At 42.2% G+C, this 121896-nt stretch overlaps 6 protein-coding genes and 1 pseudogene across 13 annotated transcripts; 4 read left to right on the top strand and 3 right to left on the bottom strand.

Moving 5' to 3' along the window:
* Positions 1-5867: 5867 nt before the first annotated feature.
* LOC109895448 (methylmalonyl-CoA epimerase, mitochondrial-like) lies at positions 5868-7189 on the bottom strand. Its single transcript, XM_020489130.2, has 3 exons — positions 6982-7189; positions 6401-6744; positions 5868-6275 (listed from the first exon to the last, which is right to left on the bottom strand). Exons 1-3 carry the CDS (start codon positions 7007-7009, stop codon positions 6123-6125), a joined length of 525 nt encoding a protein of 174 aa, XP_020344719.1. The 5' UTR covers positions 7010-7189; the 3' UTR covers positions 5868-6122.
* On the top strand, positions 6785-12380 carry mphosph10 (M-phase phosphoprotein 10 (U3 small nucleolar ribonucleoprotein)). Of its 3 annotated transcripts, none has more exons than XM_020489128.2 (11): positions 6785-7355; positions 7740-8424; positions 8542-8699; positions 8824-9004; positions 9137-9278; positions 9420-9487; positions 10071-10208; positions 10332-10442; positions 11338-11445; positions 11633-11863; positions 12092-12380. In XM_020489128.2, exons 1-11 carry the CDS (start codon positions 7270-7272, stop codon positions 12239-12241), a joined length of 2058 nt encoding a protein of 685 aa, XP_020344717.1. In that variant the 5' UTR covers positions 6785-7269; the 3' UTR covers positions 12242-12380. The 3 variants fall into 3 exon arrangements, with proteins under 3 accessions (XP_020344717.1, XP_020344718.1, XP_031686650.1); XM_020489129.2 differs by having other exon boundaries at positions 6787-7355; positions 10335-10442; XM_031830790.1 differs by having other exon boundaries at positions 6817-7355; positions 9137-9487.
* Positions 12381-13057: 677 nt separating this feature from the next.
* Positions 13058-22969, top strand: LOC109895449 (IST1 homolog). Of its 4 annotated transcripts, none has more exons than XM_020489132.2 (11): positions 13058-13217; positions 13630-13783; positions 13871-13967; positions 15409-15589; positions 17366-17453; positions 17791-17874; positions 19021-19131; positions 19320-19484; positions 19799-19924; positions 20561-20606; positions 20730-22969. In XM_020489132.2, the coding sequence occupies exons 2-11, from the start codon at positions 13781-13783 to the stop codon at positions 20900-20902; spliced, it is 1074 nt and encodes a 357-aa protein (XP_020344721.1). In that variant the 5' UTR covers positions 13058-13217; positions 13630-13780; the 3' UTR covers positions 20903-22969. The 4 variants fall into 4 exon arrangements, with proteins under 4 accessions (XP_020344721.1, XP_020344724.1, XP_031686648.1 ...); XM_031830788.1 differs by having other exon boundaries at positions 13161-13217; positions 13765-13783; positions 20600-20606; XM_020489133.1 differs by having other exon boundaries at positions 13161-13217; positions 13765-13783.
* Positions 22970-28736: 5767 nt separating this feature from the next.
* On the bottom strand, positions 28737-42780 carry pkd1l3 (polycystic kidney disease 1-like 3). The gene is made up of 23 exons (XM_020488668.2): positions 42411-42780; positions 41124-41264; positions 40921-40955; positions 40758-40818; positions 40586-40647; positions 40282-40344; positions 39913-40068; positions 39569-39687; positions 36465-36585; positions 36264-36386; positions 35914-36133; positions 35465-35646; positions 35107-35337; positions 34848-34949; positions 34580-34758; positions 33715-33861; positions 33341-33543; positions 31643-31830; positions 31103-31238; positions 30798-30993; positions 30376-30595; positions 30173-30257; positions 28737-29556 (listed from the first exon to the last, which is right to left on the bottom strand). Exons 1-23 carry the CDS (start codon positions 42742-42744, stop codon positions 29510-29512), a joined length of 3351 nt encoding a protein of 1116 aa, XP_020344257.2. The 5' UTR covers positions 42745-42780; the 3' UTR covers positions 28737-29509.
* A 435-nt stretch (positions 42781-43215) lies between these two features.
* LOC109895450 (dihydroorotate dehydrogenase (quinone), mitochondrial-like) lies at positions 43216-59621 on the top strand (annotated as a pseudogene).
* A 14801-nt stretch (positions 59622-74422) lies between these two features.
* On the bottom strand, positions 74423-88804 carry LOC109895451 (trace amine-associated receptor 13c). 2 transcript variants are annotated; one of them, XM_020489142.2, is made up of 3 exons: positions 88446-88804; positions 77985-78338; positions 74423-77414 (listed from the first exon to the last, which is right to left on the bottom strand). In XM_020489142.2, the coding sequence occupies exons 2-3, from the start codon at positions 78250-78252 to the stop codon at positions 76513-76515; spliced, it is 1170 nt and encodes a 389-aa protein (XP_020344731.2). In that variant the 5' UTR covers positions 78253-78338; positions 88446-88804; the 3' UTR covers positions 74423-76512. The 2 variants fall into 2 exon arrangements, with proteins under 2 accessions (XP_020344731.2, XP_031686647.1); XM_031830787.1 differs by lacking the exon at positions 88446-88804 and having other exon boundaries at positions 78013-78329.
* A 19232-nt stretch (positions 88805-108036) lies between these two features.
* On the top strand, positions 108037-111014 carry hp (haptoglobin). Of its 2 annotated transcripts, none has more exons than XM_020489145.2 (4): positions 108037-108177; positions 108490-108599; positions 109774-110042; positions 110238-111014. In XM_020489145.2, the coding sequence occupies exons 1-4, from the start codon at positions 108173-108175 to the stop codon at positions 110811-110813; spliced, it is 960 nt and encodes a 319-aa protein (XP_020344734.1). In that variant the 5' UTR covers positions 108037-108172; the 3' UTR covers positions 110814-111014. The 2 variants fall into 2 exon arrangements, with proteins under 2 accessions (XP_020344734.1, XP_031686646.1); XM_031830786.1 differs by having other exon boundaries at positions 108058-108415.
* The last annotated feature ends 10882 nt before the right edge of the window (positions 111015-121896 follow it).

The raw sequence follows: 121896 nt of genomic DNA, 5'->3' as shown, positions 1-121896 counted from the left end.
TAATTTTCATCATAGGTGCACTTCAACTATGACAGACAAAATGAGAAAAATAATCCTGAAAATCACACTGTAGGATTTTTTTATGAATTTATTTGCAAATTATGTGTTTGGTCACCTACAAACAAGCAAGATTTCTGGCTCTCACAGACCTGTAACTTCTTCTTTAAGAGGCTCCTCTGTCCTCCACTCGTTACCTGTATTAATGGCACCCGTTTGAACTTGTTATCAGTATAAAAGACACCTGCCCACAACCTCAAACAGTCACACTCCAAACTCCACTATGGCCAAGACCAAAGATGTCACAGTCTGACCATCGTTCATACAGTGCCTTGCGAAAGTATTCGGCCCCCTTGAACTTTGCAACCTTTTGCCACATTTCAGGCTTCAAACATAAAGATATAAAACTGTATTTTTTTGTGAAGAATCAACAACAAGTTGGACACAATCATGAAGTGGAACGACATTTATTGGACATTTCAAACTTTTTTAACAAATCAAAAACTGAAAAATTGGGCGTGCAAAATTATTCAGCCCCCTTAAAGTTAATACTTTGTAGCGCCACCTTTTGCTGCGATTACAGCTGTAAGTCGCTTGGGGTATGTCTCTATCAGTTTTGCACATCGAGAGACTGACATTTTTTCCCATTCCTCCTTGCAAAACAGCTCGAGCTCAGTGAGGTTGGATGGAGAGCATTTGTGAACAGCAGTTTTCAGTTCTTTCCACAGATTCTCGATTGGATTCAAGTCTGGACTTTGACTTGGCCATTCTAACACCTGGATATGTTTATTTTTGAACCATTCCATTGTAGATTTTGCTTTATGTTTTGGATCATTGTCTTGTTGGAAGACAAATCTCCGTCCCAGTCTCAGGTCTTTTGCAGACTCCATCAGGTTTTCTTCCAGAATGGTCCTGTATTTGGCTCCATCCATCTTCCCATCAATTTTAACCATCTTCCCTGTCCCTGCTGAAGAAAAGCAGGCCCAAACCATGATGCTGCCACCACCATGTTTGACAGTGGGGATGGTGTGTTCAGGGTGATGAGCTGTGTTGCTTTTACGCCAAACATAACGTTTTGCATTGTTGCCAAAAAGTTCAATTTTGGTTTCATCTGACCAGAGCACCTTCTTCCACATGTTTGGTGTGTCTCCCAGGTGGCTTGTGGCAAACTTTAAACTACACTTTTTATGGATATCTTTAAGAAATGGCTTTCTTCTTGCCACTCTTCCATAAAGGCCAGATTTGTGCAATATACGACTGATTGTTGTCCTATGGACAGAGTCTCCCACCTCAGCTGTAGATCTCTGCAGTTCATCCAGAGTGATCATGGGCCTCTTGGCTGCATCTCTGATCAGTCTTCTCCTTGTATGAGCTGAAAGTTTAGAGGGACGGCCAGGTCTTGGTAGATTTGCAGTGGTCTGATACTCCTTCCATTTCAATATTATCGCTTGCACAGTGCTCCTTGAGATGTTTAAAGCTTGTGAAATATTTTTGTATCCAAATCTGGCTTTAAACTTCTTCACAACAGTATCTCGGACCTGCCTGGTGTGTTCCTTGTTCTTCATGATGCTCTCTGCGCTTTTAACGGACCTCTGAGACTATCACAGTGCAGGTGCATTTATACGGAGACTTGATTACACACAGGTGGATTGTATTTATCATCATTAGTCATTTAGGTCAACATTGGATCATTCAGAGATCCTCACTGAACTTCTGGAGAGAGTTTGCTGCACTGAAAGTAAAGGGGCTGAATAATTTTGCACGCCCAATTTTTCAGTTTTTGATTTGTTAAAAAAGTTTGAAATATCCAATAAATGTCGTTCCACTTCATGATTGTGTCCCACTTGTTGTTGATTCTTCACAAAAAAATACAGTTTTATATCTTTATGTTTGAAGCCTGAAATGTGGCAAAAGGTCGCAAAGTTCAAAGGGGCCGAATACTTTCGCAAGGGACTGTATGTGTTTTCCTTGTTTTAGTGTTGGTCAGGACGTGAGCTGGGTGGGCATTCTATGTTGTGTGTCTGGTTTGTCTATTTCTATGTTTGGCCTGATATGGTTCTCAATCAGAGGCAGGTGTTAGTCATTGTCTCTGATTGGGAACCATATTTAGGTAGCCTGTTTTGTATTGGGTTTTGGTGGGTGATTGTCCTTAGTGTCCTTGTTCCTGTCTCTGTGTTAGTTTACACAAGTATAGGCTGTTTCGGTTTTCGTTACGTTCATTACGTTCTTTGTTTTGTAGTGTTTATAATTTATTCGTGTTTTACGTTTGTTTATTAAACATGGATCGCAATCTACACGCTGCATTTTGGTCCGTCTCTCCTTCACCACAAGAGAACCGTTACAAAAGAGCTGTCAAAGGACACCAGAAACAAAATTGTAGACCTGCACCAGGCTGGGAAGACTGAATCTGCAATGGGTAAGCAGCTTGGTTTGAAGAAATCAACTGTGGGAGCAATTATTAGGAAATGGAAGCCATACAAGACCACTGATAATCTCCCTTGATCAGGGGCTCCACGCAAGATCTCACCCCGTGGGGTCAAAATGATCACAAGAACGGTGAGCAAAAATCCAAGAACCACAAGGGGGGACCTAGTGAATGACCTGCAGAGAGCTGGGACCAAAGTAACAAAGCCTACCATCAGTAACACACTACGCCGCCAGGGACTCAAATCCTGCAGTGCCAGACGTGTCCCCGTGCTTAAGCCAGAACATGTCCAGGCCCGTCTGGAGTTTGCTAGAGAGCAGTTGGATGATCCAGAAGAAGATTGGGAGAATGTCATATGGTCAGATGAAACCAAAATATAACTTTTTGGTAAAAACTCAACTCGTCGTGTTTGGAGGACAAAGAATGCTGAGTTGCATCCAAAGAACACCATACCTACTGTGAAGCATGGGGGTGGAAACATCATATTTTGGGGCTGTCTTTTCTACAAAGCGACCAGGATGACTGATCTGTGTAAAGGAAAGAATGAATGGGGCCATGTATCGTGAGATTTTGTGTGAAAACCTCCTTCTATCAGAAAGGGCATTGAAGATGAAACGTGGCTGGGTCTTTCAGCATGACAATGATCCCAAACACACCGCCCGGGCAACAAAGGAGTGGCTTCGTAAGAAGCATTTCAAGGTCCTGGAGTGGCCTAGCCAGTCTCCAGATCTCAACCCCATAGAAAATCTTTGGAGGGAGTTGAAAGTCTGTGTTGCCCAGCCCCAAAACATCACTGCTCTAGGGGAGATCTGCATGGAGGAATGGGCCAAAATACCAGCAGCAGTGTGTGAAAACCTTGTGAAGAATTACAGAAAACATTTGACCTCTGTCATTGCCAACAAAGGGTATATAACAAAGTATTGAGATACACTTTTGTTATTGACCAAATACTTATTTTCCACCATAATTTGCAAATAAATTCATTAAAAATCCTACAATGTGATTTTCAGGATTTTTTTTTCTTCTCATTTTGTCTGTCATAGTTGAAGTGTACCTATGAGGAAAATTACAGGCCTCTCATCTTTTTAAGTGGGAGAACTTGCACAATTGGTGGCTGACTAAATACTTTTTTTGCCCCACTGTAAGTTGCATGGACTCACTGTGTGCAATAATAGTATTTAACGTGATTTTTGAATGACTACCTCATCTCTGTACCTCACACATCTGTAAGGTCCATCAGTCAGGCAGTGAATTTCAAAAACAGATTCAACCACAAAGACCAGGGAGGTTTCCCAATGCCTCGCAAAGAGCACCTATTGGTAGATGGATCTTTTTTTAAATAGCAGACATTGAATATCCGTTTTTGCATGGTGAAGTGATTAATTACACTTTGGATGGCGTATCAATACACCCATTCACTACAAAGATACATGCGTCCTTCCTAACTCAGTTGCCTGAGAGGGATTTCACCATGAGTCCAATGGTGACTTTAAAACAGTTATAAACTTGTCTGTGATAGGAGAACTGAGGATGTAGCACAACATTGTAGTTACTCTACAAAATTAACCTAATTGACGGAGAAAAGGAAACCTCTACAGAATAAAAATATTCCAAAACATGCATCCTGTTTGCAATAAGGCACTCAAGTAAAACTGCAAAAACTGTGGCAAAGAAATTAACTTTGACTTGAATACAAAGTGTTATGTTTGGGGAAAATCCAACACACAACTGAGTACCACTCTTCATATTTTCAAGCATGGGGGTGGCATCGACAAGGACTCTTATCTTTTTATAAAAAGAGACTGAATATGGCTGAGCACAGGCATAATCCTAGAGGGAAACCTGATTCAGTCTGCTTTCCAACAGACACTGAGTGACAAATTCACCATTTAGCAGGGCAATAACCTAAAACACAAGACCAAATATACACTGGAGTTGCTTACCAAGACAACATTGAATGTTCCTGTGTTGCCTAGTTAGTTTTGACTTAAATCGACTTGAAAGTCTACGGCAAGACACGAAATGTCTTGACAGAGCTTGAATAGTTTTTTAAAGAATAATGTGCAAATATTGTACAATCCAGGTGTGCAAAGCTCTTAAAAGACTTACCCAGAAGGACTCACAGCTGTAATCACTGTCAGAGGGTTGAATACTTATGTAATCAAGATACAGTACCAGTCAAAAGTTTTAGAACACCTACTCATTCAAGGGTTTTTCTTTATACTATTTTCTACACTGTAGAAAAATAGTGAAGACATCAAAACTATGAAATAACACATATGGATTCATATAGTATCAAAAAGTGTTAATTCAAAATATATTTTATATTTGAGTTTCTTCAAATAGCCACCCTATGCATTCTCTCAACCAGCTTCATGAGGTAGTCACCTGGAAACCATTTCAATTAACAGGTATGCCTTCTTAAAAGTTCATTTGTGGAATTTCATTCCTTCTTAATGCATTTGAGCCAGTCAGTTGTGTTGTGACAAGGTAGGGGGGTATAGAGAATATAGGCCAATTTGGTAAAAGACCAAGTCTATATTATGGCAAAAACAGCTCAAATAAGCAAAGAGAAACGACAGTCCATCATTACTTTAAGACTTGAAGGTCAGTCAACATTTCAAGAACTTTGAAAGTTTCTTCAAGTGCAGTCGCAAAAACCATCAAGCGCTATGATGAAACTGGCTCTCATGAGGACCGCCACAGGAATGGAAGACCCAGAGTTACCTCTGCTGCAGAGGATGAGTTGATCTAGGCACCAGACTGGTGACAAATGATGGGCAAAGCTACTGAATGTACCTATTTCACAGCAAATTAAACTATTACATGCTTAACACTGCAGAAGGTCAGCGACATAAACATATTGCCTGAACTGTAGTTCCAAAACAAGAGCCTGACTAATGTCATTAGGAATATATGCTGAAGGCTATGATTTTATATTCATGCCGAAACTGTGAGGAAGTTCCTTTTGCATTTCTTCGCTCCAATTCCTAACAGCCTGGAGAACTACGGCACTGAGGAAATAAGAAAAGCCTGCTGCAACACTAAAGACTGGACAGGCTGCTTAAAATGTCCATGCAATTAAACTTAAATGCTTTTAGTACACTGAAACGACCTTATTACACTCAATATATGCTTAACATATCAGTTTATACATTTTTATATTAAGACATTTGTCCTGTTGCATAGCAAGCTCAACTGAGATTATCAGAAGTTGCCAATCAAAAGGCCATTTTGCTCTTCTTCACAATGAGAGAGTGCATTCCTCTGAGAGCCAGCTGAAAGGTGCATGATTATTGAATTTGCTCCTAATAAATCTTTCCCAGCAGCTCTATCATCTCAGTTAAAATCAGTGTGAAAATAAATGTTGAGTTGTTTCACATAAAAACATGTATCCATGTACACTTCACGTTTGACTTGCACGTAAAATTAATTAATTAATACATTTGACATTTTTTACACTCCATACAATGCATAGAGTCAATCATAGAATTTATTCACAGCAGAGGCAAATAGACACTTACTTTAATGGAAGATAAAGATTTTTTATTTTTTTTAAATGGATCAAAACCCTGGTATTAAACATATATATTTTTTGATCTACCTTTGCATTCATTATTACTGGTGGAAAAAGTGCAATAATGAATCCAATTTTCAAACCGTCTAATTGTGAACTACAGAGTTTGAGACCTGTGGGTATTCAGGCTTGCTCCAGTTCCACAAGTACTCCATCACAGTCTTTTGGGTGGAGGAACATGACAGGTTTCCCATGAGCGCCTATCCGTGGTTCAGCTGACAGGGTTCTTATGTTCCTAGCCTTCAGATCCACTATCGCTGCACTGATATCATCAACCTGAAATCACAAAAATAACATATAATTCCAGTAGAGGACAGATGAGGAGACAAGGACAGAGTGAGTGAATACAGCTCATTCATGTGGGCTGAACAGCATATGCAGCATTGCTCAGACTGACTCACCTCAATGCAGATATGGTGCATCCCACCAGATTTGTTCTTCTGTAGGAAGCCTGCGATGGGGCTCTTCTCCCCGAGTGGGTGCAGCAGTTCCAGCTTTGTATTACCCAGCTCCACAAAGACAGTGTAGACTCCATGTTCAGGAAGGGGAACTTTATCGCTGACCTGAGCCCCCAGCACATCTCTGTAAAGAGCAGTGGCTTTCTCCATGTCTGGTACAGCAATAGCGATGTGATTTAGCCTTCCCAGTTTCCAGACAGATCCTGGAATACCTTGGCAGAGTGGTGTTGAGATTGAAAGTGTCCTCAGGGTTGGAGAATAAGTGTGAAGAACACACTTTGAGAGACCTGTAACAATATAAATTAGTACAGCCATGCCATGCTTTTTCCGGAGTACGGATCTTATTTGATTGAATATACTACCTGGATAAGTCAAGTAGCTAGCAACAGGGAACACTTGCTGAAAGTAATTCTGCACTAACAACGGTGGATTTGGCTTACTTTGTGTAGCCTGAGATCAAGTCTAAAAATACTGTTTTTGACATGTGAAATAATATTTATCAGATATCAGCTATTTATACTTACGTGCAACCTTCAACACGGACGCCGCCATATTTTCGAAAATTCGTGCAACGTAGGATAGCGAATCGCTTTGAATGTCAAGACAATGGGATAGAGCACACTTATATTGCTTTTCAATTAAAAACCGTACATTGCACTTGTAAATACAGTTATTTGAGATATTAATGTTGTCTATCCAGCTTGCTAAATCTTAACCTGACCTGCTATCCGGATCTTTGTAGCACAACAGAGATTGTTTCCGGGGGGAGCATATCTTGTTGTTACACACATGTTCACATGTGAGGAAAAACGATGGCTACCGTGGATATAGGTAACACGTTGGAGTGTTGTTTAAAGCTACTAAACATAAAAACTGCACATCCAGAACATTTTCTTAGGTAAGTGCAACATTTGTATAATAATATCCAGATATGTTTAACTTAAAAATCTATTAATTTACTTTCTGCCATCGTTACACAATGCTAAGGCTAACTAGCTTATAGCAAGCAAACATCTGCAAGCATTGCCTGTTTGGTTAGCTAGACCACGTCATCAAATATTCTTAAAGATAGCCCAGTAGCACCGATAAACTTGATTCTACTACATTAGCTACACTTGATTAGTTGAGCCAGGTATTGGTACTTGGCTAGAACAAACCCCGGCACACCCTGTGGGTTTTCAAGGCCAGGGTTGGTTGAAGAAGACTGCTAACGTTACTAACCGCTGTACTACTTGAAGAATACTAACAAACATTGCTCATTTTATTTTTTCTTTGTGTATAGTCTTCAGGGTGCCGTGGCAACAGACTTCACTTATCTCACTAAGACCCTGTATGATTTACACAAAACCCACGAGCCAGCAGGCTCAAAGGGAAGCCCTCTGGACCAGCTGGTGGTTGAGAACTTTGACGAGGAACAGATATGGCAGGAGCTGGAGCTCCAGAATACTGCAGTGCTGAAGCACTTTGAGACAGCAGTGAGTCAGGCTGCCTTGGATACAGCTCTGAGTATCCTGTTTGATGAAGAGGATGCTGATGAGGAGCCAGATGAAGGGGTTGACCAAGATGGTGAAGACTTAGAAGAGGAGACGAGAGATGGGGATTTGGAAGATGATGGGCAAGGAGAAGAACCACACATGCTTAAAACTGCTATGGATGCCTTGAGAGGGGATAACACAGACGAGGACTCTGATGTAGATTTTGATGTGGACGCATTAGAAAAACAAGCTAAACAGAAGAAATGCTCAGCGGCGAGAGAGTCAAAACCACTGGGTCCTCCATCAGAGGTTGATGACAGGTTCTTCAAGCTCTCAGAGATGGAGTCCTTTCTGGACGATATGGACAGAAGGGAGGGGAAGGAGGGGGACGGTGATGTAGACTACTTCCAGGACTTGCCCTCTGGAGATGATGATGACGTAGGCCTCTTCAGTGAAGATGTTTCTTCCAAAAAAACAAAAAAAACAAGCACCGTATGTATCATAAAGTTTTTCTCACTGCCAGACCTAGCTACTGTTCTGTGGTGTTTCAGGTCTTTATTGTAGCCAAACACACTGAATTCCTATTAATATACTATGTTCTTTCTGTAGCTGAAAAGTTCCAGGAATCTGAAGTACAAAGACTTCTTTGATGCTGTGGATGATGATCCTGCACAAACAGCTGACCAATCAGACGCAGAGGATGAGGACAACAGTATAGATGGGATGCAAGATGAGGATGATGATGAAGAAGAAGAAAAAGAAAATGAGTATGTGGCTGATGCAGGAATCTCATATGAATGTCATGGTTGGAATTGCATCAAAATGGAATATAGGGCAGGGATATTCATTTTGTCCTTAAGATAAGAATGGTTTGTTCCTTTGCTGTTTTAGGGACTTCGTTGAGGATGAAGAGTGCAGACAAGCCAAGGAGGCTTTGAAACGGGTGACCTTTAACCTACCTGGAGAAAGTGATGCCAGTGAGGGAGAAGACATGGCGGACATCTTTGGAGGAAAGTCTCAAAATACAACAGAACCTGAATCCAAATCATCCTTTGAGAAACGACAAGACAAGGCAAGCTTTTCCTCTGGCTGTTTTAGAATATCTAAATTGGTCTGTGTCATTTAATAAACTTTTTTTTTCATCTGCCGTATATATAACTTTATGTAGCAGATTAATGAGATGGTACATTCTTACATTACACAGATGGCTGAAAAGATCCAGGATTTGGAAAAGGCTGCCATGGGAGAGAAGCCATGGCAACTAACAGGAGAGGTGTCTGCTCAGGCTCGCCCAGAGAACAGCCTTCTTGAGGTGGATGTGGCATTTGACTCGGCCTCCAGGATGGGTACATACCACATGTTGTCAGTCTGTTTTAGTTTAGCTTTCAGTCCCGTTGGAAATGGTTTAGTATTTTACTTACTGCAAGTTTGTGTGCCAGAGAGGGTGCTTGTTCAGTCAGGTAACATTTTGCTCTGTTTTCTCTCAGCCCCTGCTGTAACAGAGGAAACCACTTTGCAGCTGGAGGACATAATCAAGCAGAGGATTAAAGACCAGGTCAGTGTATAGAGTGGTCGGTTGTTTAGCAACGAAACCGACCAGTGCTCAACTAGGGGGCAAAACAGACTGGGTTGGCTTAGATTGTTGACAATATGTAAACTATATTTCTTCTCCACTGTTTATTGAAAACACACATTTGCACAATAAGAACTTGTCTTTCAAGTACATTGTTATAGTTTTTGCTAGATAGTGAATTTGAGCCATTTTAGTATAGACATCAGTCAAAACAGGACCTAGTATCAAGAACAAGATAAAACTAGCTGAAAAGAGTCACCTATGATTCCCCACATGGCAGCGTCAGTCATTGTTGCTAGCTACTGTATCTGGCCATTCAGAATCACAACACATGGACGTCTGCACCATTGAATCGCGTGCATCGTTTTCGTGACGGTAGCTAACCCGTCTCTCTAGAGACATAAATCAATCTTGACAAACTGAACAACTATTCTAGGTTGGATCCAGCTGAATGGGTCATCATCGTTTCATTGAGTAAAGAACAAGTATAGGTCTATCCAGTATTTAAACCACATTGGCACATTTCAAAGGTAATTTTATTTTCTGACTTGTATTTTTTTCCAAGGCGTGGGATGATGTGGTGCGCAAGGAGAAGCCTAAGGAAGAGGTATTTGAGTACAAGAAGAGGCTGACTCTGGACCATGAGAAAAGCAAGCTGAGCCTTGCAGAGGTTTATGAGCAAGAGTACCTCAAGCAGAATCAGGTAGTTTTTCCCTTATATTTTAGTGTGAACATACTTGGCTTTTTTCTATATTGCAATTAATGCATTTTTTGTTTGTTGAATGGATTATTTATATTATTTCTATCTATTTCCCTTGTATTTCAGCAGAAGACAGAGGATGAAGAAAACCCAGCCCATGTAGAAATTCAAAAGCTCATGGATTCTCTATTCCTTAAACTTGATGCTCTCTCTAACTTCCACTTCACACCCAAACCGGTGAGTTTTCCTGTCAATGCTTCCATGTGCCTTGGACACTGCAAAGCTGCAGCTGACTCAAAACAAAGCAGCACGCCTTGCCCTTAACTGCACGCACAGAACTAGCATCAGCACCATGATAGTCTTTCATGGTTAGGGGTTGAGGAGAAATTGACTACTTCTCTTCCAGTCTTTTTAAGAAACAGTTGTGTGTTGAAAATGTCTAACTTCTTGTATAATCTATTTGCATACACTTCAAACAGACATACATGACACTCCACTATGGGTTTCTTCGCGGTACCCAAACCAAAAACAGATTTAAGTCACTCAGTTATGTGTAGAGCCATGTCATTGTGGAACGCTCTGCCACCAGAGGTTACACGGGCAAAAAGCAAGTTTTGCTTTAAAAAAACATCTTGTATCACAGCATCTCTAATCTTTTTAAAGATCTCATTTAACTGTACTGTATACAAGAATAGTGCGTACGTAGTATTTTTGTTGTCTCTGTCTTTCCTATATATAACTTATTTATTTAATGTAATATCTTATGATGTTCTTGTCTATTACTGTTCTGTACTTTGTCATGTGTTTGTATGTTTTATGTGGAACACTAGCATTTGCGTGACAACCAGAATTTATGCTTGTCTTTTAAAGATGCTATATTTAAGCAATAAGGCACAAGGGGTGAGGTATATGGCCAATATACCACGGCTAAGGGCTGTTAAGCACGATGCAATGCGGAGTGCCTGGATACAGCCCTGGACCGTGGCTTAAAAATAAATGTTTTGTCACACCCGAATACAGTGCTATACCAGGGCTTTCAGAAAATCTGCATTCGGAGTTCGAACCACCCAGTTTATAATGAAGGGAACGCTTTTTGCACAATATTGATATGTTTGACTTTTGTGTCCTGCAGCCTGTTCCCGAAGTGAAAGTTGTCTCCAATTTGCCTTCTATTGCTATGGAGGAAGTTGCGCCAGTCAGTGCTAGTAGTGGCTCTCTATTGGCTCCAGAGGAAGTCAAGGTTTGTCATGCATCCCTTTCCAATATGTTTCATGTTATGGGAAATCATATTCTAGTGGAGTATACTGATGTGTACAAAAGCATTCAGGGGTTGAGGACAACCAATGAACTACTGTGTTTTCCATCATAGTAGCCTTTTAGTAGATGCTTCTGAGGCCAGGGTAACACCGTTTCCTTTCTGATCTTAGGAGAAGAACAAGGCTGGCGACGTGCTGGGTGACTCTGAAAAGACCTCCACAGACAAGAAACGAGAGAGACGCAAGAAGAAGAAGGTGAAGCGCGTCAAGATCCACGAGAAGGAGAAGAAACAGAAACTGAAGGAGGCTAACAGAACTGGAGAGAATAAGAAACCATCAAAGGCAGAGGTGGCAGAAAACCTCAAGAAACTCACAAAGGGAGGCAAAGCAACATTATTAAAGGTCAGTGTTTTCTTTCTGCAGGTCTCGTTTTTATATTTAGTTGACATCGTCTTTCAAATGCAAGCCCCTCCATTATATTTGTGTGATCCATATAGACTGATAAGGCCATTGTGTTCTCCACACATTTTCATTTGTATTTATTATAATAGCTAGGATTCAGCTGTCACAGTTGCAAATAATTTCTTAAAAATAGATGTTGAGCTTTTTTTTATTTGTTCTCTGTTCAAGGATGAGGGGAAGGATAAAGCTCTCCGCTCCTCCTCCGCCTTCTTCTCCCAACTACAAGACCAAGTGAAGAGCCAGATCAAAGGAGCCAAGGACCCGGGCTCCAAGAAGAAGAAACACAAAGAAGTCTCAGCCAGCAAACTCAAATTGTAACATTTAGATTGTTATGATGTATGTGTTATGGTAATGCGTATTTCTTTGTACAGATTTTTAAAGCGAACGCTGCAATTTATGTTAACCAGTGCTCTCGCAAGTTTGTAATTTGCAATAAAAATTTAAGAAGCTAAACTTCTCATGATTTAATTTATTCTGACTTTTTGTGACCAATTAGATTCACACTATTAATCTGTTCAGCTAATCGATCTGTGGGCAGCAGGTGAAAAATCTGCTGATGTGCACTTGGACAAGGCACTTAACCATAATTTTCTCCAGGGTCACCATTCTACTATGGCTGACCCTGTAAAACGGGTGCCAAACTCATTCCATGGAAGGTCTGCTGTTTTATTTGTTTCAATCAAGACCGAGACAACCAGGTGGGAGTTCCTTACTAATGTGATCTTAATTCATCAATCAAGTACAAGGGAGGAGCGAAAACCCGCAGACACTCTGCCCATCCCGTAAAACCCCTTTTAACTGCATTTCCGGTGTACGTGACACAAACGTGTATTATTATTTAGCTAAATAATTTATTAAATTAGTGATTCTTGTTCGAAGTACACACTACTACAACTTGCAGCTTATTTTTCACGTGAGTGAATATTTAAATGGCTTTCATGAGCTAAAGAAAAAAAGAGCTGCGGGTTGTAGTTTTAAAACTTGCTGCCCTGTGCAGTTTGACCAGCTATATTGTGGTCGTCTACCTCAAAACATATCTGGCTATGTAGCTACTGTATTGTACATTTATGGCATTGGGGTGTAACTTCGTTGGAATCTATTGTATGCCTCTCCAATCCACCATCGCCTTCTAGTGGTGTAAACAGCAGGTGTGAAACGCCCACGTTATGAAAATGTCCCGTGACGTAACTCAGTCATCTGGGTTTTTTTGTGCCGCAGAAGGAGGAAGGCTCAACATTCACGGAAGTCAAGCAACTCGACAAGTTGCTGTTTACCTAGCTAACGACACTAACAGGTAATGTAAACAAATGGTGTATTAGATATAACATGTACATTATTATATATACTATGCTTTTATTGGTTGATCGTTTTTTGTATAGGTAACATTACTGTAGCTAGCTGGAAACGTTTTGATTCAAACAGCACTGCTTTGTTTATCAAACTAGCTAACGTTAGCTAGCTATCTTGCTAGCATAACTACTGGTAGCTAACTAACTAGATTTATTCATCCTTGTTGTGCGAACTAGCTAGTTAGCTAACCATTTCCTTTACTATGTGATCCATGAACGTGGATTTTGTTAAACTAAGTAAAATGTGTATACTTTCTGAATTGCTGATAGAGGCGATGTAAGTTAGCCAGTTATTGGTTTCAGAGGGTGGATACTACTGTTAGCTCAATGGCTGTCTGTTTTATATGCCTGCTTCAGTCCTACCTGCCTGTAGTCACTGGTGTGGCCATCAACACGCTCATACGATGGTGATGACTCACTAGGGTCGAAACCTCTCCTTATTCCCTCTCCTTATTCCCCCATCTCCTTCATCTTCACGTTCTCTGATCAAAGGATAGGTGAAAACAATATGGTGGGTGATGTCAGTGTGGCAAAGAAATAGTCAGACTTGCCAGTATGTATTGGCTCTTTTTAATACCAACTTATTTTGTTTCCTTAGCTGGCCATCATGCTCGGTGGAGGATTCAAAGCAGAAAGACTCCGGGTCAATCTCCGACTGGTGATCAATCGCCTGAAGCTCTTGGAGAAAAAGAAAAGTGAGCCTGGCAACTACAGTACCTGTCAAAAGTTTGGACACACCTACTCATTCCAAGGGTTTTCTTTATTTTAACTATTTTCTACATTGTAGAATAGTGAATACATCAAAACTATGAAATAACACATGGAATCATGTAGTTACCAAAAAAGTGTTAAACAAATCTACATTTTATATTTGAGATTATTCAAAGTAGCCACCCTTTACCTTGATGACAGCTTTGCACATTCTTGGAATTCTCTCAACCAGCTTCATGAGGTAGTCACCTGGAATGCATTTCAATTAACAGGTGTGCCTTAAGTTAATTTGTGGAATTTCTTTCCTTTTTTAATGCATTTGAGCCAGTCAGTTGTGTTGTGACAACGTAAGGGTGGTATACAGAGTTTAGCCCTATTTGGTAAAAGACCATATTGTGGCAAGAACAGCTCAAATAAGCAAAGAGAAACGACAGTCCACCATTACTTTAAAACATTACATTTTCTGGATTGACTAACCTTCAAGAACTTTGAAAGTTTCTTCAAGTACAGTCGCAAAAACCATCAAGCGCTGTGATGAAAATAGCTCTCGTGAGGACCACCACAGGAATGGAAGACCCAGAGTTACCTCAGCTGCAAAGGATAAGTTCATCAGAGTTACCAGCCTCAGAAATTGCAGCCCAAATAAATGCTTCAGAGTTCAAGTAACACACATCTCAACATCAACTGTTCAGGGGAAACTGTGTGAATCAGGCCTTCATGGTCAAATTGCTGTAGAGAAACCACTACTAAAGGACACCAATAAGAAGACTTGCTTGGGCCAAGAAACATGAGCAAATAGACATTAGACCGGTGGAAATCTATCCCTTGGTCTGATGACTCCAAATTTGAGATTTTTGGTTCCAACAGCCGTGTCTTTGTGAGACGCGGAGTAGGTGAACGGCTGATCTCTGCATATGTGGTTCCCACCACATGACCTGGCCTCCACAATCACCTGACCTCAACCCAATTGAGATGGTTTGGGATGAGTTGGACCGCAGAGGGAAGGGAAAGCAGCCAACCAGTGCCCCGCATATGTGGGAACTCCTTCAAGACAGTTGGAAAAGCATTCCAGGTGAAGCTGGTTGAGAGAATGCCAAGAGTGTGCAAACCTGTCATCAAGGCAAAGGGTGGGTACTTTGAAGAATCTCAACTATAAAATATATTTTGATTTGTTTAACATTTTTGGGGGTTACCACATAATTCCATGTGTTATTTCATAGTTTTAATGTCTTCACTATTCTACAATGTAGAAAATAGTTAAAATAACGAAAAACCCATGAATGAGTGGGCGTGTCCAAACCCTTGACTGGACATACACACAGACACCGTGCAAGCTGTAGCCTAGTCTCTGTTAATTTACATTTTTGTATCTCGGGTTGTCTTTAAAATAAATGCTTACAGAATGGATCTTCTGTCTCTTTGTAGCTGAGCTAGCTCAGAAGGCGCGGAAGGAGATTGCAGACTACCTGTCAACAGGGAAGGATGAGCGAGCACGGATCCGTGTGGAGCACATCATCAGAGAGGACTACTTGGTAGAGGCCATGGAGATCCTAGAACTGTACTGTGACCTGCTGCTGGCTCGCTTTGGCCTCATCCAGTCCATGAAGTAAATGAGCCAGCCTAGAGGACTCCGACAAGGAGGCTCTTTCTCAATTGTTTATTTCCTTGCCTCCTCAAAACACATTGGATGAGGTTAGAGAGGGGAGCAGCCTTGGGACTTCTCTTCCAATGCGTTTTGAGACCGAGACAAGAGAGGATGCATGGAATCGAGTAAAGGCAATTGAAAGAAGAGCCAACATTTCTCCTGGTCAAGGAAAAACTCCTTGCCCTATTATCGGTGTATGAGTTTATCCTTCAGGGCATGTGTTGCGCGCTGTTCTCCCAATTTCTTCAGAGCGCATCAGAGCAGAATTATTGCATTGACAGGCGGTTTTGCGGTCACAAGGTGATCAAAGTGCAGAGCATATTTGTTGATATTCCTTGCTAGTTAGTGAGTTATTTGCCCAGAAACACTACATTTTTGGTTTAGAAACGGATCATGCGGCCATGAAAATCCTGGAAAAGTTGTGTGCATCCCCTGCATATATGCCAGTGTCATTGGGCCTGAGGGGAGAGATTGCAGCAGCTAGACTATGGCCTATAAAATAATGATAGACAAACGGACTAGTTAGCCAATTCAAAACATATGGTGTAGCCTGGTTAGTTAAGTATTTAGCTAATAGCATGTATTAATGTCAAACAACAACAAAAATTGTTGTCCAGCGCTCTTGAATAAACTACCCTCACGCAGATGATGAACGGGTGAGTTAACCTACTCCTGTTATAAAAAACGCATCTCAAACACTCAATTGGAGTTGACTCTATTCCCCTCTATTCAACATTGGGCATGTCATTCTGACAGTGTTAAAACATATTATTAGAATAGCTAGAGCCTGGACAATACCAGTGGCGCAATATTTCTTCCATGGCAAAAATGAAAACCCGAAGCGGATCCAATTCTTTGTTCCTTTTTAAAAACCTGCTGTATGTAAAATACTGTGTGCTATAGCTTGGAAAATACATAAATGACTGGATGACAACATAATGTTTGTTTCCAACATTAGGGCTGGTTTCCTAAAGAAGTTAAATCCGCTTTGTGTTTTGTTTCCATGCCACGGTACTAACGAGTATCGCCCCGGCCCCAAGAGTAGCCTAATTTTGAAATGACTCCTATCCTGTCAATAGATCTCCACGAAAACCTTAATATTTCAGCCTTACATGGTTATAGATAAACATGTCTTAGTTATTTACTTTGCTTTGAAGTAGCCGACATAAGCCATTTGATCCCTTATTCATTAAATAGTATTTGGTTGTAAGTGTAAAAATGATTTACACTATTTTAAGGATTGCCAACCATTCTCCAGGAGAGCCTTAAAGGCCGGCAGGTATCCTATAGGTTAGAGCGTTGAGCCATTAACGAAATGTTGCTGGTTGGAATATCCGAGCCGACAAGGTGAAAAATCTGTAGATGGGCCCGTGAGCAAGTTACTAAACACTAATTTACTCCAGGGGCTGCCGTACTACTATGGCTCACCCTGTAAAACTACACATTTCACTGCACCTATCTGGTTTATGTGACAAAACATGTTTTTTTTTTCAAGGGGCTGTGTTCTATTTTTTTTTATTCACATGCAAAGAAGTCAATAGGCGGAGGGTGGCTTACATTTTTACAATAATGATAAACATATTTTGTATGATGCAAGGAACCACTTTACAACACAATTTTATGTCCCCCTTTTGGCCCATGATGTTACAGACCATTTTTCGTTTGAGCTTTCAAGACTGGTGAAAAGGAAATCTGTCAAGCCATGTCCTTAACACCTATTTGTCTGTTTCTTGACAGGGAGCTGGACCCTGGCCTGCAGGAGGCTGTGTCCACTCTCATCTGGGCAGCCCCACGTCTGCAGTCTGAGGTCAACGAGCTTAAAATTGTGAGTAGTATGCAATGTGCGTTAACATGTCTAGTCGCTTGGACTAGTCTTATTATACTGCCTGATTGAAACACTTGCATCCTGCCCCTTCCCCAATACACATGTAACTATTGGACTATAAATTGTGTCTTTCTGTATTATACTTATGCTATAATGTATTATTCTATTCTACTGAGCCATTTACTTGATGTTCGTATTCTTTTATTGTTTTTGCATTGTTGAAGGAACCAGCAAGTAAGCGTTTAGTTGCGTATCCCCTACATACGACTAATAACACTTGTTGACTTAACACTTTTTGCTGTATTGTGATCCTTGATGCTGTACTTTCTCCATACAGGTGTCTGATCAGCTGTGTGCCAAATACAGCAAGGAGTATGGCAAGCTCTGTAGGACAAACCAAATCGGGACTGTCAATGACAGGGTATGCATTTTGAGATGGTCTGCTTCAAGATACAGTACCAGTCAAAAGTTTGGACATACCTACTCATTCAAGGGATTTTTTGTACTATTTTCTACAACTCTATTTTCTACATTGTAGATCAAAAATATTAAATAACACACATGGAATCATGTAGTAACCAAAAAAGTGTCAAACAAATCAAAATATATTTTTTGATCTTTCAAAGTAGCCACCCATTGATGGCTTTGCACACTCTTGGCATTGTCTCAACCAGCTTCATGAGGTAGTCACCTGAAATCCATTTCAATTAACACGTGTGTCAAGTTAATTTCTGTCTCAAATGCATTAAGGAAAGAAATCCCAATCAGTTGTATTGTGACAAGGTAGGGGTGGTATACATAATATAGCCCTATTTTATAAAAGACCAAGTCCATATTATGGCAAGAACAGCTCAAATAAGCAAAGAGAAACGACAGTCCATCGTTACTTTAAGGCATGAAGATCAGTCAATACAAAACATTTCAAGAACTTTGTGCAGTCGCAAAAAAACATCAAGCGCTACGATGTAACTGGTTCTCATGAGGACCGTCACAGGAAAGACCCAGAGTTACCTCTGCTGCAGAGGATACGTTCATTAGAGTTACCAGCCTCAGAAATTGCAGCCCAAATAAATGCTTAACAGACACAGCTCAACATCAACTGTTCAGAGGAGACTGTGTGAATCAGGCCTTCATGGTCGAATTGCTGCAAAGAAACCACTACTAAAGGACACCAATAATAAGAAGAGACTTGCTTGGGACAAGAAACACAAGCATTGGACATTAGACCGGTGGAAAGTGGGAGCTCCTTCAAGACTGTTGGAAAAGCATTCCTCATGAAGCTGGTTGAGAGAATGCCAAGAGTGTGCAAACCTGTCATTAAGGCAAAGGGTGACTACTTTGAAGAATCTAAAATATATTTAGATTTGTTTCACTTTTGTTTTTTGTTACTACGTGTGGTATTTCATAGTTTTGATGTCTTCACTATTATTCTACAATGTATAAAATAGTAAAGACAAAAATAAAAACCTTTTGAATGAGTAGGTGTATCTAAACTTTTGATTGGTACTGTATATGTTGATGTGTTTGTTTCTGTGCCTAAAAAATATTTCTCTGCTTTACCCCATAGCTCATGCACAAACTGAGTGTAGAGGCTCCTCCTAAGATCCTGGTGGAGCGCTACCTCATTGAGATTGCCAAGAACTACAACGTGCCCTACGAGTCAGACGCCATGGTCAGAGTGAGTAGCTGATGATAACCTGTCTCCCTGTGCCCACCCCCTGACTGACTCTACTATTTATATACTACCAAGTCTGGAACCAACAGGACCCTGAAATCCCCCCCCACCCCCCAAGCCATAAGACTGCTAAATAGTTAACTAGGCATGTGATGAATAACATTTTATTTGAAATCCCCCCCCTCCCGCAGCCAGAGGTGTGTACAGGTGAGGAGGCTGACCTCATAGATGTGGACTCTGACTTCAAGAAGCCAGGAGGTGGTGGTGGTGGTGGCGGCGGTGGTTTCACAGCTGGGGCCATGCCTATGCCCATGGGCCCCCCATCAGCGTTCAGCTACCCAACACCCAAAGGAGCCGTAAGACCATCTTTTTTTCCTATAGTGTCTTGAATGACACCTCTCTTGTTTGGCGAGATCGCTGCTTACAGATGGAGTCCGCAGTATGGGGAAAACAGCGCCTCTGACCGCTATTGTTCGTGCAGCAGTACATATTATGCTTTTCTATTCCGCGTGTGCGCCGATGTCACAGCGGAAGAAAACAGTCTCAGTTGTTTGCAGTAACTTCGTTGTTGTTGTAATACCGCCAACAGACATGGCTGTTTCACCATTAAGGATTCCAGCTTTAAGAAATATAGAGATGTTGATATGAATGTACGTTTTGTTGTCTTTAGATGCCCGGCCCCATAGGGTTCAACGGCCCCTCCGTTGGCACATATGATGCCTTTAACAACTTCCAGCCTCCGATGAGAGGAGGGCCGCCCCCTGAGCTGCCGAGCTGCCCTCCCACCTACCAGTCTGTAAGTGTCAGAGCCCCCTGCCCCTTCTGCTTCTCCAGACAGATGGACAGACGGCCAGTTCACCTTTCAGGGAAGAGGAGTTCATTATAGTTTGCTTGTGCCATCGCTTGTCTCTGCAGCACAGTGCTATGCTACAGGGACGTGATAGGGATTGGATAAGAACAGATGGAAAGTGGAAATGGCCATAGCTGGTATTAACTGCTAATCACTAACCTTGTGCTGAACTGCATACAACTGTCTTTTGAATGCTCTGAGTGAGTTTAATATGCTGAAACAGATCTGCTTGCTGTCAAACTAGTATGTTACTGGATGTGGCAGGGAAGCCATGTTCTTCATAGTGAAGTGAATGCAATTTGAGGTTAGTTATATTATGAGCAAAAAGCAAGAGCTAATTCTTACCCCAGCGGTGTTGACTTTCTCTGCAATGCACTACTTCAATGATTATTCCTCCCCAATCACATACTAACATCCAAACATTGTTTTTCTCTGCAATGCACTACTTCAATGATTATTCCTCCCCAATCACATACTAACATCCAAACATTGTTTTTCTCTGCCTTCTCATGTATCTATACAACTTTAACATTTCAACATGCAGGCAGGGTAGAGAGATCATGATGTGTGTGTATTTTTCAGATTGATGAGCTGTCTATTAAACCTTCTGATCGATCCCAGGTATCTGGTAAGTCGTTTTCAAATAATGTTTCCTTTTTTTCCCGCGTCAATCTCTTCAGCGATATTGTTGCATAACGGTTGCATTGGGGTGTATTTGTAATGTCATTCTAAACCTATGTTCTTTCCACAGGCCCCGGGCCTTCATCCCAGATCTACGATAACAACGCCCTCCCTGAGCTGCCCTCAGTTCCCGACACGCTTCCCACTTCCTCCTTTGGAGTTGGACGCAACACTGCGAGCTCTGATGACATCGACTTTGATGATCTGTCACGGCGCTTTGAGGACCTGAAGAAGAAGACCTAGTCCTCCAGTATCCTATCATCATACTGTGTTGTCAGTCACTGCAGCTACAGTATCAGGAAATATTGAAATATTTGGATTGGCACCCTTTGCAGTGAAACTCTCCTCATTGTGTAGTTTTACTGATGTTAATGTTAACTGTACCTCATTCAAACAGGTGAAGGCCCTATAGAGGGCTATTTGACAGTACATTTTATTATCGACTATGTCCAATCAAAACTGGACCATATAGATGTCATCTTTATATGAGCACTTTGGATATAAAATGGCCTTCCTGATAGTTACTAGTACTCTATGTAACCTCTCAATCTTTCTCGTTGCTATGGTTGTCACGTATCCCCTTGACTCACAGTATGAGCCAATATTTGGTTAATAATCTAATAGTCTTAACTAATAGTGTCTCTCGTCCAGAGACTGGATTGAGTAATACAGGATCTTAATAGTTTGTCGTTGTGGGTTTCATGAAACAGTTTTTTACCGGTCACTGAATCACATACTAGAAAAACCTGTTTTCTGGCACGCCCATTGTGTCTCAAAATTCAGGCCTAGGACATATTCAAGGTCGTAGCACCCTATCTATGTCGGGTTTTACCCTCAGTACTCTCTGGCTCTGAACCTTTGGTGACATCTGAAACCAGTTCTATGACCGATCTGTTACCTTACATGGGGTGGAGGGATTCAATCAGACTTGAGTGATAAAGTAGAGTATTGAAATATGTAATACACAATGCTATTTATAGGAATTGTTTTATTTGTAGAGCAAAAATATGTTGGTAGGAGGTTGAAGGCAAATAGTTAGAAAATGTTTATTTTGTACATGGATTTTATTATGAGGAAATCCACTTATTGTTTTAAAGAGTATTTAGTTTAACCCTATACATGCACTTTCCGTGTTTGTGTAAAATAACCCATGCAGTGAATTGGCAAATGGAATGCATGATTTGACCATGTACGTTTGCTGTAAATACGGCCCTCAAAATGTAACGGGTTCTTCCTCCTCTTTGTGTAAAAGAGGTTTCTAGTGTGATACAGTATGTTATCTATGTATGTGTGTCCTATATGTGCCACACTGCATTCATCAGAGGCCTTCCCATTCTATAAGTATATTCAGACTATGTACACGTAACATGCAGTGGTGGGAAAAGTACCCAATTGTCATACTTGAGTAAAAGTAAAGATGCCTTAATAGAGAAGTAAAAAGTGAAATTCACCCAGTAAAATACTACTTGTGTAAAAGTCAAAGTATTTGTTTTAAATATACTTATGTATCAAAAGTAAAAGTATACATTTCTAATTATATTAAGCAAACCAGAAGAAAGCACAATATTTGTGTTTTTTAAATTTACGGATAGCCAGGGGCACACTCCAACACTCAGACATAATTTACAAAATAAGCATTTGTGTTTCGTTAGCCCTCCCGATCAGAGGCGGTAGAGATGACCAGGGATGTTCTCTTGAAAAGTGTGAATTTGACAATTTTCCTGTCCTTTTAAGCATTCAAAATGTAACGAGTACTTTTGGGTGTCAGGGGAAATGTTTGGAGTAAAATGTAAGTTTTTTTTTTAGGAATGTAGTAAAGTAAAAGTTGTCAAAAATATAAATAGTAAAGTACATAGACCCCCCAAAAATACTTAAAAGTAAAAAATACTTTAGTACTACTTAAGTACTTTACACCACTGGTAACATATAATCTTTCTTAAAAGTTGTTTGAAGTTTTGATTTTGTGTTTGATGAAAATGTGTTGAATCTTGGTGATGGAAGAAGTAGTTTTGATAAAGGTGAGAAGGGGGGGTGGATTTGCTGTTCCTGTCTTATAGCTTGTTTTCACTAATTATGATGGGTGGAAGTTAGGACTGTCTACTCCACCATCCTAAAATAAGACTAACACTAGTGTACAGTGACCTGCTCACTGCTTTGACTGATCATCCTCTAAGGTGTAATGTAGGATTGTTTGAAGAATGTTTGATACCAACTTTGATTAGCAAGTGTACCATATATCTTGTCATCTTGTCAAAACAGATAATAGCCTATGGTTTTTTCTGTCTAATAAAGGACATCTTTCTAATTGAAGTTCTGGGGTGGCAAATTTTCTTAGATGTAATTGTTTCAGTGTTTTCATATCTTGTCAAGTGAAGCAGTTCTGCTGGAATCAAAGGAACTCCGTTGGTAGTGCAGTGTAGATACTAGTACTGCCGCTAGAGAGGGTAGATTACCACATGAACAGTGAAGCTTGACTGATATGAATGCCTCAGTGGATGTGGCATGTAAAGTGTGACACAAAGGACAGAAACGAGTCTCCTGAGCGTTGAGGGACCCATCTCCAAGAGAGCAGGGTTTCATTCAATGACCTTGAAAATACCTTGAAACAAACAGAAATAAAAATAAGTGTACTTCAACTAAGTTTGAAGTGGAAGCTCCTTTTCAGGAAGTTTCCCAAGATTTGTGCTTGCAGATCACAACCCAGGTTTCTGCAGAGGGAGGCTTGTTTGACACGTGTCTTGTGTAGATCTGTAGCATCGCAATGTTTTTTTTTTCTGGAACTCTCAGGAGCTTGAGGCTTTTGTCAATGCTGACATAAGTTTTTGTCTTGATGTGTTTAAGAAACCATGTGTTTGTGTTCCATACCATTCCGTAAATTCGGTTCCAGGTATTACTATGAGCCTATCCTCCCCAATTAAGTTGCCACTGGCCTACAGTGCTCAGGGTCCTTATAACTTCAAAGAGAGATGCTACATCAGAGTGGTCTTTGATCTGATGCTCTCCTGTTGTATTCATGGTCACATCACAGAGCGTCCAGATGGCTGTCTGAGAGGTTCTAATTTAAGTTGTCTGTAGCTGCATAAATTTGCTTATTCTGAGAGTGTCAAACTGACCCAGCTAGGTGAGTCACTGTGCATCGCCACTAAATGTCTCTGACTGGACGATGATGAGCTGTTTTGACAGCTCTGTCTCCCTCTCCCTTGTGGCAATAAAGGCTGCTACCCCCTTCTGAGATAGGGATAGGGCAGAGGATAGTCTTTAAGAGTCCACTGGTGTTCAGCTCTGCATGGTGCTGTTTACAGACAGGGGGCATGCAGTTTGTATGTGGCAGAGTAGGGGATAGAGAGACAGGGGTTACCCACATGTCTGGTGATGTAGGAATGGCTGCGGGGTACAGCCCGAGTGTTCACAGTAAACATAAGCCTAAAGTTGCTCAAACTGATAAATACATAGGCTTACATGTTTGCACACTGGAGAACTAGGATTTGTTCAGTGCTGGATTTTTTGTTGATGTTTGAGAGAACATTTGATGGGTCTTGGGGTTTGGCACCGGTTCAGCCAATGCTCTCCCCCGGCCCCATTTGAACAATCTTTCTGTGAAAAGGTCCTCTGATGCCACATACGATTACATTCGCACCTGGTGATAAGTGAGGTTACTGTCGAAAAACACTTTCAAGCTTAATTACATTTTCAGTGATTTTCCACTGTTTGGAGTATTGAGTAAAGCGCATAGGGGAAATGAAGCAGCATAGGTCCTGGTTTCTCAGGATGGTTTGACCTAACAACAAAGATCAACTAAGACAATTAAGTTACTGTACACAATATATTATTCTTATTACATTCTACCTGAGGACAACACAACTAAGGGTTTTAAAATAGCAAGAATAAAAAGAAAACAACCAATTGGAGAAGGCTGCTTCCCTACCATGAGTCACCCAGGCGGAGGTTGAAGCCCTGAAGCACTCTCCTTTCTGCTCATGGCCAAACTCTATTTTTACTGCGCTAAAGGGGAATTGACTGACTCAATTTAGGTTCAGAGAATATTAATATTCCCTTTTCCAACATTTTATTGGCTGGCAATTCCCCAAGAAATGTACTAAATTAATTTCTCACATAGACTTGAATTCATTAATTTGTGATTTTTATTAAAAACATTCTGCAGAGGGCCCAAATAATTTTAACTGGGGCCAGATATTAGTTTGGAATGGATAACGTTTTGTCTGACCATTGGACCACCATTGTTGCTGCAGTGGGATTTACCTCTATGACAATCTCCATTGATACTGAAGCATTGCAGAGGTTAAATGACAGATTACACAAACACACAGATTTTCTCAGGTTCAGCCTTCGGTTCTATGGAGACTCACAAAATGAATGAACACATTATCAACTGCATGTACTGCACAATGGATCTCAAAGCCCTCAGCAGAAATGACATGTTTTGGTGGAGCTGCCTGTTTCTCATTACCCAGGGATGAGTGCAAGGACTTAGATTGTTGTTTTATTTAGCCTTCTTAGTCTTTAGGGATAATGTGACCTTGCATACTTTCCTTACATGGGGTTTGGGCACTACACTGTGTGTGCTAACTAGCAGAGGAAAAAACATATTAACATTGTGGACTGAGAGAGAGAGAGAAAGACAACTATTCAGACTCTAATAGGTTTCTGATGAGGAGAGTTCTGTTCTTTGTCACATCAGACTGTTAAACTGTCACTTCCTTTTCAGCTCCTTATCAGCTGTCAGTTCTAATGTCTGGAATGAGGAGTGAGTGACTCATTTGTTCCAGTCAACATTGTTACCATTATCAATACCAACATCAAAGAATTGTTATCCAAAAATCAACAGTTTGATTTTAAACTGAATAACCATTTGTTGACAACTCCAACATGCCTTTGCTCAGTGAGTTTTTTGGAGACCGTTATGACCTGAGCAGCCTTTCTTGTATAATTAGCAAATCAGTAGTAATTATTCTGTTAGGGGTTAGGTTAAATAATCTATGTGTATTGTATTGAGGCATAGGGAAAGTACAAAATTGGCCTGTCTCTAAGTGCAAGACTGATTCCATAAGGGTTGGATAGGAGTCATTTGTCTGGGGTTAGAACATGTTTATCAAAAATTAATAGAAACCTCCTGTCTGGTTTATGATGAGATCACGGTTAAGTTACTATTCAACTGTCTAGTTTCTGTGGGAAGATGGCTTTCCACGTCATAGCAGGAGAGTGGAGTGAAGACAACAGGATGCAGATAGCGGAGTCGTATCTCGAGGACAGAGCGCCATCTGACCCAGACTGGATCATCCTACTGTGACATCTACTGTACTGTAGCTAAAAGACTGTAACTCTGTATCCTTATGTCATTCAGCCAAAGCGTCCAATTGGGTGAAATGAATCTAATTTGATTTTAATTTAATTATTTGTGTCCATCCTGGAGTTTGTACCAGAAAGTTAGAACCTAACATTTTAAACTGACTTGGACAGAGCTGTTTATTCACATGTGCTGTTGCTGGTCAACTCCTTAGCTTGCAGTGACACACAGAGTTACGAACATGAGTCAGAGGAGTTCTTAGACAATCTCTGCCATGGCATTGAGATACAGTAACTTACATAACTGTCTGGGGTGATATGAGTGTATTCCTAATGGGTGTTACCCTTTCTTTCATAACAATCAGCTGAGCACAGTGAAAGTAGGACTCACGTTCTGATGGGGATGAGGGGAGAACACTGGAATATAACCTTATTTAGGGAAAAACAGTTTCAAAGACATATATAGTTTTAATAATTTTGAAAATGTGTTCCAATAAATAAATATACAATACTAAGTGAACCCATAGATACAGTCACATCCAAAAGTATTTGCACCCTTGACAAATACTGAGGTTTATTGTATGCTCATATTAATACGGTTGAAAGAGATTTTGTTGAACCTTTTACTGCAGTGGGCTAAATCAGGGTCACACAGTGTTTCTTGGTAGTCTTAAACAAATCTACTTCGAAACAAAAGTATACACCTCACACACATGGTTATGGGCTTTAAATAGCGAGATACAGTGGGGCAAAAAAGTATTTAGTCAGCCACCAATTGTGCAAGTTCTCCCACTTAAAAAGATGAGAGAGGCCCGTAATTTTCATCATAGGTACACTTCAACTATGACATACAAAATGAGAAGGGAAAAAATCCAGAAAATCACATCAGGATTTTTAATGAATTTATTTGCAAATTATGGTGGAAAATAAGTATTTGGTCAATAACAAAAGTTTATCTCAATACCTTGTTATATACCCTTTGTTGGCAATGACAGAGGTCAAACGTTTTCTGTAAGTCTTCACAAGGTTTTCACACACTGTTGCTGGTATTTTGGCCCATTTCTCCATGCAGATCTCCTCTAGAGTAGTGCTGTTTTGGGGCTGTTGCTGGGCAACACGGACTTTCAACTCCCTCCAAAGATTTTCTATGGGGTTGAGATCTGGAGACTGGCTAGGCCACTCCAGGACCTTGAAATGCTTCTTACGAGGCCACTCCTTCATTTCCCGGGCGGTGTGTTTGGGATCATTGTCATGCTGAAAGACCCAGCCACGTTTCATCTTCAATGACCTTGCTGATGGAAGGAGGTTTTCACTCAAAATCTCACGATACATGGCCCCATTCATTCTTTCCTTTACACGGATCAGTCGCCCTGGTCCCTTTGCAGAAAAACAGCCCCAAAGCACGATGTTTCCACCCCCATGCTTCACAGTAGGTATGGTGTTCTTTGGATGCAACTCAGCACTCATTGTCCTCCAAATACGACGAGTTGAGTTTTTACCAAAAAGTTATATTTTGGTTTCATCTGACCATATGACATTCTCCCAATCTTCTTCTGGATCATCCAAATGCTCTCTAGCAAACTTCAGACGGGCCTGGCCATGTACTGGCTTAAGCAGGGGGACACGTCTGGCACTGCAGGATTTGAGTCCCTGGCGGCGTAGTGTGTTACTGATGGTAGGCTTTGTTATTTTGGTCCCAGCTCTCTGCAGGTCATTCACTAGGTCCCCCCGTGTGGTTCTGGGATTTTTGCTCACCGTTCTTGTGATAATTTTGACCCCACAGGGTGAGATCTTTTGTGGAGCCCCAGACCGAGGGAGATTATCAGTGGTCTTGTATGTCTTCCATTTCCTAATAATTGCTCCCATAGTTGATTTCTTCAAACCAAGCTGCTTACCTAATTGCAGATTCAGTCTTCCCAGCCTGGTGCAGGTCTACAATTTTGTTTCTGGTGTCCTTTGACAGCTCTTTGGTCTTGGCCATAGTGGAGTTTGGAGTGTGACTGTTTGAGGTTGTGGACAGGTGTCTTTTATACTGATAACAAGTTCAAACAGGTGCCATTAATACAGGTAACGAGTGGAGGACAGAAGAGCCTCTTAAAGAAGAAGTTACAGGTCTGTGAGATCCAAAAATCTTGCTTGTTTGTAGGTGATCAAATACTTATTTTCCACCATAATTTGCAAATAAATTCATTAAAAATCCTACAATGTGATTTTCTACATTTTTTTTTCTCATTTTGTCTGTCATAGTTGAAGTGTACCTATGATGATAATTACATGCCTCTCATCTTTTTAAGTGGGAGAACTTGCACAATTGGTGGCTGACTAAATACTTTTTTGCCCCACTGTATACCACTAATCACTATTAGGGCAACAATTAATAAGTTTAAAACCCCTGGAGGAGTGGTGAACTTGCCTGGTGAAGGACCCAAGAGTGTCGTGTCCCTACTCGCAGTGATGAAGATGGTTTGGGATGAAATAAATGTCCAAGGGCCAGAGTTGGAGAATGACAGAACATAACCGCATCTTGGGGTCACCAAGTCTCCAAATCTACCATTATATGCCACCTCCATGCCAAAAGTCTATTTGGAAGGGTTGCCACCAAGGTGCTATGGTCAGATGAGATGAAAATAGAGGTATATTGCCACGCACACCAGTGGTGGGTTTGGCTTTGAAAGAAAGATGCATATGCAGAAAATAACCCCATGCCTACTGTAAAATATGGTGGCTGATCTTTGATTTTATGAGGCGGTTTTGCTTCCTGGTCTTGGGGACCTTGTTAAGGTCAACGAACGGTATCATGAACTGTACCAAGTACCAGGACATTTTAGCCAAAAACCTGGTTGCCTCTACTAAGAGGCTGAAACTTAGCTACAAGTGGATCTTCCAGCAAGACAATGACCCCAAGCACACATAAAAATCCACAAAGAAATTATAAATTAACCAAGAAAATCTACATTTTCAAAGGCCATCTCAGTCTCCGGACTTGAACCCCATTGAAAACCTGTGGTTTGAACTGAAGAGTGCAGTCCAGAGCGCAGACAGAAGGATATCATGGATCTGGAAAGATTATGTATGGAGGAGTGGTCTAAGATCGTTCGCAATGTGTTATTTAATCTCAGAAAACATTCAATATAGCTCTGGTGACAATGATTTTGGAGGTGACTGTATGTTACTTAAAAGTAAATATAAATGTACAATGTAAAATAATATATCAGCGGTTTGTGATAAAATAAATATAACCGAGTACATTGAGTAACTTCATACAATCCACAGGAATAAAAGTTTCTAACTATCAGCTTATTACTAAATATTACAATTTCAATTATACAGTAGTTTTCAGTACATTCAAACATATTATGCCTTATACATTTCTTATAAGAGTAACAAGTATTCAATAAAAACAACTATATTTTCAAAGAACTCATATTCTCAGTTTGCCACGTTGATAGTCAGCGCAGCAGAGCAGAGGATGTCTGTTGTAGGGCATCAGGTCTTCCAACGCCATCGATCCTCTGGAGACAGCATGTAGAGCTAAATTGTGTTTCTTCAGTGTATCTCCCTACCGGAGTACAATTTACACATCTCCTGTTGTTCTGTAAAACAGATAAGACAGGCCTCTTTGTGAGGACTTTTCTTTTCAACATCTCAGAAGGGAAGCTCAACAGAATCCCTGTGAGCCTGACATGATGTGGCATACTAACACAGGTTTTTAGATATTTGTACCTTTATTTTACCAGCTTAGTCTCAACGATATTAAACATATATTTTACACTAGAGGCCTGGCCAAAATGGCAGCAAAACACTATGCTTCTCCTACTATCTGAGAGTAAAACAGACTTAGAGCTCTATTCCAGTCTAAAATGCAGATAGCATTAATTATGCTGAACAGACAGGTTTCAATAGTTTGACAGAAGCCATTAATATCCAAGACTTGTTGTATATCTGCACAAGAGTAGGCGTGGACATGAAAAAAAATGACATTTTCTCTCTACGACAGTCCCTTTAGATACTGACTTTAACCTTTCTCTCTCTGTAAAACCCTTCATCAATACTGAGAGTTGGGTTGATGTCATTTTGTAATTGCCTTTTCAGAGTACTAGTACTGACAAACCCAGATCAATTATGCCTTTGTAAAACTGACACTAAGGTAAAGCATAAGGGTTTTGTGAGAGCTCTGTACAGTAGGTCTTCTGTGGTAGAGGATCTTACCTTTCAGGAGTAGTCCAACCTCCTCACTGTCTTCTACTGCCACTGGTTTGAGGAGGAGGGCAAAGAAGATCGCCATACCAATTACCTGAGAATAAATCCAAGAATCAAACAAAATTCTTGGTTTTACATCTGCTGATGATTGACTGATTGAACAGAACTTCAGGACTACGTTCTTCATGTAAGATATAGCGCCCTGGTCTTACCTTAAGAGGCTGCAGGATGAAGATGCTCTGGAAGAGGGACATGGCCAGAGAGATAACCCACTGGATGGATTTCTCCCTCCCATAGGCAAAGCCATACATCAGGGTAAAGTACGTGGACACCACACTGATGGAGACGAGCAAGAACCAGCCCACAAACACAAACCACCAGGGCAGCCAGCAGCTTGAGCTTTTTCTTTTCTCCCTAGCAACACGGGGAGGACTGGGAGAGGAGGCACAGAGGAAACACAGTTATGTTTAGGTACTTGGTCAGAGTAATGTATGACAACGATATTCACACAAATACCAAGCAATTAAACTTGATTGGAAATTGAGAGGAAGGGAATGACGTGTAAAGTTCTTTTTTGAAAAGCTTTTAATTCCGTTATTTATATTCCCTTCTCTGCACAGGTATATTGTTCAACCTGTAAGCCATGTGGCTGGTAAAAACCATCTCGGACGTCTTCTGCAGCAGGTGGACGGTGTTCAGGATGTGTTGACGGGCCTCTGGGGTGGGGAAGGCACTCTCATCCAGCCGCTCCAGGCACATGGACAGGTGGTGGAGGAAGTACAGGACAAACTTGCTGCAGTAGATCCAGTGTGGGTCACCCTCACTCAACCCTAGTGATACGTAGGCAGACGCATCAAATCTTAGGACATCTCCAACAATTACAATGACGTCAACACCTGTGTTACTTGTAAGGTTGCTCTTGCAGTGTCAGTGAAGCACCTTGCATAAGCTGAATGACCCCTTGCACTCTGCCCAAGGCTGAGCAAAGGTCATCGCATGACTCCAGCTTCTTTTCTAGCTCAGGCACTTTGTTCTTCTGGCTCTTACAGAGCAGATTCACCATCTCCTCTGTGTCCTAGATAAGGACGTAGCACACAGGAATACAGTACTTAATGACAGAACATACATAAACACAGTTGCTAGTACCAATCTTAATAATGTATGTAGTTCTGTCCTTGAGGTTGTTCTTGTCTAATTCTGTTTTGTATTATGTCATTATTTATTATGTTTCATGTTTTGTGTGGACCCCAGGAAGAGTAGCTGCTGCTATTGCAACAGATAATGGGGATCCTAATAAAATACCAAATACCAATCTTAATGGTTGCTATAACCAGTAAGATATTGTATGGCCTTGGAGTTAAGAAAAAAGGAAGGCCCAGCTGAAAGGAATAAACGATGGGAGGGTTTGAAGGTTATAGACAAAGTATGGAGCCAAACTATAACACAGCAGCAACACTTTATTTTGAAAATGGAGAGGACCTTAAGAATGGTTGGCATGGTAACAGCGAGGGGTTTCAGGCCCTGCATATCGTGGTTCTTCTCCTTTGGTTGGGCAACTCGCGACTTGATACTGCGGAATATGGTGATGATGAGGATGTTGATGGGGAACATGAGCAAACCGCTTTCCACCCCCACCATGATCTCCTCCCAAGTGACCTCCAGCGAACCTGGGACATGAAAGCACACACCATTATGGAGTCAAGGCACAATAACAGGCTATATCACTCAATCTATCATTCAATGTCTGAACACTTGTTGTGTTGTTCTGGGTCAAGTATTCCTTAGCCATATGAAAGGTTTATTAAGGGCTTGGGGTCATTGAATAACCACTCTGTGCTGTGTGACAAGGTCTTTCAGGTCTGTATTGTCAAAGGAATGTGGCTGAAACATTGTCTATTGAAGGGTTATGAAGAGCCTTCCACTGCCTACAACTACTAGTCCTTGTAACTCTGTGAACACCAAGGAGAAAAGAGCCTTGAGTGGGACCTTGCACTTATATTTGAGACCAGTCCTTGTCTTTGATACTTGATGCAGCTGCATCTAAAAGTCTGATATGTTACCATCCATATTGCAGGCTGATCGTAGTTCCCATATGTACTGCACTGCTCTCTTTTTACTGTAGAAAAAAACTTTTTCCGGTAGCCAAAATGTCCCATTTCTATTTGAGTGGAGAGTAAAATTGCCCATCCTTATCAGATGCAGCTCATTATTTCCCATCCTTATCAGAGGCAACTCATTATTTCCCATCCTTATCAGAGGCAGCTCATTATTGCCCATCCTTATCAGAGACAGCTCATTATTTCCCATCCTTATCAGAGGCCGCTCATTATTTCCCATCCTTATCAGAGGCAGCTCATTATTTCCCATCCTTATCAGAGGCAGCTCATTATTTCCCATCCTTATCAGAGGCCGCTCATTATTTCCCATCCTTATCAGATGCAGCTCATTATTTCCCATCCTTATCAGAGGCAGCTCATTATTTCCCATCCTTATCAGAGGCAGCTCATTATTTCCCATCCTTATCAGAGGCAGCTCATTAGATGTAGGCTCAGATATGAACGGGACAGTCACAAAAGAGGACTGATTGACTCACCATCAAGGACTTATCCAGTACAATGTTGTATCTCTATTGATAGAATAATTTGTATGTTGTAAGATAATGGCTAAAGTGTTCCACTCTGAAATTGTATAATAGTGTGAAATGTTTGAGAATCATAAGAACATAATATAGGGATGTGTGTAGCTCTGTTAGAATTATAATAATTGGCTATTATAGTCTTTAGTAGGGATGTAAGCAGAGTGAAGTTGTAAAACAGATCACAGAAAACCTTCAGAGGTTTTCTAACCAAGAGGGCCCCAACGGGGGAGGGGAAGTGAAAGCCTTGAAGAATGAGACAAGATTGATGGTTCTTTCTCTACAATATGGTTAGTGGAAAAGTACTGGTTGTTTGAGTTGGGAGTAGCCTAAAGAGAGGAATGTGAGAGTGTAGTATAAAAGGACTGGGTCCTCATTTTTGTCTTTAGAGCTCTCATGAATAAACCACAAATAACCTTTTTTACAGAATCTGAGTCTTTGCCTAATTTCTATTGACCCTAGCTTTACAACCTAGGGGAAATTAGTCAAAGCGATAGTATCATCATTGAGATTGAAAATTCTCGTAACATCTATGGACTTACCAATGGTGAAGATGACAGGAGACTGCTGGTTTTTGGGGATTTTCCAGAAGGCGATGTTGATGGCCATGGTGCAGAGCAGGAGGCTCATGCAGCAGGACACCCTCTGTGCTCGGGTGAACGGGCTACGCCAGGGAGGGTCTACGATGGACACCCAGATGTGCTGGTCTCTAAAACCTGACGACGTCCTGGTCTGGAAAATATTTCTGGGACATAGAAAGTGTGGGACATTTAAAGGAATTACATTGGAAAAGTAGACGAGGATACAAGGGTTCAGAATTAATCTCCATGACACATTGCAAGATGTTTGATCTAGCTTAGAAGTCCTCTACATACTGTACATGTTGTAACATTGTATTCTACCAGTGGTCAGTCACCTAAAGCTTCTGATCTCATTCTTCTTGGCAGCGTTGAGGGTCTTCTTGGTCAGCCCCTCCCCCCTGTCGGAGCTCAGCCATGATGAGGATAGGAAATGCCAAACCTTCTGTCTCTGCAGGTCTTGGATCGTCACCTTGTTGAGATACCTAGTGGGAGGAAACGTGACGTTACACTCAGGAAACTGCTTATTATTCCCTGTGTAGAGAAATAGATTCTTCAAAGTCCCAGTGCAGTCAAAAATGTGATTTCCCTGTGTTTTATATTTCCACATTATGAGGTTGGAATAATACTGTGAAATTGATGATAATGCCTTTTTAGTGTAAGAACTGTTTAAAAATACATTTCAGCCTGTTTTGGTGGGATGGAGTTTTGGCCTACCTGGGGACAACATACCAATAAGAAATAGAGTTCCAAACCTCTCTGTTAATAACGGCTAGTTTTCCCCTTCCCACTCCGAAGAAGCTATTTTGTTTCTTATTGACAATTTAATTGAAAACAATCACAGTAAGGTACTTAATTGTTACCCAGAAATGAGTTGATATTGAGATAAATACGGCAGCATTGAACCTTTAAGACAGGTATTAAACAGGAGGAGAGGAGGTGACAAGGTGAGGAGGCAAGGATGATATTTTGAAGTGTCATTGTGATGAAACTCTACCAGGTCTCCTGTGGTGAGTGGAGCAAAGCTTGATAATGTCACACCTAAACTACTTTAACAGCCCAGTATTTATAGGTCCTAGTTGTCTTGCAGATTCTTAACCGAACCTAAGAGTTCAGTGTGCCACATATCATTTTAAACATGACTTGACCTTAAACAAGTCACAATAATTACAGGGAGGATGTGTCATCTGCCCTGGTGCTTACCAGGAGGGGTGCCCCCCAGAGTTGTCATGGCACAGCTGGATGCCCGTCAGCTCCCCCAGGGGAAAGGGTGTGGTCACCAGGAACAAGTCCACACCCCTTCTCTCAAATACTGGTTTATCAGGGTCACTTAGGTGGTGGGGCTCACTCTCTCCCTGTGTACCCACCAACTTGACTGTCACCTACATAAAAACACTCTAATTAGCTCATTCCTATGCTAAGTAAACTGACCACAGAATGAAGGATCTACTCAGTTACCACCCCATCTTACATTGGCAGAGGTACCCGCCCCTCTCCGACTGCCAGTCTGGACATTCAGTAGGTAGTTATAATTGGCACATGGGTGGTTATCCTTCAGGAGTGTCATCTTCCTCTGTGAACAAAAAAAGTGTTTCAGTGAGTGTATGTGCGTGTGTATGTGTATGTGCGTGTGTATGTGCGTGTGTATGTGTATGTGTACGTGTGTGTGTGTGTGTGTGCTTGTGTGAGCGTGTGTGTATTTGTGTTTGTACACGCCTTGATAAACTCACCCTGGTGAGGGCCCTCCTGTCTGCATAGCAGGCCCAGAGCAGAGTGACCAGGTACAGGCCAAAGAAGGCAGAGAGCAACGCCACCACCACATAGTTCTCATTCACTGTGGCAAAGTACTGAGCTGTGAGCGACACGTCTACGTAGTTGGGCATCACAAAGAAAGAGCTCCCAAACGATGTCAGGTGGTTACACAGACAATGTGTCATCCTGGGAGTTGACTGTATACCCACCTAAAACAAGACAACACAGACAAACGCCTTCGCAATATCACAAACACATTCCGATGCTTACCAATTAGGTTTGTTCATACTCTGATGGAGACAAAGGAGGGATAGGGCTCATTAATAGCAGCCTCACCCAGCAGCCAGCTATGCTCCATGTCAGCTGTTTAGTGTTCCAGTACATGCACTTAGTAGTGAAGGTGGTGATCTGTAGTGTCAATCCTTTGCTCCAGGTTGAGTTAAACAGACTGGCATTCACATACCAGGTGCCTGTTCCCTTTTCCAACATCTCAGGGGTGACCAGCCAGCGATAACCCTCTGAAAGACCACAATAGGCTATGAACATGGATCACTCTGTACCACCCAGGCTAAGAAAGAAAACCAACAATACCTTTTGAGAGCCCAACCTCCAATTACAGTGTGAAATGTCAGACAGACATGTCTTAAAGCTTGTGAATCACCATGAATATCAAAGCATTATGTGAATATATGTACATACCAGACAGCTAGAATGACTGAAAGCAGTAGCACACTGGGTGTAATGTTATGCCAAGCGGTAACTATGGTGATGGAGTCCTCCTCTACCTGTGTGTCTCAGGACGGTGCGGTGTTTATAGTGGGTGTCATTGGGTGGGGAGCCCAGGCCCAGCAGCAGTTCTATGGACACATTGACACTGGGCTCTACGGTGAATATGACTGTGATGTTGGGGTCCGTAGTGTTGAAAGAGGTCCCAACCTGAGCCCCTTCCTCCAAGGATACATTTATACCAGAGAGCACAGGAGCATCTGGGCGTGGCAGAACGATCTATAGAGAAGGGAGAGAAACAGCCAAACCTATTTGCATTCATGGTTCCCTCATCTCTGTTAGGGAAATGAGGATGGAATGACAGCAGGCTAAAGTTAAAGTAGTTGGCCTGTTCTATCCTGTAGCCTACCTCAATTAGCTCTGTCAAGTTTTCTACACTGATTTCCGTCAATCCATCCCTTAGTACAAGGGTACACACTGTTCCTGTGATGTTTTCAGTCGACGGATATGGGTTGCCCATAAAAGTGGTCATCTGAGAGGAATAAAAGAATATCTGAATAAAATACTATTTGCACACCGAAACAACATCAATGTTGTTTACCGTACACACCTGCACATTAACAACTGAGTGGTTTTCCAGAGAGGACTGTAATGCTGAGAAAGATGGAAGCTTGATGTATGCATCGTCATCTGACCCGAGAACCTTGTTATGCATTTGTGATTGGGTGAGGCTGAGGAAGACAAGAAGACAAGCGTCAGACAGCTTACATTCAAGTAGAGGACAGCAAGATGCATAGTTATACAAAAAAGGTGCTGAGTGGAACCATAAAGGGTTCATTGGTTTGTCCCCATAGGGGAACCCTTTTTGGTGCAAGTTAGAACCCTCTGGTTCTGCATAGAACCCTCTATGAAGGGTTCTGCCAATAACTATTTTATCCTCTGAAGGTTCTACCGAGAACCCTTATATCTTTGAAGAGTTCTTACTAGAACCTCAATGAACGGTTTCCACCAGTCATATTAGCCTTTTAAATGAATCTCGGTATGACAATACTTTATATGTTTCATAAGGCCTTTCTTTGAGGGCTTAGTTATACCCTAAGTGTTGTTAAGAAATTCCAGTTTTACAGGCCACATTAGGTCAGCAAGTCACATTATGCTGGTTTGCAAAGTAAGGTGTAGTTCTTATTGGAGTCCAGCCAGAGTGAGGATATCCAACAATCAACACTTTTAATCTCCCGCAATTTGCATTGAGAATGACTGCCAGGGTTGGAAAGATTGATTATTAGGACTACCTACATCATCTAAACTGGAACAACCATCTCAGAAATGAGTGAAATTAGTCCAACTTCTAACAGATTGAATTCGTTTAGGAAAATGTACGCTATTTATCTTTGTGTAGCATAAGATTAATCAACCAATCAATGCACAAGCAAAAACACAGATATTGAAACAAACAATTCTGAAAATCAACCTGCAATAGAGCATGCTGAGAAATATGATAATGAGTGGTGTGGTTTTGAGTGTTTTCCTCTCCAGTCGTGGCCAAAGGTTTTGAGAATGACACAAATAATAATTTTCACAAAGTCTGCTGCCTCAGTGTCTTTAGATATTTTTTGTCAGATGTTAATATGGAATATTGAAGTATAGTTACAAGAATTTCATAAGTGTCAAAGGATTTTATTGACAATTACATTAAGTTGATGCAGAGTCAATATTTGCAGTGTTGACCTTTCTTTTTCAAGACCTCTGCAATCCGCCCTGGCATGCTGTCAATTAACTTCTGGGCCACATCCAGACTGATGGCAGCCCATTCTTGCATAATCAGAGTTTGTCAAACCCAATTTGTGGGTTTTTGTTTGTCCACCAGCCTCTTGAGGATTGACCACAAGTTCTCAATGGGATTAAGATCTGGGGAGTTTCCTGGCCATGGACCCAAAATATTGATGTTTTGTTCCCAGAGCCACTTAGTTATCACTTTTGCCTTATGGCAAGGTGCTCCGTCATGCTGGAAAAGGCATGGTTTGTCACCAAACTGTTCCTGGATGGTTGGGAGAAGTTGCTCTCGGAGGATGTGGTTGGTGTCATTCTTTATTCATGGCTGTGTTCTTAGGCAAAATTGTGAGTGAGCCCACTCCCTTGGCTGAGAAGCAACCCCACACATGAATGGTCTCAGGATGCTTTACTGTTAGCATGACAGGACTGATGGTAGCGCTCACCTTGACTTCTCTGGACTTCTCTGGATGCCCCAAACAATCGGAAAGGGGATTCATCAGAGAAAATGACTTTACCCCAGTCCTCAGCAGTCCAATCACTGTACCTTTTGCAGAATATCAGTCTCTCCCTGATGTTTTTCCTGGAGAGAAGTGGCTTATTTGCTGCCCTTCTTGACACCAAGCCATCCTCCAAAAGTCTTCAGGGGTGCCCTGAAGCCTTCTTCACAACAATTGAACCTCTCTCCATGAAGATCTTCATGATCAGATAAATGGTTGATTTAGGGGCAATCTTACTGGCGGCAATATCCTTGCCTGTGAAGCCCTTTTTGTGCAAAGCAATGATGATGGCACTTGTTTCCTTGCAGGTAACCATGGTTGACAGAGGAAGAACAATGATTCTAAGCACCAACCTCCTTTTGAAGCTTTGAGTCTGTTATTCGAACTCAATCAGCATGACAGCGTCCATCCTTGTCCTCGTCAACACTCACGCCTGTGTTAACGAGAGAATCCCTGACATGATGTCAGCTGGTCCTTTTGTTACAGGGCTGAAATGCAGTGGAATTTTTTTGGGGGGGATTCAGTTCATTTGCATGGCAAAGAGGGACTTTGCAATTAATTGCAATTCATCTTCATAACATTCTGGAGCATATGCAAAATTGCCATCATACAAACTGAGGCAGAAGACTGAAAATTTATATTTGTGTCATTCTCAAAACTTTTGCCCACGACTGTACACAGAGTAAAAATGACACAATCATACTTGACTCTGGTTATTAACACCAACACTGGGGATCTTTTACACCACTGAGTGTTACGTTAATTGAACTCCTGAATCACTAGAAAGGCTACACTTAAAAATCAACACTAAGTAAAACTGGCCAATTTGCTGTGTACCGTACAATATAATACTGGTTCACTCAGACTGGTTCACCTACTCTCTGCTCAATAAAATCACAGAAAATAATGGCAAAGATACCAACTATGTCAGTACTGTATATGTACAAGTATTAATGGAATACGAGATGCAGTAAATACACAAATATTGACATATGGGTGGTTTAAAACCTCACACATACATTTTTAAATTGATCAGATTACTCAAACTCCAGATGTTAAAGTTTAAGGACTGAGGTAAACACTAATGCTCAGGAAATATTTTAATGGAAGAAAGAAAAAAAAGAAGAAAAAAGGTTATTCAGATTCAGAAGGGTTCTATGCAGAAGAACCCTTCTTGACTTCCAAGGATTCTGGCTTGCCTTCCAAACAATCATCAAATAACCCTTTCTTCCAGAAAATGGTTCTTAGGATGAAAACGGTTCTAGGTAGAACTCTTTGCCTTACAAAGAACTTTTCTCTTTCAAAAAGGTTTCTTCAAAAAACTATTCTTGGTAGAACCATTTCCTTGTGCAAAGAACCCTTTTAGAACCCTTTTTCTATGAGTGTAGAATTGGCGGCTATACCAATGAGTGAGATGATGGAGGCCCAGGTGTTAAACACTAACCTGATCTGGTAGATGCTGCCTGTTGGGTGCTTCACGATGAAGGCCTCATTTAGTTCTGTGGTCATTACTAAGCTTACCGCCTTATAAATCTCAAAGGTCAAATCAAACATTTCCTTGTCCTGTTTGAAGACAGCAGAGCATCAGCAAAATGCCCTCTCTATTGTCATATGTCACAACACTAAAAACAGATCTATATGTTTACAGTATGTACAGCACATTAGGTTTAGAGTATGGACATTAGGTTTTCAGTATGTACAGTACATTAGGTTTTCAGTATGTAATCCAACATTTACATTTTGCGTGCACCTACTGTGGTACAACTATGCGATCATTGCTTGACCCACCACTTTAGTGTCACTGTCCTTGCTACATCTTTTCATTTTGAGGAGTATGACACCCCCAGCACAGTTGATGAGGAGGCTAGCTGTTGTGTTGTCTAATCTCAAAGCACTTGGAAACAGCATCTGTGTTCCATGTAGTAGAAGCTCAAGGTACTTTTTCTGCTGGGGGAGGGTACAGGTTAGGTCCAAATTGACCAGATACAACAGTATCACTTATTTAATTACATTCACTGTTTGCTGATATGATAATAATATATCTCTGTGGTGAGAGAGAGCACTTTGACGAAAAGTTCCAGTGGCCCTAAACTCTGTCATCTACTCCACTGACCACACCCAACTTAATACATGTCCATGGTCATTGTGATGCTTTACCCCGTTGGCGTCTGTAGGCTCTCCTATAGCCTTTTCCATTCTTTCCAGTTCCATCTGAGCCTCCTGAAACAAAACAGAGGATATGACTGCCAAACTACCAACCACTGAAAACTATAATTGTGTTAATGCTTTGATAGCAAAAAGTGCTTTGAATATCCCACTGGGCACACACTGGTTGAATCAACGTTGTTTCCATGTAATTTGAACAAAATGTTGAACCAACGTGGAATAGACAATGAATTGACGTCTGTGCACAATGGGATGTGACAAAATATCACACTGCAACATTTGCAACATTTCTGACCTTGAGGAGCTCATCCATCTTGGTCACTTGTTTCTCCATGCTAGACAGACTCCTTGACATACCTGTAGGATAACAAGGAGAGGAGAGAGAGAAAGAGACGTTTAGTTTGTGGAAGTAAATGGTTGGTTGAAACCGTGAAACAAATTTGCCATCATACTTTACACCAACTTACGGTTTACTTTAATTTGATGGCTTCTCCAGTGTCTTGATTTGCCACTTGCTCCCTGTTTGTCCTACAAAAATCAACAGGAACCATTCATATTCACAATAACTTTACTGACGCTGCACCATAGGATTACACCAACTGATAAAGGCCACTAATAAAAGCCACTTACCATACTCTTTGATGCATTTGTAGAGATATTAAAAACTGTTGAACAAGAATTGTACAGCACAGATTTAATTCATTATATCAGTGAGGCCTCTACACGATTGTTAAATAACGAGAGAAAATGCTGCAGCATATCTGCTTACAATAAGGATCAGGACACATTTTTTTTTTAAACATGTAAAAATGGGGTTATTGAAGGTGCTGTACCCAGGGTGCAGAGGAAGCCACGCTGAGCGCTGCAGTTGGTTGAGGTCACCAGCTGAAAGGGATCCATCATCACATAGGTGCAGAGGAGCGGGACCCTCCCATTACTCTTAGAAGTACCAGTCTCTCCTGTAGCATTATACACTACAGATACATGAGACAATTATTGAAAAGCTATGAAATTGACTGTTTTCCATATAACACTGTTATTTTAACATTCGGTTTTCCAACAAAAATGTATAATTTAAAATGTCCTTATATTATAGCTGACGGATCGAGTGTGAAAGCCTGGTTCTAAGTTTTCCCTATGGCTATGTTCCAAGACAGGTGGAAATAGGTCTCATTACATAAAAATAATGGATTTCCTGACATCATTTGACACTGATAATCTATCTATAGTGAAGACGTGCCTCACAACTGGTAACTGTCAGGGTTTCCAGTTAAGACAAAGTGCCTCTGTACAGCTCATGAATTCCACGAAGACCATAAGCAGTGGCTTAATTAAGATCACTCAACTTTATCATTGAATTACAAAATCTATTCCATTTTCATGGTTCACAGAGAGCTTAAAGCTGCAATCAGCAGTTGAAACAATAACAAAGTGTTTTCCCCGCCACTGTTTTACTAAAAAGCTAAGGGATGGGGCTGGAGAAATGTACCAACTGGGCAAAAACTGGTTGAATCAATGTTGTTCCCACATAATTTCAACAGAAGAATGTCATGTGATGAAGTTGAATCAATGTAGAAAACTGACTGAATTTTGAAAAAAGTCATCAATGTAAGAGCATTTTGTCTTTTTTTTCACCCAACATGAAGTCAATGACATGGTGATATTTTTTGTTATTTTACACTGAAATCATGTTAGTTGACAAATTTAAATCAAAACTTGACATTGAACTGATATCTGTGCCCAGTGGGTAACCACTCTCAAATTCATAGACAGAGCTATGAATGCAAGGACTGACAATCCATGATATCAACATTATAGTTTTAAAAAATGTGTTGAGGCTATACAGTGTTTGTTTACATTTAGTTTGTTTACAAACATTGGAGTAAAACAAGCTTATATTTTGAGTTCTGATGGGGTACGACACTTGAACTGAGCTCATATTATTCAAGAATCAATGGGTACATTTCATTCATTTATATGTCCAAAAAATGGATGTAACTTCAATTAGAGCTATAGAGAAATCAGTATCAAACAAATCCTCGGACACAGTGCAGCCCTGGAACCATAGTATAGAGTGGTTTACTAGTATTTTCTAGTGGGTTACCAGTATTTTTACTCACCGATCACTGGCACCTGGTACTGCCCTATAACACCCTTAGCCACCCACCAAGTGAGGTTTTTTGTGTGTCTCTCTTTCGAGAAGTCCTGAAGGAAGCTCTTGGTCTTGCAATTCAGATCCCTCAGAAGTTTCCCTCCTCGTTCCTTGCAGGACTCCTGGGCTTGAGACCAGCTCTTTGGCTTTTGAGAAAACTCATAGGCCATATTCTCGAACACATGTTTGAATTCTGTAGAAGTGGTATTATCTGCATCCTCTTCACTGCATGCTGTACTGGCCGTAGATACAATCCCCACAGAAATCCACAAAAACAAAGAGGCTCGTATGAACAAATCCATTATAGATGGTAGAGCTATGATAGCCTACAATCTGCAACAAGTACTGATCTCAGAATAAAGGCAGACTCTGCCCACCTTATGGAAATTAGAAAGCTTTCTTTCGAAAAAACTGTGAATACACTCTTACTACATTAGGAAAATCACTACAGACACTCAAACAACATGCAAAGTGAAAAAGTGCCTTTACGTCACTCAATTGTAGAAATTTTGAAGAAAAACCATTCTCAATCTACTTCACTTTACAAGTCAATTTGATGTAGCCAAGGACTAATATTGACATTGAACAGGGTTGTAACAATACATCTTTGGTTTTCAATTGGCTTATGAGCTATCCCTTCATTTTGAACATCTTATTTGTGCAAATTTACTCAGTGAATTACTAGAGTTACTAATGAGTCCTTTGTCATATTCATATGTTATATTCATCCTAACAAATGGTAATGTTTATCATACAGAATCATCACTGAACTCTGATTTGACGTTTTCAGAGCTGCCTTTGAAGTATCGTGAGATTACATTCAGGAAGTGATTCTCGGCAATGTGAAAGAAATGCTTCCAGACGTTTGCAAAGTGATATAACATCCATGGCGGGACAACTCAAGGTAACATCATTCATGAAGCAGTGTTGTTTTAATAGTTTGTATTTGTCATGAACAATGTTTTGACTATATGGTAAGCGAAACTGGGCAGTAGCCACTTCACGTTAGCTACTACAATCAGAGTGTTGCTGAATGAAGTGAGCTAGCTAAATTTGCTAAATTTGGCTTATTACCATGTGACTAGCTAGTTCATGTAACCAGCCTCTGTGACGAGAGAAACTAGTTAACTGTTTGCTGGATCCTGAATGACCAGGCAGGCATGCTAAATTATACCCACTGGGTTGTACACATGGGTTTTTTAGTGCTGGTAACGCTAGTCTCTCTGGGTATTATGGTTCACTCTCTGTCATCTAGTAAAATAACAATAATTGCAACTCCCCTCAGTTCACCTGGTGTGCTACAACAACAGTGCATCATATTTCAGTTTATTCCCATCACATTGTTTGATTTTTCTTTGCAGCGTCTGAAGGACGCAGTGAAAATCATAGGGTCCGGCAGCGTCCTGTTTGTCTCCTACCTCACTGCTGTGGGAGATGAGCGCTTCTACACCAACCAGCTTATGCCTTTGCTGCAGAGGATTGTGGGAGCAGAGACAGCCCATGTCATGGCTGTGAGGTTAATCGGCCTGGGTCTGGTGCCTCTGAACCGCTACCAGGACCCAGTATCACTGGTCAGTATGGGAGGAGGTGCCCTTTAGCCTGTTGGGTGTTTTGACTCTCCTTGCTTACACTGAATTGCCTTTGTGCTGGTGTAAGATTAGAATGGAATGTATGCTTTGTTTGAGAACCTTCACTCCCACTGTCTCATAACTCACCCTAGCTAGTCAAATCTCTTTGTTAACCTTTTTAATCTACGTTGTTATTGTAATTTTGGTCACTGTGTACTTTCTGGAATTTAGGCAACAGTTTGACCTGGCGTTGTTACTTCTTATTCCAGGAAGTGAACGTCATGGGCTGTAAATTCAAGAACCCCATAGGGATAGCAGCAGGATTTGACAAGGGATAGCAGCAGGATTTGACAAGCATGGGGAGGCTGTTGACGGGCTTTATAGACTAGGCGGTGGGGACCATCACCCCCAAACCCCAGGAGGGCAACCCCAAACCACGTGTTTTCAGACTGACCAGGTGGTCATCAACCGGTATGGTTTTGAATTAATAAGACATGGCTACTGAACCATGGCATGGCTGTCATTCATTATAGATGAATGTTTTTAGCATGTGAATTCTGTGTCAAATGGCAGCGAACAGAGACATCACAGATGATTTTGTCATTCGCCACTCTGTTCAAAGGGAATAAGCCTGCCGCCTTCACGTTTCAAGTTTAGTTTTTTTTACATTGAGCCTGGTGACAGACTACAATATGAATTCCCTTTTTTATCTTTGCTATAGCACAGCTTCTTCACACAAAAATTAAGGAGCCAAATGAATGTTATCAGGGTGTTACACCGCTACCTCCTTGCGTTCGCTTCCATTCTCTGAAAAGTGCTGTGAAATGAGATGCCAAGGCACAAACATGCATATTCACGAGTTGTTAGAACATGGTACTTTGCGTATATGAAGGGAAATATTGGTTGTCAGAGAAGTTAATCCTTAGTTCAGGAAAAAGCTTCCTAGATCCAAATGTAAATCCATGTATTTCTAAATGATTGATACACAATAAAGGTGTGCGTTTTGTCATGGCTGTCTATGCTTGCTTGACATTGTTCTAAACATTTTAAGAAAAAAATATCCAGAACCATCCCATTTCTTCAGGGATAGGGGCAATACATTTGTGATTTTCTTTAGTGTTTTGAAAAGCAAATTCTACACAGACTGACTGATGTTAACACTGCCCTAGCACAACAACAGTAGGGCTAAAACAGTGAGCTCAAAGTATTGGGACAGCAATTTTCTTTTAATGTTTTGCCTCTGTACTCCAGTACTTTGGAATGATACAATGTCCGCTTTAATTTGAGGGAATTTATATTAAATTGGGTGAACTGTTTAGTAATTAAAGCACTTTTTTCACAGTCTCCCACATTTTAGGGGGACAAACATTTTAGGAAAAATTCACTTGTGTATTAAAGTAGTAAAAAGTTAAGTATTTGGTACCATATTCATAGCAACCAATGACAACATCAAGCTTGTGACAAAAAATTTGTTGGATGCATTTGCTGTTTGTTTTGGTTGTGTTTCACAGATTATTTTGTTCCCAATAGAAATGAATGGTAAATGGTGTATTTTGGAGTCACCCCCCACCTGTTATTGAAATGGTGAGAGGACATATTTGTGCGTCTAACTTTCTCATTCATTATTCATGCAGGATTATCCATAATCATGGTAGCATCCACATGAACGTAGAAGTGTTTAGAAACATATTCTTATTTACAATAAAAGTGACTCAAAATGGACATTTTACCTGAATTTGTTTCATTTTTATCTTCTCTTAAATAAAGTATAATTCCAAACCAGTTGCACACATACGAGCAACAATTTATAGATGCACACAAACAATTTACCATTCAATTCTATTGGGCAGAAAATAATCTGAAACACAACCAAAACAAACACCAAATGCATCCTAAAAGTAAATAGAATAACAAGCTTGATGACGTATTTGCGTGCTATGAATCTGTGACCAAATACTTAACTTTTTACTACTTTAATACACATGTAAGTGAATTTGTCCCAAAACTTCTGGTCCCCTAAAATGGGGGGACTACAGTTAAAGTTGGAAGTTTACATACACTTCAGCCAAATACATTTTCACAATTTCAGACATTTAATCCTAGTAAAAATTCCATCTTGGATCAGTAAGGATCACCACTTTATTTTAAGAATGGGAAATAGTAGAGTGATTTATTTCAGCTTTTATTTCTTTCATCACATTCCCAGTGGGTCAGAAGTTTACATACACTCAATTAGTTTTGGGTAGCATTGCCTTTAAATTGTTTAACTTGGGTCAAATGTTTCAGGTAGCCTTCCACAAGCTTCCCACGATAAGTTGGGTGAAGTTTGGCCCATTCCCCCTGACAGAGCTGGTGTAACTTAGTCAGGTTTGTAGGCCTCTTCGCGCGCATACGCTTCTTCAGATTTGCTCACACATTTTCTATAGGATTGAGGTCAGGGCTTTGTGATGGCCACTCCAATACCTTGACTTTGTTGTCCTTGAGCCATTTTGCCACAACTTTGGAAGTTTGCTTGGGGTCATTGTCTAGTTGGAAGACCCATTTGCGACTAAGCTTTAACTTCCTGACTGATGTCTTGAGATGTTGCTTCAATATATCCACATAATTTCCCAACCTCATGATGCCATTTATTTTGTGAAGTGCACCAGTCCTTCCTGCAGCAAAGCACCCCCACAACATGATGCTGCCACCCCCGTGTTTCACGGTTGAGATGGTGTTCTTCAGCTTGCAAGCCTCCCCCTTTTTCCTCCAAACACAACGGTGGTCATTATGGCCAAACAGTTCTATTTTTGTTTCATCAGACCAGAGGACATTTCTCCAAAAAGTATGATCTTTGTCCCCATGTGCAGTTGCAAACCGTAGTCTGGCTTTTTTATGGCGGTTTTGGAGCAGTGGCTTCTTCCTTGCTGAGCGGCCTTTCAGGTTAAGTCGATATAGGACTCGTTTTACTGTGCATATAGATGCTTTTGTACCTGTTTCCTCCAGCATCGTCACAAGGTCCTTTGCGGCTGTTGCACTTTTCACACCAAAGTAAGTTCATCTCTAGGAGACAGAACGCGTCTCCTTCCTGAGCGGTTTGACGGCTGCGTGGTCCCATGGTGTTTATACTTGCGTACTATTGTTTGTACAGATGAACATGGTACCTTCAGGCATTTGGAAATTGCTCCAAAGGATAAACCAGACTTGAGGAGGTCTTCAAAAAAAAAATCTGAGGTCTTGGCTGATTTCTTTTGATTTTCCCATGATGTCAAGCAAAGAGGCACTGAGTTTGAAGTTAGGCCTTGAAATACATCCACAGGTACACCTCCAATTGACTCAAATTATGTAAATTAGCCTATCAGAAGCTTCTAAAGTCATGGCACAATTTTCTGGAATTTTCCAAGCTGTTTAAAGGCACAGTCAACTTCGTGTATGTAAACTTCTGACCCACTGGAATTGTGATACAGTGAATTAATCTGTCTGTAACTAATTGTTGGAAAGATTACTCGTGTCATGCACAAAGGAGATGTCCTAACCGACTTGCCAAAACTATAGTTTAACAAGACATTTGTGGAGTGGTTGAAAATGAGTTTTAATGACTCCAACCTAAGTATGTAAACTTCCGACTTCAACTGTATATAGAAGAAGTGCCGTAGTTTTGTATAATTTCAAATCCAAAGTGCTTGAGTACAGAGCCAAAACAACAACAAATCTATCACTGTCCCAGTACTTTTGGAGCTCACTGAGGATGTATCCAAATGGTTTGTCTTTTATTTCATGGAGTTAGTAAATGGCAGTAAGTCTTTGTATATTAGGCTAGAATCAATATGATTAATTCAATTTAGCATGGATGATATGCAGGGATGTGAGATGCTCATATAATAATATGCCGGAATGCTACTTTCACTCCTCAGTGAACAACAACACAGCTTCCCAGAAGTTAAGTCAAGATGAGTGCATTAGATGATTAAAGGCCTCATTTCCTTATAGTTGTGTTTATTAGTTTTCATGTATTTCATGTATTATAGATTATAGTAATCAAATAAAATTCAATGTGCACTCTGGACAATTGGGGATTAACACATACTGTATCATAATGGCATGATAAAGGAATGGATCCTAAATTGCTGATGGCTTTTTTGGCAAATGTATGGATTTTTGTGTGTTACATCAACTTAACCTCTTGATTATGTTGTGGGTATGTTTCAGATATGGGTTCAACAGCTGTGGTCTTGCAGCAGCACGGGAGAGACTAAAGGCAAGAGAAGGCACCCAGGTAGAGCTGACTAAAGGTACGAGAGACAACTTCTGTTTCTGTGCTGCCTGTCAGACTGATAGATGGGTTTGACAGTGAGCTGATAAGTGTCTCAGGCACACAGCCAACTACACAACACTATAATCCTCTGCCCCTGTTTTATATGGAGATTCCCTTTCTCCAGGCTGTTCCTAATACCAATCACACACTGGCAGGGGAGCTAGTACACACTTACAAATGAGTTTCCAAGTCAGAACAGTAGTAGCCTACACTGTCTTGTATTGACACAAAATGCAAAGGACTGAAATTATTTTGTCAAGTTATCGACAAAGATTTTCACCATTGTATTTTTACAACATTGATTTATATCTTTGATTGAATTCAATTTGCCATATTCCACTAGTTTTCAGTAAAATAGAGCATTCATAACAAAATGTTCCCCACTGATTTGGATTGGGACATTAGGCCAAAATCACAAGGGGGAAGTCCGTCAACGGCATGAATTTGCTTGTGTGAGAGTAGCAAGCATGAATTCACATAGATGACGTAACGTAAACCAGTTATTAAGCCGTGATTGTCATGGAAAGCGGTTATAAACAGTTGTATACTCTCTCAATCTGAGGTACCTCATTCAAGGTTTTCCAGCCATAGTAGCCTAGACTATATGCCCATGATCGAAAGCAAAACAGGTAGGCCGCTGTATTGCTTTCCAATATGTAGTCTATTTGTCAGAAACCTTAGCCTACAACCCAATTTACTTTTTTATTTAAAAAAATTTACCCCCTTTTTCTCCCCAATTTCGTGGTATCCAATTGTTAGTAGCTACTATCTTGTCTCATCGCTACAACTCCCGTACGAAGGTTGAAAGTCATGCGTCCTCCGATACACAACCCAACCAAGCCACACTGCTTCTTAACACAGCGCGCATCCAACCCGGAAGCCAGCCGCACCAATGTGTCGGAGGAAACACCGTGCACCTGGCCCGCCACAGGAGTCGCTGGTGCGCGATGAGACAAGGATATCCCTACCGGCCAAGCCCTCCCTAACCCGGACGACACAATGCCAATTGTGCGTCGCCCCACGGACCTCCCGGTCGCGGCTGGTTACGACAGAGCCTGGGCGCGAACCCAGGTTCTCTGGTGGCACAGCTGGCGCTGCAGTACAGTGCCCTTAACTACCCGGGAGGCCCCCAATTTACTTTTTAACCATACAACTTTACATAGCAAAGTAGGGAAGATCATAACAATTCCGAATTCAAATTCCCTTTGGAACAGATTTGATTCATTTAAAACAAGGCACTCGCTAACCATGCACATTGAGCTGTATTTCAATCCAATCGGCTGTAAGCAACAACGGTGATACTGTCAAGATATGACATTGACCACGTGATATTTAATTCTGAAACAAATCCAGTTTCTAAAGGTAGAATGTCGTTGCGTTCATGCATTGCTACACCGTTTTCATAAGCACCAGCCTATATAGGCTTACACAATGGTGGCGCGCTGTTTAAACTTATGAACACTAAATAGACATTTTTAGCTATCCATTTCACAATTCCAGAGGTAACAATGCACCCACAGTCTATTTTTTTGACATTTTTTTTCTATTATCAGCTCATTTCACCAGCGTTGCTCCGCGTAGACGTGAGAAATTATAATCTGGACGTGTGCAACATTCACCTTCTGCTACCATGTCTGTCAAGCTGTCTATACATACAGTTTGATGCATAGTTTCGATAAATTCAATTTATGCGCCACACAGAACGCACTGCATCTGCCTCCAACTCAATGCTGCGAGGCAAATGCGGCGTTCCATTTGAAGTTAAATGTACTTCTGGTGTACCAAAATACAATAAATGTTGGCGTCATTTGATGCGGTATACGCTCGTGACGCAGTTGACGCTTGCGGACAGTTTCTCTTAGTTCACTCCCATGCATTCTATTTATGTTCTGACCTTAACCTCTCCCAGGGACTCATAACTGGAATAAATCCTGTTGTCTGTGTGTTTTTAGCTGGCCTGCCCCTGGGCATCAACCTGGGAAAGAACAAGCTGTCGCAGGATGCAGCAGCAGACTACCTGGAGGGGGTGCGGATGCTGGGCCCTCTGGCTGATTACCTGGTGGTGAACGTGAGCAGCCCCAACACCCCAGGCCTCAGGGACCTGCAGGGGAAAGGGGAACTGCGACAACTGCTGTACAAGGTCAGTTGGTGGCAATTTTTGGCTGACCTAGATATGATTTATTTATCCTTTAATTAACCAGGATATCATACTATTTAGGTCCTTTATTTTATGTTTATAGTTTATCTATCATTGGCTTTCCAGAGAGCAAGCTGTTGCAACTTTTCCTTTATTGAAGTCTGGTGTTTCTGTTCATTTAGACTTTTATTGATATAAACGGTGATCTTTCATCTTTCATTCATGTCAAAAGATAATTGACTTCCCATTAGACAACATACACATCACAAAAGCACAGACTGTTTGGATTGAACACAATTAACCTTAGGAAAAACCCATCCAGGTGCTGAAGGAACGTGATGCCCTACAGTGGGGGAGCAGGCCACCTGTACTGGTAAAGATTGCCCCTGACCTCACCGCACAGGATAAGCAGGACATTGCTGATGTGGTCACAGGGGTCAGTCTGAGGCCAAGCCACACAGGGGTCAGTCTGAGGCCTAGCCACACAGGGGTCAGTCTGAGGCCTAGCCACACAGGGGTCAGTCTGAGGCCTAGCCACACAGGGGTCAGTCTGAGGCCTAGCCACACAGGGGTCAGTCTGAGGCCTAGCCACACAGGGGTCAGTCTGAGGCCTAGCCACACAGGGGTCAGTCTGAGGCCTAGCCACACAGGGGTCAGTCTGAGGCCTAGCCACACAGGGGTCAGTCTGAGGCCTAGCCACACAGGGGTCAGTCTGAGGCCTAGCCACACAGGGGTCAGTCTGAGGCCTAGCCACACAGGGGTCAGTCTGAGGCCTAGCCACACAGGGGTCAGTCTGAGGCCTAGCCACACAGGGGTCAGTGTGGTTCTGTGGGCCTGTCTATGTAGCCTACTCACCAAGTCTTAACCTACAGTATATAACCCCCAATGACTTAGGGCTGCTTACTTTGGTCATCCGTGTTTCTCCTGTTTGCTCATCTTCCTGAGCACACTTCTCACATAGTCGGCTTGTGTTCTGTAGCTGTCATCAGATCAGTCTTGCTGCGATGGGTCTTAGCCAGCAGAGGACTTATATCATCAAATTGATTTGAATGCATTAGTGTTGCCTCCTATCCACTCTTTATGTTAAGGTTAATGGAGTTTTTCTGTGTTCATGTAAGTGGACAGACTCCCAATGGAAAAAGACCGATAGAAAGCACAGCAAATATTTAGAGTATTAGGTACGTTACGGTACATTTGTCAGACAGTCCAATCATTGAGAATGAAGATGAACAAATCATAACTTATTTTTCATGATCCATCTGTTTTAAAAGTGAGTTCTGTATTCCATTGGAGTTAGTGTAGCATTCTTATTGTTCCAGGCACACTTAAACGAAATTCTGATATTTTTTCCACTATTTAGTCTTTTGACCAATCACATCTGATCTTTTCACATCAGATCTTTTTCAGAGTTAATTTGATTGGTCAAAATAATTAGAATTGGGCTGCCTGTCTAAATGCAGCCTGAGTGTATTCGTTTAAGTGTGCCTGGAATAATTAAATCTAATTTTATTAGGATGCTACACCAACTCCAATGGAATACAGAACTCACTTTTAAACAGATCGTGAAATATTCTCAATGATTGGGTTACTTAAATTTGTTTTGATGTGGTGTTATGGGGTAATGTCAAATAGTCAAAATAGTCAAAATAGTCAAATATGTCAAAATAAAACCAAGGTGGCATAGCAGTTCAGACGTCTTTTGTCCTCGTCTTGTCGTGTCCTGTATATATATATATTTACAACTTTTTCACATACATTTTATTTTTATTTTCCATCAACTCATCTTCAAAACACTCGCCTCACCAATGTATATTTATAAAAAAGTATTATTTACCTCAGATCTGTAATCCTCCAAGAAGCTAGCCAGAAACTCCAAGAAGCTAGCCTGAAACTAGCCAGAAGCTAATCCAGAAGCTAGTTCAGAAGCTAGTTAGCTCCTTTACTGGCAAATCGTTAGTATTCAGCTAACCACGGTTTGTGGTCATCAGCTATCCTTTAGCTCGAAAATCTATCGCCAGTTCTGTACGGCGCAGCGCGGCTCGGAACGGAACATACCGGACCAATTTTTCTCTCCATGTCCCTGGATTTCGACTGCTCTCTGGACATTCATACCCGGATCTCACAGCTAGCTAGCTGCTATCCGTGTGACTATCGGCCTTCGTCGATTCCGGAGCAAACATCAATTATTCCGGAGCTAGCAAGCTCCGTCAATCACTCCTGAGTTCCATCAATCACACCTGGGCTGCAGTCACCTATCCGGACCCGTTTTACTGCTTTCGCGGAGCCCCACCGGGCCTTCACAACTGGACTGCCGACGTTATCTACCCGAAGGAGTTATTCGGCTGGCTCCTGAACGCCCATGCGGCCTGCTAACCGTTAGCTGTCTTACCGGCTGCTATCTGAATAGACAATCGGACAATTTTTTTTATATATATATATATTTTTTTTTTTATTATTATTATTATGTTTTCTTCTTGGGCCTCTATAACTATATCTATTGTTTTTATTTTTGTTGTTGTTGTGTGATTTGGATTAATCCCCTCTACCACACGGAACCCCACTAATCTACTGACGGAACGCAAGAGGTAGCTAACAACAGACCTCCATCCTATGCTAGCTTGCTACCGATGCCCTGGCTAGCTGTCTAAATCACCAACCAACCTCTCCACTCACCGGACCCTTTTGATCACTCGACTAAGCATGCCTCTCCTTAATGTCAATATGTCTTGTCCATTTCTGTTCTGGTTAGTGTTTATTGGCTTATTTCACTGTAGAGCCTCTAGTCCTGCTCACTATACCTTATCCAACCTATTAGTTCCACCACCCACACATGCAATGACATCTCCTGGTTTCAACGATGTTTCTAGAGACAATATCTCTCTCTTCATCACTCAATACCTAGGTTTACCTCCACTATATTCACATCCTACCATACATTTGTCTGTACATTATACCTTGATGCTATTTTATCGCCCCCAGAAACCTCCTTTTACTCTATGTTCCAGACGTTCTAGACGACCAATTCTCATAGCTTTTAGCCGTACCCTTATTCTACTCCTCCTATGTTCCTCTGGCGATGTAGAGGTGAATCCAGGCCCTGCAGTGCCTAGCTCCACTCCTATTCCCCAGGCGCTCTCTTTTGACGACTTCTGTAACCGTAATAGCCTTGGTTTCATGCATGTTAACATTAGAAGCCTCCTCCCTAAGTTTGTTCTATTCACTGCTTTAGCACACTCTGCCAACCCGGATGTTCTAGCTGTGTCTGAATCCTGGCTTAGGAAGACCACCAAAAACTCAGACATTTTAATTCCAAACTACAACATTTTCAGACAAGATAGAACTGCCAAAGGGGGCGGTGTTGCAATCTACTGCAAAGATAGCCTGCAGAGTTCTGTCCTACTATCCAGGTCTGTACCCAAACAATTTGAACTTCTACTTTTAAAAATCCACCTCTCTAAAAACAAGTCTCTCACTGTTGCCGCCTGCTATAGACCACCCTCTGCCCCCAGCTGTGCTCTGGACACCATATGTGAACTGATTGCCCCCCATCTATCTTCAGAGTTCGTGCTGCTAGGCGACCTAAACTGGAACATGCTTAACACCCCAGCCATCCTACAATCTAAACTTGATGCCCTCAATCTCACACAAATTATCAATGAACCTACCAGGTACCTCCCCAAAACCTTAAACACGGGCACCCTCATAGATATCATCCTAACCAACTTCCCCTCTAAATACACCTCTGCTGTCTTCAACCAAGATCTCAGCGATCACTGCCTCATTGCCTGCATCCGTAATGGGTCAGCGGTCAAACGACCGCCACTCATCACTGTAAAACGCTCCCTGAAACACTTCTGCGAGCAGGCCTTTCTAATCGACCTGGCCGGGGTATCCTGGAAGGATATTGATCTCATCCCGTCAGTAGAGGATGCCTGGATATTTTTTAAAAATGCCTTCCTAACCATCCTAAATAAACATGCCCCATTCAAGAAATTTAGAACCAGGAACAGATATAGCCCTTGGTTCTCCCCAGACCTGACTGCCCTTAACCAACACAAAAACATCCTATGGCGTTCTGCATTAGCATCGAACAGCCCCCGTGATATGCAGCTGTTCAGGGAAGCTAGAAATCATTATACACAGGCAGTTAGAAAAGCCAAGGCTAGCTTTTTCAAGCAGAAATTTGCTTCCTGCAACACTAACTCAAAAAAGTTCTGGGACACTGTAAAGTCCATGGAGAATAAGAACACCTCCTCCCAGCTGCCCACTGCACTGAAGATAGGAAACACTGTCACCACTGATAAATCCACCATAATTGAGAATTTCAATAAGCATTTTTCTACGGCTGGCCATGCTTTCCACCTGGCTACTCCTACCCCGGACAACAGCACTGCACCCCCAACAGCAACTCGCCCAAGCCTTCCCCATTTCTCCTTCTCCCAAATCCATTCAGCTGATGTTCTGAAAGAGCTGCAAAATCTGGACCCCTACAAATCAGCCGGGCTAGACAATCTGGACCCTTTCTTTCTAAAATTATCTGCCGAAATTGTTGCCACCCCTATTACTAGCCTGTTCAACCTCTCTTTCGTGTCGTCTGAGATTCCCAAAGATTGGAAAGCAGCTGCGGTCATCCCCCTCTTCAAAGGGGGGGACACTCTTGACCCAAACTGCTACAGACCTATATCTATCCTACCGTGCCTTTCTAAGGTCTTCGAAAGCCAAGTCAACAAACAGATTACCGACCATTTCGAATCTCACCATACCTTCTCTGCTATGCAATCTGGTTTCAGAGCTGGTCATGGGTGCACCTCAGCCACGCTCAAGGTCCTAAACGATATCTTAACCGCCATCGATAAGAAACATTACTGTGCAGCCGTATTCATTGATCTGGCCAAGGCTTTCGACTCTGTCAATCACCATATCCTCATCGGCAGACTCGACACTCTTGGTTTCTCAAATGATTGCCTCGCCTGGTTCACCAACTACTTCTCTGATAGAGTTCAGTGTGTCAAATCGGAGGGTCTGCTGTCCGGACCTCTGGCAGTCTCTATGGGGGTGCCACAGGGTTCAATTCTTGGACCGACTCTCTTCTCTGTATACATCAATGAGGTCGCTCTTGCTGCTGGTGAGTCCCTGATCCACCTCTACGCAGACGACACCATTCTGTATACTTCCGGCCCTTCTCTGGACACTGTGTTAACAACCCTCCAGGCAAGCTTCAATGCCATACAACTCTCCTTCCGTGGCCTCCAATTGCTCTTGAATGCAAGTAAAACTAAATGCATGCTCTTCAACCGATCGCTGCCTGCACCTACCCGCCTGTCCAACATCACTACTCTGGACGGCTCTGACTTAGAATACGTGGACAACTACAAATACTTAGGTGTCTGGTTAGATTGTAAACTCTCCTTCCAGACCCATATCAAACATCTCCAATCCAAAGTTAAATCTAGAATTGGCTTCCTATTTCGCAACAAAGCATCCTTCACTCATGCTGCCAAACATACCCTTGTAAAACTGACCATCCTACCAATCCTCGACTTTGGCGATGTCATTTACAAAATAGCCTCCAATACCCTACTCAACAAATTGGATGCAGTCTATCACAGTGCAATCCGTTTTATCACCAAAGCCCCATATACTACCCACCATTGCGACCTGTACGCTCTCGTTGGCTGGCCCTCGCTTCATACTCGTCGCCAAACCCACTGGCTCCATGTCATCTACAAGACACTGCTAGGTAAAGTCCCCCCTTATCTCAGCTCGCTGGTCACCATAGCATCTCCCACCTGTAGCACACGCTCCAGCAGGTATATCTCTCTAGTCACCCCCAAAACCAATTCTTTCTTTGGCCGCCTCTCCTTCCAGTTCTCTGCTGCCAATGACTGGAACGAACTACAAAAATCTCTGAAACTGGAAACACTTATCTCCCTCACTAGCTTTAAGCACCAACTGTCAGAGCAGCTCACAGATTACTGCACCTGTACATAGCCCACCTATAATTTAGCCCAAACAACTACCTCTTTCCCAACTGTATTTAATTTTAATTTATTTATTTATTTTGCTCCTTTGCACCCCATTATTTTTTTATTTCTACTTTGCACATTCTTCCATTGCAAAACTACCATTCCAGTATTTTACTTGCTATATTGTATTTACTTTGCCATCTTGGCCTTTTTTGCCTTTACCTCCCTTCTCACCTCATTTGCTCACATTGTATATAGACTTGTTTATACTGCATTATTGACTGTATGTTTGTTTTTACTCCATGTGTAACTCTGTGTCGTTTTATCTGTCGAACTGCTTTGCTTTATCTTGGCCAGGTCGCAATTGTAAATGAGAACTTGTTCTCAACTTGCCTACCTGGTTAAATAAAGGTAAAATAAAAAATAAATAAATAAAAGGTAATCATGGTTTGTGTTTTAGCTTGGTGTGGATGGGCTGTTGGTCTCCAACACTACAGTATCCAGGCCTGAGACTCTACAGGACCCCCAGAGTAAAGAGGTGGGAGGGTTGAGCGGCCAGCCCATCAAGGAGCTCTCTACATGCACTGTGAGAGAGATGTACAGCTTGACAAAAGGTAGGTTGGCTCCATGAAGGATCATCAAAACACTGTTAATGGTTCTTGCTTCAGCTGATACTGGCTTGATTACTATTATCTGACCCTGCTGGTCATTTATGAACATTTGAACATCTTGGCCATGTTCTGTTATAATCTCCACCCAGCACAGCCAGAAGAGGACTGGCCACCCCTCATAGCCCGGTTCCTCTCTAGGTTTCTCTCTAGGTTTTGGCCTTTCTAGGGAGTTTTTCCTAGCCACTGTGCTTCTACACCTGCATTGCTTACTGTTTGGGGTTTTCGGCTGGGTTTCTGTACAGCACTTTGATATATCAGCTGATGTAAGAAGGGCTTTATCAATACATTTGATTTGGATTGATTGATTGTGGGCTGGGTTTTATAGAATGTTCTCTTCATTCACCCAGTATTGCTCTTTCTCATTGAAGGTAAGGTGCCAATCATTGGAGTTGGGGGTGTAGCCAGTGGACAAGATGCCCTGGACAAGATCTGTGCTGGAGCCTCATTGGTCCAGTTGTACACATCTTTAACCTATCAGGGTCCACCAGTTGTCACCAAAATCAAAAGGGAACTAGAACAGCTTTTAAAGTAAGTGTGAACTTGCATGTGTTCTTTTTACTGAGTGGCTTCATCTCGTCAAATTGCTTGTATTTTGTAGCATTCTGACCTTATTCTATGTTTTACAGAGAACAAGGATTTGCAAGCATATCGGATGCTGTTGGAGCTGACCATAGAGGATCCAAGGAGAGATTAGTGCTAAATGACACCAAAGTGCTAACAGTATTTTGACACTAGCAGTCACGTCATGTGTAATGTATGTAAAAAAAAAAAAAAAAGTTTTTTAAAATTATGTAAATGTGTGCTTTTCAGAAATACTGTGTGCTATTTATAGAACTGTGTGACCATAGAAATTGAACATTTGTTCACAAATAACTTCCATTCAAAGTGCTTAACTTCACGTCTCTTGTAAATCGCTCAACTGCTACCCACATAATGGAGACCTCGTCTGAAATTAGTGCTGATCACCTAGCAATGAGCAGAATGACAATTACCTGACAATTACCATTTAGCCTTGCTGCAGTAGTCAGTTAAACACTGAGGAAATATAACAGCATTGACATTTAAAGAAATGGCACAATTACTTGCCAAATGTCAGCAGGCTTTAATTACACATGATCCCACTGTAAGATGGTAAAACTTAACTCTCAGCAGTATAACTGAGGAGAAGTGTACCAGAACAAGCTGACAAAGAGGATCAAGTCCAACCGGATGCACTAATAGTTCTGTCTTATTTCTGACCTGTTACATACATTGAACTGCCTCCTGTTACGAGTGTAATGTCAAGGGGGTACTTAATGGATGTTAACGCATGTACATTAAACTATATAGTTGACCTATTTGAGAAACATGAACCTTCGAGCACACGCCTCAGGCAAGAATAAAAGTCCATTTAAATTATGTCTTGACTGTCCATATCTTATTTAGGGATTCCACACAATGAGCATGTTATTGGGAGGCAGGGGAAACGCTGTAAATGATCATCAAAACCTTGGTTGATAGAGGGTTTATCAGAACCGGTCTGTACTCTCCTGTCATTCTCAGAGCTTCGCTTGTACTTCATCTTTCCCAGTTGACTTCTTCAGAGAATGTCCACTTCATGGCCCTTAAGACCTTGTATAAGCCCTGTACAGAATTATAGCTCTCCTTCATGATACTCTCTCCCTGCCTCCTCTGTGTTTGTGCTTTTATTTGTCGATTGGGGACAGATGGAGCTGCTTGGGTCGTTAAGGTGACAAGTTGCACCTGGGTTTGGGATCAACTAAGAGATAAACGTTCCTGGTGCCCACTACTGGCTCTCTCTCTCCACAAGCACCATTTTGTTTGGTGATCTGGTTGATATGTTTTTCGATTAGGTTCAACCTTCATCCATGCATCTCCATTACACCCCTCACATGCCTACTTTCACACTTCACAGGTCAGTTTTCCTTTTACGTTTTTCACTTAGTTATTTAATAAATATTTGTGTTACTCCTTAACTGCAAACGTGTGGGGACTCCCTTGCGTGTCACCATCTAAGAGCCAGGTTGTGACATTCAGTAGAGGTTACTCACTCACCACCCCCTGAGCAAATGTTTCTGCCAGTTTGTCCATTGTACATATTCTTCTGTGTCAGATTAACCTCACCACTATCATGAGTGGGTTCAATAGATTCCTAGGGTAAAGAAGGTACTGTTTATGTTGAGTCCTTCCTAAGGCGTCATGAGAATTCAAGCAGAAACGAAGCATAAAAGCAATCTTACTTCCTCTGATATCCATGTTGACTGAATGTGTCATGACTTCCGCTGAAGTTGGTTCCTCTCCTTGTTCTGGCGGCGGTCGTCACCAGCTTTCTAGCTGCCACCGATCCACTTTTCTTTTTCCATTTGTTATGTTTTGATTGTACACACCTGGTTCCCATTACATTATTATTATTTCCCTATTTAACCCTCTGGTTCTCATTATGTTTTGTGCGTGATTGTTTCTGGTTTTGTGTTAGGGTTTGTTATTCCTGCGTGGATTTATTGGCTGATTATTTTTCAGAGTAAAGTACATTGTTTTACTCAGTTCTGTGTCCTGCGTCTGACTCCGTCCTCACCTCTGCACAACTGATACTTGACAGAATGTCCATTCTGACTGCTGGGTTTTGATTAGAGGATTGATATGGTGGAATTGGAATTGTCTTCCCCTTAACTGAAATGCATCTGCAGTATATAGGCTGTGGCCATCGGCAACAGTGCTCGTGATTAGATATCAGCCTGGTTTAACTCAGAAGCACTGTACTGTAGCATTGTGGGTAAATGTTATTCCTAGTGTGCTCACACACTAACACATTCCCTGGAGGGTCTCCCTGTCTCCTGATTCACTGACTCCTGGGGTCCTGTTGCCAAAATATTGGCCACTGCCTCTTATCTCAGAATACATGTAGGTCAGAATGGACCAGCTGTAGAGGGATCCTTCTCCTCCTGAGGGTCCAGTCCAGACAGACATACAGACTCCCCAAAAGCTGGATTTGTCAGAAAAAGGAGTGAGTTGACAGAAGACATATAAACCAAACAGACCCATCTGACAATCGGAGGAGAGACCACTTGTCAGAGATACAGTTCATAGATGATTCTCTAAACACCATTCCTATGTAGATCCAGTGCACATCATCTTAGGGTCATATAGATGTGGTCAAATACACTGAGTATACAAAACATGACAGACTGACCAGGTGAAAGCTATGATCCCTTATTGATGTCACTTGTTAAATTCACTTTTATCTGTGTAGATTAAGGGGAGGAGTCAAGTTAAGGATTTTTAAACCTTGAGGCAATTGAAACATGGATTGTGTATGTGTGCCATTCACAGGGTGAATGGGCAAGACCATAGATTAAAGTGCCTTTGACCGGGGTATGGTATGTCAAGAACTGTAATGTTGCTGAGTTTTTCACACTCAACAGTTTCCCATGTGTATCAAGAATGGTCCACCACCCAAAGGAATTTGTACCCTTTATGCACCTGCAAATTATCACAGCTGAGATAAACGACACAGAAAACAAGAATTTGCCTCCAAACAAATTAATGAAACATTTAAATAATTTAGTCCAGGCCATTTTTTGACTTTGAAGTAAAAAAAAATCTCAATTTCGGTGAGGATTTAATTTTTTGGGGGGTGGTGGGGGGTCCTGTGTAGTTGTTAATCAAACAAATACATGTGAACACGAAGCTTTTTCAATTTCAACTTATTTAAAAATCAAATGTGAACTGTTTAAGGGTGTCATTATATATGATCGCATCTGTCTACAGTCATCAGGTGTGCTGTAAGTGTGAATCTCTGCCTGCTGTCAGTAGTGGTTCATAGTCACTCCTGCTCCCAGATGATGTGATTCAGCTCCTTGTGAGCAGTAGCAGCTGTGTGGAGACATGTCTTGACAGCTGCCCTCAGGCCCCAGCAATAGCACTGAATGCCTCTAAGTACTTACCTTCTCTGATTTAGGCATCCTCGTTGGTTCAGAGAACACAGACTACAGTGAGTCAGTCCAACAACACGTGGATACCAATACACATAGACTCTCGCCCCTAATCTGCATGCAAAGCTTGTAAACAAAACATGTTGACCAAACTTAACAGCTGCTCTCTGTTCCTGGAGCATGCAAAATAATGTGAAAAAAGAAAAATGGACTACCCTCATTTATTTTGGGGTCCTGACTCTTTGACTTACCCCTGAACGAATTAGAAGATTGCGTCACATAGCCCTATATATACTACTCGCTGCTGGCAGAGTACACTGTGGCTATAATATACAAATTGCTAGCCTAATTTTGTACTGATGTCCCCTCCCTCTCGTCTCTTTTGGCCGAGTCCAATGTTAGTTCTCTTTTCTCTTTTATAGATGTTGACGTTTACTTAAATGTGATATTTGTGTTTTCTTGATGTGCATTGAACATCCAACAGCAAAGTCAACAAACTATTGTTTAACTGGAAGGGACTCTTGTCTAGTTGTTTCATACTCTCCACTCATAAGCGAAATTAGAATTGAGTAGAGCTGGTCCTTTTGGATTATTGGTCTTTCTGAAACGAATCAACCTTGAAGGTTGTGGATGGACATGATCCAACGATAGTGGATATAATCCAATGATAATGAATATATGGAGAATAAAGTATAAACTGTACATAAGGTGGTATGTTTTATACTGTTTCTCAATGGCTGCGTTTACACAGGCAGCCCAATTCTGATCTTTTCACTTTAGACCTTTTTCAGAGCTGATCTGATTGGTCAAAAGATTTAGAAAATGTATGATTTCAATTAATTCCCTTTTATAGAATGTACTTGCATTGAACATGTACAAATTCTGAATAGCTTGCATTACAATACAACACAATACAGAAGGCTAAAATTAAGCAATAAGGCCCGAGGGGGTGTGGTATATGGCCAATATACCACGGCTAAGGGCTGTTCTTATCCACGACACAATGCGGAGTGCCAGGATACAGACAGCTCTATTGGCCATATACCACAACCCCCCAGACATGCCTTATTGCTATTATAAACTGGTTACCAACATAATTAGAACACTAAAAAGAAATACCACAGCTTTCAGCCAATCAACATTCAGACCTTGAACCACCCAGTTTATAATAAGGCTATAGGTATTCCCCCACCCCTTTCTTCTACAACACTTCTGGAGAGCAGTTACTGTTTCCATATTGACTCTGTAGGGTGGAGAGGCATCATCGCCATATCAATGGAAGCTTTACATCTACCATAGCCTCTGATCTTTGGCTCGATGAGAAGGCTGCTGAGGAACGTCCAGTTCCCTGGCGTTCAGTGGGAGTCAAGACGCCTTGGCTTTGAGTAGACAGGTAGGTACCAGTGTGGTGACATTACTGTAGATTCCTAGTGAGAAAGCCCCAGAGATGTATTGTAGACCTGGGTTTACTCCTGGCGTTCCATACAGAGCTTTTCTCTCATGTTTTACAATTGGATTGTAAAGTAGGAATAGGTCAGACAGACAGGGTGACAAACAGAGCACCTGAGGCAGGAATGACAGCGGTCATCCTTTCAGGTCACCCAAATCACCTGGTGCTCTGTGAGTGTGCCTCGGTGCTCAGTGTTCAAGAGGATCAGAACGATTGTGCTGCTATGCCATGATACAAGGAACCTATGGCATCGTCAAGCAGTTCACAGCATACAGTTGAGTAGATTACACGACCGCGTGTTGGAATGTAGTTTGATTGAAGTGGTTGTTATACCCTGGTGGTTGTTATATGTCTGCCCTGCTAGAGCTGCCCCAGTCAGCATTAAGTACTGTCATTGTGAAGTAGAAACGTCTAGGAGCAACAACGGCTCAGTCACAAAGTGGTAGGCCGCACAAGCTCACAGAACGGAACCGCTGAGTGCTGAAGCGCGTAGCTTGTAAAATTAGTCTGTCATCGGATGCAACACTTACTACCGAGTTCCAAACTGCCTCAGGATGCAACGTCAGCAAATTAACTGTTCGTCGGGAGCTTCATGAAATGGGTTTCCATGGCCGAGCAGACGCACACAAGCCTAAGATCACCATGCGCAATGCCAAACGTTAGCTGGAGTGATGCAACGCTCGCCACCATTGGACTATGGAGCAGTGGAAACGCGTTCTCTGGAGTGATGATTCACGCTTCACCATCTGGCAGTCCGATGGACGAATCTGTGTTTGGCGAGAATGCTACCTGACCCAATGCATAGTGCCAACTGTCAAGTTTGGTGGAGGAGGAATAATGGTCTGGGGCTGTTTTCATGGTTCGGGGCTAGGCCCCATATTTCCAGTGAAGGGAAATCTTAATGCTACAGCATACAATGGCATTCTAGATGATTCTCTGTTTCCAAATTTGTTGTAACATTTTGGGGAAGGCCGTTTCCTGTTTCAGCATGACAATGCTCCTGTGCACAAAGCGAGGTCCATACAGCAATGGTTTGTCGAGATCGGTGTGGAAAAACTTGACTGGCCTGCACAGAGCCCTGACCTCAACCCCATCGAACACCTTTGGGATGAATTGGAATGCCAACTGCGAGCCAGGCCTAATCGCCCAACATCAGTGCCCGACCTCACTAATGCTCTTGTGGCTGAATGGAAGCAAGTCCCCGCAGCAATGTTCCAACATCTAGTGGAAAGCCTTCCCAGAAGAGTGGAGGCTGTTACAGCAGCAAAGGGGGGACCAACTCCATTTTAACATCCATTTTGGAAAGAGATGATCGCCAAGAAGGTGTCCGCATACAACAACTAAAGGTCACATTTAAAAAAAGAAACAATACAACCAAATAAAAGTAATGTGTGGGTGTGTGTAGTGTGTTAAAGTGTGAATGCCACTGCTTCTGGGTCCTGGCAGTCAGAGGTGTGAGAGTCAAGGGCTGTGCTATCCATACTTCCCTACCAAGCCTATTATCAGCTACTCTCTTGATAGAATTACACACACACAACAGCTCAGACCTTCTACAATAAAAGCAATGGACAAGGTGGTAAAATGCCATTGTGGGTCCTGTACTAATATTTGGGTTCTATTTGATCTTTATTTAGCTATGTCCTGTAGATATTTGGGTGTTTATATAACAACACAGCTGCTGATAACCCAAGAAAACACAGAGTACAGAGCCATGCAGGGAAAGCATATGGGACTTCAGCTGCTCTTATCGGCTCAGGAGAGTGTGAAACAAACAGGGTAGTAGAACGTGGGAGACAATAGCACTAACAACGGCGGTTCAGTGACTGACAGGATTCTATATCTAAAGTTAAGGATGGGAAAAACAGCCATCTTAGACTTTGACAAAAATCCCTTTCTCCATCTGTCACGCTCTCTCTTCATCACACCTGCAGTAGGATGGTGGGTCTGTGAACATCTGGAGCTGTGAGTGGAGGATGTATTATTCTGTGTTTTGATGCTTTTATAAAGAATACAATGTCTTTCATAGTCATTTCAATAAAATGTACCTCTAGATTATATGCCGTTATGACTTGGAGGCTGTGTGAATAATCAAGTTGACATGGTGGTTAGCTGGAGGAGTGGAGAGGGAAGGGAGGATGGGAGTGGTAGTCTACCTGGTCTCTCCGAGGGCACCCTGTCCTTGCTCTGCTGTGATTGTGTGATGCAGGCATCATCATATGACATCCGTACCAACATAATTAGAACAGTAAATGGAAACTCAATTATCCTTCGGGTTGAAATTATACTACATCTCTATTGTTCATTTCAATCATTGCCAGGGGACAGAAATGTGTGTCCTTGAGTTTATTGTCTAGCTGATTGTTTGGGATTCAGTCTACATTTCTGTCTGAGTTTTGAATGCTGGAGCGAGGAGAAAAAGTAATAAGCATCGATTGTGAATGTAGCTGAGAATTGGTATGAATGTATTGATCTATTAGTCTGAGAGGAGAGTATGAATTAAAACTCTTTGCTAACACACACAATAACAACACATCAAGTCCCTGACCCACTTTTACTATTTGCTGGATATTGTAGAAAAACTCTGTCTTCAAATTAGTTTGTTGATTTTTGTTTATGTCTTTTCAGACTTTGCTACTGTAGACTAATACCGTATTTCCCTTCTGTGTCTTTGATGTATGAATGCTATTGGCTACTTTTAAGCAGCAATCAATGCTCATCACTTTTTCTCACTCAAGCAATGATTCTTCAGTCAATAAAAACTCATTGATGGTTCAGAAATATAAAATGGATCGCAAACTAAATAAGCTAGATAATTAGCTCAAGTGCATACATTTCTGTTCCTTAGCCTCTATCATCAATCCACATACATGGAAAGGAATGTCAGCAGGTCAGATTTTCAGAAAACATATTTTCTGGCATAGCTTTCAGACATCAGTAGCAGAGCAGCATTTTTACCTCAGCATCTTGGTGAAACATTAATGGCCCATTGAGGGCATATGAGTTTATACTTCCTGATGTTTTGTTTCTATACCTGGAGAGAGATTTGTTGTATAGTTTGTAGGTGTTCCCCCTGAGCGATCTCTGACTCTGTTCTCTGTACTCCTGCCAGAGCCAAAAAGAGACCCGGGCCACATGTGGACATTGTTTATGACCAATTAACAATTCAAAAGCACCATGAAAATAGAGGGGAAAAACATAGCAGACTTCACATACCGATGCTAAGGCTCTCAATGTGCTCTAGAAAATCACCTTGCTGGCGGCATACATTTCAAAGACCTGATTTCCATGTTGTATTCATATGAGAGTGGATAGGTGTGTGAGTGGAGCTCAGGTCTCAGATCAAGAGAACAATACAGCCTTAATGTGACCCAGACTGAGATCACACACCAAGAGCCAGTTAGGTACGTGCAGACAGAGATAGGAACCAGGAACCAATATACTGTGGCATTAGGATGTATTTATAGTGACGGCCATCCATTGTGAGCCAAGTTGTTGTGATATGAAAAGTAGTTACATAAATGAAGTTGAACCATAGGCTTTGATCCCATAGTACACTAATGGACATTGGCTTAAGGAATATGTCAGGTAAAGTGGCCACTGAGTGAGAGATTCATATTAGAAGGCTTTTATTTTTGGTTGAGTTGGAGACTTGAATCCAACATATAACTTCTTAGGTTGCCGACAAGTTAATAGGCAATTTATTGTATTTCAAAAGTGATATTGAATTGTGTTTAGTTGTCAATGCAACCAAATTTAAACATTTGAAGAAGATACAATACAGTGCATTCGGAAAGTATTCAGACCCCTTCCCTTTCTCCAAATGTTGTTATGTTACAGCCTTATTTTGAAATGGATTAAATTTATATTTTTCCTCATCAATTTACACACAATACCCCATAAAGACAAAGCAAAAACAGGGTTTTAGAAATTGTTGCAAATGTATTAAAAATAAAAACGTATTTACATAAGTTTTTGGACCCTTTGCACAGAGACTCAAAATTGAGGTGCATCCTGTTTCCATTGATCATCCTTGAGATGTTTCTTCAAGTTGATTGGAGTCCACCTGTGGTAAATTCAATTGATTGGACATGATTTGGGAAGGCACACACCTGTCTATATAAGGTCCCACAGTTGACAGTGCATGTCAGAGCAAAAACGAATCCATGAGGTTGACGGAATTGTCCATAGAGCTCCGAGACAGGATTGTGTTGAGGCACAGCTCTTGGGAAGGGTACCAAAACATTTCTGCAGCATTGAAAGTCCCAAAGAACACAGTGGCCTATATCATTCTTAAATGGAAAAAGTTTAGAACCAGCAAGACTCTTCCTCGCACTGGCCGCCTGGACAAACTGAGCAATTTTGGGAGAAGGGCCTTTGTCAGGGAGGTGACCAAGATCCCACCCCCCAGGTGCTCTCATTTGTTGACTTCTGTAAATGTAAAAGCCTTGGTTTCATGCATGTTAACATTAGAAGCCTACTCCCTAAGTTTGTTTTACCAATCCAGATGTCTTAGCCGTGTCTGAATCCTGGCTTAGGAAAACCACCAAAAACCCTGAAATCTCCATCACTAACTATAACATTTTCCGCCAAGATAGAACTGCCAAAGGGGGCGGTGTTGCAATCTACTGCAAAGATAGTAATACAGAACTCTGCAGGCTATCTAAGTCTGTAACCAAACAATTTGAGCTTCTACTTCTAAAAATGCACCTTTCTAGAAACAAGTCTCTCACTGTTGCCGCTTGCTATAGACCTCCCTCTGCCCCCCAGCTGTGCCCTCGATACCATATGTGAATTGATTGCCCCCATCTATCTTCTGAGTTCGTGCTACTAGGTGACCTAAACTGGGACATGCTTAACACCCCGGCCATCCTACAATCTAAGCTTGATGCCCTCAATCTCACACAAATTATCAATGAACCTACCAGGTACAACCCCAAATCAGTAAACACGGGCACCCTCATAGATGTCATCCTAACTAACTCGCCCTCCAAATACACCTCTGCTGTTTTCAATCACGATCTCAGCGATCACTGCCTGCATCCGTAATGGGTCTGCGACCAAACGACCAACCCTCATCACTGTAAAACGCTCCCTGAAGCACTTCTGCGAGCAGAACTTTCTAATCGACCTGGCCGGGGTATCCTGGAATGACATTGACCTCATCCCGTAAGTAGATGATGCCTGGCTATTCCTTAAAAGGGCCTTCCTCACCATCTTAAATAAGCATGCCCCTCTCAAAAAATGTAGAACTAGGAATAGATATAGTCCTTGGTTCACTCCAGACCTGTCTGCCCTTGACCAGCACAAAAACATCCTGTGGCGTTCTGCATTAGCATCAAATAGCACCCGTGATATGCAACTTTTCATGGAAGTTAGGAACAAATATACACAGGCAGTTAGAAAAGCTAAGGCAAGCTTTTTCAAACAGAAATTTGCATCCTGTAGTACTAACTCAAAAAAGTTCTGGGACACTGTAAAGTCCATGGAGAATAAGAGCACCTCCTCCCAGCTGCCCACTGCTCTGAGGCTAGGAAACACTGTCACCACCTATAAATCCACAATAATTGAGAATTTCAATAAGCATTTCTCTACGGCTGGCCATGCTTTCCACATGGCTACCCCTACCCCGGTCAACTGCCCGGCACCCTCCACAGCACCCCGCCAAAGCCCCCACCATTTCTCCTTTACCCAAATCCAGATAGCTGATGTTCTGAAAGAGCTGCAAAATCTGGACCCCTACAAATCAGCCGGGCTAGACAATCTGGACCCCCTCTTTCTAAAATGACCTCCTGAAATTGTTGCAACCCCTATTACTAGCCTGTTCAACCTCTCTTTCGTATCGTCTGAGATTCCCAAAGATTGGAAAGCTGCCGCGGTCATCCCCCTCTTGTAAGGGGGCAACACTCTAGACCCAAACTGCTACAGACCTATATATATACTACTCTGTCTTTCTAAGGTCTTCGAAAGCCAAGTTAAACAGATTACTGACCATTTCGAATCCCACCATACCTTCTCCGCTATGCAATCTGGTTTCAGAGCTGGTCATGGGTGCACCTCAGCCACGCTCAAGATTCTAAACAACATCATAACCGCCATCGATAAGAGACATTACTGTGCAGCCGTATTCATCGACCTGGCCAAGGCTTTCAACTCTGTCAATCACAACATTCTTATTGGCAGACTCGACAGCCTTGGTTTCTCAAATGATTGCCTTGCCTGGTTTACCAACTACTTCTCTGATAGAGTTCAGTGTGTCAAATCGGAGGGCCTGTTGTCCGGACCTCTGACAGTCTCTATGGGTGTGCCACAGGGTTCAATTCTCGGGCCGACTCTCTTTTCTGTATACATCAATGATGTTGCTCTTGCTGCTGGTGAGTCTCTGATCCACCTCTACGCAGACGACACCATTCTGTATACTTCTGGCCCCTCCTTGAACACTGTGTTAATTAACCTCCAGACGAGCTTCAATGCCATACAACTCTCCTTCTGTGGCCTCCAACTGCTCTTAAACGCAAGTAAAACTAAATGCATGCTATTCAATCGATCACTGCCCGCACCTGCTCGCCCGTCCAGCATCACTACTCTGGACGGCTCTGATTTAGAATACGTGGACAACTACAAATACCTGGGTGTCTGGTTAGACTGTAAACTCTCCTTCCAGACTCACATTAAGCATCTCCAGTCCAAAATTAAATATAGAATCGGCTTCCTATATCGCAACAAAGCATCCTTCACTCATGCTGCCAAACATACCCTTGTAAAACTGACCATCCTACCAATCCACGACTTCGGTGATGTCATCTATAAAATAGCCTCTAACACTCTACTCAACAAACTGGATGCAGTCTATCACAGTGCCATCCGTTTTGTCACCAAAGCCCCATACACTACCCACCATTGCGACCTGTACGCTCTCGTTGGTTGGCCCTCGCTTCGTACTCGTCGCCAAACCCATTGGCTACAGGTTATCTACAAGTCTCTGCTAGGTAAAGCCCCGCCTTATCTCAGCTCACTGGTCACCATAGCAGCACCCACACGTAGCACGCGCTCCAGCAGGTATATCTCACTGGTCACCCCCAAAGCCAATTCCTTCTTTGGTCGTCTTTCCTTCCAGTTCTCTGCTGCCCATGACTGGAATGAATTGCAAAAACCTCTGAAGCTGGAGACTCACATCTCCCTAACTAGCTTTAAGCAACAGCTGTCAGAGCAGCTTACAGATCACTGCACCTGTGCATAGCCCATCTGTAAACAGCCCGTCTATCTACCTACCTAATCCCCATACTGGTATTTATTTATTTTGCTCCTTTGCACCCCAGTATCTCTACCTGCACATTCATCTTCTGACGATCTACCATTCCAGTGTTTAATTGCAATATTGTAATTACTTCGCCACCATGGCCTATTTATTTCCTTAGCTTACCTCATTTGCACTCACTGTATATAGACTTTTTGTTTTCTTTTGTTCTACTGTATTATTGACTGTATGTTTTGTTTATTCCATGTGTAACTCTGTGTTGTTGTGTGTCGAATTGCTACGCTTTATCTTGGTCAGGTCGCAGTTGCAAATGAGAACTTGTTCTCAACTAGCCTACCTGGTTAAATAAAGGTTAAATAAAAATTAAATTAAAAAATAATAATAATAGAAAATGGCTCAAGTAAGTGAACGTCACCCAGTAAAATACTACTTGAGTAAAAGTCTAAATGTATTTGGTTTTAAGTATTCTTAAGTATCAAAAGTAAATGTAATTGCTAAAATGTACTTAATATCAAAAGTAAAAGTATAAATAATTTCGAATTCTTTATATGAAGTAAACCAGACGGCACAATTCTCTTGCTTTTTTTATTGACGGATAGCCATGGGCACACTCCACCACTCAGATATAATTTACAATTGAAGCATTTGTATTTAGTGAATCCGCCAGATCAGGTAGTAGGGAAGACCAGGGATGTTCTCTTGATAAGTGTGTGAATTGGACCATTTTCCTGGCCTGCTAAGCATTTCAAATGTAACGAGTACTTTTGGGTGCCAGGGAAACTGTATGGAGTAAAAAGTACATAATTTTCTTTAGGAATGTAGTGAAGAAAAAGTAAAAGTTGTTAAAAATATAAATAGTAAAGTACAGATACCCCCCAAAACTACTTAAGTAGTACTTGAAAGTATTTTTACTTAAGTACTTTACAACTCTCCCGACAGGTCAACAACCCTAAGCACACAGTCAAGACAACGCAGGAGTGGCTTCGGGACAAGTCTCTGAATGTCCTTGAGTGGCTAAGCACACAGTCAAGACAACGCAGGAGTGGCTTCGGGACAAGTCTCTGAATGTCCTTGAGTGGCTCAGCCAGAGCCCGTACTTGAACCTGATCAAACATCTCTGGAGAGACCTGAAAATGTGTGTAGATTGATGAGGAAAAAAACAATTTAATCCATTTTAGAATAAGGCTGTAAACGTAACGAAATGTGGAAAAAGTCAAGGGATCTGAGTACTTTCTGTCTTTAATTCCAGTTTGTCTACAAATGAATAATTGATATGTTGAATTCACGTCTCCATCTCAACCAAATAATCAAAATTAAAGAATAGTACTAAATCAAATCAAACTTTAAATGCACTTTAAATAAAGTTTGATATGATTTAGTCCAATTCTTAAACGTCAATTTTTGGAGACGTGAATCTAATATTTAAATGATTAATTTGTAGACAAACTGGAATTAAAACAAGTCAGTGGCACAGATGGAACTATCCAAGCAGAAGACACATCTCCTTCAAATGTTGATATTTGGTTGCATTAACAACCAAACACAATTCAATGTCACTAAATATCATAACATTTGAAATCCGGACTAGAAACCCTAGGCCTATTTGTATTGTCTATTGAGTTGAATTCTGGGTTGAATTGAAACAATAGCTGTTGATGACTTTGCAAATGCATTTGCTATATTACCATGATGACATAATCCTGTTGTGAAAATACACCCTCAAAACAACCGTTTACGTTGATGACCTTTTTTCAAATCCAATGTATTTTCCACATGGATTCCACATCACAAGGGTGCTGAGGGTGGATGAATCTTTTACATATAGTGAGTCGATCTTTGTATTTATCAATGGAGCCTCTGATTGTTGAATGGCCTGTATGGTGAATCACCTCACCTTCAGACAACAAACCTGTGACAGCTCTCCAAACTGGGACTAAAATATGCTGGCTGGCTCCATGCACGTGTCATAAACATATTCAAATCTCTCTGTGTATAACAAATGCCTTAAGGTCTCTCCTTTTTTTTTTTTACTGGCAAATGTAATTTTGTTTGTTTAAAGGAAAGCATCTTTCTTTGTGTCCTTAAAAAAAAAAAATACAGGAATGAATGGTGATATTTGACAGGGAGGTTGTTTGTTGAGGTTGTTCCAAGAGCGCTATCAGTAGCTGACACAATGTTCTTCCTGTTAATTGTCTGGGTCCTATTTACCTGGGTGGTAATGATAGGAGCTTCCCTTGAGCACTTTGCATCAGAAAACTTCACTCTAGAGAGTAACAGGAGGGATTAATGCCAGCCTGTCTATTCAGAGTTGCTACAAACAATGGGGTAAAACACGTTTTAAGCACTTAAAAAATGCTATAGTCAATCTGCTTTTCAACCTTTATCTTTTGGTAGAAGACAAGCTTAAAATCATATCCACAATTTCAAGAAGGTAAAACGTTTTTTGATGAAACCTTTTTTTAACATGTCATGTCTTGCAAAGTTTTTGACCTTACAATTTCACTAAGTGATGTGAATGGGTACATTCACTAACCTCAGACTGGCTAGTCACACAGCGAGAGCAAGCAGGCTAAATCATCTCTTTTTCCATAAAAGTGTAGCCGCAAGGAAAGTTGCAGTTGTCTTATTTCTCAACAGCTCCCACCTGTGTATAATGGCTGAACCAACCCTAATGTAACCTCACCAAACACAATGTTGCTAAGATGCCTACAAGGACTGTTTCTGTCCCTCACCAGCACACCAATATAGCATGAAAATGAAAAACATCAAAAGGAACCAAACATAATAGCTTCTGCTACCAGAGATTTGAAATTCAATACAATGATTACTAAGTATGTATTTCTTTTCAGCCTAAAAAGTGTCTGTGAATCACTTGGCAGGTTAAAAAACATTTAAAGTAGGATCTTGTTTACCAGAGTTGCTCGTTGTTACTGGAAAAATATGCAACCTGTCAAGTTACCCCACAACATTGCCTGAAGTGAAACACATTACTATAATTTGATTCCTCATCTTTATCTGGCAGCAGATTTGGTGCCAACTATTTGAGATTGGCAATTAGGCAGTAGGAACTTTAACCATGAGCTGAGAACATCCTCTCGTTAATGACTACCTTTCAGCTGAAAAGGAAAGCTGGTTTAGAGCTGGTTGGGTGGCAGAGATGTCTGCAGGGGCAGTTTAAGGATGCAATTAGCCAGTAACTTTCGAGATTTCCTAAACACAAAAAGGATTTCTTGTTGTCATCTCAAACCCTAATTAGATGAACCACAGATGGGCTGTCAGTGTCCAGAGTGCCTGGGGAAATCAACAGTGCTGTCATTCTGGTGGCCACGGAGTCAAAGCGCTGGGTATATACAGTATGCAAACATAGACCTACGAACACTGTTGTCAGACTGTTAGTTGTGCCATAATGATACAACCCAAATTATAGGTCCACTTTTAGATTGTGAAATGAACAACACACAGCAGCATATTTTAATCATGCCTCTGTCTCGCTCTTTCTCCTCTCTTTCTCCCTCTTCCCCATATCTCTCTCTCCCAGTAAGTGGTTCTTTTGACAGTCCAGTGTTCTCCTTAGCCTTGCCTTGTGTCACATGACCAGCCATGTGTCAGATCATTTATGTCATGGTAGTCCTGTAGGAGGAATATGCTTTAATCACATCTCTGCCAGCCAGACCTCTGCTCTGACATACCAGCCTCTCCCCATCCATTTCCATCTAATGCTTCCTCGCAGCATCTCCAGACTGCTCTGATTATGAGGAGGGAATGTGATATCCAAACCCCCTCTCTGTCAACCGGGGGGATAAGATGAAGCACGGCTCTGCGGAGCACGCATCTGACATGTTCCATATTCAGCAAAGAGCATTTCTCTCAACAAACAAGCAATTCACTGCTCAGTGATGGGCCTCGTGCCAATCACAGCCTATTTATTGGGCTCCAGGGTGGCGCAGTGGTCTAAGGCATTGCTTTGCAGTGCTAGAGGTGTCACTGCAGACCCTGGTTCAATCCTGGGCTGTATCACAACTGCCCATGATCGGGAGTCCCATAGGGCGGTGCACAATTGGCCCAGCGTTGTCCGGGTTAGGGGACCGGCTGTCATTGTAAATAAGAATTTGTTCTTAACTGACGTGCCTAGTTAAATAAAGGTGAACAAATATATATGCAATCATTTTATCGCCATAATAACCCTGTTGCTGACATAGTTTGTGAGGCCAGCACATGGGAGTGAGGAGTAGCTTCCTGATTATATGCACATTTACTAGGTCTACCATTTACTAGGTCTACCATTTACTAGGTCTACCATTTGGTGATCTGTTGTCAGGAAGATGGCATGGTCGTACATAAATAGTGATAGTAGATAAAAATCTATTGTATATATATACTTTTTAAAACTTTTTTTTTATGCCATATTTGTAAACTATGACATGACTCATGAGGATTTGTGTGAGAGATCACATTGTAGACATTATCAGGACTCCTGAGACATCCAATGGCTTGTTGACCACAGCTAGCAGGGTGTTCTCTTCTCCACTAACATTTCTCAAATGGAAGGAAGTTGGATCCTGATGAGGCCAAACGATGAAAATGGTTGGTTCTAGTGTAGCTTGTGTAACTGCTGAAGCGGTGAATTTTAGAGCAGAGGTCTGAAAGACATTTAGTACTGTCTGAACACATTACTCTCATGACTGAACACCATTAAAAACTCACAAATCAAGTGTTTCCAAATGCGTTTATGACTAAATCTGACGTCATCTGATGAATAATGCAATACTGATAAAGTTCTGTACAGTGCTTACATATTGACACAGCAATGTTCACATTGTACATAAACCAAAGTCTCTAAGCTTGTAAAATATTTCAAAACAGATATTTTATTTTCATAAAATATCATCGTCACTGTGACAAAATGTACCAAACAGCTATTTAGTACAAATCATGTGGAAATGATCCTGATTTCTTTGAGTGATGTTTATTGAAAATGCTACAAAATGTTTACTTTAGTCATGTAATTTCGAGTTAGATATTATTTGAATTTAAATAAATTGATTAGCATTTATTTGATCAACATTGTATACATGCTGTAAATATCTGGAGCATGTTTTTCCTTGAATAATACTAGTAATCTTATAAACAACATATAATGGTATGAGAATATTCAGAGGTAAATGTAGCCTCTCTAATGGTGTAACTTTACAGCCGCTAAACAGAACAGATTAAACAGAGGATTTGGTCTTTGTGGGTCATTCACCCTCAAAACATAAGATAAGGCATCTGAATCGTTATGCCTATTTCAGTGAATTTATAAATGTTTCATTTATGTTTCGTATTCATTTTTGCTTGTTGTACCATTCAGATACATTTTTCCTTGTGTACACTGGCATCCATACGATGAATAAGGTCATTTTCATGTATAAGGGCCCATGAACACCAACATGTAAAGGTCATAGGAGCATGTCAGACTGGGTGTCAAATGAAAGCTAAGAGTCTATATTTTTTTTAACCATTTTCCATCTTAGAAATTAGGAATAAGCAAGTGCTTTGAATTTCTGGAAAAGGGGTCTTTGAAAACTACCAGAAAAAGTCTTAAAATGGCATCAGAAATACATCAAAACACAATAATGTTGAAGAAATGACCCCTGCCAACTAATATCATCACATATTTCGCGTTGGAGAAATGTTTCTGCCTTCTGTAAGTTTATGAAACATTGCCTTGTGCCTTGAAATAGTAGTCACAAATCACAGTTTGGTTCACAAGTTTGGACAGCACAGCACAGTACACAGCACAGTACAGAAAAGTAGAGTATAGTTTAGTACAGTACTGTACAGTAGAGTTTAGTACAGTACACAGTAGGGCACACTACAGTTGAGTACACTATAGTGTACTGTACTGTACTGTACTGTACAGAACTCTACTGTAATGATTTCTACTCTACTGTGCTGTATTGTACTCTACTGTGCTGTATTGTACTCTACTGTGCTGTATTGTACTCTACTGTGCTGTATTGTACTCTACTGTGCTCTGCTGTACTTTGATGTCTAAACTTGTGAAACAAAGACATCTATGATTGGTTCAGATTTCATTTGGTCTTGTTTGGGGGCGGAGCTAATTAAAATAATATCCAGTGTGTAGAATAATACATGAATATGCAAAAGAGGATATTGCATATGTAAACCTTTGTGAACCTATTCAGGATACATTACATTGAAGAGAATGACATTCATATCCATAATTATGCATGTCTGTGTAGTACAGATCATGGACCCGTGGATTTGCCCATAACTTTATAAAAAATCAACATTACTCTTCATTTAGATTCATTTCATTCACTCACATTTGATTGGGCCATCCTCATGAATATAATGGTATTATAGCAAAAATAAAAGCTGTTATAGAGAAAATTGTGCAAAATTAACACGTTTCAGGATAGTCACAAAACATGTCACAAAACAAATGAAAACCATACATTACTTACAACTCTATGATAAAGTGCATGTTATTAAGATATCCCCCACAGATATCTCACCTAGTCCAATGAGACAGCTTGAGTCATATGATTTAAATGATGCTGGGAATAACTGGCAACTACTAGATACCGCATAGGTTAGCTACAGTTATGTTTCATTATTTAAACACAGTGAAAAAAAAATGGAAACAATTCATTTTCCATAATTGTGTATTTTTGTTGTTGTTGTTTTACCTGAAGTTAAATGCCGATTAAATCCCTCTCTCCATAGTAAAGTTAAAGGAAAGGGCACTGGTTGTCTTTTCAAAATAGAGGAGGTGGGGTTTTGGGGTGTAGTCACAAGGTAGGTGGGGGTGGTGTAGCTCCGCCTTTCTCCCCATGGGAAGGTGAGTGCTCCCTCTGAAAAAGCAGAGTCACTCCTTTCTTGAAGCGCTGGTCTCTCACGCTGTATATTATCACATTACAGCAGCTGTTCCCAGTCAGGATCCAGAAGGCTACAAAGGAGAAGTTGCACCAGGTGAAGCCCACCACTTTGCCCAGCACAAACACAGCGATGGGGGTGAAGGAAGCCGTGAAGGCAAACGTCAGAATGCTGATCGTCTTGGCGGCCTTGATGTCAGAGAAGGAGGGTCTATGTTGGCAGCCGCCTCCCCCTCCCTCCACCCCTACATTCCCCTCTGACATGAGCTTACGTTTGCGTGTGTAGTGGCGAATGCTGGTGAAGGACAGGATGTTGAATACCAGGGTGCCGCCCAGCAGCGTGAAGTCAAACACAGGGAACAGCAGGAGGATGTTGGCGTCAGAGGGCAGCGTGACTCCATCCCACAGGGGGACGTAGTTACACATCCGGCTGCACTCACTGTACTCCAGTGTGAAGTTGTTACTGAGGATGAGGGGGGCCAGGGCCAGGAGGAAACTGCCTGCCCAGGAGAAGAGGATGAGAAACAGGGTGCGTCTCCGTGTCACCAGGTGGTCCTTATGTAGGGGCCATAAGATGGCCACACAGCGCTCTACCGTCATCAGGAAAATAGTACTGATTGAGACAAATGTACAGCCGGCGAAGACTGGACCAATCAGCATGCAGGGCTGCCAGGGGCCCACCAGGCCCCCCATGGAGGGGTCAGTGCCCCCCTGGTACCAGACAGGAGGGGAACTGGTCACCATCAGAGAGATCTCAGTGTAGACAGAGAAAGGAACCACCAGCACTCCAACCATCATGTCCGCTATGGCCAGAGAGACTGTCAGGAGAGAAAGGTCATTCACAGTTCACACTCAACCACATACGGTACAAATCCCTGTGTTCTATAAGCTGATTTTACATTTAATTCCATGGGAAACAAATCTACAGTCTGTGTGGAAATGGTTTCGCTGCTTTACAATCAGGAATCCCTGATTGTAACTGAACAGTATTGAAAATTGATTTAGTTCTCTGCTAATCAACAAGCACCGACTGCCTTAATTAATCCTGCCAATATAAATAATGCAGGGTGGCAGGTAGCCTAGCAGTTAACCGCATTGGGCCAGTAACCGAAAAGTCTCTGGTTCGAATCCCCGAGCTGACTAGGTGAGAAATGTATCGATGTGCGCTTGAGCAAGGCACTTAACCATAATTGCTCCGAAAGTCACTCTGGGTAAGAGTGTCTGCTAAAAAGTTCAATGTAACCAGCAGGCAACATAAACAAACATGTGACTCTAGAAATCTTAGAACAACTCCAGAACATTAAACCAGACTTTGAATTTCACCTTTCAGTGTCAAAAACACCAATGGTTGTTCTTCCAAGTTTGAATCAGTGAGTTTGCTTGTTTACCTTTGAGGTATCCCTGTGGTGTACGGACCTGTCTTGTCTGCATGAAGACGGTGAGCGTGACCACGTTGCCCACCACTATGGCGAAGGCCAGACTGACCATAAACACCACAGCCAGGGTACGGTTCAGCAGGCCACAGCAGCAGAAGGTGCAGAAGGGGGCCAGAGTCTTGTCTGACCCCGGCACAACCAGGGCAGCTGCTGTCAGGTTGGGGCTCACCATCGCCTGTGTGCCCCATGGAACACTCAGGTTGGCCAGGAGGTCAGGCATGGTAGTTTGGACGAGGCCCAGGACAAACCTCACTACTAGGAGAACTTTGTGCTCCTGGTGCCCATGTGCTGGACTGAGAGATGCTCCTGGAGAAACAAGCAGGAACATCATAAACCAAGGTAAACCATCAAACCTGTCCAAAGGAAAACTACAAACACTGCTATGAAACACATCATACAGAGTTGATTTGCATGATAAACACTCACATCACCTACTGTGTTATCTAGCTACATGTTTCCTAAAATGACCTACAGGTAACTGCCAAAATAAAGGAAACACTTGAGTAAATGAGGGATACAAAATGTATTGAATGCAGATGCTTCCACACAGGTTTGTGTGTCACCAGATGTCAACCCAGTTAAACACTTATGGGAGATTCTGGAACAGCGCCTGAGGCAGCGTTTTCTACCACCATCAACAAAACCCCAAATGATTGAATTTCTCATGGAAGAATGGTGTTGCATCCCTCCAATAGAGTCCCAGACACTTGAAGAATCTATGCCAAGCCTCATTGAAGCTGTTCTGGAGACTCATGGTGGCCCTATTAAGACATTTTATGTTGGTGTTTCCTTTATTTTGGCAGTTACCTATACAGTATGTTCTGCAGAAGGGCACTGCTAATGACACCTCACAAATCCCCATCAACGAACAACCTCTATTATTATACAGCAATAAAGAAAATTGCTTGCTTTTGAGGTATTGAATATACTACAAAATAGGCAATCATGATGTATTCAAAGGAAATTACATGTAATGTATACTTCCCAAATCATTGTAAGTACACAGTGTACCCCACAGGTTTTTGTATGGTGTTTATTTTTTTTATAGTACTTCTGATATTTATTACTGCACGTCATATTCTCATGCTCCCGAGTGGCGCAGCAGTCTAAAGCACTGCATCTCAGTGCAAGAGGCATCACTACAGTCCCTGGTGCGAATCCAGGCTGTATCACATCCGGCCGTGATTGGGAGTCCCATAGTGCCGAGCAAATATTGGCCTAGTGTCATCCGGGTTTGGCCAGGGGTAGTCCATCATTGTAAATAAGAATTTGTTCTTAACTGACTTGCCTAGTTAAATAAAGGTTAAATAAAAAATACTAATAAATAATATATATATATTCTATGCACATCACAATGCTTGATTAGGGGATTTGTGAGATACATTGTTTTGTTTCCCTGCAATATACAGTCAGTTACAAAATTAAAGACTATATAAAATAACAGCCTGGTCTCAAAGACTAGACTAACTTAATAAATGTACATTTGTGCGTAGCGCAGTTTCTCTGGACCCCCAGAAAAGTCTGAGTTTGCGCCCCCCCATATCAGATTATGTGGTGCTAGTGCTTGAAGTATCCTGTAGCTTTGCTTGAATGGATATGTTTATTTTTATTTGGTCGTCATTTTCTCATGTTAAGTCTAACGTTTATGTTTCACGAAGCTATAGGCCTACAGTGTCGCAATGCTGCAATTTCGAATGCTGGCTGGCGGCAATAATGTATTTACTTGTTCAGTAATTAAAGTGGAAAATTCTAAAATGTCAGATTGTAAAATTAATTATCGATGCAACTGCATACTAAATCAGTACCCAATAGATTTTTTTTAAATATACAACTGTCCTGTAGGCCTATAGCCTACCAGCCATCCTTGCACTCTCTCTCAGTATGGATAGAAAGTTTGGGCTGCATAAAACCAGTCTATTAATTACAAATAATACAAATCAGTCCACTGTCAAAACAATAGCTTACTAGGGCTTGTTTCATTATGCAAACAATGCAATCTAGCCAACTAGCCTATCTATAGCTATATACATGATTTAGCTGGTAGCCTCTTTATATTACACATTGGTACTCAGGGTTAGCTGTCGGGGATATCAGTCTCATCACTCATAGTCTTTTACCAGTGTTCATAGAAGGGGGGGGGGTGTCGCTCATCGCCGCTGGGTCTCTGACAGTCATCAGCTTGGTTTTCTGGGAGAAGAGGAGGACCGGTACTCTCTCTAGAGGAACTGGAACTGTCACTATTCTTGAGGGGAGGAAGTAGAGAAGCAAGGCCACTGTCATTGCCAGGCCCTGGCAGTGAGGTCTCTGTGAGGACTGGGAGACTCTAGTGCTAGCTGCTGCATAAGGCCTACTAGCTTCCACCTGCGATAGTGTTTGGTCAGTTGAGGACAAGGTGGTAGCTTTGCTGACGTGGTTATTGTCTGTAATTTGAGCTTGATCAGATAAAGCTTTTTGCGGCGTATTTGTGCACCAATTAGTCTTGCCTTTGTTTATCCATCTTGAACAACTCACTTACTCTCCATCCGAGTCCGACCTGATTCACCTAACTTTTTTGAACTTGATAGCCCGAGGCAGGTTGCCACACTGAGAAATAGGCTAATTAGATGCATGAAAACTGTATTGTCTGTCTGACTCAGCTACTACCGATGTTGATTGGACAAAATAAAAGGGCTTGCTTGCTACATGTGAAAATGAAAAAGGATGGTTACTTATTTTTGTTTAAAAATGTACTATGCAACTACTTACTACTTTTTAGCTACTTTGCAACTACTTAGCATGTTAGCTTGTTAGCTAACTCTTCCCTAACCCTGACCTTAACCCCTAACCCCTAGCCCAGGGGTTCTCAAACTTTTTTGTGATATCAAATTCATCAGTGAAAAATTGTAAATGAATAATATGACATTGTATTGTATTACACCCTCTAAACTTATTCCACAGATCCCTTGGCCAAAATGTGTTTATTCTGTAGTTGTTAGTAGTATTCATAAAAAAAACAAGTTATACATACACACTGAGTCTACCAAACATTAGGAACACCTACTTAATATTGAGTTGCACCTGTGGTTTGAATTGAAGAGGGCAGTCCACAAGGGCAGACAAATGATATCAAGGATCTGTAAATATTCTGTATGGAGGAATGGTATAAGATCCCTCCCAACATGTTCTACAATCATCATAAAAAAATGTTTAAAGGCTGTGTTCTTATCCTCGCAAGGGGAGCGTGCTAGAGTATTAAAAACAGGGGTGGCAATCATTTTTATACCTTTCTTTAAATATTACTTGTTAAACAAAATCTCTTCTTAGCACTTGCATTAGTATAAAACAATGTACTTTTCAGAGGTACCTTTTGTGTGAGGTAAGATGGAATGTTAAATGTTCCTTCTAAATCTTGTTATTGCGTAACATTTTATGCTTTTCTTTGAAACTAATAGTCCAAGAGTACTCAATGTTCAGAACCACATTTTGGTTTCAGCTGACAACTACATACCTTTCCCTTTCAATCTCATACACAATATCCCCTTGACTGCTGTGCATGAAGATATTAAGAGAGACAGACATCTAGCAAGAAAAAGGCAATTGGAGGGAACACTGACAGAACAACAATAAAAAATGTGAATGTGGAAATGTGTTAAAGAACATTGTGAGTCCGACTGTAAAAATAGCCCAGCCCAGTTAATATTGGCTGCAGCTGCAGCTCCTCAGGCAGAAGCATTCCCACATCATCTTACGTTAGGGACACAGATCAAGGGTTCTCTAGGGACTGACAATATTCTTCAAGCTAATTACATCCAGTTAATTAACATCGAGGATGAGTGACACATGTTTAAGATAATGTACAGAGAATTATGGAGCTGTAACACACTTCTATGCGTCGTGGGTGCTGAGTCAGGTGCAGGAAGCAGAGGGTAAAGGACAATGTTTTATTTCCGGCGCAGGAAAATGGTCACGCCAAAACACCAGGCGCAATAACAAGACTGGCCCAAAACCAGGACCCAACCAGCCCGGAGAAAAACAAGAAAAACGCAAAACCACAAACATGAATAGAAGAAAATAAGCCCACACAAAGAGCAGGCGGGGATTACCGGCTTAAATAGCCCAACTAAAACCAAAACAAGTCCAGAACCGCACGTACGGTGTACGCCGGGGACCCCTCGATGTCCAGAGGGGGCGGAGGTACCTACGGCACCTCACCTTCCTGCAGAGGACCAGCTACCACCGGCCTGAGGAGAGACACATGAAAAGAGGGGTTAATATGATAGTAAGAAGGGAGTTGTAATCTATAACACGTTTATCCTCCTCAGGACTTTAAATGGCCCCACACACTGCAGCCGCGGCTTCCAGGCAGGGCAGGCGGAGGGGCAGGTTTCGGGTCGAGAGCCAGACCATGTCCCCGGTGCGAACACGGGGGCCTCACTGCGGTGGCGGTCAGCGCTCCTCTTCTGCCATCCACCAGCTTGCTTGAGGGATTCCTGGACGGCCCTCCAGGTCTCCTTAGAGCGCAGCACCCACTCCTCCACAGCAGGAGCCTCGGTCTGACTCTGATGCCACGGTGTCAGGACCTGCTGGTAGCCCAACACGCATTGAAACGGTGACATGTTCGTGGAGGAGTGGCGGAGTGAGTTCTGAGCCACCTCCGCCCATGGGACGTACCTCGCCCATTCTCCTGGCCGGTCCTGGCAATACAACCGCAGAAACCTACCCACCTCCTGGTTCACTCTCTCCACCTGCACATTACTCTCGGGGTGATACCCGAGGTCAGGCTGACAGAGACCCCCAGACGCTCCATAAACGCCCTCCACACTCGGGACGTGAACTGGGTATCCCAATCAGTAACGATGTCCTCAGGCACCCCATAGTGCCGGAAGACGTGGGTAAATAGTGCCTCCGCAGTCTGTAGGGCCGTAGGGAGACCAGGCAATGGGAGGAGACGGCAGGACACAACGACCAGGATCGTGGTGTTCCCCTGAGACGGGGGACGATCGGTAAGAAAGTCCACTGACAGATGAGACCACGGCCGTTGTGGAACGGGGAAGGGGCTGTAACTTCCCTCTAGGCAGGTGCCGAGGAGCCTTACTCTGAGCGCACACCGAACAGGAAGAGACATAGAACCTCACGTCCTTAACTAGGGTGGGCCACCAGTACTTCCCCCTAAGACCCCGTACTGTCCTCGCCACACCAGGATGACCCGAAGAGGGTAGTGTGCGAGCCCACCGAATCAATTGATCACGGACACCAAGCGGCACATACTTAAGATCTGTAGGACATTGTAGAGGCGCAGGTTCCAACCGTAACGCCTGCTCAATGTCCGCGTCCACCTCCCATACCACCGGTGCCACCAGCCTTGAAGCTGGAAGGATGGGAGTAGGATCGATGGGCCGATCCTCTGTGTCATAGAGACGAGACAGCGCATCGGCCTTCGTGTTGAGGGAACCTGGTCTATACGAGATAGTAAACCTACATTTGGTGAAAAACATGGCCTGCCTTGCCTGACAAGGATTCAGTCTCCTCGCTGCCCGGATGTACTCCAGATTACGGTGGTCAGTCCAGATGAGGAAAGGGTGCTTGGCCCCCTCTAGCCAGTGTCTCCACACCTTCAGGGCCTTTACCACAGCTAACAACTCCCGGTCCCCCACATCATAGTTTCGCTCCACCGGACCGAGCTTCTTCGAAAAGAAAGCGCAGGGGCAGAGCTTGGGTGGCCTGCCCGAGCGCTGTGATAGCATGGCTCCAACCCCAGCCTCGGACGCGTCCACCTCCACTATGAACGCCAAAGAGGGGTCCGGATGTACCAACATGGGAGCATCAGTAAAACAGCGCCTTCAAACGATTGAAAGCTCTGTCCGCCTCTGCCGACCACCGTAAATGCGCTCCCCCCCCCCCCCTTCAGCAGTGAGGTAATGGGAGCCGCCACCTGGCCAAAATCCCGGATAAAACTCCAGTAGTAATTGGCAAACCCTAAAAACCGCTGCATCTCCTTTACCGTGGTCAGAGTCGGCCAATTACGCACTGCCTTAACTCGGTCACACTCCATCACCATCCCCGAGGTGGAAATGCGATAACCCAGGAAGGAGACGGCTCATTTGTAGAACACACATTTCTCAGCCTTAACGTACAGGTCATGCTCCAGCAGTCGCCCAAGTACCTTGCACACCAGAGACACATGCGCGTATGGCGGAATAGATCAGGATATCATCAATATACACCACCACACCCTGCCCGTGCAGGTCCCTGAGAATCTTGTCTACAAAGGATTGAAAGACGGCTGGAGCATTCTCTAACCCATACGGCATGACGAGGTACTCATAATGGCCAGATGTGGTACTAAACAAGGTTTTCCACTCGTCTCCATCCCGAATACGCAACAGATTATACGCGCTCCTGAGGTCCAGTTTCGTGAAAAAACGCACTCCATGAAATGATTCCACCGCCGTAGCGATGAGAGGTAGCGGGTAACTAAACCCCACTGTGATGGAGTTGAGACCTCGATAATCAATGCACGGACGCAGACCTCTCTCCTTTTTTTTCACAAAAAAGAAACTCGAGGAGATGGGTGACATGGAGGGCCGAATGTACCCCTGTCCTAGAGATTCCATGACATATGTCTCCATAGCCAACGTCTCCTCCTGTGACAATGGGTACACATGACTCCTGGGAAGTGCAGCGTTTACCTGGAGGTTTATCGTGCAATCCCCCTGTCGATGAGGTGGTAATTTGGTTGCCCTCTTTTTACAGAAGGCGATAGCCAAATCGGCATACTCAGAGGGAATGCGCACAGTGGAAACGTGGTCTGGACTTTCCACCGACGTGGCACCAATGGAAACTCCCATACACCTACCTGAACACTCCTCTGACTCCCCCTGGAGAGCCCCCTGTTTCCATGAAATCCTAGGATTGTGACTGGCCAGCCAGGGAACACCCAGCACCACTGGAAACACAGGTGAATCGATAAGGAAGAGACTAATCCGCTACCTATGATCCCCCTGCATTACCATGTCCAGTGGAACCGTGGCCTCCCTGACCAGCCCTGACACCAACGGTCGACTATCTAAGGAGTGCACGGGGAAGGGGGATCTATCGGCACCAGCAGAATCCCCAGCTTACGGGCGAGTCCGCGATCCATAAAGTTCCCAGCTGCACCTGAATCAACTAGCTCCTTATGCTGGAGAGAGGGAGAAAACTCAGGGGAAAAAAATATACAAACATGTGACCAACAGGGAGCTCTGGGTGAGTTTGGTGCTGACTCACCTGGGGTGACGAGAAGTGTTCTGCCTACCCTCTCGACTCCCAGACGGGCTCCTCCAGCACCGGTCGGAAGTGTGTCCTCTCCGGCCACAGCTGGTGCAGGAGGAGCCTCCTCCTCCGGTACCCATCGATGCGGCCCCCCCTAACTCCATAGGTATGGGAGCGGGAGGGCCAGGAGGTGGAACTGACAGGACCCTTTCTGAACCCCCGCGGGCAGCTAGCAGATTGTCTAGCCGGATCGGCATGTCTATGAGTTCATCGAGGGAGAGAGTGACGTCCCGACAAGCTAGCTCCCTGCGGACGTCCTCCCGGAGGCTGCACCGGTAGTGGTCCATCAGGGCCCTGTCATTCCACCCAGTCCCAGCGGCCAAGGTCCGGAACTCCAGCGCAAAGTCCTGCACGCTCCTCGTCTCCCGCCTAAGGTGGAACAGCCGTTCACCCGCCGCTCTGCCCTCCGGAGGGTGGTCGAACACGGCCCGGAAACGGTGGGTGAACTCTGGGTAGTGGCCCACTCCAGGGCTCGGCCCGTCAGGCATGAGACGAGGATGCTCGCCCAAGGGAGTCGGCCTCACGGTAGCCAGGTACAGCTCGAGCTGGAGCAAAAATCCCTGGCACCCAGCCGCAAGTGCGCTGGGGCCGGACACCGCCGGAGGAGTGGGTTGAGTTGTCGGAGGAGCTGGAGGCGAGGTGGGGAGACCATGCCTCTCCCATCGGTCCATTCTCTCCATCATTTGGTCCATCGCCGACCCAATCCGATGGAGGATGGCGGTATGATGGAGGACGCGCTCCTCCATCGATGGAAGGTGGGTGGCCGCTGCTCCTGCTGACTCCATGTAGGTGCGGGCTTCTGTAACACACTTCTATGCGTAGTGGGTGCGGAGTCAGGCGCAGGAAGCAGAGAGTAAAGGACAATGTTTTATTCCGGCGCAGGAAAATGGTCACGCCAAAACACTAGGCGCAATAACAAGACCGGCTCAAAACCAGGACCCAACCAGTCCGGAGAAAAACAAGAAAAACGCACAACCACAAACATGAACAGAGGAAAATAAGCCCGCACAAAGAGCAGGCGGGCATTACAGGCTTAAATAGCCCAACTAAAACCTAAAAAAGAAAGAGGTGTAACCAATAAGACAAAACCAACAGAAAAGGGAAAAGGGATAGGTGGCAGCTAGTAGACCGGTGACGACGAGCGCCGAGCGCCGAGCGCCGCCCGAACAGGAAGAGGAGCCACCTTGGGTGGGAGTCATGACAGGAGCCCTTAACCTTTACGGCACATTGAAAGGTTTTTTTTCTCTCCACGCAATCTTCGAACGCAGAAGTATGTGTGTGTGCAAAAGGCTGAATGAAGCTAATGAATCCAACATGGACAGAGAGGCTGCATTTTTTTGTTCATCATGAGCCATGCCTATAGACCAATCACCATGACTAAATAGCTCAACTAAGAGCAGCAATTTACTCTACGGGTCATAATGGGAAGTGGATGCTCAACTTGCAATATTTCATTTTCTTATATAATGACACATAACCAGTGGTGTAAAGTACTCAAGTAAAAATACTTTAAAGTACTACTTAAGTCATTGTTTGTGGTATCTGTACTTTATATTTGACAACTTTTACTTTTACTTCACTACCTTCCTAAAGAAATGTTTTCCCATTTTCCCTGACACCCAGAAGTATTTGTTACATTTCGAATGTTTAGCAAGATAGGAAAATTCACGCATTTATCAAGAGAACATCCCTGGTCATCCCTTCTGCCTCTGATCTGGCAGACTACACGCACACAATATTATAGTTTTTACAACAAAACAAATCTCACAAACTCCTAACCAATGCAAAAGACCAAGGAGATGCAAGTGTTTGTGTGCACTAACAGTATAACAATAGGCGAACAAATGCCTTGCCCTTGATACAAATTAAAACTGATATACAAGTGTCTGTGCAAAGTAAAATGTCTAAGTGGTAGGCAGAAGTGTGTGGTGAACATTTGGTAAACCGTGGTTGGTAGCTGGGTGAGGAGGGCTGACTGACTACAGGGCTCATGAGGCCTGTGTTTGTCATGCATGCAGTGGATACATGCTTGACTGTTTGAGGATAGCCGTGGCGGCTTCCTTGAGTGAGAGGCGTGGGGAAGGCTGCTGGATTAGGGGCGAGGTCAGGGCTCCCCCCTGGAGCAGGAAACGCTCATCTGGAATAATGGACTGGCCATTTCTACTCGATGTCGCCCCAAGCCAGGGCTGTCTTCACTGTCATGGCCTAGCTGTACTTGAACACAGCAGTGACTCCTTCAATTCTCTCACACTCCCTCTCCTCCTTTTACCCTTTTCTTCCCTTCTCCAAAGTCCACTCAATCTCTGACGACCCCCCCATACTACATATCTCTTTCACACCTCTCATCTACCTCTTACTTTCTCTATCAATCCACTTTATTTTGCTGTTACAGGATGTGTGAGGAGCACTGTGAACAGGGCTTTATTCCTGAATCTAGCTATCCGTTGATCTATAACTCCTCGCTTGCTCTGTTGATCTTTGTTGTGTTTGTTAACCATGTACAGTAGTCTTATTGTTCTACTCCCTGTCAATATACTGTGGTCTCAATCACATTCGTCTAACAAACAGGCACCCCACCCGGAGCACGTCACTCCAACAACTGTCCTGCTGTCTGCAGCAGCACAGGATTTACTGAACAAAAGCAACACATCTTGTGAGTGTGACTGTATCTGTGTGTACGGTATGAGAGAGGGGAAAGAAGAGCGATACAGAGATACAGTACGTCATTGTTCTCTTACACTCAATCATAAAAGTTCACTTTCCAAAGCACATCTTTGTTTTGTTTTTTACCTGGAAGCCATATCAAATATATCTCAGATTATAAGTAAATGCATAGTAACAGTTTATTACCTCAATTAAACATAACAGCACAGCCTCTGTCCACACATCAACTGGCTTCAGACAGAAGCTGTTGAATATTTTTTTTATCGCAAACATAACATATGAAATATCCATAACTCAGCATCTGGTAGATATTCAGTTTCCCCAATTATAAAACAGATAGAAATGCCATGTACCACAATTAATTCATTTCAAATTCAAATCTAGCAAACCAAACTATAATTTCAGTACAACATGCAGTTGAACACATGTACAGTGTTTGAACAATCAAGAGAATCTCACCTGCATTGTCACTGCACTTGTTAAAAGTCCACCTTTAGTGCCTGCAATATTGTGAACAAGTAAATGGTCCAATGGTCATTGATGTCCTTTTCTGAGTAAATCCAGCTGATAGGAGACAATTGGGTGAGATAGCAAATGTATAGTCCTGGTATCACACTGTCTCCACAGACAACAGAATTGTACATCTACAGTAGACAGAGAAGCACTGCGCCACTACTGTCTTTCTTTATTTACTTCACTCTGTGCTTCAGCCTTCTCTCTCTGTCTGTCTCTCTCACTCTCTCACTATATCCCTCTCTCTCTCTCTCTATCTAGTAGTCTCTGAGTCTCTCTCACATGCGCACGCTTTCTCGTTCTTCCACAATTGCAGCTGCAAGCTACAGTCCACACCAGCAGCTTCTCTCTCCCAGTCTCTTTCCCCCACACTTTCCCTCCCACGTTCCCCTCCCCCTTCTGTCCCTCACCACTCCAAGCGACTTATATGCCCTATGTCTTGTACTCTCTTCACACTCATATAAAAAAAGGTGATATCTAGAACCTAAAAGGATTCTTCGGATAGAACCTTTTGGGGTTCCACGTAGAACCATTTCCACAGAGGGTTCTACATGGAACTAGTGCTGACTGATAAGTGTTTTTTGAGGTCGATTCGGTTTCGGTTCAATTATTTAAAAAATAATAACCTTTTTTATTTTGGTTACGATAATTTAAAAAAACATTAACATCATTATGAAATAATGATTTTCTAATTATTTTAGAGCTTTTTTAATGGAAAGTCCAAAGCCAACAATTGTGAACATTCAATTGCCAAAATATTGAAAATATTCAATTTTCTCTGTCAGGCCCACATTGGGTAGACATCAATAGAAAAATATGACATTACTATGAAATAATACAATATTTCAGTTGTTTATATTACCTTGATTTGATTTTTTATTTGATGGCTTTACCATTTTTCATTCCTTAAAGTCATCATCTCATCTTTGCTCAGGCAGGAGCAGCCAGCCAGACAATGTTATCTCTGGGCTCCTCGTACTGTACTGTCTTTGGTCATCATATTCAGCTAGGCAAGCCTGCCTAAGTATGCTGCAGAGCTGTCTGACAAAATCATTTTACTAGCTCTTCAAAGTAGATAAACGTGGACTCAGTGGAAGATGTAACATAGTAAACTAAATCTGGGACACTTCATTTATACTGAACAAAAATATAAATGCAACGTGCAACAATTTCAAAGATTTTACTGAGTTAAAGTTCATATAAGTAAATCAGTCAATTTAAATAAATTCATTAGACCCTAATCTATGGATTTCACATGACTGGGAACACAGATATGCATCTGTTGGTCACATATACACTACCATTCAAAAGTTTGGGGTCACTTACATTTTTTTACTTACTTAAATTTATCAGAAATGCAGTGTAGACACTGTTAACATTGTAAATGACTATGATTTTTTAAATGGAATATCTACATAGGCGTACAGAGGCATATTATCAGCAACCACCACTCCTGTGTTCCAATGGCATGCTGTGTTAGCTAATCCAAGTTTATAATTTTAAAAGGAAAACTCTTTTGCAATTATGTTAGCACAGCTGAAAACTGTTGTTCTGATTAAAGAATCAATAAAACTGGCCTTCTTTAGACTAGTTGAGTATCTGGAGTATCAGCGTTTGTGGGTTTGATTACAGGCTCAAAATGGCCAGAAACAAAGTGCTTTCTTCTGAAAGCAGTCTATTTAGTCTATTCTTGTTCTGAGAAATGAAGGCTGTTATGGCTTTGTCATTGCAACTCTGCCTAGAAGGCCAGAATCCCGGAGTTGCCTCTTCACTGTTGACATTGAGACTGGTGTCTCAACAAAGTTGGAGGCGGCTTATGGTAGAGAAATGAACATTCAATTATCTGGCAGCAGCTTTAGTGGACATTTCTGCAGTCAGCATGCCAATTGCATGCTCCCTCAAAACTTGAAACATCTGTGGCATTGTCTTGTGTGACAAATGGCACATTTTAGAGTGGTCCTTTTATTGTTCCCAGCACAAGGTGTACCTGTGTAATGATCATGCTGTTTATTCAGCTTCTTGATATGCCACCCCTGTCAGGTGGATGGATTATCTTGGTCAGAAAAAAGAGAAATGCTCACTAACAAGGATGTAAACAAAATGTGAGAGAAATAAGCTTTTTGTGCATATGGAACATTTCAGGGATGTTTTATTACAGCTCATGAAACATTGGACCAACACTTTACATGTTGAGTTTATATTTTTGTTCAGTGTAGTATGATATGTTACAAATTATAATTCGTATGATATGTTGCTAATTGCAATTCGTACAATATGTTATGAATTGCAACACATATAATATGTTACGAATTTGCAACACATATAATATGTTACGAATTCAAATTTGTTGTGGCTAGTGTTAGTTAGGTGGCTAACACTAACATTAACTAGGTGGCTAACATTAGCTAAGCTAGAGGATAGGGTTAGGGGTTATTGTTAGGGTTAAGGTTAGGTTTGAGGTTAGGAGTTTGGTTAAAGGGTTAAGGTTAGGGTAAGGGTTAGCTAACATGCCAAGTAGTTGCAAAGTAGTTAAAAAGTAGTAAGCAGTTGCTAATTAGTACAAATGTTAAAGTTGTACATGATGAGATTCAAATACGCAACCTTTGGGTTGCTAGACCCATCCACCCCGACCAACCACCCAACTTTTGAAGTTACCTTCTGTCTAATGTAATCACACCAAACGTAACACTGATTTGGAAGTCCCGGATTTACATGTATTATGTTACGTCTCATCTATGAGACCGTCTCATCTATGTGTCGCAGCCGGCCATGACCGGGAGACCCATGAGGCGGTGCACAATTGGCCCAGCGTCGTCCGGGTTAGGGGAGGGTTTGACTGGCCGCCCCTGTCTCATCGCACTCTAGCAACTCCTGTGGCGGGCCGGGCGCATGCACGCTGACACGATCACCAGGTGTACAGTGTTTCCTCCTGGCTGGCTTTCAGGTTAAGCAAGCAGTGTATCAAGAGGCAGTGCGGCTTAGCGGGTCGTGTTTCGGAGGACGTATGGCTCTCGACCTTCGCCTCTCCCGAGTTGCAGCAATGGGATAAGACTGTAACTACCAATTGGATCGAAAAAGGGCTAAAAGAAAATAAGCAGACAATGAAAGCGCTTACAATAATGATTACATTTCTCTAAAATAGGTCAAGGCTACATGTGCACCACTAAGTCAGTGGTGCACGAAATTAAGAGGGGAAAATAGACCAAATTATTAAAGTGAGGCACATGGGCTACTAACAGCTTACTACACAACAAACACTTACTATTACTTTCTTAGCTACAGTATACATATCTCCCTGGCATATTATGTCATTATGCAGCAGCATACAAGACCATTTTAGACTCACCTTGTTGTGCTGTGCTCACATGAACAGGAAGGTGGCATCAAACGTTGTCATCAAAATCTGTCATTCTCTGGATTTATGGTGCTTTCAAGACAACTGGAAACTCAAAAAAAAAAAAACTTTGTCCAAATCATGATTATGTCAGTAACCTTCAGGTCGTAGCTCTAGAAAGAGGCCTGATTTACAATTACAAGTTGGATGACCGTCAAAACCTATTTTTCAAGTCAGAGTTCTCAGTTGTCTGGAACTCACTTAAGTCAGATTTCCCAATTCTTAGTTAACAGTTGTTTTGAGAGCGGCAGAAATCGAGCTGGATTGACAGCATGGCCAATGTTGGAAAAGTGACCCTAAACCAAGAATTGGGACCACACACCTACTCCACTGAATTGTAGGCTAGTGATTGCTTTGCAATGCTTGCAGTTAGCCACAGGTTCCTTCCAAACCAACTCATTGCTGAATTTGCGATTTCAATGGCCGATGAGCACTGATACATTTTATCTATAATTTCTCTTCATTATTTCTCTTCATATGACAAAGATTAAAAAGGATTTGCCAGTAATTGTCGACTAGATTCATGATGATGACTGCAAGCTAAGATTTTGAAAGTATGATGTTGACATGATTAGTCCAATCAAAGCTACTGAAGATATAACGTTGATTTGAAGTCATTTTATCTGTGGCCAATTATCTTGAGCCTTCTTGGATGGGCTCTTCTAATATAACTCTATGGCATCACCCAAGGGGCTTGAAGTTTTTAGCCCTACTCATATATGCTGACCAAACCACTCGCGCACGTGTGACTGCGTGTGTGACTGCGTGTGTGACTGCGTGTGCCATTGCGCCCGAGATCAGGCCACGCAGGTTGAAATACCAAAACCAAATCTGAACCAACTATATTAATTTGGGGACAGGTCGTATATCATTAAACATTTATGGCAATTTAGCTAGCTAGCTTGCTCGCTAATTTGTCCTGGGATATAAACATTGGGTTGTTATTTTACCTGAAATGCACAAGGTCCTCTACTCTGACAATTCATCCACAGATAAGGGTAAACCGAGTTTGTTTCTAGCAATCTCTCCTCAATCTGGCTTCTTCTTCTTCTTCTTCAGACTTATATGGCAGTTGACAACCAACTTTAAGGTGCATTAGCACCACCAACTGGACTGAAGTGTGGACCTCAGTTCATCTTTCAATCACCCATGTGGGTTTATGCTGCTAATAACCAATGGGGAGATGGGAGAAGCGGGACTTGTAGCGAGTGAAGCGTCACAAATAGAGCAGTGTGGCTGCAATTTTTTTATTTAAATGTTTTAATTTCATCTTTATTTAACCAGGTAAGCTAGATGAGAACAAGTTCTAATTTACAAATGCGACCTGGCCAAGATAAAGCAAAGCAGTGCGACACAAACAACAACAACAGAGTTACACATGGAATAAACAAGCGTACATCAATAACACAATAGAAAAAAAGAAAGTCTATATACATACAGTTTTAGCAAATGGCATGAGGACATAAGGCAATAAATAGGCCATATTAGCAGAGTTATTACAATTTATCAAACTAACACTTGAGAGATAGATGAGCAGATGATGATGTGCAAGTAGAAATACTGGTGTGCAAAATAGCAGAAAAGTAAATCAAAACAATATGGGGATGAGGTAGGTAGATTGGGTGGGCTATTTACAGATGGGCTATGTACAGCTGCAGCGATCGGTTAACCGCTCAGGTAGCTAATGCTTAAAGTTAGTGAGGGAAATATAAGTCTCCAGCTTCAGTGATTTTTGCAAATCGTTCCAGTCATTGACAGCAGAAAACTGGAAGGAAAGGCGACCAAATGGGGTGTTGGCTTTGGGGATGACCAGTGAGATATACCTGCTGGAGCGCGTGATATGGGTGGGTGTTGTTATCGTGACCAGTGAGCTGAGATAAGGCGGAGCTTTACCTAGCATAGACTTATAGACGACCTGGAGCCAGTGGGTCTGGCGACGAATATGTAGCGAGGGCCAGCCGACTACAGCATACAGGTCGCAGTGGTGGGTGGTATAAGGGGCTTTGGTGACAAACTGGATGGCACTGTGATAGACTGCATCCAGTTTACTGAGCAGAAGCTATTTTGTAAATGACATCGCTGAAGTTGAGGATTGGTACGATAGTCAGTTTTACGAGGGTATGTTTGGCGACGTGACTGAAGGAGGCTTTTGTGCGAAATAGGAAGCAGATTCTAGATTTAATTTTGGATTGGAGATGTTTAATATGAGTCTGGAAGGAGAGTTTACAGTATAGCCAGACACCTAGGTTTTTGTAGTTGTGCACATATTCTAAGTCAGAACCGTCTAGAGTAGTGATGCTAGTCGGGTGGGTGCGGACAGTGAACGGTTGAAGAGCATGCATTTGGTTTTTGTTGAAGGAGGAGTGTTGAAGCTTGTTTGGAGGTTTGTTAACACAGTGTCCAAAGAAGGGCCAGATGTATACAGAATGGTGTCGTCTGCGTAGAGGTGGATCAGGGAATCACCCGCAACAAGTGTGACATCGTTGATATATACAGAGAAAAAAGTTGGCCCGAGAATTGAACCCTGTGGCACCCCCATAGAGACTGACAGAGGTCCGGACAACAGGCCCTCCGATTTGACACACTCAACTCTGTCTGAGAAGTAGTTGGTGAACCAGGCGAGGCAGTCATTTGAGAAGCCAAGGCTATTGAGTCTGCCGATAAGAATGCAGTGATTAACACTTGAAATCCTTGGCCAGGTCGATGAAGACGGCTGCACAGTACTGTCTTTTATCGATGGCGGTTATGATATCGTTTAGGACCTTGAGTGTGGCTGAGGTGCACCCGTGACCAGCTCGGAAACCAGATTGCACAACGGAGAAGGTATGGTGGGATTTGAAATGGTCAGTGATCTGTTTATTAACTTGGCTTTCGAAGACTTTAGAAAGGCAGGGCAGGATGGATATAGGCCTGTAACAGTTTGGGTCTAACCCCTTTGAAGAGGGGGATGACCGCGGAAGCTTTCCAATCTTTAGGGATCTTGGACGATACGAAAGAGAGGTTGAACAGACTGGAATAGGGGTTGCAACAATGGCGGCGGATAATTTTAGAAAGAGAGGGTCCAGATTGTCTAGCCCCGCTGATTTGTACGGGTCCAGGTTTTGCAGCTCTTTCAGAACATCTCCTATCTGGATTTGGGTGAAGGAGAAGCTGGGGAGGCTTGGGCAAGTAGCTGCGGGGGGTGCGGAGCTGTTGGTCGGGTTGGGGTAGCCAGGAGGAAAGCATGGCCAGCCGTAGAGAAATGCTTATTGAAATTCTCGATTATAGTGGATTTATCAGTGGTGACAGTGTTACCTAGACTCAGTGCAGTGGGCAGCTGGGAGGAGGTACTCTTATTCTCCATGGACTTTACAGTGTCCCAAAACATTTTGGAGTTAGAGTGTCAAGTAATTATTTAATCAGTGTTCATAAATTCCAATTATATTTTTCTGTCTGATACCCAGAGTTTGTAAAGTTCTGGTATTAAATAAAACAGACAGAATTCCCAGCTCACAATTGACCAATTACCAACCCTTAAACTCTGTATTTTCTGCTGGCTGACCCACCACCACAGAAAGCGCTAAGCTAGGCTGAAACACCTGCATTTCGGAGCTGCCTTACTCAAGGAAGCAAAAAAGAGACCATGTATGTATGGAGGTTTTATTAACTCATATGATCTTTTTTTTTTTTACATTGTTTGGAAACTGTTATGTGACACGTATTAATGCTAAAATAATATGCAAAAGTGTGGGGCTCAAAGCAGGTGCCCCCACCTACCCTGGATGACTGGTCGCCACTGGCTAGTAAACATGATTACATTATTATGGATATTTGTATTTTACAAATGGCAGTCGAGCATCGTGTCACCAGAATAAGACCCTCGATATTTATTCGGAAAGGAGCACCATGCTTATCACCGCGCACTGTCACCACCCTGTGAAGTTCATAATTTATTTAATCTGTAGCCTAATAAACTGCATGGTTTCCTGAGTCGTGGTGGGAGGGCCACACACAATATCATCGCGTGACAAGTTTACTTCGAAATGATGTTATTACATAAATATGTGAGCTTAACGGCGTTTCCACCGCCATTCCTCCATAATTAATTGTACAGACACATAAAGATCCAACCATGTCAAACTAAGAAATTATCTGTCCGCATTTATACAACTGTACCAAATCTTCCTGTTTCCATCACAGCTGGTGTATTTTTTTATACCGTATACTTTACCCACATATCAACTGTGGATGAAAACGTGGTTACGGTAGTTAATTACCACATTTCTGAGCTGAACTAGGTTAATTAATAGTTGGTTAACGAAAACTACAACTCCCTTCAGCCCAGTGTCCCGTATAGTTTTTGACTAGATTTCTCTCGTGAATGATTTGATATCTCTAGAGAAACGGCGCGTTGGGATCACAAAAATAACGAACTAAATGGAATTCAAGTAATTGAACCGACATCGTCCAACTATTTGTTTAATAACCGGAGAAAACCAATGACATTTCGGTTAATCACTCAGCACTTCCAATCTTCTCTCCATTTCCGGGGATAAAATGTTTTCTCTAAACCGCTCTTCACCTCCCTCATTCCCGTGCTTAATTTGACCCGGATCCTGCCGGAACAGGATCTGGCACCGCTCAGTTTTGGACTGTTTCGTTCTAGAACCTACAGTTGAAGTCGGAAGTTTACATACCTTAGCCAAAAACATTTCAACTTACTTTTTCACAATTCCTGACATTTAATCCTAGTAAAAATTCCCCGTCTTGGGTCAGTTAGGATCACCACTTTATTTTAAGAATGTGAAATGTCAGAATAATAGTAGAGAGAATTATTTCTTTCAGCTTTTATTTCTTTCATCATGTACCCAGTGGGTCAGAAGTTTACATACACTCATTTAGTATTTGGTAGCATTGCCTTTAAATTGTTTAACTTGGGTCAAATGTTTACGGTAGCCTTCCACAAGCTTCCCACAATAAGTTGGGTGAATGTTGACCCATTCCTCCTGACAGAGATGGTGTAACTGAGACAGGTTTGTAGGCCTCCTTGCTCGCACACACTTTTTCAGTTCTGCCCAGAAATTTTCCATAAAATTGAGGTCAGGGCTTTGTGATGGCCACTCCAATAGCTTGAATTTGTTGTCCTTAAGCCATTTTGCCACAACTATGGAAGTATGCTTGGGGTCATTGTCCATTTGGAAGACTCACTTGCGACCAAGCTTTAACTTCCTGACTGCTGTCTTGAGACGTTGCTTCAATATATCCACATCATTTTCCTTCCTCATGATGGATCTATTTTGTGAAGTTCACCAGTCCCTCCTGCAGCAAAGCACCCCCACAACATGATGCTGCCACCCCCGTGCTTCACGGTTGGGATGGTATTCTTCGGCTTGCAAGTCTCCCCCCCTTTTCCTCCAAACATAACGATGGGCATTGTGGCCAAACAGTTCTATTTTTGTTTCATCAGACCAGAGGACATTTCTCCAAAAAAGTACCATCTTTGTCCCCATGTGCAGTTGCAAACCGTAGTCTGTCTTTTTTATGGCGGTTCTGGAGCAGTGGCTTCTTCCTTGCTGCGCGGCCTTTCAGGTTATGTCGATATAGGACTCGTTTTACTGTGGATATAGATACTTTTATACCTGTTTCCTCCAGCATCTTCACAAGGTCCTTTGCTGTTGTTCTGGGATTGATTTGCACTTTTCACACGAATGTACGTTCATCTCTAGGAGACAGAACGCGTCTCTTTCCTGAGCGGTATGACGGCTGCGTGGTCCCACGGTGTTTATACTTGCGTACTACTGTTTGTACAGATGAACGTGGTACATTCAGGCATTTGGAAATTGCTCCCACAGTTGAACCAGACTTGTGGAGGTCTACAATTTTTTTTCTGAGGTCTTGGCTGATTTCTTTTGATTTTCCCATGAGGTCAAGCAAAGAGGCACTGAGTTTGAAGGTAGACCTTGAAATACATCCACAGGTTCACCTCCAATTGACTCAAATGATGCAAATTAGCCTATCAGAAGCTTCTAAAGCCATGACATAATTTTCTGGAATTTTCCAAGCTGTTTAAAGGCACAGTCAACTTAGTGTATTTCAACTTCTGACCCACTGAAATAATCTGTCTGTAAACAATTGTTGGAAAAACTACTTGTGTCATGCACAAAGTAGATGTCCTAAACGACTTGCCAAAACTATAGTTTGTTAACAAGACATTTGTGGAATGGTTGAAAAATGAGTTTTAATGATTCCAACCTAAGTGTATGTAAACTTCCGACTTCAACTGTATTTGGCCAGATCCGATACCTCTTCTGGCATGAACAATAATTGTCCCTTTTTGCAATGTACAAATTATAATAAACGCGATCAAAGTTCATTCAAGTTGCCTCATCTTTAATTCTCTCTCTCACCCCTCCATCTCTCACAGAATTACAATGAGATCCACTTTCTATTATCTCGCTCTCCCTCTCTGCTTTGATAGACATGAGCCTGCAACTCATCTCTCCAGCATTGCACTTCAGAATGTATTTCCTTATAGAGCCATGTGAAGGGTTCTGGAGGAGCTGCAGCACGCCTGAAAATTTGAAATACATTTGCCAAAGTTATAGAATTACTGCTGTCTGTTCAGAAATAAATGAAATCATTCAGAATAGAGAAGGCCTATCATCTAGACACAGAGGATCAATAGCCTGTAGCTATGTAATGTAATGTAGCCCAATAATAAGGCATAGCCTTCAGTCGAGGTCAAGCAGCAAATCTGTGGGTGAACAAACAGCATGCAGACAAAACTGTCCTTTCCCAATATTTCAAATAGTCCACAATCGTGGGAAAATACAGGTTGGAAAGCAAATGGCTCCTGCTGAAAAGATAATTCTCTAATCTGTCAGCTGTAGGCTACCAAAATATTTGATAAACCTTTCTTCCAACTATTGTTTTCCAAAGTAAAATGACATTTTAAAAAATACAACTTTTGACACGAGCGCATATGCCTTTTTAGGACTATATTTTATTCCTCATATTGTAGCCTCCACACACCTAGGCTATTGATGGATTCAAGACAAGGTCGTTTTCATTGATCTCAGATTCTCAGTTTGTAGCCTGTCATTTTGATCATCAACTGTGAACTCTGAAAAAAACTAGGTTGAATCGTGATGTCAGTGATCTTCAGGTCAGAAAGTCGGAGGTCTAGAAGAGGCCAGAGTTCCCTCTAGAAGAGGCCAGAGTTCCCTCTAGAAGAGGCCAGAGTTCCCTCTAGAAGAGGCCAGAGTTCCCTCTAGAAGAAGCCAGAGTTCCCTCTAGAAGAAGCCAGAGTTCCCTCTAGAAGAGGCCAGAGTTCCCTCTAGAAGAGGCCAGAGTTCCCTCTAGAAGAAGCCAGAGTTCCCTCTAGAAGAAGCCAGAGTTCCCTCTAGAAGAAGCCAGAGTTCCCTCTAGAAGAGGCCAGAGTTCCCTCTAGAAGAAGCCAGAGTTCCCTCTAGAAGAAGCCAGAGTTCCCTCTAGAAGAAGCCAGAGTTCCCTCTAGAAGAAGCCAGAGTTCCCTCTAGAAGAGGCCAGAGTTCCCCACTTGGAATTCCGTTCAAAACAAATTTTCCATATCGGAGCTCGTTTTTTCCCCAATTTCCCAGTTGTCTTGAACACACTGAAATCAGAAGTCAGAGATTTCCCAGCTCCGAGTTCCCAGTTGTTTTGAACGCAGCATTCAAAAAGATTATGCCAAAGTCTCCAGTCATGTAAAATGAAGTAGAATTACATTAAATGCGTTTGTAAAAAGGCCAACAATTTTTCAGACCCTAGGCCACAAATGTTTTTTCTCCCATGTGTGCAACTTCTGTAAGTGCCTTTACTTAGTGCTCTATGCCACAACGCAAATGTGATGATTTGCATGCAATGCTTTCTTATGAAGGTGATTTTTTTCTCATGCGTTCCGGTACCTCAGAGCTCCCCAGGTCACCCCCCTCTGATGCTTACTTTTTGTTCCGACATCTCCCGATTTACAAATTAGGCACTGCTTCACTGTTTTTTCTCCCTCAGTCAGTCTTTTTCTAGTCACTCCACAGTCAACAACTCCACAGTCAACAACGTCTAGCCCAGGGGTGTAAAATTTGATTCCCAAGTGTCTGCGGGTCTTTGGTTTTTCCTTTCAATATAGACCTAGACAACCAGGTGAGGGGAGTTCCTTACTAATTAGTGACCTTAATTCATCTATCAAGTACAAGGGTGAAGGGATAACCTGCAGATACTCGGCCCTCTGTGGAATGAGTTTGTCACGTGATCTAACCCTTACCTAGCTCTCTCTCTGTGGCTTGTATTCTTTCCCCTGGCTTCCTTGTTAGGGCACACTCTCCCTCCCCTACTCACTCTCTCCTCTTCCCCTACTCACTCTCTATCCTCTTCTCCCTTTCTCTCCCCCTCTCTCTGTTTTTCTCCCATTCTTCCACCCCTGGCAGTGCACTCTCAATCCCCCGCCAGAGTCCATGCCCTTGTGGAGCAGAGAGCATATGATGGCGACCGTCAGCCCAGCTCCAGTAGATGCGGTAGCAGCACATCGCTTAGGGGCCCTGGCATGGGTCACATCCTGCCACGGCCCTGCCGCAGCCCTCAGGGAGGCACCACCCCAGTCAACTCCCCCCTCCACTATCACTGCACTTCATGTGTAAGCACTGAGCATGCTTGGCTGCTTCACCTAATCATAATAACTTATCACAATAACAACAGCTTGCAGTCAACGGTAGATCCACAGAGCCAGGTAAACACTTCTTCAATCACTAGATGTCATATTGTGGTGCTGAACTATTAGTGACTTACTACATAATTGTTAACAACATATAAATGAACTTCATATAAATGCACACACTCAATCACATAGAAATACAACAAGGTCATTCTTCTTGCCGATATGGATAAACGGGCAACGTTAAGGCATTCCCCCGAGCATGTCCATGTTTGTCTTGTCTTATAACGCATTTGTGTGGTATGGAGTCCACATACTGTACCTACAAACCCCTAAGGCTAGATAAAAATAACATGCTGACTGACTGTTAATGGAGAGGGACAAACGTATGACTTTACGGTCTGTTTTGGTTTCAAGCTCATGTAATGAATAATACAACAGTCTCCACCTGTATCAGGGCAGTCAATGGGCCTGACAGTTTATATTTTCAGCACAGTGTCTTCCCTCCAAGATCACACTCAAGTCAACTTATCGTTGGATTACACAGACAAGATAGCAAAACCATACTGCAGAGAAAAGACAGTTCTCTGTTCATTATCCTCTTTTAAAAGCTAGTCAGCATGTAGTGACATAGCATGATGCAAATGAGAAATTCCAGGAGAAAAACTCTCCATGTAACTAAATTAGGCTCTGAGTGAAAGTAAGCTCACCCATGTGGTTAATTTGACTAATTTTCCAAAAGGACTTTTGTTTCTCATGAGAGGATGTAGCTAGCTAATGAGTTTGTCAGTCCACTCCAGCTGAATAATATGTATAGAGATCCTATTAAATAACTATTCTAATTCTATGGTCATATGACCCACAATGAGAGACAACTGGGGAATGCAGCTGATCAGTAGACTACACTACGCTGACATCACAATATCAGACCCAGGAAGCACTGCTCCCATTGCCTTCCCATGCCCTCTTCCCATTTTCTAATTTGGTCACAGCAGACCCAGAAAGCACTGCTCCCATTGCCTTCCCATGCCCTCTTCCCATTTTCTAATTTGGTCACAGCAGACCCAGAAAGCACTGCTCCCATTGCCTTCCCATGCCCTCTTCCCATTTTCTAATTTGGTCACAGCAGACCCAGAAAGCACTGCTCCCATTGCCTTCCCATGCCCTCTTCCCATTTTCTAATTTGGTCACAGCAGACCCAGAAAGCACTGCTCCCATTGCCTTCCCATGCCCTCTTCCCATTTTCTCGGTCGGTCACATTAAATGGCTCATTTGATCTGCAAAGTTCCTTGATGTCCTTTAACCATATGGTCCCCCACAGCACAGCATAGACCACACCATCTCTTTAAAGGTACAGCACCCTGGTGAGAACAGTATTTCAACCACATGGCTGTCAGGTAGAGTCATAGCATCTGTGCTGAGTGGTGTTATTGATATTTTTGCTTTGAGTGCTTTACTATGTAGATTCTCCTCTTGTCAATTGTGAATTCCTCCATCCTGTCTTAGAAGCACTCTAATGTAGCCAATGGTAATCTGCAGTTTGAACAATAACAACGTTTTATTAAAGGGATGTGCGATGGGGCTGGAGAAATGAAACCACTTTCAAAATGATAGACAGAGTTATGGATGCAAGGACTGACCATCCATGGAAATAAAATGATAGTTTTAACCATGTTTTGAGGCTATACAGTTTTTGTTTACATTGTTTACAAACAATGGAGTAAAACAATATTTTTGGGGGGGGGAATCTGATGGGGTACAACAGTTAAACTAAGGTCATGAGGCAATACATAAATAGCTAGATTGAAAAGTTGTTGACAAGCAGCCAGCAGCCAGTCCTCCAGACGACAACAGATGACTCGGTGTCTGTTAATACGTGGTCAGACAAAGGCTTGAGGAGAGTGAAGGTCAAATGCGTAAACATGATAAATTATTGCATTCTGAAGAAACAAATCTATGAATTAAACTGTTGACGGGATTGTATCTTTGCCGAGGAGTCATTCAAACTGAAAGACGTAAAGTTTCAAGTAGCTTTTAAGTTGGCGTAACAGACCCTGCCAAAACAAAGAAAGTCCATGGCCATCTTGCCTGACTCCACTCCACTATTTACGTAGATAGAGAGGCTCCTCACAATGGGAGCATGAAATACAATGAACTCATATGACTCAGAGCAATGGATTGGAAATTGGAAAATATTTAAGAAATGAATGACGTCCAGAGTTACGAAATTCCTGTAGGTGTCATGCAAGACTATGTGACTTGTTGATCTAAGGAGGTTTTGAATGTTATATGATCACAGATGACTCAGGCATGAGTCACCTGGTTCAAAGGGACAGTTCTCATCCTCTGATTGGCAATCAGTAAACCTTTGTTGATTCCCTATTGAATAGCAGCGAATGAATCGACATGAATAGTTTGAAACATTCGTGACTAAGACCTTTGTATAGACAGACAAAACTATCCTGTGCTGCAGCGAAAGTAGAGAGGATGCCGAATGCGTAGTACAGCAACGTGAAAGTGCAACCATACAGAGAACAGCTGAAGAGTAAAGGCTGGCAACAGTGCAGACTCGTCTCTTTCTCCTGCTTTATTAAAAACCTTTTACTGCAGTGGACCAAATCTGTGTCACACAGAGTGTTTCTTGGTAGTCAAACAAATCTACTTTGAAACTAAAGTACCACTCTTAGGAGTGGAGTAGTTTGTTCATAACCATCCTCCTTTTTGAGGCCACTACAGTAGGTCATTTGACTGCAGGAAAGGGCTACAGCTGGAATCCTTAATTGGTGAAACTGCAACGTCTGTTTGGGATATTACAACAACAAAGAAGCAAACAACCAACACTGTTTTTTCCCCTCTGACATCATTCAAATTTTTTGACGACGCTGCCGGAGGCTTCTCTCCCATTTCAACAACAAATCAAAAACAATAACTAAAAATACAAGTTTGTCCCTCAGATCCTCAAGAAGTTCTACAGCTGCACCACTGAGAGTATCTTGACTGGCTGTTTCACAGTCTGGTATGGCAAGTGCACCGCCCTCGACCACAATGTTCTACAGAGGGTGATGTGGACAGCCCGGTACATCAATGGGGCCGACCTCCATGCCGTCCAGGACCTTTATACCAGGCGGTGTCTAAGGAAGGCCCAGGAAATTGCCAAAGACTTCAGCCACCCAAGCCATGTACTGTTCTCTGTGCTACCGTCAGGCAAGTGGTACCGGAGCAACGGGTCTCAGACCAACAGGCTCCGAGACAGCTTCTATCTTGAAAGCAATTAGACTGCTGAATAGCTAATCAATGGCTACCCGGACTATCTGTATGGACTACCTGCACTGGCTATATACACACTTACAGGTCTCTATCCACACACACACACTCACGTGTACTGATGCCACATACACACACATGCAATCACACACTCACACATACACCCATCATATACTCTGCTGCTACTTTTCACTCTTATTATTATATCCTGATTCCTAGTCACGTTACCCTTGCCTACACGTACATATTTACCTCAATTACCACGTATCGCTGAATGTTAATATGGTATTGGTACTCCTTGTACAGTATATAGCTTCATGCTTGTGTGTTTTATTTCTCATGTGTTTATCTTTTTATCTAAAACTCTACAACTTTGGTAAAGAGCTTGTAGGTAAGCATTTCACTGTTGTATTTGGCGCATCTAACAAATAACATTTGATTTGACACACACACACACACACGTGAAAACGCTAAATGAAATTGCTGCTGGCAGATGGCTGTTTATCTGTACACGTACCTGTACATCATGTCCTGCCCTGTAGTGTTATACCCAACACAACACACAGGTTCCAGTCTGGAATCACAAGGCCTAAGGACAGTCAGTGGTTGTGAGAGTGTGACAGAGCCACAATGACGTTACTAGTCTTATGTAACATCAGGCACTAAGAGCATGACAGTTCAGAGACATCAACAGCATTACAGTGCCAGGCAGGCAGGCAGGGCATCCATCCCTCTGTCCTTGCATCAGTTATTGTATTATGCCAGCCCTCCCACCTGTTTCAGAGACATGAATGAATGATACCGATGAGACCATCTGAGTGACAATCTGCCAACTCGTTAGCCCTGACACAGTTCCTATTAACAATGGCTGTTTTATATACTGTAATTACACTGATGAGGTACATGATACTGTTCAGTCACCATCAATCCCTAGATCTACAGTAATATAAGTACACGACAACATACTGTACTGTCACGGGTGTCGTAAGAACGGGACCAAGGCGCAGCGGATGTTGAGTTCCACATATTTAATTCAAAGAGAAACTTAAACCAAACAAAATATATCACTAAACAAACAACTAAACATGACTACATGGTGCACAAACACAAAACACAAAAAATAGCCCACAAATGCAGGTGGGGAAAAAGCCTACCTAAATATGATCCCCAATTAGAGGCAACGATTACCAGCTGCCTCTAATTGGGAACAACACAAACCACCAACCTAGAAATCTATAAACTAGATAACTCCCCCAGTCACGCTCTGACCTAAACACCGTAGAGAACCGAGGGCTCTCTATGGTCAGGGTGTGACATGTACGTTATACGCTCACCTCCTTGTTACAAAGCACTGTAGCTTTTTTTTCTCTTTGTCAATGAAAGCCTCTCATTGTACAGTTAATCGATACTATTGCAAACTCATTTTTGCACGGACTAAAAGGAGGATGGTTATGAACAAACTACTCCACTCCAACGAGTTGTCATAAGAATGAAATGGCACACTAACACATGTCAGAAGGTGCTTTCAACTGGGATGTGGTAGTAGCCCTGTCCTGCAGTCAAATGACCTAGTGGCCTCACAGGTGGAGTGACATTCATATTTTTCATAATTGAGTCATTAGTAAACATTATTTTGATTTTTTTACGCAGAAAATCCGGTGTTTCTATGTCTAACAGTTCTGTTATATTTCAGTCTTCTATGATGTATATAAAGTGTAATATTGGGATGCAAACTCAAAATGGAATACATCAGATAATGAACAGATCTCCCAGTGGAAGAATGTCACTTAATCCTTCAATTTCTTTCCCCAACACCAGAATATGAATTGGTTGCAAGGCTGGATTTTTCCTAATGTTGTTGAGAGCCAAGAAGCTGGGCAAAAGGACAGACTACTTGTTTACTCAACTTTACTCGACTAGGCTACCTGTTCTTTGTACCTCGGTCAACAGCCACGTGGAATTCACATGATTTCGCAAAGCTGGTATTTTAAAAGCTTGGATCCTTTACAAAAAATGCAAAAACACGAAGTAAATGTTTCTCTCCAGATGTTTCAAAAGCAAGCACATTTTATTCTTCTTGAAAAGTGAGGGTAACACTTTACTTTACACCCAGTGTCATAACCATGTCATAATATGTTATATAGTATGTTTTTTCATCATCTTTTAAATACCTTGTAGAAAATACACTTTCTGACACTGTCATGAAGCATTATGACCATCCTGTGTCACTTCACTTGGACTAAGAAAATACACTTTATGACAGTGTCATGAAGCATTATGACCATCCTGTGTCACTTCACTTGTACTAAGAAAATACACTTTATGACAGTGTCATGAAGCATTATGACCATCCTGTGTCACTTCACTTGGACTAAGAAAATGCACTTTCTGAAACTGTCATGAAGCATTATGACCATCCTGTGTCACTTCACTTGTACTAAGAAAATACACTTTATGACACTGTCAAGAAGCATTATGACCATCCTGTGTCACTTCACTTGGACTAAGAAAATACACTTTATGACACTGTCAAGAAGCATTATGACCATCCTGTGTCACTTCACTTGGACTAAGAAAATACACTTTATGACAGTGTCAAGAAGCATTATGACCATCCTGTGTCACTTCACTTGGACTAAGAAAATACACTTTATGACAGTGTCAAGAAGCATTATGACCATCCTGTGTCACTTCACTTGGACTAAGAAAATACACTTTATGACAGTGTCAAGAAGCATTATGACCATCCTGTGTCACTTCACTTGGACTAAGAAAATACACTTTATGACACTGTCAAGAAGCATTATGACCATCATAATCATATAAGCCAGATATGCCTATCACTTACAGTTGAAGTGAAAGGTTGGAAGTGCACATAGGTCATTTTCAACCACTCCACAAATGTCATGTTATCAAACTATAGTTTTGGCAAGTCAGTTAGGACATCTACTTTGTGCATGACACAAGTAATCTTTCCAACAATTGTTTACATACAGATTATTTCACTTATAATTCACTGTATCACAATTCCAGTGGGTCAGAAGTTTACATACACTAAGGTAACTGTGCCTTTAAACAGCTTGGAAAATTCCAGAATATGATGTCATGGCTTTAGGAGCTTCTGACAGGCTAATTGACATCATTTGAGGCATTATTTGAGTCACCCAAGTCTGGTTCATCCTTGGGAGCAATTTCCAAATGCCTGAATGTACCATGTTCATCAGTACAAACAATAGTACGCCAGTATAAACACCATGGGACCAAGCAGCCATCATACCGCTCAGGAAGGAGATGCGTTCTGTCTCCTAGAGATGAACGTACTTTGGCTAAGGTGTATGTAAACGTCCGACTTCAACTGTAGATGCCCTTATATCAGTCAAAAAGAGGGTGTCTTGTCCTGCTCCTGAAATCAGTCATCAGCCACAAAGAATTGGGGTTGGTGCATGTCTGACATCAATGTGTGCGCAATTACAATGATAATTGAATATGGTCAATTTAAAAAAAAAAAAAAATATATATATATATATATATATAACATGAACATACTGTTGACATGTAGGCTATGGTGTGATGGAATGTTTTGCCTTGTGTGGTAGGTTTTGTGGGTTTTGACACTCTTATGTAGGTGTCATAACCAGCCATAAAATAACACAATGTATGTCACAACAGGTCTAAATATGTGTCATGGCAGTGTTATGACTATATTATAACAGGTTATGACCATATTATAACAGGTTATGACCATATTATAACAGGTTATGACCATATTATAACCTGGTTATATCTGTTTCATAACGTGTTATGACGCTGGATGTCAAGTAAAGTGTTACCAAAGTGAGTCATAAACAGCAAATGTGAGTCAACAACAACTTTTTCATTGGGGTTTTCCAAATAACATAATCAAGAAAACGTTTTGGGGATTCTGATGGTACCACATTTTTAAAATAACACACTCTGATGCGGCATTTATATCCACCTCCTTTCCTAGCAATAGACCAAACTGACACAGAAATTATAGATGTGCTGTGTCCTGTTCTGGTTTCATAATTCATACCCTATGAAATGATTTATCCCTCAGATGGTCTTTTCGGATACTAGTGGGCTCTGGCTGAGCTCCAGATGGGGCCAGGTTTAGGGTTTAGACATGATCCCAATAATGGGTTGGCAAGAACAGAGATTTTGCAATCTCTCTGATTTTCAGGAATCAGATCTGAAGCTGTGTCCAGCAACATTCCCAGGGGTGGGCAGACAGGGGGCGAGTTCTCTCCTCAGCAGATATAAGGAATTGGTCCCATAACTTCTCAAGTACATTGTCTTTACAGAGGAGACACAGCTCAACATACAAACTGATATACTGATATTTCCATCAAAATGTGGTATGTTATACCTTTCATATTCTTTCCTCAACGAAACCCTAGTTGCCTGGCAATTGTTGTCTATGCAGTACCAATCCAAATTAATCTCTGAAATGTCTTTGGACAAAGGATCTTTGTAATATGGCAGGGAAATGCAGCTACTTAAATCTTTCAAAAAACATTCAAACTGCTCTAAATATAGATAAACATGCAAGCCCCGAAGAAGCCCTAAGTAAAGGAACCGTTAGCTGTGGTACTGGTGAGTGTTTGGGCTCTGTCTGTCAGTTGGCTCTGTGTGTGTGTACTGTACTCATGTGTTCCTTCTGTCCACAGGTCATCCCTGGCAGTGCTCATCGCAGCCTCCTGTGTCTGTCTGGCTCAGGTCAGAATCAAAATCAAAACCCAAGAATCACATGCAATTGATGAGATCTCAGGCGATTCAGGTAACTATCTATCTAACCGACACATAACCCATTCCCTGCTTTATGCCAAGACAGGTTTACTTCTTCTGATTTAGATTGAAATGTCAACAAAGGGAGAGGGATTAAATGTTCTGAATGGAGAGAGGAAACGCTTTCAAACAAAAACAAGATCAAGGAGCATTGACACCCTTTCTTATCCCATGTCTATGTTAAGGTTATGTTAAAGTTACTCCATTGATGCAGAATATCGCACAAAAATATTGGACATTCAAGTGCAAATCTTGTATTTCCAAAACATGTTATATTTGCTGGCACATTCTGACTGGTTCGTGTAAGGATATCACTCACATTTCAATTACACTGTCACTCTAATCTGATGTTCTGAAGCCAATCTTCACTATTGGCTCCCCTCAGGCTACTCTGAGCTTAGCAGACACAAGCTGTTCCTATTCAGCCTGTTGGCCTCTGTAAGAGGAAGAGAATACAGTAGCTGTGGCCAAAATGAGGATGTCACCATCACTTTCAAGTGAGAACCTTGTTAAGTCTCACGGCTCACAGCTATTATCCCGATTATCTTAAAAATCGATTCAGCAGCGACACACATGAGATGACAGGGATCAAAGAGAAGGCAAGCAGGGAGGAAAGGAAGGACAGATCCTCAGTCTCAACTTCCTCCAAGCTGAATGGTAAGATATGTCATTAGGAAAATCTACAGACCATGAAAGCCTTTAAAAGTAAAATTCCTCGAAAAATCCACCTCTCATCAAGCGTTTCAAGGAAAATGTTTGAGAAGAGAAACGACACTAATTCCATCCTCATTTAGGTTTCTGCGTATTGTGACCCCCAAGGTAATTCTGTGAAAGCTAGCCTTGTCTGGCTCAAGTCATGACAACACTTATTTTTTCAGATAATAGTAGATGATTAATTAATTTACTGAGCTTCTGTCAGGTCAAGGTTCCACAAAGCTATTACCAAATGCTGTGTGTATTCAAGTGAATAGTGCTGATTTTAGCAAACTGAAACTAAGGCTGGAATTGTATTGAGGCACATTTTATTTTTCTGCAATAATCTTTTACAGTTGTGTTTGAGTTGCACAGCAGTATGTGCTAGGTGGTGCGAGGGAGATGGGAGTGTTTTAAATATATAGAGATTGTATAGATTGTATACAAATAATGTTGTTGTGTTTCTTGCCCAGACCTGCGCTTCAGGCGTATGGTTGGGGGCACCCTGGCCCCTCATGTCCCCTGGCAGGCCATGGTCTACCTGAGTGAAAACATCATGAACGGGGGCTTCGCTGGGGGAGCTCTAATCTCTGACCGCTGGGTCCTGACCGCTGGCAGGAACTTGTTTGTCAGGAAGAGTAGGCAGGACACCCAGGGGAAAGAACCAATCATCCCCAAGGTGTACCTAGGCATCACGCGACGCTCCCAAGCCAATGCTTCCAAAGAAGTTGCTGTTGAAAAGGTGAGCTAGTATGCCCATTACCATCTCTTTCAAACAATATTCCGACAATTCAGTATTTTCAGCAAGCAGAACTGCACTGGGCTCTCATCACTGGGCTCTCATCACTGGGCTCTCTCAGTCTTACAGGTAGTCAGAGCACAAATACAGTAGATCATCAAAAAGAGGTCCTATGAATTATTCGCTTCCCCCTTCTAGGTGGTTCTGCACCCAGGCTTCCAGAACGTGTCAGACTGGGACAACGACCTGGCTCTGATTCAGCTGAAGGAGCCATTCACACTGAGCGAGGCTGTGATGCCCATCCCTCTGCCTGAGAGGGGTGAGGACCTGGCTGAGGCAGCCCAGAAGAAAGGCATCATCACAGGCTGGGGCTTGGGGGTCCACTTCACCCCCGCTGAGTTACTGAAACACCTGGTGTTGCCTGTGGTATCGCACGGCTTCTGTAAAGCAGAGTACAACCCCAGGGGCCAAGTGCTGAGCAAGACTCCTACTATAGACGACAACATGTTCTGTACTGGAGCCAGCAAGTACCAGGAGAATGTGTGCTTTGGGGATGCAGGCGGTGCCCTGGCAGTCCAGGACCCCAAAGACGGCAGAGTGTATGCTGCAGGGATCCTGTCCTTCGATAAGGCCTGTGCCAGGGAGAAATACGCTGTCTACATGAAGCTCTCTGCCTACATGCCTTGGATCAACAGTGTCCTCAGGGGCGACAGTGAGACATCAGCCAGTCTCCGCTCCAGTGTAATGTCTGAGATGTATTCGAGGCAGTTGTAGCCTGCACTCAGCACAGATTCAGATATGAGAGCCGGGGCTCATAATCTCCATTATGCCTTTGCAAACAAAGTCATTTTCTGCCTTGATCTTGTAAAACTCTCTCAAGTTATGACTTTCTTTGAGTGTGTGTCCTCGCCTGATTGAGTATGTCTTCCGATGTTGATTTCAAAGGATTTTCAATAAATTCATCTCTCTTAAGAAGTTTGGTTTCCGATGTTTCACCTTACAACTTTTATTCACATTTTCTTCAACTCCTATTAGAATGCTGGGAAACATGTTTTAGATCATCTCTACCAGCTGTAAGATGAGAGCATGTTAGAGCCATTAAAACAAGTAGGCTACAGCTAGGACTTGAGATGATTTTAAAGTAAATTTAAGTCATGGAATTATTAAGGACAAGATGTTATCTGGTCAAGGAGGATATTGTGATGAGATTCTAGCCACTAGATTTCTACGGCCTTTGTCAACCAGGAAGGATTTTTAAGTGGATTCTTCATGAAAACCACCCAAGAAGGAAATAACTTGTTCTAAAATAGAGCTGCATAAACGAGGACCTCCTTTCCCCTCCCAGCAGGGGAATGGAGGTCCTGTCACTCCTGGTTAGTGACTCATTTAAATACAGATGACAAAAGGCTTGTCATCATAGCCCAACTCTAGTTAATAGCTCTCTTGCTTTTGAGCAGCCTGCTGTACCTCAATTTGTTCAGTTTCAACAAGATATATATCTCAGATGTCACATGCATAACGTGATGATAATCTCAACCATATACATTTCATTTCAATGAAGGAAGTGAATTGAAATTCCATTTTGAAAATGGAAAAATCCTCTTTGATGATAAATGGTACCTTATGGTACTTTCCCCAACCCTGATCTCTTGAGTTGAAGTATTGTAGAGGTGCCAGCTTGACATAGCATAGCCCTGACGCAGCATAGCCCTGACATAGCATAGCCTTGACGTAGCATAGCCCCTGACGCAGACTAGCCCTGACATAGCATAGCCTTGACGTAGCATAGCCCCTGACGTAGCATAGCCTTGACACAGCATAGGCTTGACGCAGCATAGCCTTGACGTAGCATAGCCTATACGTATAATAGAATATGCTATCTAGCCCCCATAAAAATCTGAAAGTGAAAATGTTTCAAACTCCTTGTCAAACCTGAATTGCATAATAACACATATATACAGTTCCATGAAAGATTCTAGCTTCTGCCAGTCACGAGAAACTGCTTTCATGTGTGTGCACAGAAGAAGGGACAGAGAGAGTGAGAGAGAAAAGAAGTGAGAGAGAATCAATTGTTGCGCAATTACTATCCCTTCTGTCTGTAAATCCAAGAACCTGAGAGTGTTTGCATCCTTTCTGCATTACATCGGATGGACAGACAGATTGAGCTATCTTTTATACATTAAACAGTGGGAGCTCTTTGTCATGTCGTTTGTCGCTGTGAAGTTAGTGAGCAGTGGTCCCTCAGAGTATGTGAGGATGACTGGGGGCTGGTTCAGAGTGAAAGTTTTTGAAAGTCTACCAGCCTTGCCAGAAGGCATGCCAGCTAAGATATTTAGACAAGCTAGCTACTCTAACTTGATTGACAGCCTGAAATGGCTTATTGGTAGCTAGTTGTGAGGTTGGGAGATTAGGAACCTATCTGGGCTAGCTAAAGCCAACTTCATAATTATTAAACAGGATAAAATGAGGAGGCATGTGCCTCTGTGCCCCCTATGGGCCTGTGGTTCTGCCCTGGTTTCATGTCAGTCTGTCTCTCCATCTTCAGAGCCACAGTTAGAAGCAACAGTTGATAGATACAGATCTTCCATCCTCAACCAACGTACTGTAAATTGTACTGTAAGGATATGATTAATTATATTTGTTCTTCATATCAAAAAACTGCTGTGTAGTAACAGGTCCCAGAAAAGAGAACATTATCACTCAACTGGTATGTTCAGGTTTCCACCAAAATGTCTCAAAAGCCTAGCTTGATAGGAGCAATACCTCCTCCTTGTTTAATAACATACAAGTGACAGCGTTTAGGCTAGTATTGTGAGACATCAAATTCTTAACTAAATTAAGCTTCTGGATGTTAGTCTAGTGGGATCTGATAAGCAAGACACAGTAGGTGAATTTGAAGATGTCCATGTGACTACACAGTAGGACATAACATTCTGTAAACTCATCACCACCTAGTGTTGAGAACTGAGGAGAACAGAGGAGTGGGCCATTTTGAGATAATGAAATTCCAAGAACGCAGAGCGCTCTTCCGTTGCCACATGTACAAAGATGACACGCTGTGGTTCTTGGTACTTCAACACCCACCTCTGTCGACAGCGGGGGGGGGGGGGGGGGGGGCAGAACCATTGAGCTCAGGAGAATACAGTAGATTACCTAAAATATCAACCCAGAGGCTGTTATGTTATGTCAGGTGGGAAGACTTTCAATGATAAAGACTCCTACTTTATCATTGAAAATTGACATTAGTCACTCTTCTATAATGTAGCTATTTCATTACAAGTGAGTGCGCATAGCAACAGGAAATGGTTAACCAATCCTATTACACTACCAGAATGACTCAACACGATTTCTATGCCATTTTCCGATGAAAACATGTCCTTCGTATATGAGGATTAAGTAGGCATTTTTTAAACAATCGGTAAGAGTGAAGTAGTGAGTACACCTCTGTCCAGCTGAAATATTAATGTCCCTGTCAGGGGTCATTACACTCTGCTCGTCTCAGTGTGTGCACCCTCGCTAAGACTGGTGTTCCTGCTGTGCTGACAGAGTTACATAAAGTCCCTCACCCCGGTATTGAGGGTAGGTATCAAGGGCTCGTCCTCATGGTTTCTTGCAGCACATTGGCGCTTAGACTCAGCAGCCCGTTCGTTTCATCATTATCTGTCACAATCGACGTAAGGAGCGGACCAAAATGCAGCGTGGTATGTGTTCATGATGTGTTCATGATGATTTTTTAATTAAAGAAAGCACTGAACACAAACTATACAAAACAATAACTGCGACGCTATAGTGAGAACTGTGCTGACACAAGCAACTAACATAGACAATCACCCACAACCCAAAATGACAAAACAGGCTACCTAAATATGGCTCCCAATCAGAGACAACGACTAACACCTGTCTCTGATTGAGAACCATATCAGGCCAAACACAGAAACAGACAAACTAGACATCCAACATAGAATGCCCACTCAGATCACACCCTGACCAAACAAAACATAGAACATACAAAGCAAACTATGGTCAGGGTGTGACATTATCCAACACATAGTCCAGCCTAGGCCGGGTTCCTCAGGGGACTACTGATAAAGTGCTCTTCCTCATCATTGTTACTATGAGACTTGATGTGTACACTTGACATCTGTAAGGATACACTGACAAACAACTGCAAAACTACAAGTAATGCAACTATTATGAAGAGAACATCAGGCATAATTAGTACTTTATGTGTTAGTGTTTGTACCTATTTAAAATACACATTTAAACACAGACAGCAAGTTCTGATATAACAACTCTGATCTCCTTCATGATCAACAGTAGAGTCCTTGTGTGCAGCGGTTGGCTTACCATTAGGCAGAAGAGGCAATTGCCTCAGGCCTCATATACTGTATCATCAGGGGTGAGCTGGGCATAATTGAAAAAATGATAACTAGTAATAAATAAATAAATAAAATATCTGCTGACCTAAGTTAATTCATTTCCTCATTAAAAAGACAGGTGCTGCTGATAACACTGTCATCGTCGTCGAGGCAGAGGCCATGTGTCTGATGCTGCCCACCTATCTAATGCTGTCTGGCCAAAACGAGCATGGCATGTCAGACCTCAGACTGGACTCTGCCTGGAGCCTTCACATCACTAAGTCCGCCCCTGCTTGTATGCAACTCTTTGAGGAAGGTTTACAGTTCCATGCATTACATTTCATGCACTATTGCCCTCTCACACACAGTTGAAAGCACTGCCTCCTACACCTCTGATCCACTAACTGGCTTCTATAACCTTACACAGCCTAGAACAAGGCAGCTAACACACTGTTCCCCGGTAGGCTGTCATTGTAAATAAGAATTTGTTCTTAACTGACTTGCCTAGTTCGATAAAGGTTACAATACCAGCATATCCCCACTTATACAACCAGAGGCTAAGCAACCAAGATAATTCCTCTGTGTTAAGCCACTGACAATTTGTTCCTGACATTTTTTTGACATCCTTTTGTTTTTCTTTTAGACCCTGAATGGTGAGTTTTGAGGGTTGAGAATAGTTCACCAAGTTTATATACAGTGCCTTCAGAAAGTATTCATACACCTTGACTTATAGCACATCTTTTTCTAAAATGAATTACAAAAATGATAATTCTCCCCCATCTACACACAATACCCCATTAGGACAAAGTGAACGCATGTTTTTAGAAATGTTTGCAAATTTATAGAGAATGAATTAAGTCAATACATGTAGAATCACCTTTGGTAGCGATTAGAGCTGTTAGTCTCTAAGAGCTTTGCACACCTGGACTGTGCAACATTCGCACATTATTCTTTAAAAATTATTCAACCTCTGTCAAGTTGGTTGTTGATCATTGCTGACAGCCATTTTCAATTCTTGGCATAGATTTTCAATCGGATTTATGTCAAAACTGTGACTAGGCCACTCAGGAACATTCAATGCCGTCTTGGTAAGCAACTCCAGTCTATATTTGGCCTTGTGTTTTAGGTTATTGTCATGTCTATTACTTTTCTTTTCATCCTAAAAAAATCCCTAAGTCCTTCGATGACAAACATACCCATAACATGATGCAGCCACCACCATGCTTGAAAATATGAAGAGTGGTACTAAGTGGTGTGCTGGATTTGCCCCAAAAATAATGCTTTGTATTCAGGACATAAAGTTAATTTCTTTGCCACATTTATTGCAGTTTAAGTTTTTATTTTATTTTTTATAAGTGAGACGTTGGAAAACGTTTGTGAGACGTTGGAAAACCTCCCTGTTTTTGTGGTTTGAAATTCACTGCTCGACAGAGGGACCTTACAGATCATTTGTATGTGTGGGATACAGAGATGAGATAGTCATTCAAAAATCATGTTAAACACTATTATTGCACAGTGAGTCCATGCAAATTACACTACAGTATATATATAGAAGTATGTGGACACCCCTTCAACTGAGTGTATTTGGCTAATTTTGCCACACCCGTAGCTGACAGGTGTATAAAATCGAGCACACAGCAATGCAATCTCCATAGACAAACATTGGCAGTAGAATGGCCTTACTGAAGAGCTCAGTGACTTTCAACGTGGCACCGTCATAGGATGCCATGTTTCCAACAAGTCAAATATCTGCCCTGCTAGAGCTTCCCCAGTCAACTGTAAGTGCTAGTGTTATTGTGTTATTGTGAAGTGGAAATGTCAAGGAGCAACAATGGCTCAGCCGTGAAGATGTAGGCCACACAAGCTCACAGAATGGGACCGCTGAATGCTGAAGCACGTAGCGTGTAAAAATAGTCTGTCCTCGGTTGCAACACTCACTCCTGAGTTCCAAACTGCCTCTGGAAGCAACGTCAGCACAATAACTGTTTGACAGGAGCTTCATGAAATGGTTTTCAATGGCCGAGCAGCAGCACACAAGCCTAATAATCTGGGTTTGGCAGATGCCAGGAGAACACTACCTGCCCCAATGCATAGTGCCAACTGTAAAGTTTGGAGGAGGAGGAATAGTGGTCTGGGGCTGTTTTTCATGGTCCTGGTTACAGCATACAATGGCATTCTATACTAATATGTGCTTCCAACTTTGTGTCAACAGTTTGAGGAAGGCCCTTTCCTATTTCAGCATGACAATGCCCCGTGCACAAAGCGAGGTCCATACAGAAATGCTTTGTCAAGATCGGTTTGGAAGAACTTGACTGGCCTGCACAGAGACCTGAGCACCGACCTAATCAGCCTAGTCAGGCCTAATTGCATAACATCAGTGCCCGACCTCACTAATGATCTTGTGGCTGACTGGAAGCAAATTCCCACAGGAATATTCCAACTTCTAGTGGAAAGCCTTCCCATAAGAGTGAAGGCTGTTATAGCAAACTCCATATTAATGCCCATGATTTTGGAATGAGATGTTCCACATGCAGGTGTACACATACCTTCGTTCATGTATTGTATTATGTGACTTGTTAAGCAAATTTTTACTCCTGAACTGATTTAGTCTTGCCATAACAAAGAGGTTGAATATTTATTAACTCAAGACATTTCAGTTTAAAATGTTTTATTCATTTAATAAAATGTAATAAAAATGTAAACATATATAATTCTACTTTGACATTATGGGGTATTGTGTTAGACCAGTGACACAAAATCTCAATTTAATCCATTTAAATTCAGGATGTAACACAACCAAATGTGGAAAAAGTCAAGGGGTGTGAATACTTTCTGAAGGCACTTTACTTCCTCTAAACACAGACAGTGGTGAACATTATTATACCATAGGCAGGAAAATGCAATTGGTTAACCAGTGGAGGCTTGTGGGGGAGCTATAGGAGGACAGGTTCACTGTAATGGCTTGAGTAGAATAAATGGAACGGTGTCAAACCGATCAAACATATGGGAACCATGTTTGACTCTGTTCCTTTGACACCATTCCAGCCATTACAATGAGCCCATCCTCCTATAGCTCCACCCACCAACCTACACTGTGGTCAACATGCTATGGAAAAACATTAAAAACAACAAACCCCATGTACAAAAATACACTTAAGACACATGTATCCTGTCCAGTGTTTAGGGAAAGGAATGTTCCGCTACCTCGCTCCACAACCAAAGATGATGAATTGAGGTGCAAAGTGAAGAGGAAATATTGTTCAAACGGGCCTATTGCAACCACAATTGGCCACCGATTTAACACAGGGTAATCCATTGTTGAACCAGACATTTGCGCTAAAATCACCCGCACATCTTATCTCCATTGCAACCATTATCGGCCACTGAATTACCGTTCCCTAAACCTGATGTCAGTGTTACCTTTTAGTAGACTACTGCTTGCCTTCAACGTCGTTGAAGAAATGTTCTCCCTCTGGTGTGTATTATCAGCGGTGTAAATTAAACATTTAAACGTGCGTAAGACACTTAGTCTCTCTCTCTGTTCTCATAGTCTCACCTGTGTCCTTTAGAAGATACTTGAGACTTGTATGCAACTTCTGGGGCTATGTTTCCAACACACACACACACACACACACACACACAGACAGGCAGGCAGGCCTGGCAGGCCTGGCAGGCCTGGCAGGCAGGCAGGCAGGCAGGCAGGCAGGCAGGCAGGCAGGCAGGCAGGCAGGCAGGCAGACAGACAGACAGACAGACAGACACAGACAGACAGACAGACAGACAGACAGACAGACAGACAGACAGACAGACAGACAGACAGACAGACAGACAGACAGACAGACAGACAGACAGACAGACAGACAGACAGACAGACAGACAGACAGACAGACAGACAGACAGACAGACAGACAGACAGACAGACAGACAGACAGCTCATTCCCCAGACATTTGTCTCGTGTTTATGAAACGTGATGCTCTTTGTACTTTTATGTTGATATTGGGTGATCACAATGTGTTCTGAGGTCTGATTGGGAGGCTGACTTTAATTTCCTGTCTTCCTGTTTCCCTTCTCATCTGCATCCCCATGTGTTCATACGTGCGTGTGCTTGTTCGTGTGTGTGCGTGCGTGCGTGCAAGTGTGTGTGTGCAAGTGTGTTTCTGAGAACGTGAATGTGAATAAAAACCCTTTTATTTCCGATAGAGCCTGTTATCATACCATTATTAGACGAGTAGAATGTGGCTTTAGAAGGAGCCTTATCAGAAAGCCTTTTATGTTGCTGAACTGACAAATAAAGTCAAAAAGACATTCAGAGTAAAATCCATGAATAATATTTGTTTTCAATCGCTCTGATGTTGTGGATAGGACACTGTATAAACAGCTGTTTGGCTTTGTCTCATGTCCTACACTGTATCTGGGAAACTAATATCTGCCAAGCCAAACTGTAAAGGAAACATTTACAGCTTTTCAACAAGCAACAATATCAGAGATACTGTAGATCCACAGAAGCCTGTGAACTCTACCATAGCAACCCCATCTTCCACAGAAAATTCATACTGAACTAGTCCGATATTTAATTGTTATAGATATGGCTGGTATACAAACACGCATTTGATAACGCTAGTACACACTTAGAAAAGAGGGTTCGTCGAGTGTTCTTTGGTAAGGGTAATGGTGTTATGTGGAATCATAATGACTCAACGAACCCTTCAAGCCCTTCAATGGCTATTGTCCTCCATCCACACCTGAGAAGCTGAGACAGTTCTGACTGGTTGTGGTGACTGTGGCTAACTCTCCCATGACTAAACTCCTAGACTAAATGGTGTTGTATGAGTGACAGCCCCTCACTTCAGGTGGGAGCTGAGGGGTAATGTTTTCCCAGTGGACAGAATAAAGAGAAAGTAGAAAAGAGAGCTTTATATGGAGTTGAGAGGATTGTATGACAGGATGCTAGAGACACCAGCATGTAGAGATCAAGTCACTGAGAGATATGATGTAAGAGAATACATTATCATACAGGGCACCAGAGAATTATAACTAGTGAACCTTTTTTTTTTTTTACTGGAAAATATTGCACCTTTTGACAATTCTTCCATGTGTCCGAACCCCCTGCAACCCCAATCCCCTCCTGTTGAATGTAGCATTTTATATCACACACACACGGTGGGGATAATTGAAATAAGTCACTAATAGAGAGAGGGGGTTATCACTGTCTCCAAAAGTAGATTATCTCATTTGCTTACATGTGCATAAGGTCTGAGCAAACCTTCCTCTGAAAGATAGATTGCCATTCAGTGTTGCAGCAGCACTGTGTATGTGTGACATATTTCATCTGTCCTTCTGTGGTGTCTCTGCCTTTGTCATCCATTCTGATTGAGTTTGCAGATGAGGTTATATAACATCACATGATCAAAACATAGATAAGATAGATAAGCAGCAAAAAAAATTACATCAAATAATAACAAGCATTCACTATTAGTTTTGTCTGTACCTGTTGGTATAATGTAATAAGGATAAGCACGTTGTTTAGCTATTATTAGCAGAATCTACAAATGATTTTCCCTTCTGACTTTCAGCTGCTTGATTGTTTGAGAATCCATTTTACATTCAGATGAAGGACATGATTAGTTATTGACTCAGGAGACGGCATTTCAGAGTTGTTACTTAGTTCGCTGCTTCTTAGTTCCTGTATGACAACATGCTGCCCAGACAAGCTCTGAAGATAATAAGAAAAGAGGGAAAACAAGTTCAAATATGATATTGAAGCCAATTGGCTGAAAAGATCAGGCATTAAATTATGTTTTTGACGGTCTGAATCGCTTAGGGGAAACGTTGTGGTTCTGTTTCAACTGACCAGCAGCCACTGTGCACAAACTCAACTTCTTCACTCTTCATTCGTTTGTATTTATTCTTCTTGGGGCTGAAAGGCGGTGCTCATTGGCTTTGATGTAATTTGGGAATTAATTCCCGATTAACAAGGTTTTGGCTGACAGAGTTTGATTGCACAAAAAGGCCAAGGCTTAACTTCCTGAGAAGTGGATGAGATGAGGTTGCAATTGGGCACAGAGGGGAAAAGCAACTTACATGAGAAGTGGATGAGATGAGGTTGCAATTGGGCACAGAGGGGAAAGGCAACTTACATGAGAAGTGGATGAGAGGAGGTTGTAATTGGGCACAGAGGGGAATGGCAACTTACATGAGAAGTGGATGAGATGAGGTTGTAATTGGGCACAGAGGGGAAAGGCAACTTACATGAGAAGTGGATGAGAGGAGGTTGTAATTGGGCACAGAGGGGAATGGCAACTTACATGAGAAGTGGATGAGATGAGGTTGTAATTGGGCACAGAGGGGAAAGGCAACTTACATGAGAAGTGGATGAGATGAGGTTGCAATTGGGCACAGAGGGGAAAGGCAACTTACATGAGAAGTGGATGAGAGGAGGTTGTAATTGGGCACAGAGGGGAATGGCAACTTACATGAGAAGTGGATGAGATGAGGTTGTAATTGGGCACAGAGGGGAACGGCAACTTACATGAGAAGTGGATGAGATGAGGTTGTAATTGGGCACAGAGGGGAATGGCAACTTACATGAGAAGTGGATGAGATGAGGTTGTAATTGGGCACAGAGGGGAAAGGCAACTTACATGCGACACTTACCTCTAGTCCCTTTGTATGCTGAAGTGAGTAGCACAGCCAACAAGGTTGACTTTTTTAGGGAAGATCAAAATACTCATTATTCTGCTGGTCTCCCCTTAACCACTATTCCTGATAAGTTTCCTGTTTTTACCCAATTGTAAATGATATATTTTTCATATTGAGGTCCTCATAGAAAGCCTTCAAAATGTGCGTAGTCATTTTATTTAAACATGTTTCTCTGGCTAAAAGCTCTGGTGTGTGAGAACCGGGTGATGATGATGATAATCATTTGGACAAACAGACAGGGATGCAGACAGGCAGGCGTCGGTCCCAGATGGCACAGGAAGCCTGGCTGTCTCAGTGGCTCTTCCAAGACACCCCCCCCCACTCAGGAATGAAACGCTCATTACTGCCCAGGCCAGGCTCTACACAGCTGCCCCATTACAACCAGGGTGTGCCGGACAGAGACACGATGTGTGTGTATGTGTGTGTGTGTGTGTCTTTCTCCTGTTCATCAGCAATGAGACAGACTATGGAGTAAGGAGCTGCTGTGACACACACGGTACCCAACACCGTCACTCACACTCCATTGCAGAGGAAACTCATTCTGTTGCATGGCCTTTTAAGGGTTCGCTGTCTCTGTGGCTGAACGACATGGACCAGCAGCTAATTCGAACAATATGTTATATTCAGTATTTCAGAGACACTCAACACTGTGTGTGTGTGTTAGCGCATGCGTATAATATGCGTGTACACATGCATGTGTGCTTGCATTTGTCTTGTATGTTGTAAATATACTGTACATTCTAGCGTATATCTATGGAGCGCGTGCCTGTCTCTGAGCAGGAGTGACTGTGTTTTGTCT

Source organism: Oncorhynchus kisutch, linkage group LG8, assembly GCF_002021735.2.
Source record: "Oncorhynchus kisutch isolate 150728-3 linkage group LG8, Okis_V2, whole genome shotgun sequence".
NCBI classification, from domain to species: Eukaryota; Metazoa; Chordata; class Actinopteri; order Salmoniformes; family Salmonidae; genus Oncorhynchus; species Oncorhynchus kisutch.
This window is presented reverse-complemented; position numbering and strand designations above follow the sequence as displayed.

Coding starts and splice junctions, on each gene's coding strand:
- LOC109895448 (XM_020489130.2), bottom strand. CDS start 7,009: ATGGCGGCGTCCGTGTTGAAGGTTGCAC. Junction 6,745..6,981: donor GTCCGTGTTGAAGGTTGCAC/GTAAGTATAAAT, acceptor ATATTGTTACAG/GTCTCTCAAAGTGTGTTCTT. Junction 6,276..6,400: donor TGCACCATATCTGCATTGAG/GTGAGTCAGTCT, acceptor TTGTGATTTCAG/GTTGATGATATCAGTGCAGC.
- mphosph10 (XM_031830790.1), top strand. CDS start 7,270: ATGGCTACCGTGGATATAGGTAACACGTTGGAGTGTTGTTTAAAGCTA. Junction 8,425..8,541: donor AAACAAAAAAAACAAGCACC/GTATGTATCATA, acceptor TTCTTTCTGTAG/CTGAAAAGTTCCAGGAATCT. Junction 11,446..11,632: donor TGGCTCCAGAGGAAGTCAAG/GTTTGTCATGCA, acceptor TTCTGATCTTAG/GAGAAGAACAAGGCTGGCGA.
- LOC109895449 (XM_020489132.2), top strand. Junction 13,968..15,408: donor GCTCTTGGAGAAAAAGAAAA/GTGAGCCTGGCA, acceptor GTCTCTTTGTAG/CTGAGCTAGCTCAGAAGGCG. Junction 17,454..17,790: donor AGGTCAACGAGCTTAAAATT/GTGAGTAGTATG, acceptor TTCTCCATACAG/GTGTCTGATCAGCTGTGTGC.
- pkd1l3 (XM_020488668.2), bottom strand. CDS start 42,744: ATGGATTTGTTCATACGAGCCTCTTTGTTTTTGTGGATTTCTGTGGGG. Junction 36,387..36,464: donor ACTCAGTTGTTAATGTGCAG/GTGTGTACGGTA, acceptor TATTCCTCTCAG/ATGACCACTTTTATGGGCAA. Junction 30,596..30,797: donor ACCAGCCACATGGCTTACAG/GTTGAACAATAT, acceptor CTCCTCTCCCAG/TCCTCCCCGTGTTGCTAGGG.
- LOC109895451 (XM_020489142.2), bottom strand. CDS start 78,252: ATGCCTGACCTCCTGGCCAACCTGAGTGTTCCATGGGGCACACAGGCG. Junction 77,415..77,984: donor ACCACAGGGATACCTCAAAG/GTAAACAAGCAA, acceptor CTCTCCTGACAG/TCTCTCTGGCCATAGCGGAC.
- hp (XM_020489145.2), top strand. Junction 108,600..109,773: donor TGAGATCTCAGGCGATTCAG/GTAACTATCTAT, acceptor TTTCTTGCCCAG/ACCTGCGCTTCAGGCGTATG. Junction 110,043..110,237: donor AAGAAGTTGCTGTTGAAAAG/GTGAGCTAGTAT, acceptor TCCCCCTTCTAG/GTGGTTCTGCACCCAGGCTT.